This window comes from Capricornis sumatraensis, chromosome 5, assembly GCF_032405125.1.
Source record: "Capricornis sumatraensis isolate serow.1 chromosome 5, serow.2, whole genome shotgun sequence".
NCBI classification, from domain to species: Eukaryota; Metazoa; Chordata; class Mammalia; order Artiodactyla; family Bovidae; genus Capricornis; species Capricornis sumatraensis.
Genome location: NC_091073.1, coordinates 58329799 through 58473977, shown reverse-complemented (window position 1 = coordinate 58473977; position 144179 = coordinate 58329799). Strand labels below are relative to the sequence as shown.

General features: G+C 37.9%; 1 protein-coding gene across 1 annotated transcript; it reads left to right on the top strand.

The window, feature by feature from the left end:
• The first annotated feature begins 27883 nt into the window (after window positions 1-27883).
• MDFIC (MyoD family inhibitor domain containing) lies at window positions 27884-120797 on the top strand. The gene is made up of 4 exons (XM_068972896.1): window positions 27884-27985; window positions 48419-48541; window positions 87227-87499; window positions 120343-120797. Exons 1-4 carry the CDS (start codon window positions 27901-27903, stop codon window positions 120588-120590), a joined length of 729 nt encoding a protein of 242 aa, XP_068828997.1. The 5' UTR covers window positions 27884-27900; the 3' UTR covers window positions 120591-120797.
• Window positions 120798-144179: the final 23382 nt, after the last annotated feature.

Genomic DNA, 144179 nt, shown 5'->3' with positions numbered 1-144179 from the left:
ACTGTTTTTGTGTCTGCAGTCTCTTGACTTTACTGTAGCATATGTAATGCCTCTGCCGACTGTTACCGAGATTAACCACAGTATTTGGTCACAAGTGACAAAAAAAAAACCTACTCAAATTTGCTTTTGCAAAAAGAAAATATATTGGCTAATGGAAATAGGAAGAAAGGGGATGTGTCTGTTCTCAGTCACCCCGAATCTGTAGACTACTAGAGTTCTTGTCATCCCTCCATCTCTTCTGTCAGCTTCTTTCTGTGTGTCACTCTTTCCTGATTTGAGGGTATGCTATCCATTTGGTAGAGAATATGACTACTCGCAGATTTAGTCATATTCTTATGTTAGTGAATCATGGGGAAAGAAAATGTCTCTTTTCTAGTAACTGTAAATCTCCGGGAAGGGCTCTCCTTGGCCCAAAGTTCACATCCATCCCTGTGACTGTGCCGCAGCGTCCAGCGATTGTAAGTCCCAACAGAACCATGTAGAGCTGGATAGGGAGATGTCAGTCTGAAAGGGTTCAGGGAGAGAAGGTCAAGGGTCTCAGGAAACATTCCTTTGCTCCTAATTCCCCTTTGAAATCTTTCTTTTTCCCTACTACTGCATTGTCTTCTCATCTTCTTACTCCCTGCCTCTCATTTAGACTTAACATTCTGCTCTTTAAAAAATCTGTTCTCTTCCACAAATAGCTCATCTTAACACAGTTTCAACTAGTATCAATGCAGAAGCACTTTGAGTTTCTATCTGCATATATCATTACATTCACCTACTTGTCACACAAGAGCATGGGTGTGTTTTACAAGTTTACCCATCGTCCAGATGCTTATAAGCTAAAGAAGAAATACAAATAGGCAACATCCATGATAAGGTTAATTTATCACTAATTTCTTAAATTTTAACAGAAAATTTTATGGACCACATTTTACTCTTTCCCAGCACTGCTGAGACTTAAATGTGGAGTTGGCATTCTTATGAACAGTTAAGTAAGAACTGTGACTAATTGGACTGTTTTTCATGTATCAGAAACATTAAATGCATTTACCATTCAAAAAAACATCTGAGGAAACTCACTCTCTGAAGAAGAAACCTTTGCAATATAACCTACACTATGATACTGTTTATAGACTTTTCTCGTTCCAGCGCTCTACTAAATTTAGTGAAGCCTTTTCACTATTATACATTGGTCATATTCTTAGTTCATTCCTTCATGAAATAGAAGCAGACAAAACACCCTTTTTAATATATCACAGCAAAGCACAACTTTGAGAAACCAACCTAATTGTTCCATTCCAGGTACCACTCACCCCAGTGTTTACACAACAATGGACCACCATGGGGGAAAGAAGACTACAGTCTTTTGATTCACGGTGGTCAACTTGACATAGCTGTGTACCATCAGTTATAGGACAGCTAGAGGCAAAATACGGCAAATGCCAAAAGAAAGAAAGCACATTTACAGGAGTTGACAGGGAGGAGAGGTTACTATTTGAAGGGGCAGAATAACAGATTAAGGAGATGTATAAGTTTGAGGTTGAACATTTTCAATTTTAAATTTGAGAAACATTCATCTGGAAATTGAAAATTAGAGTTTAGGTTTCAGGACAGATTTCTGCTAGAGTTTGAAATATAGGAACCATTTAATTAATAAAATTCTACAAATGTATACCTATGTGAATTGAATGAGCAAATAAATTTCTCAGACTCCCAGTTTCCCTATCTTCAAAATGGAGGAAATAACATATAATGGTTAAGATTTCTGTGAAGATTATGAATTTATGTAGGAAAATGTCTTTGCCCCATTTCTATTAACTAGTACACCCTTGTTGTCAGTATCCCACTTGCCATTAACAGTGTGATTGGCTCTGTCATGGGGATGGGAGTGAATAAAGTTGTTAAGAAATGAATCTAATAGAAAAGACCACCACATTTGAATCTTCTTGTGACTGTATTCACTGGGTATTTGTCACTCTGTCCTGATCCTCTTTCTTCATTTCCTAGGACCTTTGTTCTTTCTGATTCATTCTTTCACTTTTTTTGCTAATATATTTATTTTTATCATTTTATTTATTAATTTTTTTGTTTTATTTATTTTATATTGGAGGATAGTGGATTAACAATGTATTCATTTCAAGTGTACAGCAAATTGATTCATTTATACATTTGCATGTATCTATTCTTCTTCCAATAATTTTCCCATTTAGGTTATTATAAAATATTGAGCAGAGTTTCCTGTGCTGTATAGTAGGTCCTTGTTGGTTATCTATTTTAAATATAGCAGTTTACATGTCAATCCCAAACTCACAGTCCAGTCATTCCCTCTGCCCTCATCAACCATGACCATAAGTTCATTCTCTAAATGTTGAGTCTGCTTCTGTTTCATGAATAAGTAAATTGGTATCATTTTTTTAAGATTCTGCATGTAAGTGATATGATATTTGTCTTTCTCTGTCTGACTTATTTCACTTAGTATGATAATCTCCAGGTCATCATGCTGCTGCAAATGGCATTATTTCATTCTTTTTAATGGCTAATATTCCATTATATTATATATATGTATATGTGTGTGTGTGTATATACATATATATGTGTGTACCACATCTTCTTTACCTATTCTTCTGTTGTGGCATTTAAGTTGCTTCTTTGTCTTGGCTATTGTGAACAGTGCTGCAGTGAACATTGGGATGCATATATCTTTAAAACCCTGTTTTTTTCTGGATATACGCCCAGGAGTGGGATTTTTTGGATCATAAGGTGGCTCTGTTTTCAGATTTTTAAAGAACCTACATACTGCTCTCCATAGAGGCTATACCAGTTTACAGTCCTACCAACAGTATAGGAGGGTTCCCTTTCCTCTATACCCCCTCCAGCATTTGTTTTTAATTTTTTTCTGTTGATGGTCATTCTGACTGATGTGAGGTGATATCTCACTATAGTTTTGATTTGCACTTCTCTAATAATTTGCTAATTATTGAGCATTCCTTCATGTGCCTGTTAGCCATCTGCATGTCTTTTTTGGAGAAATGTCTGTTTGGGTCTTTTGAATATTTTATGATTTTTTTTTTTTTAACATGGAGCTGCATGTACCATTTGTAAATTTTGGAGACTAATCCCTTGTCAGTTGCATCATTTGAAAATATTTTCTCCCATTCTGTGGGTTGTCTTTTTGTTTTATTTATGGTTTCCTTTGCTGTGCAACAGCTTTTGAGTTTCAGTAGGTCCCATTTGTTTATTTTTGGTTTTATTTCTATTACTCTAGGAGATGACTGGAAAAAGATATTATTGTGATTTATATCAAGAGTGTTCTGCCTATGTTTTCCTCAAAAGTTTCATAGTATCTGATCTTGCATTTAGGTCTTTAATCCATTTTGAGTTTATTTTTGTGTTTGATGTTCAAGACGTTTCTATTTTTTTTTTTTTAATGTAGCTGTCCAGTTTCCCAGTACCATTATTGAACAGACTGTCTTTCAACTTTTCAGCATGGAGTATGATGATATTAGCTGTAGATTTGTTATTTATGGCATTTATTATGTTCAGGTAGGTTCCCTCTGTGCCCACTTTCTGGAGAGCTTTTATTATAAGTGGGTAAATTATGTTAAAAGCTTTTTCTACATCTATTAAGATGATCATATAGTTTTTATTTAGATCATATAGTTTTAAACAGAATTTCCCTGTGAATCCATCTGGTCCTGGACTTTTGTTGGGAGATTTTTAATCACAGTTTCAATTTCAGTGCTTGTGATTGGCCTGTTCATATTTTGTATTTCTTCCTGCTTCAGTCTTGGGAGATTGTACCTTTCTAAGAATTTGTCCATTTCTTCCAGATTGTCCATCCTATTGGCATATAGCTGCTAGTAGTGGTCATGAGACTACTTCTTTGTATTTCTGTCATGTCTATTGTAACTTCTCCTTTTTATTGTCTAATTTTATTGATTTGAGCCCTCTCCCTTTTTTTCTTTGAGTCTGGCTAAAGGCTTATCAATTTAGTTTTGTTCTCAAAGGACCAGCTTTTGGTTTCATTGATCTTTGCTGTTGTTTTCTTTGTCTCTATTTCATGTATTTCTGCTCTGATCTTTATGATTTCTTTCCTTCTACTAACTTTGGGGTACCAGAAAAAGAGAAAAAAAGAGAAAGGACTTGAGAAAATATTTGAAGAGATTATAGTCAAAAATTTCCCTAATATGGGAAAGGAAACAGTCAACCAGGTCCAGGAAGCACTGAGAGTCCCATAAACGATAAACCCAAGAAGGAACACACTGAGACACATATTAATCAAACTAACAAAAATTAAATACAAATAAAAAATGTTAAAAATGTTTAAAAAAAAGTTAAATGTTTGTTCTTTCTCTAGCTGTTCTCGGTGTAAGGTTAAATTGTTTATTTCTGATATTTCTTGTTTCCTGAGGTAAGATTATATTGCTATAAACTTCCCTCTTAGAACTGCTTTTGCTGTATTCCACAGGTTTTGGATTGTCATGTATCTGTTATCATTTGTCTCTAGGTATTTTTTTATTTCTTCTGTGATCCATTGGTTATCTCATAATAAATTGTTTAGCCTCTATGTGTTTGTGCCTTTTACAGTTTCTTTTCCTATAATTGATTTCTAATCTCAGTGTTGTGGCCGGAAAAGATACTTGATGTGATTTCAAGTTTCTCACTTTTATCAAGGCTTGGTTTCCTTTGCAAGATGTGATCTACACTGGAGAATGTTCTGTTTGCACTTGAGAAGGAAGTGTATTTGCTGCTTTTGGATGGAATGTCCTAGAAATAGCAATTAACTCCATCTGCTGTTAATATGTGATTTTAAAAAAAATTGTCTATACTGCATGGCATATGGCATTCTAATTCTTGATTGTAGGTTTTTGCCTTTTATCACTTTAAACGTATCATACCACTCCCTTCTGGCCTGCAGAATTTCTGTGAAAAATCAGCTGATAACCTTATGAGGGATTCCTTTGTATGTTATTTGTTGCTTTTCTCCTGTTCCTTTTAGCATTTTTTATTTGTATTTAGTTTTTGTTAGTTTGATTAATATGTGTCTCAGTGTGTTCCTTCTTGGATTTATCCTTTATGGGACTCTCAGTGCTTTCTGGACTTGGTGGACTATTTCCTTTCCCATATTAGGGAAATTTTTGACTATAATCTCTTCAAATATTTTCTCACGTCCTTTCTCTTTTTTCTCTTTCTTCTGGTACCCCTATAATTCGAATGTTGGTGCATTTTATGTTGTTCCAGAATCTCTGAGACTGTCCTCATTTCTTTTCATTCATTTTTCTTTATTCTGTTCCATGGCAGAGATTTCCTACCATTCTGTCTTCCAGGTCACTTACCCATTCTTCTGCCTCAGGTACTCTGCTATTGGTTCTTTCCAGTATGTTTTTCATTTCAGTTATTATTCATCTCTGTTCGTTCTTTAGTTCTTGGCTAAACATTTCTTGTATCTTCTTGATCCATGCCTCTGTTCTTTTTCTGAGATCTTGGATCATCTTTACTACCGTTACTCTGAATTATTTTTTCAGGTAGATCGTCTGTCTCCTCTTCATTTAGTTGTTCTTGCAGGTTTTTAATCTTGCTCCTTCATCTGAAAGCTTTCTTTGTCTTCTCATTTCAGCAAACTTACTGTGTTTGTGGTCCCCTTTCTGCAGGCTGCAGGGTTGTAGTTCCTCCTGCTTCTGACATCTGCCCCCTGATGGGTGAAGCTGGTCCAGAGGCTTGTGCCATTATCCTCTTGATAGGGGATTTCATTGGTGTAACCAGAGCCTGCCCTGGATATTGAGCAGAGCCTCCCCTTTGCTCTGTTATTGTCACTGCCCTGTTAGGGGTGGGGTCTCCTCCGTAGTGTTGGAGTAGAGGTCCCCAGATCTGTTTTTAGCTATGTTTCTGATTTACAGTGTGAGATAGGTGGGACTGGAGGACTCCCACTGGAGAGAAGCTGCTCTGTATTCCACCTCTGCTACTGCTACTGCTAAGTCGCTTCAGTCGTGTCCGACTCTGTGCGACCCCATAGACGGCAGTCCACCAGGCTCCCCCATCCCTGGGATTCTCCAGGCAAGAACACTGGAGTGGGTTGCCATTTCCTTCTCCAATGCAGGAAGGTGAAAAGTGAAAGTGAAGTCGCTCAGTCGTGTCTGACTCTTTGCGACCCCATGGACTGCAGCCCACCAGGCTCCTCCATCCATGGGATTTTCCAGGCAAGAGTACTGGAGTGGGGTGCCATTGCTTTCTCCACCTTCTTGACACTAACATCAAGGAAATAACTTCAGTAAGGTAACTTCTTGTTTTAAGAGTAAAATCTGCTAACTGAAGAGATTTTACCAAAGAAAAAAGGATATAAAAGGACATTCTTGCCATCAATAAAAATGTGACACTTAACCAGAACAGTCTGATTTGTGAATACTGGTTCTCCCAGTTCCAAGAGCTGTCCTATGACCCACACCTGAGATGAAGGCAACCAGTAGCTTGCTGGAGATAGTCTAGAGATGCTCATCTGTGAATGTGCTCTGTTGTGCCCTTTTGCCTGTTGTGTGGACTCACAGGTGCACTGTTGTTGGCACTGCCCTCGATCCCACCTTAACTGTGGGTGTGCTGGCAGTTGGCCCTGGTGATGTGGAGGCATTGTCTTCACCTGCCACCAGCAGAAGGTATATGAAGGTGAAAATTAACATTAAGTGAGATTTAATCTCAACAACAGCCATGTTGTTGCACATGCCAGGATTTCCTTCTTTCTCATGTTTCAGTAATATTCTAGTGCGTATGTGTGTGTGTCTTATTCATATGTTGATCAGCACACTTAGGTGTTTAACATCTTGACTATTGTGAATAATGCCACAGTGAACATGGGAATGCAGGTATCACTTTGACAATCCTCTTTTCCTCTCCTTTGGGTATGTACCCAGAAGTGGGATTGTTGGATTACACGGTAGTTCTGTTCTTAAATTTTTTTACATATAATTCTATTCTTAATCAAGAGCACCTTGAACCTATTTTATAGATTCTTTTCAAAGATTTATCACTGGATTTATCATTTCTATCTTTTAAAAAAGTATTAGTTTTTATTTAAGTCTAAAAGTTTAAAATATAATTTGTTTTCTTTGCTGCTGCTAAGTCGATTCAGTCATATCCGACCCTGTGCGACCCCATAGACGGCAGCCCCCCAGGCTCCTCTGTCCCTGGGATTCTCCAGGCAAGAACACTGGAGTGGGTTGCCATTTCCTTCTCCAATCCATGCATGCATGCTAAGTCGCTTCGGTCATGTCTTACTCTATGCGACCCCATGGACAGCAGCCTACCAGGCTCCTCCATCCACAGGATTCTCCAGGCAAGATTCTCCACCCCTCCAGGAGTGGGTTGCCATTTCCTTCTCCATTGTTTTCTTTCAGTTCAGTTCAGTCGCTCAGTCGTGTCCGACTCTTTGCGACCCCATGAATCGCAGCATGCCAGGCCTCCCTGTCCATCCTTAAAATGAATACTGTTTTATTGTGTATCTTTTAATTTTGTTAATAAAGGCATTTGAGGCTCTACATTGCTCTCTCAGTGCAGTTTTCCCTCTCTTTTCTAGGTTTAGATTCAAAATGTTCTTAATTTCTTTGTATTCTCACTTTTTCATTTAATTGTTTTCAGAAGTATGTTTCTTAATTTTAAAGTAGTTTGGAAAACTTTGATTATTGTCTTGTTCTTACATACTTCTTTAGTATGTAAGAATCAATTACTTATCTATATACTACTCATGAACAATGAGAAATTGAAATTTTTAAATTCCATTTAAAATAGCATCAAGATTGTTGGGAGACAATTCTTTATTCGTTTCTCTCATTTCTGCATGTCTCATCAGTGTAGACACTTTGTTCTGAGCCATGTTTTCAAGTATGCTTTTGTCACAAACAACACTGAAAGGCAGAGATAGTGCCTCCCTACAGAGCAAAGGGTAGGCTTACTGGTGCTTACTGTAAAATGTTGCAGTCTCTAAGATTGTGCAGTTATCATGAGAACTTTTTTGAATCTTCCCATAGGAATTGGGGTTTGGAGAAGTTGTGCAAATGCTGATACCCTGGCTAGTACTATTACTGTTGAACTGTCTTTTGTCTCTGACCCAGAACTCACCTGTTGTCTGCCAGCAGCCATGTGACTGTGACAGGCTAACTTGTTAGCTTGCAAGTAGGGTAAACTTTCAGAAACATCACGGTTTTTCACAGAAATACTTAGAAAAAAATCTAACAAAACATGTTTAAAACCTTTATATTCAAACTATAAACATCACTGATATTAAGGAAAAAAAGCAAGATGGAGAGAACATTATTATTGATTGAGAATCTCAATATTGTTATGATGTTTACTTTTCCTGTCTTTAGTATGTAGATTCAATGAAATCTCTTCAAAAATTTCAGAAGGCTATTTTCAAGATATGACAGATTATTCTAAGATGTATATAGTGAATTTATTATTTATTTTTTAATATAAATTTATTTAATTGGAGGCTAATTACAATATTGTAGTGGTTTTGCCATACATTGACATGAATCTGCCACAGGTGTACATGTGTTCCCCATCTTGAACCCCCTTCCCACCTCCCTCCCCATCCCATCCCATCCCTCTGGGTCATCCCAGTACACCAGCTCTGAGCACACTGTATCATGCATTGAACTATAGTGAATTTAAAATCAAACCAATTTTTAAAAGGAGCAGTGTTGGAAGACTTGTACCCTATAATTTCTAGACTGAAGATAAACTACAGCTATAGTGTAGTATCCAGGTAACACCAGGAAAACAAGTTGATGGAACAGAATAGAGAGCCCTGAAAGAGACCAAAAGATTTATGGTCATTTGATTTTTAATGAAACTGCAAATTAGTCAAACATGTAAAAGAGAGTATTTTCAGCAAATTGCACTGGAACAACTGGATATCAATATGAAAAAAGTGAAATAGGTTCTTCTCTCTCGGTACACAGAACAATTTGAGATAGATCATAAAACTCAGAGCCATAAAACTTAAAATTTAGAAATCCTCCTTTGTAACCTCAAAGTAGGCAAGGAAGTCTTGAACAGGTCACAATAAACACAAACCATAAGACTTTAAAAATAAATTGAACATTATTAAGATTTAACATTTTGGCTCTATCAAAAGACTCTATTAAGATATGAATGGGGCTTCCCTGGTGGTTGAGTGGTAAATAATCTACATGCCAATGCAAGAGACATGGGTTCAATCCCTGAACCAGGGAGAACCCACATGCTGGGGAGCAACCAAGTCGAAGCACCCCAACTATTGAACCTCTGCTCTAGAGCCTGGGAGCTACAACTACTGAGCCCATGTGCCACAACTACTGAAGGCCACACGTACTCGGGCTTGTCGACAGTAAGAAAAGTCACCACAGTTAGAATCCTGGAGCAGCACAAGTAGAGAGTAGCCCCCACTCTCTGCAAGTAGAGAAGTTGTGCACCAACAAAGATACAGCACAACCAAAAATAAATGAATAAAGTTATTTTTTTTAAAGGCATATGAACAGACAAGTTACTGTCTGGGGGAAAATAATTACAGCAAATATATCTAACAGAGGATTCGTACCCAGAATACAAGTACACAGACATACATACACAATTAACAGAAAAGTCATGCAACTCAGTATAAAAATGGGCAAGATATATAAATGGTTAATAAAGTTTGAAAAATTTCAACCTTATTAGTGAACAGAGAAATTCAAATTAATATCACAATGAGATAACATTTTTACCTACTACAGCAGTTAAAATTAAAACTAAAATACAATATGAAATATTAGCAAGCATGTTGAGCAACTGGAATACTTCTGTATTGCTTGTGGGATTGTTCAATAATATAAGTTCTTTGAAATACTCTTCGGCAGTTTTTCATAAAGTTAGTTGTATGCTTATCTAGAAATCTCACTCCCATGTATTTACCTGATAAATATATGTACACATAGACTTGTATTCAAATGTTCATCGTAGATTTATTAACAGCAAGCAAAGCTTCAAATAACCCAAATGTCCATCAGTGGGTAAGTGGATACGTAAGCATAGTATATCTACATAAATGAAATAATGCATGGTAATTATAAGGAAGAAACCACTGACACAGGCAATAATGTAGATGGCTATTAAAATTATAATGTTAAGCTAAGATATCCCAGGCAAAACAGAATAGACAGCGTTTGAATCCATTATGATGAAATCTAGACTAAGGCAAAACTAATTCATCTCAATAGAAATTAGATAGTGGTTGAGGGGGGTAGCAATCAGTGAAGAGGAATAATAGAAAAAGGTTGGAAGTCTTAGATGGTTAAAATATTTTACAGTTTGTTTTGGGAGATAGTTACATATATATATATACACACACATATCAAACTAAGCATGTATAATCTGTGCACTTTATTACATATTAATAATGTATATTAATTTAAAATATGAAAATATCTGTTGCTTTAGGGAGGTAGAATAATTCACTTACTTACCCATAGATATGGTAGAAAAAATTCAGACACTACAGATTAGGCACACATTTACCCTTTGGCTGAAGAATAACTCTTGTGTTTATTAGGTCTGAGAAGCAAACAAACAATTATCCTGAAACATCAGCTTAAGTGCTGGGCACTAAGGCAGCTGCCAAGGCATAAACTCCTATTTTTTTTTTTCTGCCTGCATTATATTGTATTTTACTTTATTTATAATTTTAAAATTATATTTATTTATTTTTAATTGATGATTGCTTTACAGTATTGGCTTGTTTTCTGTTACAAGTCAATATGAATTAATCATAGGTGTATGTATGTCCCTTCCCTCTTGAACCTTCCTCCCACCTCCCACCCTTCCCCACCCCAGTAGGTTATTACGGAGCCCCAGTCTGAGTTCCCTGAGTCATACAGCAAGTTTCCACTCCTATCTATTTTACATATGTTAGTGAATATGCTTCCATGCATCTCACTCTCTCCATTCATCTTACTCTCTCCTTCCTCTCCCCTGCCCTTGTCTGTAAGTCTGTTCTCTATGTCTTTGTCTCCATTTCTGTCCAGCATATGTATTCATCAGTACCATCTTTCTAGATTCCATATATATGCATTAATATACAATATTTGTTTTCCTGTATATTTGTATAATAGGCTCTAGGTTCATACACCTCATTAGAACTAACTCAAATGCATTCCTTTTCATGGCTGAGCAGTATTCCATTGTATGTATGTATGTATGTACCACAGTTTCTTTATCCATTCATCTGTTTAAGGACATCTAGGTTGCTTCCATGTCCTATGCATGCTTTCTAAGTCACTTCAGTCATATCCAACTCTTTGTGACCCTATAGACTGTAGCCTGCCAGGCTCCTTTGTCCATGGGATTCTCTAGGCAAGAATACTGGAGAGGATTGCCATGCCGTCCTCGAGGGAATCTTCCCGACCCAGGGAGCAGATCCAGGTCTCATGTCTCCTGCATTGGCAGGTGGGCTCTTTACCACTAGCCCCACTGGGAAGCCCTAGCTATTGTAAATAGTGCTGCAATGAAAATTGATGTACATGTGTCTTTTTCAGTTTTGGTTTCCTCAGAGTATATGCCTAGAAGTGGTATTGCTGGGTCACCTGGTAAGCTCTTTCTTTATAGTTCTGAATAGTGTTCTTTTGTACTCTGAAGGTTTAGGGTAAAAAACAAACATGTTAAATTATTGTGTTCTCTACTGCTTCATTACAAATTACCCCAAAACTTATTGGCTTAAAACAACATCCATTTATTATCTCATAGTTTGTGTGAGAAATGAATCTTGGCAAGGCTTAGCTGGGTTCTCTGCTTCAGAGTCTCCCACTGGCTGAAATCACAGTGTCAGTTTGGGCTATAGGCTCATCTGAAGGCTTAATGGGGGGCAGAACTACTTCTAAGGTCACTCATCATTTTTTACAGAATTCAGATGTTCAAGGGCTGCTGGCTGGGGACCACTTTCAGTTTCTTGTCATAGTAAGGAGAGAAAAATACTGAGAGAGAAAGAGGGAGAAATTCTAGCAAGATGGAATTTTCAGACTCTGCAACCTAATCATGGAAGGGGTATAGCATCACTTTTGCCTTATTCTGCTGATTGCAAGCAAATCACTAGCTCCAGGCCACATTCAAGGAAAGGGACTACATAGGAGGTGAGGATCACTGAAGGTCGTCTTAGATTGCTCCCTGCCAAGATATTTACTAACGTGTCTAGTATAGGAGGTACTACCCCTTGGAAGAACAGTTATGACCAACCTAGATAGTATATTCAAAAGCAGAGACATTACTTTGCCGACTAAGGTCTGTCTAGTCAAGGCTATGGTTTTTCCTGTGCTCATGTATGGATGTGAGAGTTGGACTGTGAAGAAGGCTGAGCGCCGAAGAATTGATGCTTTTGAACTGTGGTGTTGGAGAAGACTCTTGAGAGTCCCTTGGACTGCAAGCAGATCCAACCAGTCCATTCTAAAGATCAGCCCTGGGATTTCTTTGGAAGGAATAATGCTAAAGCTGAAGCTCCAGTACTTTGGCCACCTCATGCGAAGCGTTGACTCATTGGAAAAGACTCTGATGCTGGGAGGGATTGGGGGCAGGAGGAGAAGGGGATGACTGAGGATGAGATGGCTGGATGGCATCACGGACTCGATGGACGTGAGTCTGAGTGAACTCCAGGAGATGGTGATGGACAGGGAGGCCTGGCGTGCTGCGATTCATGGGGTCGCAAAGAGTCGGACACAACTGAGCGACTGAACTGAACTGAAGTGTAAGGTGCTATTTTATAGAAAGTTGTATTTTCTGGTCTTCAGTATGCATGTAATATTATTTAATAATATTGAGAAATTCATGTGATGTTAAGCATAAAATATAACAATCTGTAAATATACTTTTATAATATATAGTTCTAAAGGCATAATATAAACATTGACAAATAATGAAGTAAGCTTTCAAAGTTATAAATTATTAAGTTTTTATTATACTTTGTAAACTATTAATTGGTTTAAATAATCATTTTGATTCAGTTTCCTAGTCAACTAACTGATCATTTTCAGAGATATGAATTTGGGCCTGGTATAATATTTTTTATAATATGGTAACTATAACATATTGTTTAAACAACTGATTCCTTATTGGCTTCATATTTTAATGATAGAACTCATCTTAAATTATCAAAAATAATTATTAGACTCTAAAGTGGCTTTCTAAAACAATGATTTTTAAAAATGTATTAAGCATACCACTATTTTCATTCACTAAAATAGCTAGGGAAACAAAATTATTTGAAAATATTTCTAGTATCAGAAAAAATATCTCTTTTATTCAGTATTTTGAAATTACCATTGATCTGCTACTAAATATACTAAACTACATGCACAAGATATATTAAAAAGTTTATTGATATATTTGAATCAAACTTTTGTATCATACATAATTCTGGCAGCAAGATTCTTATTGAGGTTATCACTTTTAGGAGAAATTTTAACAAACGAAAAGAATGAAGTTAAGCATTCCATCTTCTTTAAAATATGCAATTTTTAATGTATCTGTTGCCCTGGGTCAAAGGCCACTAGGGAAATATTTCAAACTGCTGATTGTTTTACTTTAGTTTTCATCTTTCTTGGATTATGGTTACAAATTCTCTAATCAAAAGTCTCTTTCGTCCTTGTCCCATTGTCTATCCTGATTAGGGTGAGGGGCTGGGGAACAGAGGTGACTTCTTGATTAAGGACCTTTCAATCATGGAAAGCATGACTTTAGCAGGGTCAAAGAAGGGAATGATTTCGTTTCTTTATGCTGAACTAAACGTCAGAATTATAATCTGAGGAAATTCCAGGAAAACATCTGCTTCATAGAGTACACTAAAAGCCTTTGACTGTGTGGATCACAACAAACTGTGGAAAACTCTTAGAGATGGGAATACCAGACCACCATACCTGTCTCCTGAGAAACCTTTATGCAGGTCAAGAAGCAACAGTTAGAAGTGGACATGAAACAATGGACTGGGTCATAATTGGAAAAGGAATATGTGAAGCTGTATAATGTCACCCTGCTTATTTAACTTATGTGCAGAGTACATCATGCAAAATGCCAGGCTGGATGAATCGCAAGCAGGAATCAAGATTGCCAGGAGAAGTATCAACAACCTTAGATATGCAAATGATACCACTCTAATGGCAGAAAGCAAGAGGAACTAAAGACCCTCTTAATGAGGGTGATAGAGGAGAGTGAAAAAGCTGGCTTAAAACTCAACCTTCAAAAAACTAAGATCATGGTATTTGGTCCCATCACTTCATGGCAAATAGATGGGGAAAAAGTGGAAACAGTGACAGACTTTATTTTCTTGGGCTCCAAAATCACTGCAGATGGTGATTGCAGCCATGAAATTAAAAAACACTTGCTCCTTGGAAGAAAAGCTATGACAAACCTAGACAGCGTATTAAAAAGTAGAGACATCACTTTGCCGACAAAGGTTCATACAGTCAAAGCTATGGTTTTTCAAATAGTCATGCATGGATGTGAGAGGTGGACGATGAAGAAGGCTGAGCACCGAAGAATTGATGCTTTCAAACTGTATTGCTGAAGAAGACTCTGAAAATCCCTTGGGCAGCTAGGAGATCAAACCAGTCAATCCTAAAGGAAATTAATCCTGAATATTCATTGGAAGGACTGATGCTGAATCTGAATCTCCAGTACTTTGGCTAGGAGATGTGAAGAGCCAACTCACTGGAAAAGACCCTGATGCTGGGAAAGATTGACGGCAGGAGAAGATGTGGGCAATAGAAAATGAGATGGTTGGATGGCATCACTGACACAATGGATGTGACTTTGAGCAAACTCTGGGAGATAGTGAGGGACAGGGAAGCCTGGTGTGCTAGTCCATGGGGTCACAAAGAGTTGGACATGACTTTGCAACTGAACAATGCAAAAAATAAAATAACTCTTATAGCTTAGTTTTGTTTTTTTTTTTAAGGTAGCTTTCCTTACTTTGGGAATTATGCTTAGTTTGTTTTTGTTGTTTGTTTTTTTAATGGTTCTTAAATAGTGATGCTGAGAAAATCCTAGAGTCTCTTCAAGGATTTATTTATACAGAAAGAAAAAAATGGTCCTAAGAAGTTGCTTCTTCCTAGTTGAAGATATTCACATCCTTGTATGAAAAAAGCTTAGTATCTGTAATGCTAAATGATCACAATGTCCATCAACTAATATCTAAGGAAAGAGTACTCTGGGACTCAATGCAGGCTAAATGAAATATTGTAATGTTATTCCAGCAATTTTAAGTGTCATTATTTCCATTTGTGATGGCTTTTTTCAGCCTCATCTTTCTTGTCTTGGCCTTGATTATGCTTTATATGATTCAGAGGTTTCCTTTTATTTTGAAACAATTTTGTAATCATATCTTTTATAAATACCATTTTTTATTTGTTTGAAAAAATTGTTTTATTTTTGTTTTAAAAAGTAGCTTAGTGGAATTTCCAAGTACCACTTTCTTGATTATGGAGAGACCCAAGAGATAACTCTTCAAAGTCTAAGAAGTAAAGACTCTAAGATAAAAAGACAGATGATACCAAAGGACTCCATTCAATGTCATGTCCCAGTAACACTATGGGGCAATATTTTGCTACTGTTGGAGGCATTGGCAATGCAGTTTTTTGTGTAAATAAAATCTAAGCATATTCTTTGGTGTGTGTGGCAGTCAGGTGTATTTTTTTTTTAATTTATTAGGATATAGTTGATTTATATGTTGTGTTTCAGGTATGCAGCAGTGTGAATCAATTATGCATATATTGACTCTTTTTTAGATTTTTTTTCTGATGTCGGCTATTATATAGCATCGAGTGGAGCTTTCTGTGCTGTACATGTAAGGTGGGTTTCTTCCAGCACCACAGAGCCAATAGCATGTGGCTTCAATATATTTAAAATGGGTTTTTGTTTGATCACCTAGGAAAATTTAATAAACAGTGTCATTTTTAGAGAGGAGAACACTTAGTCTAGAAACCCTCTAACAGAATTTTGAAATGAATTAAAAGTTTCTGGAATGTATAAATGAGATCCTATTTTTTTTTTTAATAGACATGCATGTTATAAGAAATACAATAGAACAGATATAAGGTTTGGAGTTCTCTGAATGCCCACTTCACCTTCTCCTGTATCTCTGCACTTGCTACTTCCTTTCTCTTTTCTCCCCACTTTTCTATCTGGTTAAGTCCTTCTCATCAAGACTTCTCCAAACTCACTTCATTTTTCAAACTCTTAGGGTTGGGTTTGGTTCTGCCTCATGTGTCCTGTCATAGGGCCCAATTCCCACTTCATAGTATGAATCCAATTATATTGTAATCTTCTCTTTACTTGATTCTTTCCCTTACACTGCTTTTAAATTCTTTTAGAGCAGGGGCAAAGGTCTTTAATTCTGTGCCCTTCTTACATACCCATAGCATTCTGCTGTTCTTCACTAAACCATTATTTGTACTTAGATACTTACATGTGTGTTCGTTTGACTAATGTCTCCCAGTCCCTAGACTAAACTTTGTGAAGACTAGGACACATGGGTTTTACTTTCATTTTATTTCTGTGTTTAGTAGAATATTTGACATTTATAGTTGATCCAACAAGAAATACTGCCAGGACCTAATGGGAGACTTGGGGTTGAGTTTATATTCAGTACTTATCTGGTGACAATTACATGCAGATTTCAATTATAGCCTGAGCTTTTCAACTTACTATTGACACTTAATCATTCTTCATTGAACTGCTAACAGTGTTTCCTTATTTTTATAGAGTAGTGATTATAATATAATCAATACATACTATACAGGGTATCCCTAGGATAAAATTGATAGATGGGTGGTGAAGAATGTATGAATTTTGAAGGACTTGGTATATGATAGTCATTATAATTAATGCTAAGAGATGGGCTATACCTGTAGAGGTATTGAAGTGGACATACATCAACCTGGAAAAGGTTTTTGATAACAGGGCTGATTCCCTTCAGGAATTTAGAGTAGATTGCTTTTCCCTTTGATAATGAGAGAACGGCAAACATCAGATAATTAGTAGTACACTGGGCCTCAGTTCAGTTCAGTTCAGTCACTCAGTCGTGTCCGACTCTTTGCAACCGCATGAATCTCAGCACACCAGGCCTCCCTGTCCATCACCAACTCCCGGAGTTCACTCAGACTCACGTCCATCGAGTCAGTGATGCCGTCCAGCCATCTCATCCTCTGTCGTCCCCTTCTCCTCCTGCCCCCAATCCCTCCCAGCATCAGAGTCTTTTCCAATGAGTCAACTCTTCACATGAGGTGGCCAGAGTACTGGAGTTTCAGCTTTAGCATCATTCCTTCCAAAGAAATCCCAGGGTTGATCTCCTTCAGAATGGACTGGTTGGATTTCCTTGCAGTCCAAGGGACTCTCAAGAGTCTTCTCCAACACCACAGTTCAAAAGCATCAATTCTTCGGCGCTCAGCCTTGTTTACAGTCCAACTCTCACATCCATACATGACCACTGGAAAAACCATAGCCTTGACTAGACGGACCTTAGTCGGCAAAGTAATGTCTCTGCTTTTGAATATGCTATCTAGGTTGGTCATAACTTTCCTTCCAAGGAGTAAGCGTCTTTTAATTTCATGGCTGCAGTCACCATCTGCAGTGATTTTGGAGCCCCCCAAAATAAAGTCTGACACTGTTTCCACTGTTTCCCCATCTATTTCCCATCAAGTGATGGGACCGGATGCCATGATCTTCGTTTTCTCAATGTTGAGCTTTAAGCCAACTTTTTCACTCTCCTCTTTCACTTTCATCAAGAGGCTTTTTAGTTCTTCTTCACTTTCTGCCATAAGGGTGGTGTCATCTGCATATCTGAGGTTACTGATATTTCTCCCGGCAATTTTGATTCCAGCTTGTGTTTCTTCCAGTCCAGCGTTTCTCATGATGTACTAGAGAGCTTCAATTTCACTTTTCCTGAAGACAAATTTACTAGTTTCCTATGGCTGCTGTAACAAAACATCCCAGATTTGGTGACTTAAAACAATAAACATTTATTCTCATAGTTTCAGAGTCTAGTACTCTGAAACCAAGGTGTTAACAGGACTGTACTTCTTCTGGAGGCTCAGGGTTAGCATCTGGGCCATGACTCTTTCAGTATCTGGTAATTACCAGCTTTCTTAGCTTGTGTCCACCTTCCTCCTATCCCTGCACTCGTCTTCGTAGTGCCTTCTCTTACCTGTGCATCTAAGGACACTTGCTATATTAGATAGAAGTCTCCTAAAAAAAAAAAAAAAAGCAGGACCAATAGCAGATATATATGACTTATTGCAAAGTACTGGATGGAGGCTGAGAAGTCCCAGGACCTACCATTTGCATGATGGAGAACCAGGGAAGCATGTGGTGTATTTTGAAGCCTTGAGAGACAGAGAGCCAAGGGCACAGATTCTAGTTTGAGACGGAAATCTTGAGAACTTGGAGTGCCGAGTGTGACAGATTGATGGTCTAACTCAAACAGTTGGGCGGGGCGCAAATCCAACCTTCCTCTGCCTTTTGTTCTATTTAGGCCCTGAAAGGCTCAGATGGTGAATGTCCACACTGGGGAAGCTCATCCGCTTTGATCAGTCCACTAATTCAAATGCTCATCTCTTCTGAAAACACTGTCACAGACATGTGCGTGCATCTGTGTCCAACTTCTTTGCGACTTCAGTCGTGTCTGACTCTTTGTGCACATCTCTTAGGTCTCCCTCCATTGGCAGGTGGGTGCTTTACCCCTGGTGCCACCTGGGAAGCCCAAGTAATGTGGGCATCCTTTGGCTTAGTCAAGTTGACACCCAAAAGTGAAATATCACACTTGCTGTTGACATGAGGGCCAACATTGATGATCCAGAATGATCTCTTAATTGCAGAATACTTTCTGCAAACACCCTTTAACCAAATGATGTATCATGCACAGTTCAGTTCAGTTCAGTCACTCAGTCGTGTCCGACTCTTTGCGACCCCATGAATCACAGCACACCAGGCCTCCCTGTCCATCACCAACTCCCGGAGTTCACTCAGACTCACGTCCATCGAGTCAGTGATGCCGTCCAGCCATCTCAGCCTCTGTCGTCCACTTCTCCTCCTGCCCCCAATTCCTCCCAGCATCAAAGTCTTTTCCAATGATTCAGCTCTTCGCATGAGGTGGCCAACGTGCTAGAGTTTCAGCTTTAGCATCATTCCTTCCAAAGAAATCCCAGGGCTGATCTCCTTCAGAATGGACCGGTATCATGCACAGGCTCTGGGAATTAGAATGTAGACGTATCTTTCTAGGGGCCAGTACTAGCAGACTACAACAGTCTATATGAGAATGAGCAAGAAAACATGGCTTTATATAAATGGGCTGTTGTAACCAAAGTGTTCTGGTGTTGCTGACTTTTAACACAGATGAATTAGGTAATTGTCTCTAGTGATTTTAGTGATATATGTAAGACACCTCTTTCAATATATACCCTAGAACATGGTCATTTCTTGTTATTTTATTACATTGCCTGATAATGAGACTTGCTTGAATTTTTGTTGAGTAGATTATTATTACTGCCATTTATTTATAATTCATTTATTTATTAATTATTGGCAGTAATAGTTGTCATGGATTTGGACCTCTAGAGCAAGGAGTTGAGTTTGTCAGCACCTTCGTAGATGGCACAGTATCATGGTCTGTGCAAGTCCCCTTTCTTGTGTGTGGGCTCTGCTGTTTATATTTGCATGTTCTCTCTGATTCCTAGTCTTCACTCCTTTCCTTCCCCTCATTACCATTCTAAGATGTTTATGTAAATCTTTATTCTTGGATGTATTGTTATAAACTGTGCTCTATTGTTTTGTGTGTGCATGCTCAGTTGCTAAGTTGTGTCCAGCATTCCGCAGCCCCGTGGACTGTGGCCCATCAGGCTCTTCTGTCCATGGGATTTTCCAGGCAAGAATACTGGAGTGGGTTGCCATGCCCTCCTCCAGGGAATATTCCTGACCCAGGGATCAAACCCAGATCTCTTGCATTGCAGGCATATTCTTTACTACTGAGCCACTGGGGAAGCCCCTGTTTTGTGTATACATATTTTTAATTATTAATTGGTGCCACACTAAAATTGCCTTCTTTTTTTGCTAAATATGATGTCTTAAAGATCCATTTAGTTGCTAACATGTGCATATATACCTGTTTCTTCTAATAACTCATGCTCTGCATCCACTCTGTAAACTTCCTGCTGTCCTAGGGATGACTGCCCAGGGGGACTCCAACTCTTTGCCACCTAAATAACACGGCCACAAATAACCCAGTTCCCCTTGTGAACCTGGATACATTTCAGACGATTGTAAACATGGAAACAGGCTTGCTGCTCCTAAATTAGGGTGACTATGAGTTATTATTATCTTTGTGTTTAAGGCTGGAAACCTGGGGTTACAAGAGAATCCAAGTGCCTGAGGAGGAGGGACTGTTCAAACTAGGAGAGAAAAGAGTAAATGGAATTGCAAGAATATTCAGCAAAACTTTGCCTTTTTCCCAAAGTGAATTAAAGGTCCAAGGATTGAATGGAAAATATAATTGATCTGCAATCCTGCATTTTTTATTTAGTGTCTATTTCTTAATAGAAAATTTGGAGAAATTTAGGCATTGATTTAAATCCCAGAGTCAAAAGTTCCTCTCTTTACCTGAGGCTATAAATGAATTTAGGGGCTGTGGTGACAAAAAGAAATCCTCATCTTCTCCATTATTTCACATATCTTTGTCAGAGTCATCATGCTAAAGTTATCCCTAATTGCAGTTTCAGCATATCTGTCATCATTTTCGAGGGCCTCTTGTGTTTACTGCTTTTCCACAATATCTGGTATATCCAGGTTCACTGTCTATGCACCTTATTGTCTGCTGCATATGATAAAAAACACATCTTCATCTCTGCCTTCAGTCCACTTGTTCTTATCTGACATGTGTCACTGTCTCCCTTAACCTCTTGGTCCAGTCCTTCAGAAAGCACGCTGGAAAGTACCCTGACAGCAAGGAAATACCCGAAGGCCAATGCCCCAGGCCAGAGGAGTTAGATAACTGAAAGGGACACTGAGAGCTCAGAGGGAAGGACAAGTCAAGCTAATCCAGCAACAGGAGATTCTGTACCACGTCCTTTGGTCACACATTTACTACAGAAAACCTTTGGAACTCCTGAATAGAAGATCAGATATGCCCTAGCTTCGCCATCACTTAGAAGTGATGGATTCATTTACACAGCTTATCCGGATAATCAATCAGAACAAGAAGCCTGGGTGTTTAGAAGCTGAGTAATTTTTAACTTCTCGGGGGCTTTCACATTTCTGTGCCTTGTGGGCGTTATCTCTTTAGTCTGGAATTCCCTAAGCTGTTTGACAGGTAGACTTTTACTCATCAGCAGTACTCAGCTTGGTATCATCTTTCTGAAACAACCTGGCTCTCCCCACCCACACCCAACAAGTTAGGTGCTGCTACCTCGCGTTCCTGCTGTGCAGTAAATTACTGATTTACTGCCTCTCCCCCTCTGCTCCCTGCCCCTGTCTCTTCCCTTACACATTCTGAGCTTTGGGTCTGTCTTCTGTCTTTGAAATTCTGATGCCCAGCATATGATTTGACATATAGTAAAGTCTCAGTATATATTTGTTGAACTTAATGAACTTTGTCTTGTTTTCTTTCTTTCTTTCTTTCTTTCTTTCTTTCTATTTTTTGGCCACCTGGCATGCAGGATCTTAGTTCCCCAACCAGGAAATTGAACCTGTGCCTACGTTGGAAGCACCATGTGTTAACCACTGGACTACCAGGGAAATCCTGAACTTTATGTCTTTATATTTCTTTATATGTTACATGAAAGAGTTGGGCCTGTGAGTAGTTTTCAGATGTTCAAATGTTTCAAATGTGGGTAGTTTTAAAGTGGAAGAACCAGTTTTCTCATTAAACATTTAAAGGAAGAACCCATGTGTTCTGGGGGAGTGGCAGGGGGAAAGAAAGTACTCTATTTGAAGTAACGATGGGATTCTAGAAACCTGTCCACTTGACCTCTCCTCTTCAAACAGAGCACCAGGAGTTGGAGAAATACAGTTACAACAAATTGGCCTAGAATCATGATTGCTCATTTCCCTGGCAGCTTTAAAAAAATGTAATTCTGTGAAAGTTATTCTTTCAAGTAGCAACACTTTTTTTTAATGTGAAATTTTTTTTTCGGTGGAATTTTTCCTAAAACGTAAAAATACTGACCTGCCTCCTTAAAAAACAGAATGCAGCACTAAGGTAACTGAACCTTTCCTTAATGACTCAGGCCCTCATTAGGAGCCGTCCCTGTTTCACTGAGCTGAATTCACAAAGGCGTTGTTATGACGTATTTATTTCCCTGTATCTTCCCTGTCTGTCAGCTGTCATTTCTTCTGCTGTCACTTTTTCTGACCTAATAGCTCCCTGAGCTAAGCTCTTTTTCTCAAAGCCCCTGTGCTCTAAATTTTCTGTGAGGTTAAATAATAGAAAATAAAGTTTGTTGAAAAGTATGTGTGCACACACACACAAAAATAAATAAAATAATAGAATTTGAGAAAGTCAGTGGCCATTGTGTTGGCACTATGTGAAGGTCATGGAGGTTACTGGAGGTACTAAGAGACTTGGGGTTAATTTCTGGTTTCTCTGTCCTGGGTTTGGGGATTACTGAAGTCATGCTTCTACCTAAATGAGGTAGTTATATGTTTTCTAGAGAAAATTAACCTTGGTACAGTTTGGGTGAATGTACTGTTGAATGTACAAATCATTTTTAAATCAAGTAAAAATGTGGTGCAGTGGTCAAGAATCTGCCTGCCAAGCAGCCAAGCAGGAGACCAGGGTTCAACTCCTGGTTTGGGAAGCTGCCCTGGAGTAGGCTATGGCAACCTGCTCCAGTATTCTTACCTGTAAATTCCCACGGACAGAGGAGCCTGGCAGGCAACAGTCCTTGGGGTAACAAGTAAGCACACACACACACACACACACACACACACACACACACACACAATAAAATACTTTTAAGCAAAAACCCCTAATTTATATTTATTTATAAATTATACTTACTTCTGTACTAATACATATATAAGCTTTAAAACATACTTGAGAATTGAAATTACAAATGATGACATAAGAGCAAATATGAATTCTCATTCTACTGTTTCCTCCTCACATTCCGGAGAATTGTCTTGTGTGCCCCCCGGGAAGCACAATTGCACATCCAGTTGTAGACTTTTGGCTAAGGTAGCTATGTAAAAGCATTGACTTTGCTAGGCAGATAGGCCTCTAGCCAGCTGAAAAGTAATTTAAGTAATAAAGCTTTTCAAGACATTAAATAATATTTTTAAAAAATCTCCAGAACCTAACTTTTTGCCTAGAATATAATAGTTGTGCAAGAAATGTCTGAATGTTGACTGGGCGATGAAGCTCTGGCAGTCCATTAGAATGCTTTATAAACTCTTTTAATTAGTTCATTTCTTTCACTCAGCTCATGTCAGATATCTTTCACAGTGTGTTTACATATTATCACATCATCATGTGTGTGTACATCACTAGGCAGGAATGGTTGTAAGGTACCATTGGAATGCACAATGGTTGTAAGGCATATTGGGATTTCAGTGGCTTTGAGTCAGGGCTGGGGTATTTAATTTCAGTGGAAGGCCAGTCCCCAGGGAACCGGGATGTATCAGGATGACTATAGTGTGTGCGCTAAGTTGCTTCAGCCGTGTCTGACACTGTGTGACCTTCTGGATTGTAGCCCACCAGGCTCTTCTGTCCATGGGACTCTCCAAGCAAGAATACTGGAGTGAATTGCCATGCCTTCCTCCAGGGGATCTTCCCAACCCAAGGGTCAAACACATGTCTCTTAAATCTCCTGCATTGGCAGGCAGGTTCTTTACCACTAGCACCACCTGGGAAGCCCATGACCATAGTATGAGACATGATAAAATCTGTTTCATAAAGATATTATGTGATACTCCCTGAGGCATTTGGGCTGGTGGAGGGGCACAGACAGTAATAGTACTAAATAAAATGATGATTCTCAAAGCTCATCAGGTAAGAGTCTTCTGGCATTGGGAAGAGGGTGGAGAATGGGGAAGGGGTTAGTAAGGACCCATTTGGATTGAGTTTCAGGGCTTAGCTGTGGTGTAGGCCTTCTGTTCTTACACAGCATGCTTACCTTGGGTGCTTACGACCTTCTTGCTGGTAAAGTACCATCTGTGTGCTTGTATTCCAGACACCTATCCAGCAACCTACTGCATGGTTCCAATTAGCCATTTCACAGGTTTCTCAGACACTACATCATCCACATGACTAATTTAGCAGCTCTTCCTCCAAACATGCTTCTCCCGAATGTTTCCATCTCTGTAGGTAATATTGTCCCCCATCCACCAAGATGCAGAAAACTGCAAGTTACTCTTGATTCCTTTAGTTTCTGTATCCTTTATCTCGGCCATTCCTACTGCTATCATCATCCCTCATGTTTACTTGGACTTCTGAGCCACAATCTCAGTGCCTCCAAATCATTTTACTTATTATTTACTTATTATTATTTTACTTATCATTTACTTATTATTCTTTTATAAACAGAAATTTGGAAAGTATATCCTCCTTTTTCAAAGTTGATTAAGACCTCTGTTCTTCTCTTCAGCTCCATCCCCCATTTCTCTCCCTTGCATTGGGTTATCCTCTTCCACTGAACTTCTTTCAGGTTTTCAGTCAAGCTAGGCTGTCCTCAGACCTCTGCATGTCCATACACACTGCCTGGAGCAATCATTTCTCTTGTTGGTTTCTTCTGGTGGCAGCAGAGACATACCTTTTCCAGAAACATTTTCCTGATCCTAGACAAGACTGTATTTCCCTGCAACGAAGTACTACCATGGTATTCCAGAACTTCCTTGTTGTCCCAATCAGCAGCTGTTATTAAGTGGTTATATATCCATATTTCCTTCTAGACTGTGAGCTTCATTGAAGGCAGTGGCCACGTGGATTATCTTCACCCATGACAGTGCCCCCCCCCCATACATATTACTGAATAAAAGAATGAGAGGATAAGGGCACTGTAGTGCTCATTAGGAACTAAGCTAAGTATTGAGACAGATGACTGAACAAATAGAGCAAGGGACTGGGTAAGTGGACTGTCTGATGAACACTGAGGAGTCCACACTCAGTTCCTGGGTGTCAAACACAAGGCTTATGGAGGAAGACCTGAGTTTACCTAAAGGCATAAGGTAGACTTTCAATTAGACTTAACTGTAAATCCTAGCAGTGTAAGCCTGACAAGGTACTGAAAGGGCTGATGTAAGAAGTCTTTGAGATAGCTTGTGTATAGACTGCACATGTATACCAGGCATGGTTACCTGTTATTTTGATGTGGCCCTTGTGACATCATTATGCCAAGTTCAACATTACTCAGTAACATGCTTCTGCTAATAATAATAGTTAATATTTTGAGTATTTTCCTCATATCTGATAATCTCCTGAAAATTATCTTATTTAGTCCTTATGGGACCTATGAAGGGGTACTCTTTATTATTCTCATTTATGAGGCAACCAAGACATAGAGAGGTTGACTGACTTACTCAAAGTCTTACTGAGCAAGATACAGTATTGGACTGTTTTGGTGATTCTACCACATAGAGTCTCCTTTGTTCCTAATATTTTTATTTGAATTTCTTTCCCATTAAAGGGTAAGGTGTTTAAATTCAATTCAAGGAGTTTTTATTGAAACACTTACTGTGTGTGCAACATTAAGTACTGTGTGAAATTAAATTAACAAATATTTATCACTGACTATGACTTTCTAGAAGAGTGCTATAATTTCGTAAGTATTCATGGAGTTTAACACCTTAATGAGGGTATTTTTTTAAAGGCAGAGAAATAAATAAAATAGGGATAGAATAGAATCTAGATACTAAGTTTCCTCAGTGTTTGCTCTCTAATGGTAATGCAGTTGCCCTCAGAATTGATCTGTTTTCATCAAGTGGATTTCAAACAGTCCAGGCCTCCAGACAAATTTTTCAGAGTTAAGGCACTTTTACACACACCATTCCTGAAATCTCTAAACTTAAAAATAATAAAAGCATTTATTAGTCATAGGTTATTGGGCAGAATGTCATCCGCCTTTTGGGGCAGAATATGGTTTCAATAACTGTCATCAGAAATTTCAGAGAAATTTTTTCATGTTTAATTGAAAGTAAGTTTGGCTATACTGATCGTTTATAGGCAAGTAATACATCTTCTTAATCAATTGGAACCAATTCCAGTTGGTTTCTTGAAGAGATGAAATTCCTGGGATATTATTGCTACCCCTAGAAGGAAGATGTGTCCAACGTGCATCTTCTCCAATTTTGATAACATTACTGTAAATTACTCTTGTCCTAAAGAGTCAGGGAATGAATTTATTCTAGCTTTCTACAAATTTTGCATTTCACTCTCAACGAATGAAGAGCAATAGTTATCTGAAGTACACTGTATCTGCAAATTATTTTATAGATGTTATTCTTGGCTCATCAGATTAAACTGCAATCAGAACATCTCCTTTATAAATGGAGAGTTGTCAGCTTTTTACTTCTGACCACAAGTTTATCTCCCCACAGAAGTCATCTGTGGAGGAGATACTTGCCCTGATATAGCCGCGGTTTGAGACCAGGGCCAGAGCATCCTCAAGGGTGTCACCCTTTTCCTGGATGCCTCTTGAGTCTTCTTGCAGCTACAACAGGTTTTTCCTGTCTGGGATCCTGTTTGACCAACATAAACAAAGAACTGAAAAACAGAATAAAGACTTCTTCAGAGCCAGAGATGAAGAGATTAACCGCTCTGCTAGGGGTCAGGGTTTCAAAACTGCTCTTTCTGTATTCTATCAGGAAAGTGATACTTTTTCATTTTGCATTGTCCACCCTGAAGGCTTCTACTTCCTTCAAGGCATTCCCATAACGTCAGTGGGTCTGGGCCAGGAGTGGGGAGAGGGATGAGGTGACTCTCTGAGTGGGGGGCACTCTTGGGCAGCCAGGGAATAGCCAACTCCCTCCTTCCCCCGGGAGGACACTCCCACCCCACCCCGCCCAGCGCCAGCCCTGTAGGGCTTTGGCCTCCTGACCCAGACAGAGCCAGGCGCGAGGCACCCAGAGGCCGAGCCCGGGTCGCACCGCCCCCAGCCTCGGGGCAGAGAGCCAAGAGTTCAAGGCCTCTCTGATCCGGATATGATGAAAAGGCGCCACAGAGCGAGAAGTGTTTCTGGAGTGCAGGAGTGGTGGAAGGGGGAAAGAGAGGCAAAGGGGCAAGAGTCCCCTCGGAGGAGAACCGGCCGGGCTGAGCTGACTGTAAAGAGGGGGCGGAGAGCACCGAGTCAGAGGAGCGGCTGCTGCCGTTGCTGCCACTGAGGTGTCTGCTGAGCGGGACGGAGGCTGGGAGGGACACCCAGAGGCGGCTGCCTGCCGCCGTCAAGCCACCGCGACCTGCGGCCCCTGCCGGAGCCTCGCTAACTTTCCGAGGCGGAAGAGGAGGAGGAGGAGGAGGAGGAAAGGGCTTTGAGTGTGTTGGGGGGATGCCGAGGTAGGTGGCGATGCTCTTGGCGGGAGGAGGAGGGGTCTGATCCCCTCCCTGAGCTGCTCCCAAATCAGATCTCCCTTCCAGCGCCTCCCCCTTGAGTGCCCCCCTTCTGTCTGCTAGGACTCACTGCTGTCAACTTGCTGGGTAACAGTTTTCCTCCCGGGTTTCAAATCAAAACTTCCCCGGGGTGGGGTTTGGGGAAGGGAAGCAGAGGGGGAGGGAATGTCCCGCAGGGGTGGTGTGCTCTTCTCTCAAAACATTTTTTTTTTTTTTTTTTCCAATCCTCGCCAGAAGCATTCAGTTCCCAGCACCCAACACCTCCCAGCCCCTGGTGCATCGACCCCGAAGGGCGGCGAGCTAGGCGGAGGCGCGGCGAGGGCTCAGTGGAGCGGCCCATGTCCGGCGCGGGCGAAGCCCTGGCTCCCGGGCCCCAGCGCGGGGCTGAGGCTGGCGGTGGCCGGCTGGGCGCCCCAGCCCAGGGTGAGTGCCGCTTGCAAGTTGCAAGCTCCTTTGTCACTGTTGCATTTTAAAATGTGTTCGCACATTTACTGCTTGGAATCTGTGTGTGGGGAATTGGTGCAAGGACTGAGCCTACCTCGTCGTAGTGAACTTTTGCATAGTTAGCATTATTCAATCAAGTTCTCCAGGATCGCAGCCTCAGATCAACAACCGGATAAGAGGGCGGGATCCGCTGATCTCTCCACTCCCCCTTCTTTGGCTGCCGAGAAACTGGATGTGTACAGGATCACTACTTTCTTAAACATATGCATTTCAGGGCCCAAGACCCAACAGTGTGGGCTCCGAAGCGCTTCCCCACCACTTAAGTTCTGTGTCTTCAGCAGATCCAGGACTGCCGCTGCTTTTTGAGAAACCTGCACTATCCCTTCATCTTTCTATTTCTTGTGGGCTCCTCTGCAGCTTTGATAATCCAGGTTTCTGTGACCAATTGCTTTGGAATGGCTCATGCATATGCTTTCAATAACTGTTTTTGTTTTGAAATAAACAGGCTTCAAAAGAAATGTTTTCCAAGAATGAATTAGCTCTTTGTGTTCATCCAAGTTATAAACAAATACAGTCTGTAAAAAAAAAAAAAAAAGTACTCCTGTTCCTGGGGAACTTCCACAAGAAGCTTATACACAAGTCAGACAGGATCTTCTCTTGAAGGTAACATACTTCATGTTGGCGACAGAGAGAAAGGATCTTAATCCTATGTATCTTCCTCTTAGTGTGACTCTGCTTTAAAGGGTTCTGACTCATATAAACTAAATAATTTTCCAAGGTTCAGAAACCTATTTTTAAATCTTGATTTCAAGCCTGATACCCTCCCAGCCCCCCAGCCTTAAGAATAATGTCATGAGCTTCTTGGGATTCTTTTTGTTAAAGCAGTAAAAAGTGGAAAAGAAGTTAATGTTGAACCCACATTAGGTAAAAGCAGAAAAGATCCATGGCTAAATTAAAATGTCCTGGCATTCAAATGCTGTTAAATTGAATTATGTTTATCGTTGTTTTTTGCTTCTAAACAGTGAGTCATTTTTTCTAAATAGAGAAAATCAGAACTAGAATGATAAACATGTTTTCCCAGAAGCAGCCCATGTTCTGCACATTATATTGCCAAGGCAATTGTTTTCTTGTCATTAGGCATGTCCTCAGTAGTCATATGGGCTCCTTGATGGGTTCTTCAGGTTCACACTTGAGCTGTTAATCACTAGTGTTAACAAATGCTTATGTCAAACATCAAGCTCAAACACACTAGAAAAACAGTTGACTTAGAACTAACGATATCTGCAATGTCCAACTTTATACGTTTTAAAGTCAGTAGGAGTTGCAGTGATACCTAATCCATCTGTGCAGATGTAATGATGTAAGGTATTGCATGATATGTTTTTAGGAAGCCACCCTCTAGAATGTTCTGAAGAAAACTGTGGACTGCATGTAACACATTATCAGTGTGGAAACTCTTGGATTATTTTTTACCTAAAATTGACTCAGCCTCAGCAGCATTTTTGTTTGGGTTTTTATACTAGTCTACTTTGACTTGCTACATCCTTTAAATAGGCATCAATTTAATTGTGAACGTAATATAAAGTTAAGTTTTTTACAAAAGAAAATCTTCAGAATCTTCTTAAAAGGTTGTATCTCAAACAAGCAGATCTCATAAATTGGAGGAAAAAAGTTTTGGATCAGGTGGGCAGGGAGAAAATTGTATGACTCTGCCATGGTTAGGGTGGTTTTGTTGGTAAAGATGCTAGTGAAGAAACTTTGCCTGCAGGCCACACTTCTCTAAACTCTTTCTCGAGTTCTTTCATCCTCGTCCTTCTGTCCTTGGAATCTTGATCATCTTTTCAGAAGAATAATTGAATAATACTCTGGTAAGATATGGCTGCTTAGTTAATAGAAACCTAATTTTAAAGCTTTATGTATTAAAATCAGTGAGAAAAATGGAATGTTCTATGAAAGTTAGTAGAAAATGCCTTTTCATGAAGGAGAAGGATGAAATCAAGTCTTACCCTGCAAACAAAATTAAATATATATGTGTGTTAATATACATATGCATATATGGGTATGTTAATATGCATATGCATATATATATGTGTGTGTGTGTATGTAAAGACATAAAACCTGTTCATGTATTGCTGTGTTGTGAGGAACTATGTGTACTACTAACTGAAGGCATAAAAAGTTAAAGTTGAAAATAAATTTGGGGGGTCTGTAGTCTGAACTCCCCATCAAATCTAGGATTTCTTTCTGCATTTTTTCAGGTGGTTAAATGCCTACAGTGTAGCACCTTCTGCTTATCAGCATTCATATTGATAGTTATGCAAGGTTTTCATGTTGAGAGCAAGGTCTCTCTCTTTACAACTTCTCCCCTTTGGCTGTGATTCTTCTCCAAGCACAGTTTTGTTGCTCTAAAAGCATTAAAAATCTTATTTGTGCATTTTGAAAATTGTTATGGACAAGGATATAAGCTCATATGCCCCTGCTGTCAGAAGGAACCGGGATGGGTGTGGGAAGATAGGGAGCAGTGGGGACTGAGGACCCCTGGAGAGCTCTGGGCCCAGGAGGCAGCGCTTCTCAGTCCAGCTCACTGTTGCCACTTGGGTTTAATATCTTCCAGTATTTCAAGAGATACTGGAAATATGGATTTTTATGTATCATCACTCCCTTTTAAAAGTTGGCAGCTAATTAAATCCAATTTTTATCCAGGCCAAACAAAACAACCACACCTGCAGGCTGGAAATGGCTCCAAAGCAGCTGATTTGTGATTTCTGTTACAGAAACTAGAAAGTAAATTTAAACCTATTTAAATTTAAATAGTTTTAAATGTGATTTAAAACTATTTCCCTATTTATGGTGAACTTCTGAAAGACTGACTTGATTGATCTTCTCATGCGTGAAGGGTAGTTTGCGCTAAACTTCTTTTTGTTTTAAAAGAGAATGGATCTTGTAAGCATGGTTCATCTAATTGTCATTTTTTTCTTTTTTGGGTCAAGCATCTTAAAATTCATTGTGCTATCAACCTTGGTAGGCATTTGCTTTTTTGTGCACAGTTATTAGAATCCATATGGTTAAAAGGAAGTCGCTCAGTCGTGTCCAGTGCGACCTCATGGACTGTAGCCCACCAGGCTCCTCCATCCATGGGATTCTCCAGGCAAGAGAACTGGAGTGGGTTGCCATTTCCTTCTCCATGGTTAAAAGAGCCTTTTAATTAAATGCTTCCATGTTTGCTACTTGTAACTAGAAGGATCTTTAGAAATAACTTAGTCCATTTGACTCACTTTCTAGAAGGGATGTCCAAAGAACTTAAGTGACTTGTCCAGGGTCTCATACATAGTCAGTAGAATCCAGGATAGAAACACAAATTGTAAAATATATGTCATTATGATAAATGTGGGTTAAAGTAGACAATCAGTAGAACTTTTTTCCTACAAATGGGTGAATTGAAAATAATCAGCTTTGGATACTGTGAATCACTTTGCCTGTTCTGGTCCTTGCATCCCCCCTCCCTCTCCCATTGCATTTGCCAAGATTTAGACTGCTGGACTGTGTGCTGGAATGTTCTTTAATGTGATAATGTGTGATTTAATGCACTCTTCTCTCTTGGGAGAGTCCTCTGAGACTATTAGGCGGACTTTTCATAGCAGGATGCAAAATGCCAGTAAAGTTAATTAAAAATAATTTAAAATAGAAGCTAGGGAGAAAATCTTCAAGTTGAAATTACATAAGAAGAGCTTTGACTTAGAAGCTTAGCTGACTTGTCAGGAATTTATAGTGGCTAATCAGATTTCCTTTATGGGAAGCCTGTTTATTTCAATTTATACCACGTATGCTCGTAATATCCATATTCTTTGACTTTTATCATATCGTTTTATCCTTTAAGATTGGCATTTCTCAGAGTATGTCATCTTTGGGCACCTTCTGGCTTTGGTCCTCAATCAGGGACGAAGTGCTTTGCGGGAGACATTTGGTAACTTCTGGAAACATGTTTGGTATGGCAGGTGGGTGCTCCTGGGATGCAGTGGGTAGAGGCCAGGAAGAACACTGTATACAATGCACACAATATGGTAGCCCCTCACAACAAAGGATTATCTGGCCTGGAATAACGATTGTGTGCAGATGCTATTCTAGTCTCTCAAGGCTACCGACATATTTGGCTCCACTCTAGACTTACAGAATCAGAATCTGGAGAGTAAGACTCAAGAATCTGCATTTTTGACAATCTCCAGGTGCTCTTTATCTCTAGTTGAGAATCATTGTTTTTACAGGCTTTTGATTTTTAAAAAGTCTTTTTGTTTTTCATAGAAAGCCTTAAAAAAAATCTTGAGAACGTCACAAGTTCCAAACTTTAAATCATTTCACTTCATGTGTACTGTCTCTTAGAGCTCGCCAGCATTTTTATCCCATATCCCAATTAGTGAACTGAACTGAACTGAGGCCTGAGTCTTAATCCTCAAAAAAGTTTCCTGTCAAGATTATGTATACTATTGTACAAATATATGTGAATATTAGAAAATAAATATATAAATACACATTGAAAAGAATGAGATAAAAATAAGTCAATAAATAGATCTTTTAATACTTTGTTCTACTGCCTCAGTAGATATTTTTGTCCCGTCATCCTGGACTTCTCTCTAGGGATTTCAGCATTTTTATGGAATAATAAGGAAAGAAGTCCCTAATTTTCACATGATCTGTATTCACTTGTAAGTTGGTATTTTGAAATCTGGATTATCCTTTCTCATAGAAACAGAATGATAAATTATGTTTAGCTCAATAATCTCAAAAATATGGTTGAAAATTTTATTAAATGTTATTATAGAGAACATACTCTTAATGATACTGGCAACCACATACAGGTAATTAAGAAAAAGGTAAGTGAAACATTTTCAGTATAGGTGCTTTAGAGAATAGGCTTAACTGGAAAACTATAAGAAACCTTGTGTAGATTTGGAAGAGGATTTGGGGGCATTTCAAGCACTGTAGACCTTATGCTCCAAATCCTTTTTCACTTAAAAAAACTAATGTTCATTTTGTAAGTTTAGAGAAATGCAAGCCTTATCAGCTTGACATAGTCATGTTCCCTCTGCTAAGAAAAGAAAATCAAATGCATAAGAGAAGGAGTAACTGGGAGAAACCTAAGAAGGGAGGGAGGAAGGAAGTGGTTAAATGATTATGACTATAAATTTAAGAAAATGTTTGGAGAGCTTAAATTGTTTGAGCTGAGAACTGCAAATAAAGTTCTAAGGGACACTGCAGTATGAACTGAGCTGGATGGGACTGTGTTAAGGAAGGAGATGATGGCACACAATCTTGAGATAGGCAGGGAGCACTGTTGACTTTGAAGTAGGTTCTAGTACATATTTGTAGAATAAATGATTGGGTTAAATGGAGGGCTTGGTTTCTGTCCAGAACAAGTGTGAGTCATGGCAGCAAATGGCAAAGAATAGAAATAGTTTGGGGGTCAGGATGGAGGATAGGAATAGGGAAAGCATTTATTAATATACGTTGTGTTTGTAATTCAGGGTAATTTCATAGCAATTTTCTTCCCTACCATACCCTTTTTGTTTGTCCTCACATTGTTTATTTCTGCCTTACTCAGGTGCTCTGTGAATGTTCTGTTCTATTTATATATATTTATATATATATATGCATACACAATATATATAAATAGAGATGATGCTTTGTGACAGATACAGAGAGAAAAATATTGATGAATGAAATGTGGGGTTTGCAGTATATTGGAGAAATACATTTGCACATACTTATAAAGAAGATGGAAAGATGCTTTAGAGACACACGAAGAAAGTGATGGCAGACAACATGGGGGAGAGGTAGCATCTCTATCTGGGGCATTTGGAAAACTCAAAACTTATGATTTGAGTTGGACCAAGAATCATGGTCAAACTCCACAAGGTTTGTGGAGATAAATATGAAGAGCAAGGTCTGTTACAAAATGTGGAGGACTTCACTAAGAGCATTGTATGAGCTCTATTAAGGAGTTGAAAATAAGGTAAAGTTGCAAAGATAAGTTAAAATAATTTTGAGGAGGTCCTTGATTCTCCTGAGAGGAATTTGTATATCCTTTCTGTAGGCAGTAGTGAGCTATTGAAAGTTCTTGGTAAGGGTAAGGATAGGAACAAATTGGTGTTTTTAGAAAATAAATCTGGTGGCAGTTCAGAGGATGATTTTGAATGGAGACGCAAGAGTGCAGGTCATGACTCTGCGGAAAGATTCTACAATAGCCTAACAAAAGATGAGAGGCGGACCAGTGGGAGTGGAATTGAGACTATGGATTTAAGAACAATAGCGAAAGTAGGACAGTGCTCTACCTTGCTGTGAGAGAATGTTGAGGGCATTGATTTTTACTTACTCATTTTTGAATCTCCTAAAACTAGGCACAGTGTCCAATTTTGTTCAATGGCGTTTATGTGGTTGGGCAAAATACTTAATATGGGAGGTGGTGGAAAGATAGAAATTTAAGGTAATTCATAGGTTTGCTTTGTGACCTGAGTGGAAACATAGGAGGAGTTGAGTCTTTTTTTGATCATGTTGGTTCCATGCTAAGCCAGGATCGCCAGTAGGCCACTGAAAAAGAGAATCTGTCACTAGGAGAGTGGTGAGGGTCAGGCTTACAGACTAAGAGTTTACCACCAAGTAGCTGGTGGATGGGCACAAGAGTGAGAGAGGGTATTTGAGGACCAGATTTAGGGGGATGGCTACCTTTTTGAGAGAAGAAGGAAAAGAATACAGAGAGTGAGTTTATAGGATTGGTCACAGAAATGTTAGATATTTAGGGGCCATGGAAGATGAGAAGAGCTGTAGTTTGTTAGAAGCAGGATGTAGAGAGGGCTGCTTTTGGATGGGGAATTTTGAGCATGTCCATCACACACTAATGGAAAGAAAGCCACGGGATAGAAAGAAAAAAGACGAAAGAGCCTGGGGTGGGACCGCGGTGCAGTGGGTGTTTGTAATTGAAAGAGTAAAATCCTGGGAAGGAAGGAGATGATAAGACTAGTCTTGGAAAGTTGGGAATGTTCCGCTTTGAGATGGGGATAGAAGACAAGGATGAGTGATCATCTAGAGAAAATTTCATATGAGTAAGAGATTATTGAAGGCCTTGATGTTCTCAGAAAAATAGATGTAACATTTGCTGAGAGCAAGTTGGGGTTAGGATGAGTCAAGAAATTTGAGATGTTTGGAAAGGATTGGGAAGGATTCAAGAGGGAGTCCATCTGGGGCAAACAAAAGGATTGCTCAGTAACACTGAGAGCTTAACAAAGAATGAATGGCATGAATTTTTAGTGGACACGGTCAGCATGGTTGATTGCCTTTCTCAGCAAGAAGCATTTGGGACCTTGGGAACAGAAGCAGATAGAATGGATTTTTGGATTTGGCTTAGGGTTGGAGACTGGCAGAATGAAAGCAGTGGGAGTGGGGGCAGGGGAGGACTATCAGGCATGTGTGGGAAGAGTGTGTTTGTACTAACTGGTCTTGTGGTCCAGGCTATATGGGGAGCCGGAGAGACCAGAAGTACAATTAACAGGCTATGATTTCTGGTCAGCAAGAGTCATGCCTGTTGTCCTTGTTCGGTCAGTTCACATACAAGGATTTAACATATATAATTGAGTGACCTTTACAGGGCTAGTGGGGAATCTGTGGAATTTTTGGGTGTGTAAGAGCCTTTCCTGTTTCTTTGAACCTTGTTTCCTGGATCATGTTGGGTTGATTTCATGGAAAGGTCTAATAACAGTGTGCAATTACTTTACTAGCATTATATTTTTGTAATAAAAGATTTGGGGGAAAAGGAAACATTAATTGCCACAATCTAAGAGGCCATTTGCAAGTGGAAAATTAGTTAGAACAACAGCAAACAGAAGAGGGAAACAATTCAACCAAATTGTTTTTCTGAGTTAATTTAAGTATTCCACCCTATAAAGGCATGGGATATGATTTTTATGTTTCTATTCCTAAAAGTCTTTATTCAGTTTTTATGAAGGGGAGATTGATTCTGCACTGGGTAGAGTCTAGATGGTTACGTAGTTGAATTTTGCTGCAGCCCTTCCTACTGTCTTGATCAGTCCTGTGTTTTGGATGATTCTCTCTCATAACCTTTTTCTCTCTCTTATCTTTTGCCCCCTCCCCTCTCTCTTGCCATTAACACTGAAGTTTCTTAAGCTTTTAGTATTTTCTTTTATGTTAGCCTACACATCCTGAAGGAGCTAAGGTTTCTACTGTAACTTTTGGAAATTGAGTTGTATTTTATAGATTCTAATTGCTTAGAGTTCACTAAGCAGGAACTATGAAAAGAGTTATTTTAACATTAATTTCGTTTGTGGTTTCTGCTTGCAGTCCACTTCTGTTTTCAGATTCACACCCACATGATCTGAAGTAAGATGATTCATATGCATGTGCTTTTATGCCTGATTTTTAAGTATGGTTTCAGGAATAAAGTCTGAAATACATTTTCTTGCTAGCACAATATATCTTACCAAATATATCAACATATTTAAACTGGGAAACTTATGAACAACTATTTCCTTTGTGCCTGCCTGTGACAATTGAAAATGTGTAACACACGTTCTGCCCAGAGAGAACTTGTGAGCTAAGTGAGAGAGAGGATGAGGTGTGTGTGTGCACCAAATCCCTTGTCTGAATATCAGTTCAAGATAACGACAAGAGCCCTGTGACAGATTAGTTTACGGCCAGTTGCAGGGCGACCGGCTCAGTCCTGCAGCTTCTGGAGGTTAAGAGAATCTCAGGATAGCAAGGGGTCAGTCTTGTCTGAATTAGGCTGTGAGTGATCCCAGTTGAAGAAGACACAGTTTGTAGGTCTTTTTGGTTTGGACTGTGCAGAGTTGAGCACTAAAAATGAGGCACCTTGTGGTTGGGCAGGTGACACACCCCCTGAAGGCAGATGGCAGAGGACAAAGGAAGCAGTTTCCTCTCCTTACTTTCTCTACTCATAGAAACAGTTCGCCTGCTTTTTTCATCGTGAATCAGCCTTTAATCTTCTGGGTCTTTATGCATATAGACCTACTTTGTTCTTACTTTTCACATCACATCACTCAAGCAGCATGCAGGACTTTAGGACGATTTTCTGAGATTTTATTCTCTATTTCTTACTGAGATACAAGCTGAAATTATTGAACATGGGAAAGGTGTAGGAATTTACAACATTAATATATGTACAATGTTAAAATAACTCTGTCAGGTTTTCACCCATATGCAAAATGAATTTAATTCTTACTGAGCCAAAGGTCCATCCAGTCAAGGCCATGGCTTTTCCAAAGGCCATGTATGGATGTGAGAGTTGGACTGTGAAGAAAGCTGAGCGCTGAAGAATTGATGCTTTTGAACTGTGGTGTTGGAGAAGACTCTTGAGAGTCCCTTGGACTGCAAGGAGATCCAACCAGTCCATCCTAAAGGAGACCAGTCCTGGGTGTTCTAAAGCTGAAACTCCAATACTTTGGCCACCTCATGTGAAGAGTTGACTCATTGGAAAAGACCCTGATGCTGGGAGGGATTGGGGGCAGGAGGAGAAGGGGACGACAGAGGATGAGATGGCTGGATGGCATCACCGACTCGATGGACATGAGTTTGAGTGAACTCTGGGAGTTGGTGATGGACAGGGAGCCCTGACGTGCTGCAGTTCATGGGGCTGCATGAGTCAGACACAACTGAGCAACTGAACTGAACTGAAACTGAGCCAAGGAGTAAAATATTCAATCTTTATTTTAGAAAAGGATTTCTATTTGGAAGAGCAAATGAGGATAGGCCCTGGTGGTGGATATAGGCAAGAAAGTATAGATTTAAGAGAAATTGAGAGCTATAACTTACTAGCAGGTTCTAGCAATTGATTGTTGGGAAAGGGACAATAAGGAGAAAATAGAGAACTGACAGTGATTCTGTGAATACCATTGACCAATGTACAAGCTACAGTTGGAGAAACAGGCAGGGACAGAAGACAAGTGGAAATGTTAAGTCTGAATTGCTAAAGGTATATTGATGTAGAGTTAAAACTTCAAATCTATAGGTAAAGATAGGAAGTGGGGTGAAGATAATGGATCTATAAGTTATCCTCCTGGAGGTGACTAAAACTGGAAGTTAATGAGATTGCAGAAATTGTAAAGCCAGATTGGGTTGGTGGTTTTAAAGGAGAATTCCAAGTACGCAGTGCCCCAAAGAAATTATCCACAAGACCAGAGGATGTATTGCTGAATTAAATAAGAGGTTTCTGGTTTTCTCCTTTAGGAGAATTACCAGAGAGGAAGCATCTCCCAACTTCTAATTCATATCCATCATTCTGAAGTCTAAGAAATCAATTTCAATATACTGCAGAGTCTCTCATTATTGTCATATTTGTGGCTTCAACACTATTTGTAATGCTCTTCTCCATCCTCTTTCACTTTAATTTATTTCAAGATCAGACTCAAATCATAGCTTAGAAATGCCTTTACAGATTAAAGAACTTCTATGGTTCAGTTTTGACTTCTGTTGGCCTTCATTTTTGTAAATAGTGCTCAATATGAGTTCATACCTTAACCAGAGAGCTTGGGTTAGAATGTTTGTGATAAAATCTGTTGGTATAACTGAGAGGTAACAGAAAAGTTTTAAAAACTATGGCACTTAGAATAATGATGATGCTAAAACACTAAAGATGGGTGTATAACCTTATTTTTTAAAAAGGGGAAGAAGGTAAAGTCTTCAATTTCTTTTATAACAGAGTTAATTGCTAAGTAGGGGAACTACTCTAGATGAAGTGTCTCTGGATTTCAGCAGTCATTAAGGCAAATTCTTTCAGGATAACTTTTTAGATAAGAGTAAAAAGATTAAAAAGTAAAAAGAGTAAAAAGGTGGTGACTGCAGCCATGAAATTAAAAGACACTTACTCCTTGGAGGAAAAGTTATGACCAACCTAGATAGCATATTAAAAAGCAGAGACATTACTTTGTCAACAAAGGTCCGTCTAGTCAAGGCTATGGTTTTTCCAGTGGTCATGTATGGATGTGAGAGTTGGACTATAAAGAAAGCTGAGTGCCAAAGAATTGATGCTTTTGAACTGTGGTGTTGGAGACGATTCTTGAGTCCCTTGGACTGCAAGGAGATCCAACCAGTCCATCCTAAAGGAAATGAGTTCTGAATATTCATTGGAAGGACTGATACAGAAGCTGAAACTCCAATACTTTAGCCACCTGATGCAAAGAGCTGACTCATTTGAAAAGACCTTGATGCTGGGAAAGATTGAGGGTGGGAGGAGAAGGGGATGACAGAGGATGAGATGATTGGATGGCATCACCGACTCAATGGACATGAGTTTGAGTAAACTCCGGGAGTTGGTGATGGACAGGGAGGGCTGGTATGCTGCAGTCATGCGATCGCAGAGTCAGACACGACTGAGTGACTGAACTGAACTGAAAAAGATTATCATGCTTATAAAAGTAGATTGAATATGGAGGCTCTGTCACATGGAGGAAGGATTAGACTTTGATGGCAAAGAACAAAATACTATAAATCAGTGGAAATTATAAGTCAATTTTAGACGATTTGAGGGAAGTCTTTGAATACTTAAGAAGTCCTGACTTGAAGTAAGCTATATCTTCTGAGGCCGTTTCCCTGTCTCTGGAATTACTCATGCCTGCTCTCCTTGCCTTCATTATGGGATGCTGGATTTTGATATTTTGAACTGAATTTATGTTATCCTGTTGGGTTAAGAGATCTTTATGAGCCTGTGTAACTCAAAATTCTGTGAGCCTTGTGAATGTTTGGCTTTAATATGGGTGCATTTGCTGTTAGGAAGAACATTATTGAACTTGTATTTGAAGATGCAGGAGTCTGGGGTCAGTTATCCTGAAAATACATTTTTAGGATGAGGAACTTTAGATTCTGATGTAAAAGGTGCAGGAGAGTAAGATGACTGAGGACATGTGTCCCGGTGCCCTGTGTCAGCTTGTGTTTTTCTAATATCTGCACTATTTTTTTTTTTTTTTAATGGAAAGTGCCAAATTCTTCTTACCCCTCATTTATTTAGAGCCCTGATTGTTGAGATATTAATTTGCACTATTGCTGCAGTTTGCACCTGTCTATTTGCATATTTGTATTCAATTGCGTATTCATATAATTTTAAAATTGTTCTCTGATTTGCTGTGTATAAAACCTATTGTTCTCTACCCACCCCAACTAAACTAGTTGAGTCAGTGTCATTTTTCTCATTCTTTCAAATCTAAACACACCATAAGCTTCTAACTGCATAAGAAGCCCTTTGAAGGAATGAATTTAGCTTTTGCACAGAAGTCTTACTATTTTTCAAAATAATGGCAATAACGATTAATTGATTAAATTGATTTAAGCATTTAATTAATTCAATAATAGTATGTCATTATATGATGTTTTGTATATATATAAAACTAAGGAATTTAATAATATGCTCATTCATCTGCTAAAAATGCTTTGGTTTTAATCTTAAAATGTTTTGGACAATGAAATTTTAATCTGTTTTAGAACATCAGGCAAAGCAGGCAGGTTTTGCAATGTTTCTTAAAGGTCATTAAGCTTAAGGGATTATTTTTTCTTTTTTCTTTATTTGGATCAGTGAAGAAGTGAATTCCAGAGCCTCAGGTCTTCCTGAAAGCTGCCTTATCTTTGGTTTTTAAAGGTTACATTTGTAAAATATTTGTAGATTTCCACATTGTCTTAGCCTCTGGGAAATAGAGACCCAGATTAAAAAAAATTTTTTTTTTTACTTTTCCCAAACATTTTAGTTTCAGATTATTTAAAATTTCATAATCCAGAATACACATAGGTAATCTGAAATAATGTTGGTATTTGAATGGAAGATTAAAAATGAAATTGTTTACAGATAAAGGAGATGTGAATATAGATTGCATGGCAGTAAGAATATACACATTATATAGATTATAAGTGATCTCTCATAGGTTAAAATAAAATATTTCATTGAAGTAGATCAGCATGCAGCAGCCCCAAGTTTTATGCATAAAGAAAGCTGCTAATACTCCTTGCTTTAAGAAATAAGTAAACTGTATACTGATTAAGTTTGATACAGTTTTATAAGGATATCTGCCAAGCACCATCATTTATACTAGTCTTCCACAAAATATACATATTAAGTACATATAAGTAGATTTGATGATTGGTTTATGTATTTATACCTACCTATGCCTAGTTCAAGAGAATATTTAAGGTAACCTGTAAAAGTACTTTAAAATACATATATATATAATATATAAATATATAAAATATGCATATATATACACACACAGAATCATGGAAACTAGGAGATCCAAGCCTGAGGGAAAACTGAAATGTACTGGTATAACTGCCGGGTCAAACCCAATGATTCAATTTTATCTGCAAATGTGAGGCAAAAAGAAAGCATTTTCTCTAATATCATTTTCATTGTCCATAAGGAAAAAAATATATATAGCTTTTCAAAGGAAGAAATAGATTTCCTTATATTCAGTCTGTAAACAGATTTCTAGCTTGGTTTTTATGTAGTGATTACTGAATAGATAGATACTGTCCTCAACACCTCCCTAGGGTTTTAAAAAGGTGCTTATTGTAGTGACACTTAATATAATATTAGTAGCAAGCAATGGCACCCCACTCCAGTACTTTTGCCTGGAAAATCCCATGGACGGAGGAGCCTGGTAGGCTGCAGTCCATGAGGTCGCTAAGAGTCAGACACAACTGAGTGACTTCACTTTCACTTTTCACTTTCATGCATTGGAGAAAGAAATGGCAACCCACTCCAGTGTTCTTGCCTGGAGAATCGCAGGGACAGAGGAGCCTGGTAGGAGGCCCTCTATGGGGTCACACAGAGTCGGACACGACTGAAGCGACTTAGCAGCAGCAGCAGCAGCAAGTGTGAATGAGCCCTTATTATATACCAGACATTCTACTTTCCAGGCATGGTTCCATTTCTTTCCACATCTACCTTCTGATATAGGGACTGGTGTTATTACCATTTTAAAGATAAAGAATCTGACAAAGATTTCAAAAATTGCCCAGGATCCATGTAGTTAGTGGTGGACCCAGGTCCCTTGATTTCAGATTCTGTGCTCTTAAACATTTTTCCAGTAAAATGTACAGTGTAAGGATAGTGTTTCTGTCCCTGAGAACCTGAGTCTTTTTTATTTATCATTTGTTCTTATTCATTGAGTTGTGCATGCGTGCTTAGTGCTGTCTGACTCTCTGCGGCACGTCAGACTATAGTCCTCCAGGCTCCTCTGTCCATGGGATTTTCCAAGCAAGAGTATTGGAGTGGTTGCCATTTCCTCCTCCAGGGGATCTTCCTGACCCAGGAATCAAACCCATGTCTCCTGCATATCCTGCATTGGCAGGCAGATTCTGTTTATCAAGAAAGATTCAAATATCTGGACTTTTAGACAATATTGTCTCTTTCTTGGAAAACGATGATGCATGAACAGTATTGTACATGTTTTAAAAGTTCCTTAGGTAACTTTGACAAGCTCATTTCATCTTGGAAACAGATTACAACATTACTAGATTCTTTTCTTACTCTTATTTGTTAAAACCATGTATCTGTTCAGATAATAAATATGCTTAACTACAAACTAATGAAAAAAAAAAACCCTCATGAATAGTTTGAATGATTGTCTTATAGATGTGAGTTTATTATTTCTATCTACAATGGGCAGAACTAGAAGTAGTTAAAGATCACTTGATGGCATATTTATGCTTAAAATAAAGAACAATTTACTACTAAATCAGACTGACAAAGAGTAGAATATGATCCCTTATGAGGTACCATTCCTTGGAATTTTGGAGAAAGGCTGAGCATTACAATGGGCTTTCTACCCTGGAAGAGATATGAAATTAGCTAATGGGTTCTGAAGATGAAATAAACAAAACATGTTAATGTCCTTTGAAAATTGCTAATACTGTAAATATAAAATTCATTAACTTATTCTTTCAACAAAAGGAAGCATTTTCTTCTTTTTTACTTATTTAACAACTACATATCAGCTGAATGGTTGTTAATATGGCATATATTATATTTTACATATATTATTATCCAGTGTACTCTTTTATACATTTAGATTGTTTTCTCTTGTTAATCACTATTAAGTTATTTTATTCCCCAACTGTCTGAGATAAGTAAAACTCTCAAGTTTTAAAAATTAGATAGTGCCAACTAGGCAAAATATTATAAAATTTTAAATCAAATGGAAATTCTATTTACCTGAATCTCATATCCTTTAGCCAGAATAATCAAGATTGGAGAGAGATTGCTTCTCACCATTCATGCCTTTCTTTAGAAAAATAATAAAAAATGGAGTATTGATCCTGTCAGATAGTCATTTCTGAGTAGGACATATTATATTTAAATTGATCCTTTAGAATTCTTACCTTTTTCCTTTGTTTGGCATAATTTATGCACATCATTTTCTTTGAAAATTAATTCAAACCCAGGGCTTTACAGAATTCTTCTATGATTTTTCTCTTCTCCATTCTAAACACCCTACAGTTTGTGTGTATATGAAGTTTTGGCTCAATTTTTTAGCCTTTGTGCAGACTCAGAGTTACAGACAGCAAAGATCTCTGCAGCCATCCAGCCCAATGCCCTCATTTCTGGATGAAGACAATGAGGCTGAGCCCCAGACACGCAGCTGGTCAGTCTTTGACCTAGAATTAGGACCCAGGGCAGTTTTCATTCTCTTCTGTAGTTGCTTGATTATTTTGTGTGTGTGTTTGGTCTTCCCAGCTAGAGGATTCATTATCAAGGAGCAAGCTTTTCCCCCTCATCCGCTGATTCTTCTGTGTTTCCCTCTTTAGCATGGGCAAAGGAGAATGTTTGGGAGCTAGCCTCTTGGCAGCAGATGCCAGTGGTATATGACTGTCCTTTGCTTTAGTGATATTTTAAAAGTGTCTTCAACTTTTGTATTAACATCTAAAACATACTTAATGTTCATATATTAGTAGGACTGTTTAGTGTTATGTGTAGTAATTTAGGTTTTGTATTCTCAGTGTTGTCCTAACATAAGGATGGAACTAAATCCCTCTATATTAATTAGTGATATGATAAAATTGTATTTTCTGATAACTTGGAATACTGTGACAAGGGGATGAGAAGCAAGGCCTATATCTCAGTATTTGATGGGCTTTTCTAAGTTTTCTCTAAATTTTACAGTACAGAAGGGCTTCCCTGGTGGCTTGGATGGTAAAGGATCTGCCTTCAATTCAGGAGACCTGTGTTCAATCCCTGGGTTGGGAAGCTCCCCTGGAGAAGGATTCCCTCTTCTGGCAACTCACTCCAGTATTCTTGCCTGCAGAATTCCATGGACTGAAGAGCCTGGCAGGCTAAGTTCGTGGAGTCATGAAGAGTTGGACACAGCTGAGCAACTAACACTTTCTAAGTTTTCTCTAAATTGTATAGTACCAAAGCGCTTACCTGAAACAGTCCTCTTCAAATCTGGCCATATATGATGGTGACACCCTCCTTTCTCCGTATCACCCAGATTGGGACCCCAAAGTTGGGACTTGTGCATCTTTATGTTAAACGTGGTCTACAGTAGAGAGCCAGTGGCTTGGAAGAACAGCATGATTGACATGATGAAGATGCCCTTTTAAGAGAAATTTACTAAGTTTGGAAAGAGTACTTGTATATATATAGTTGGGGAGGAAACGATGTATATACAGAAACCTGTAGAAAGATTGATTTTATGCTTCATTGAAATTATTTGATTGCCTTTGACATCATATCAAACATTTCTTTGTCAAATCTTTGTGGGCCTGTCATATCTTTCAGGTCCAAATAGCAGTTGAATTGCACCTACAAACCTTCATAAAGCTTGAAAGGACTCAGTTAAACAAGGACCATGGCTTCTGCTGCTGTATTTCAGAAGTGACAGACAACGTAAACAGATAACAGAAATCCATTATTAGAAACTTCTATTTTTCCTCTTAATGAGTAGTGGCTGACCCAAACCTATTGAAAGTTGTAATAAGATTGGCTGGACATCATGGTGCCCATTTTGCAGTAATCAGTTAAATCTCAGTCTCTCTCAGTGCATTTATTCAATATTAGATACAACTGCACACTATTTATATGGCTGCCATATTTGTATTTCATTAAATATTAAAGATGTGTTGATAAAATAAAAATAGATATGTTAAAAATACACAAAATAGTCAAGTAGTCACAGAAGTTTATGAGTGAAGAATTGGCGAGGCAGTTTAAATTTGGAGTTTTATCTGAGTCTTGCTTTGGTTCTGAGTGTTAAGGATCGTAGCAAAAGCCTGAGACCATTTAGTTTTCAAAGGAGGCAACTGATGATTGTAATTTAATAGTAGTTACATTGTTATCATTTCTTGAAGGTAATGAGACAGAGAATGATAATTTTCCTTTTCTTTTTCAACTTGAGAAGGACTCTAGAGATCATGTAATTCTAGAATTTCACAGATAAGGAAACTTAAAAAAAAAAAGATAACTGTCTCAGTAAATATTCAGAGCAGGAGGAGCTTTGTTTTCTTCTTAGCAGTGGGTCACTACTAAAATTGTGTGTGTACGAGCCACATGACATTTTCATTTAGTCAATGGAGAGTTGAGAGGGTCTGTGTTTAGCACTTGAATATTGGACATGATTCAAATGTGAGTCAAGTGTGTCTAGAGGCTTTATTCATACCTATTTTCTTTTAGTCAGCATTGCTTCATAATGCCCTGGTTTCATGAATTAATTTTAATGGAATTAAACTTGAACAGCTCAAAATTATATAATTAATTTCATTCAGCTTCAATTAGAGTTACTAATTGAATCAAGCCTACTAGCATGACACCTGGCGGCAGTCAGCTACATAACAGTCGCAGCAAGAATGTAGGACTCTGCTGAGGAGAGAGTTCCTGTGTAGAGCTATTAGAAAAATCTTTTCTATTGATCGTCTCAGAAAGGCCTTGGGTTGACTGTAGCAGTGGAAAGATTTCAGAAGTTGTTTAAAAAAGTCAAGATTTTAATTGAAACTAACAAACACATCTCAGGAAGGTTGCATTTTTCCCTAGGATAATGCTGAGTAAATGCTACATAAATCTAGAACATGTTGGTTTCTTATGGTTCTAATTTATATTTTACTGCTATCTGAATACGGTATTGCTTTCTAAAAATATTTAGCATTGAAGACCCAATTTTTTAAAATTCAGAAATCTTAGCCTCTAGACTTATTCCTGAGTGTCCATCTATTTTCATGTGTTGAAATGTGTTTTATGGCAGAACTTTTCAATTGTGAAATCCCCATGGTACAGGAGAAATTTCTGCATGTGCAGAACTTTTTTTTTTCCTTCCACTGGAAATGTTAATACAGTTGACTAACAACTTCTGTTTGAATCTCTTTCCTTTCCTTGCTTCCATGGCTTGACATCATCTAGTTTTTCTTCCTTCTCTGATTCCTTTCTAATTGTATAGAACCCTCCTGATACTCATCTTTTCATAGACTTAGAGTTTTGGTGAGCCTATTCATTTGAATGACTTCAGCAGTCAAGTTTAGGAAGATAACTGTTTCAGCTATAACTTTGTGATTTGCAGATGTTCAAAACTAAACTCATCCACTAGACTTGGTTGGGCTACAGTCCATGAAGGTTGGGATGTGTTTTGTAATTGATTGTATATTCAACTGCATAATACAGTGCCCAAATATAAACTATATACAAATATATATTTTTATTTTTAAAAAATATTAAAAGTATAGTTGATTTATAATGTTGTGTTAATTTCTGCTGTGCTGATGTGGTCAGTCGTGGCCGACTCTTTGTGATCCTGTGGACTGTAGCCCACCATGTTCCTCTGTCCATGGAATTTTCCAGGCAAGAATACTGGAGTGGGTTGCTATTTCCTTTTTCAAATTTCTGCTGTAAAGCAGAGTGATTCAGTTATACATAGATACATATACAAATATGTATTTTATAAATTATTTTCCTGATCTCTGGGTTTTCCAAGTCAAATCCATCCTAAGACAACTCAGTCATCTCCAGCTATCATCTTCTTTGATAGTCTGTGAATCCTCTAATTATTTTATCACAGTTACCTCCTTTCCCATCTTCTTATCCAGTTGACAAAACTTTCATCAGTCTCTCTTTTAGTTTCCCTTACTCTGTTCTCCCTGTTAGATGCATCCGTCCTCCAGTGACTCTTAAGGATTTAAGGACAGTTGAATCACCTGGGTCCCCCACCCCCAAATTAAAGTAGAATTTTAGGTTATAAGGCCCAGGAAGCTATTTTTTAAGAAGTCCCCTGAGTGAGTTAGAGTACTGTCAGGATTGAGAACCTCTGGTGTATATACGTTTGTTCATTTCCCCTATATGTTGCTTTGATTAGACAGTTCATAAAGCTACCATGGCTACTGTTACTTTTTTATCTTACTTTGAAATTAGGTCCAGATTTTTCACCTTGGCATGCAAATCCATAGCATGTCCCTGTTCAAACTTTTACAATCTTATTTCCTAATATCCCTCTTTAAGTAGTTCACAGTGCAGAAAATTTGAACTTTTGCCTAAGTGTCTGCTTTTGGTGTTTGCCCTGCAATTCTTTCACTTGGAATGGCTTTTCTCTCATCTCTACTTTGAGAATTCCTGCTGATCTTAAAGATTATCCAACATGCACCATTTTGTATCATGCTTTTCTTGAGCTCTGAATTCTGATGCGTATCTTCTTACTTTGAATGTCTTTAGTGCTCTAGACCTCTTGTAACATTCATTTACCCTTGTGTTATAGTCAGCTTTTTGCTTAAGTTATGTTCCCAATGAGACATTACTTTCCCTTACTCATTGGCTTCCTCCCTGGAGAACCCATAAACTCACATATAAATCTCGCATTGTCTTTGATGCTTTCCCTGCCACCCTTGCCCTCTACATGTATGGGCTCACTTCCATCCTTAACAGAACTGTTACACATTTTTCTATCATGGCAGATCATTTGCTATGTGTTGATGACCTGTTTACAGTAATCTTAACAGACAATTTTTACAATAAAATGTTTCTTCAGTGCTGGTCATAAAGTGCATGTGTGTGTGCTAAGATGCTTCAACCCTATGGGCTGTAGACTATCAGGCTTCTCTGTGCAAGGGATTCTCCAAGCAAGAATACTGGAGTGGATTGCCATGCCCTCCTCCAGAGGATCTTCCCGACCCAGGGACCAAACCTGTGTTTCTTAAGTCTCCTGCATTGGCAAGGCATGTTCTCTACCACTAGTGCCGCTTCTGGAGTGCAGTCATAGAGTAGATGCTAGTAAATCTCTATTGAGTCAATAATGTATGCAATGGTTAGTGGAGATATTGCTCCCATTTCTTTAACTTATGGCAGATTTATAGAAGCATTTTGGGGAAAAAAATCTATAAAAATGAAAACAAAAATATGTAACATTTAATGATAATGCATTTTTTTTAATTTAGAAAAATGTGATAAAGAAAATACTGAGAGAGAGATAACTCAAGCTACTGATAGCTGCTTCACACATGGAGAGATGCAAGACCAGCCCATGTGGGGAAACTGTTCGGATGATGAACTCATCAGAAGTAAGTATTTTTGGAGAAAATTGGAGTGATTCAGGGACATGACTATAATAATATGCTCTCAGTTAATCATCTCATATAATTCTACTAGAAATCTGTAAATCAGCAACTTACCTGAAAGTGTTTTTCATGAGTCTTTTAACATATAGAAGTAAAGCAGAGTATAAATGATACTGTCTGCTGGCTTTCATCCTGTCTTTAAAAAGGAAGTATTAAACTGAAAATTTTGGACTCCATTCTCAGAGAGATTTAGACAAAACTAAATTCCTTCTTGAGTAACAACTAAGTAGAAGTTGGACAGTCCTACGTATAAACAGACAGTGAAACTAAAAAGATAAAGATGAGGTAGAGGACAGTGAGCAGTATTTTGGTAACACCATGTGGTCCCTGTTCTGGCCAAATGATTCCAAACTGTTTTTTCACAGTTAACACTTTTATCGCTACTTAGCTTCTTTTTATTCTCTTCCTCTTCTTAAAATTGCTCTGTAGAATATGCAATAAGCTTTGGTTTAGTTTTGTTTTACTCTGGGAATGCCCAGAAACACCAGTATCTCTTAAGTGCTGTTCAGAATCCATGTTGATGGTAGGTTGTGCTCGTTCTGGCCGCTAAATTCCCCCTGGTGGATTCAATATGAATTTGCCATATAGTGAAAGATTCTCTGTAGTGAACGTATATATAGAAAGAACATCATTGTGCTGTGCCATGTCTGGATGGCCTTAGGAGTGCTACATCTGAAATTATCATTTATGGTAACCAAATTATCCATGTCACTTTTCAATTTTTCAGAGAAGACAGAGGAAAAGTTTTATTCTGGGAATCAAGTGGTTTTTTTTTTTTTTTTAATTTAATTCTTCAGTTCAGACAACTCTATAATACTGAAACTTTTTTGTGTTACTTATTACATGTACTTTGAATAATACAAACCAAACAGAAAAAAGCAGAAGGAAAAAGCCAACTTTGTAGAAGAAAAAAAATAATAATAAAAACACTATAGAAGGAGACTTAAAGTTTTCAAGCAAAAAGCTCTAAAAGTGACTGTGTTTTAGTTTAATTTTAGAGCTATTTTGGTTTTTTACACTTTTCTACTGGGGAATGGAATAGAAAGGAAGTGAAACTCAGAAATTAGGAGCAAGATTTATTCAGCTTTCTCCAAAGAATCAAAATATATATATATATTTCAAGTAAATATTTATCTCCAAAACATATATTGTTGTCTTCTTTCTAAATGTTAACCCTGCTATTATGAAACTTAAGGGTTTGTGAGATACTAGCATATTTTATCTGTGATTTTTCAGCAAGCAGAGAGCGTGAGACAGGGTCTTACAGACCTTTCGGGAGGTATGATTGTTTGCTTATTTTTTTCCCCCCATATTCATAGAATTTATGTGTGTTTCATTAATTGATTTATTTCACCAGTTTCCCTTCCCAAGGCTCACACTTGGAAAAACATGAATAAGAACTCTTAGGACAAAAACTAAAATATAACCACCATTGCATAAGGATATGGAGAGTCATGTCGTATTAAAAAACTTTAGTGCTATTTGATGAAACTCGTTTTAGCCACAGAACTCACATCATTAAAGTGAATGAATTTAAAACTTACTCCTCTCTCTCGTCTGTATTGATTATGGACAGTGATAAATATTGTAAAGTGCATGAAATAGTTTTTTTGCTGAGATAATGATACAGCCTGTATCATGGGGTACTGGAGTGCTTGGGAACAACTGTCTAGGCACACACACTAATATACACTGAAAGAATCCAGAGAGAGAGATTTATTACCTCCTTGGAGAGAGTGGCTGGGAAAATTGACAGATGAATGGATATCAGATGATAATGGCCAAAGACAGTAATGCTGCTCTTGCTCAAAACATAAGTTGCCGAGAATTTCCACATATTTGTGGGTGACTTTGGATTATGAATTCTGATGACAGATTTCAGAAACTACATTTTTGTTATTTTCTCAGTCACACTTCTCTAGACAAAGGCTACTCTGTTGGGTCTACAGAAAAATTTGATATGTGGATTTTCCAAAATGGAACACTTTATGTCATCTTTAAAACCAGCTCAAGTCTGGATAGCATCTGCAAGTTTGATAATCTGATAGCTTTTGCTGTTCCAACTCCCAGACACTAAAGTCTGCTAAGCTAGCCTGACTTTCCATCTTTGGCTTTCCCCATTGAGTCCTTGGCTGTCTCTGCATCATTTAGCGTCTGTCTCTCTTAACCCTGCAGTTAGAGAGATGTGTGTTTTCCTCTTACTTCAGCATCTAGAGCATTTCTGGGGGCCTAGTGCATCTTTTGTAATAACAATAGCCCTGGAAAGAAGGCTGTGGCTCAGAGCTGCATGGGGAGGGGGGGAACATCTGTGTGAGTCGGGCCTGGGCTGGCTCCTGTGCCAGGAGTCCTTTGTGGCTCCCTGAGCACCGTGGAAGAGGCGGACAGCTGGCTCTCATGGAACTGATTTTAGTTTCCCACTGTAGTGTGAGGTTGGCTGGATGGAGGGATCATCAGAAAAATAAGGCCGGCTGGGGTGTGGGAACATTTTCAAATGTGCAACCCACTCTTTTTCCAAGCTTCCATGGGACAGTTCAGCTGCATAAGCAAGAAGCAGAGGGGAGTGACTCTGCTGTTGAATGCAACTTCTCTCTATCTATTCTTGAGAGTGGTGAGTGAGGGCTGGCAGCTAACATCTCTGTTGTCCCGGATGCCTGCTGCCTTTTTTGTTGGACATTTAAGGCATAATTTATAGGGGATTGTTAGCTGTCAGTGTGACGAGGCTGTTTTTACTTTTCTGAGAATAACTGGGCTCTGGAAAGTCAAGGGAGTGGCTGCTTTGGAAATTGTATTCTAATTAAAGGGTGTATTCTCAGGCCTCATAAACGAGATCCAAGCTGAGAATAATTTCCAAATTATTCTGTGAACTTTAACCCTGACCTCAGTGGGCCACCCACTTGTGGCTCCCACTTGATGCAAGTTCTACAAAGATTTCCAGCTTTGTGTGCCTTCCCTGGTCCTTCTAGAAAACATCGCAGGTGGCAGACCTGAGGGACTGTGCTCTCAAGGTCTGGATTTCAAATCAGTTGTCCTTGAGTTGCTAACTTATTAGAATCCTTTCTTGAAGTTATAAATAAAGAGAAGAAATCCATATGGAATGAAACATTTCGAATAAATAGGCCACACACAATCTGGTCAGGGAATGTGCATTGTAGCTCTGTTTCTTATGAAATTTAAATTAAAAAGATATTTCCAACCACTGAAGTTTGTTAAAAATCTAAATCAAATCAGAAAAGAATTAAAAACATAAGCAGGTTTTGTGAGGAAGTTTGGGAGAGTTTTGTTTTTTAATAATTTTTAAATTCTTTTTACAATTTAAAAGGCATTTGTATTCTGAGAAAAATATTCTGGTATTTAATTTCTGGAATGGGGCTTCCATTTTAGAAATTGTAAGAGTCTCTTTCTATGGCTAACACTGGCTTTTCCTCTTAGATTGGCATATGTGGGACAGTATATAATTTGGAGCTATGCCTTATTTTAATAATCACTAGTCCTCTGATTTGGTGGAATAAATGTTGCAGTGAAGTGACATCCTCAATTAATACTAATTTTTCTATTTAACCCATAATATGCATAAACTGATAACAGGCAATAGGCAACATTTCATGTTTTAATTAGACTAGAAAAGGAATAGAAGTAACATTTTGATCTCAGTCTTTGGGGGGATTTCTAAGGTAGGAAGGATTTTATCTGTGAGTGTGTGTGCGTGTGTGTGTGTGTGTTACTGTGCCTCTACTCATAGGCATGAGTAAATTTTCCTTTAATTTAGGTCAAATTCTACTATTCTAATTATTTCCTATGGAGAGCTTACATTTTTCTTCTTTCTAAAGTGCCTCAGGTGTCTCAGATTTTTCTAGGTCTTTCTGAAAATTCTTATTACTTAACTTTATCGTTGGACATCACTTTTTACATAAACGTCTCCTAATTCTAAATGTCATTACTTCTCTCCAGAAATTTTCCTTAGCTTCCCTTCTGAAATAAATTTCCCATTAAATGAAACTATTTTGCTCAGCTAATTCTCTCCTTTGTGATTTTGTAGAATTCCCATGATCTGAAGCAAAGTTAGAATGCTCTACTTAAATGGTAATCCCCATTCTATTTAACCCATTTATTCATTTTGAAGAGGTTTTAGTTCTCATAATAGTAAGCACTTAATTGGTCGTAAAACACAAGCTGCTCTCTCTAATTCACAATCGCCTCCTCTTTACTGAGCTGGTATGTCATGCTTTTTCACTCTTGCTTCTACTTGAAATCCTCCTCTTGGCATCCGCTGAGTTTCCTCACAACATCCAGAGGCTCTGCTGTTAGAGACTCTCATTTCTTTTACCAGCCTTTGCTAACTTATTGCTGATCACCTGTTAATGAATACCATTTCATTACATTAGAGAATGCTTCCTCTATGTAAAATACTGAAAAGCAGAGACTACTCAGGTGTACTATTTATACACTTAGACCATTTTTAACTTTAAATATAAGGAAAGAAAACTGAGAGGTTTGGATTATATCTTTTCAGTGGCACTCACGTTTGAATGCACATCACAGTATTATTTGGTTTTCTTTAGAATTCATTTTATACAGAAGAGGCATAAACAAGCTCTCCTCCCACCTCCCATAAGTACCACCCAATAGGACTGGGGAATATGGCTTTTCTGTTTCATAGTTAATTGGAGATTCTCTTCTGAATACTTCATGCTTCTTCATGTGGGAGTCCACATTGGGAGCAAGTCATGGTGACTTCCACTGTTTAGTCCTCTGTTTGTCTCTCAGAAAAATTATCCTTTTCCATATGCTGACCAAACGGTTATGTAGCTACAGTTCAGATGCTTTTAATTGTTGCTATAGAGAGGAATCTTTAACCATCAGTTATTCCAAAACCAACTCATGGTTTGGTTTCAGGGTTGGGTGAATAATCATAAGCCATTTCTGATGGCTCCCCGTATATGATGTATTGATCAATGACAGCCATTTTAGACTGTTCTAGAATGGAGCTCAAGTTCCCTGACACACTTTTTCCTAGAGGTGCATTACTCCATGCTCATCTGGGTTCTACCCGAAAAGCTAGGGAGAACCATTGTCCATGTTTTATTTTAAGTACCTTAGGTTCAGGGTCCTGGAGAGCCACGGAAGCTGAATGCCAGAGTTCAGACCCTGGATGCATCGTTGATACTGGCATAGACAAAGTTCCCTAAACTCTCTGAGATTGTATTTCTCATTTTTAGAATGTAAGTACTGATTCTATATACCTCATGGTACTATTTTAAAGGTTATATAAGAAAATGCATATTACATTTTGATTAACACAGAGCTAAGTGGGTAAGCACTCAAGTGAATTTATCAGTTTTTATTATGATTGTTCTTGGGCCCAAGTATCAGTTATAAGGCTTTTTTCTCCACTCTCTGTGATGAGTTATGTGCCCCGACATACTGGATACAGAGACCAGGTTTTTCTGAGTCCATTAATACTTATGTCCATGACTGAGGCCAGCACAGTTGCTGGTACATGGTTTATGCTTAATAAATGCTTGATTACTTAAGTGTATTGAATTAATGAGAGGAGGGAAGAGATTCTTTACCCATCTTGCTTCTATTATTTCAGCTTTAAGGTCCTATGATGGACATTCTAAATCATTGCCTTTTTCCTTTTAATCCTTCTGACCCCCTTCTTAGGTAAGCTTCCCAGGTGGCTCAGTGGTAAAGAATCTGCCTGCCATTGCTAGAGACGCAGGAGACAAGGGTTCTATCCCTGGGTATGGAAGCTCCCCTGGAGAAAGAAATGGCAACCCACTCCAGTATTCTTGCCTGGAGAATTCCATGGGCAGAGGAGCTTGGCAGGCTGCAGTCTATGGAGTGGTGGAGTCTGGGACGACTGAACACACACCCACAGCTGCTCCCTTCTTACTCCCAAGCTACACTTGGCTCATTTATATTGACTTTCAAGTTCCACAGATGCTCTAATGATGTAAAGCTGTCGAGTCCTAAGTTTGACTGCTGTTCATTGATAAGGCTCTTTTGAAGCATTCTAAGTGAACTGTGGCAGCGTTCTGGATAATGTTTATTGTCTGTGGAGGTGGTTAGGGATGACACTTTGGTTAGAGCCTTTCCCCCTGTTCCTTATTTTTATTGCCTATTTATAAGAAAAAGTCTGAGACTGCTTCCGTTCCCTTCCTTCCTTCGTTTTTCCTTCCCTTGCTTTCTCGTTATCTCCCCACCTCCTCCTCTCTCTCCTTTCTCTTTTCTTCTCATATTTCTCTCTGCCCTTCTAAGTTAGTTTTTATGTTTTGTATCTACAAAATATGTTTTTTTATTATTCTTAGATTCCTATTAATGTTATTTAATTTATTACTTCACTTTTCACCTTTATCAAATACCACGATTCATTCAGTTTCCATTTTATATCCTACTGCTCTTTTGTTAATGGAGAAGGCAATGGCACCCCACTCCAGTACTCTTGCCTGGAAAATCCGATGGGTGGAGGAGCCTGGTGGGCTGCAGTCCATGGGGTCGCGAAGAGTCGAACACAGCTGAGCGACTTCACTTTCACTTTTCACTTTCATGCACTGGAGAAGGACATGGCAACCCACTCCAGTGTTCTTGCCTGGAGAATCCCAGGGACGGGGGAGCCTGGTGGGCTGCCGTCTATGGAGTCGCACAGAGTCGGACACGACTGAAGTGACTTAGCAGCAGCAGCAGCTCTTTTGTTAAAGGTTAAGGTTTTCAGATATTCCTAAAGTCTTTTGATCTTTTTGGGGTGAGATGAGATGGTATTGAAGTACAAGCGGTGAATGAGGACTCTGAGGAAACCAGACTTACTCTTTTTCCACCTGGGAGTTCATTGAACTGGAGGAAGGAGCTGAGGCCTGGGAACTAGCTTAGGGACCACCATGAAAATGCTAACCACTGAAGAAATAAATAACCTTCAATGATCAAGACCATAAATACTGCGGTCTAGATAATTTTAGTTCTCAAACCTCAAACTTCCTGGGTCTGAACACTGTGAATTTATGCAGAGATTAATACTTATACAGTGTGTTACTATAATGAATTTTCAGGATTAGGAATCAAACTATAACTTTGAAAACTGAATAAAATTTTGGTTACATTACGATGGGGTGCTAATAGTTTGCTGAAGCTGTTGTGTTGGATACAGTGATGAATGATACAGGAGTGGTCTCTGCATTCAGAATTTAGTCTGGTGGAAGAGACATACAGTTCATCTTGAAATGATAGTGTGTGTCTTGAATGCTATGATAAGTAACTGCAGGTGGCTTTGTGTTCACATCTGTGAAACATGCTCAGGTAGAGGAGGGTCCGAGGGGGCTTTCCAGAGGAAGTGATGTCTGAGATGACACCTGAAGGAGTTGGGCAACTCAGGCAAAGCAGGGGCAGGGGTGGAGCCAGAGTGTTCGAAGCCTAAAGAACAGTGCACCTACGGGTCTAGAAACACGTGGCCAGTTTGAGGAGAGGTGGAGAAGTTTTGTGTAAGCTGGGATATAAATTGTTAGATGAGGAGTGAAGAGATGGAGGGAAGGAATCTGTTAACAAAGGTTAAGGGAAGATGGAGGGTATGGAAGGTAGAAATGGCTTAAATTTATATTTTAGTTTATGTTTTAGGATGATTGCTTTTCAGTAGTTTAAATGGTAAGGACTGAAGGCATTAAGAGAACAACTGAGACTATTGTATTAATCCAACTGAGAAAAGAAGGTGGCCTAGACTGGGGTAGAGTGGCCAGTGGGGTTGCAGGAAGTAGGTGGATTCAGCTTCAATTAGTAAGACATCTCGGGTAAGGGACTGGCAGGAGCTGGAAAGGAGACCAAGGTTTTTAGTTTGGGCAAATGAAAGGACAGTGGGGCAAAGGGTTTAAGGACATTGTCCAACAAGGGCTTCAGGTGATGGGTTGTGAATATCAAATGGGTAGGAAAGAAGTAAAGACTGGAAGGATCTTCCAAATACAAAAGAAAAACCAATGAAACTAATGAATCCCTGAAGATTTGTTTCTTTTTTTTTTTTTTAAGAAACAAAAGTAGGTATAGATGCAGTAAGTGAATGGGATAGGTAGAAAGAGAAGACGGATAATGAGAATGGGAAATAGGAACTCAAAGATTTCTGTGGTAGAACAATCCCAGGTGAGGAGAGAGGACTGAGTGTGAACCTCAGGATGGGTGGTGGAAATAGCTTTTCCTAAATCTGAGACTTCAATTGGGAAGAGGATTTGGAAGCTTCGTAAAAATTGCCATTTTGGCAGGTGAGGAAACAGAAATCCATGTTTCTACCAATCAACATTGCAAAGTTAAGGCTTTATCTGTGTTTTTCTTTCTTCTGAATCTCTTGAATTTCTCACAATAACCTAGTGGCTTGGGATAAGGCAGTCACTTGGTTATCTCTGGGTCTTTGTTCCTTTGTGCTACCATCAGTCACCTGTTCTGAATGAATGCAGCTGAGGACTCTGAAATGAGTGAAAAATAATAAACATGATTTGAAGTTGCTGGTTATCTTTATTGGTAGATTCTAAAGAATCTTCTCCATTTAATGAAAAGTGGTGGCTCAGATGGTAAAGAATCTACCTGCAGTGCAGGAAACCAGGTTCGATCCTTGGGTCAGAAGCTCCCCTGGAGAAGGGAATGGCTACCCACTCCATCATTCTTGCCTTGAAAATCCCATGGACAGAGGAGGCTGGTAGTCTACAGTTCATGGGATTGCAAAGAATCAGATATGACTGAGCAACTAACACTTTCACTTTACTTCAGAGGATTTCTCCATCTAGTAGACATACAGAATTGGAATTTAAGAAAAGATAAAATTAATCAGTGTGTGTGTGTCAAATTAATATATGTGTGTATTTATTTATTTTTTTAATGGAAGATGTCTCCTCACAATAGTTAGCTCTGGTAATGTGAAATTGAGTGAGAATATACTGGTGAAGAAGACTCTACTTAATATTGTGTATACTTTCTTCTGTATTACATTTTTTCCTATGAGGTGGATTATTTAATTGTATTAAAAGAAATAATATTTTAAAAAGAAAATTCTCCTGTGTAGCAAAAATGATGAGGTTAAGGAGCTGGTTTCCCAAAGCTACATTAGATCCCAGTTACCTGTAGGAAATGCTCAGGTCACAGGTAGGCCAGGAGATTCAGCTTTCTTTAGGGTCTGAAGAAGACGGGACCAGCTATGTCATTTTGAATGTGGAGAACCATGTAAGATGAGAATGCAGGGCCCCTTGTGGAAGACTTGTTATGAATTTCACAATGGCAACTGCAGAGCATTCAACCAAGTGCACGTGTGCTTTTAAACTTGTTGCTCAATGCTCTTGCATGGGTCACATGCCCATGAAGCTGGGCCAATGAAGCATTGAGAGAGCAAGGATTTAGTTCTGGTTAGCAAAAAATATTACCTTGTACCCATTTTGTAATTTTTAAGTAAGTTTCTGAAATTCAAGAAGGAAGGAGTTTTTCAGGACTCGTCACATCCATTGATAAGTTGTTAGTCCCATGCATGAGTAGCTCATATAGCTATAAAAACAGCTGCCAGAAAGAAGGGAGGGAGTGATTCCCAGCTCTTATCCAGCTCTTGGTAAAGCTGGCTTCAGCTTTACCAAGGGTCAGTGCTGAGAATGAGGGGCTGTAGCAGATTGATGGAATTCCCCTCCACTCCTTTCAGGAGCCCCGTTGCTCTTCACCATAGGACAGCTGGGAGTCAATACTGTGACATGTCTGTGATTCTTTAAAGAGCCCTTTAGGACTCGGTGGTAAATCTGAGCTCCATGATTCTCTATTGGAAACTAGATTCTTCCTAAGTCCCTGGGTTCTGTAGCAGGAGACACAGAAGTCAGGGAACTCTCTCTTTAAAACCCCCAGATGCTGGCATTAGAGGGTGAAATTGTATTAAGTGAACCAGAGAAGAGAATGGGTGGAGAAATTTGTTCTGCTTTGGCATGTTATTTAATTAAATACATTTTCCATGGTTCTTGAGAACTTAGATTGGGAGATTTAAGGAAAAAGATTCCCACAATCTCAAATGTCACAAATAATTGATTCATGCTGATGTGATGATAATAAGACCGTATGTCTCATCTTTGGATGCTGCCCATACATTGCTTGTTTTTATGAAAAAGATTCATCCGTGTGTCATATATTTAGAGGCCTTCTTTGCAGTTTATCTTCTCTGTATTCTTTCAACATTACCAAGGTGCTGTTATAATCACAAAGTGGAATGATAATGTAGGTTGCATCAGTGACAACAGCACAGCTAGTGAATAGTGTGATCTGGCGTGCTGCGATTCATGGGGTCGCAAAGAGTCAGACACGACTGAGCGACTGAACTGAACTGCAGAGTGTCGTTAACATTGTCCCACTAGTCCTCTGAGTTAGACTTTTCTCGTTGCACTTCCCCCATATGCAGTAAATTTTTAAAAGTCTTACCCAAATAGCTCTGAATAAGAAAACTTAGTACTGGGAATGTAAAATTAAACCCATATTCATACATGGTTAAGTCTTCAATATTTTTTACTTTAGCCAATTTAAAGGGGTTGACTTGAGGTCTTGGTTTTTGAAAGATAGCAAAAGCCATTTGGTGTTTATTTAGATGTGCACAACTTGCCTTTTAATTTTTTAAACAAAAGATTCCTTTAAATTTATCAAATTTCAAAGTCTATATGTATATATAAATATGCATATGAGTCTTTTTTTTTTAAATAGAGGATTGAATAATACTTTTGCCATGAAATTGAAATTTGTTTGGACTCAGACAAACTAAATTCAAGGAAGGGTGAACAGCTAATTTCAAGGTACAAAATCTTTTGATCATTTCAACTTTAAATTTGAGTCTAGTTGCCATCTGGTGCCTGGAAAGGTGGTTGAGGGGTGTTGGTGGTACATTGGTCGTTGTGAAAACATGTGTTGGGTATAATATTGTTGTGACTATTCATGCCTTCAGCTCTAGCTTCTAGCATAATCTATCCTTAGTTCAGTTCAGCTCAGTCATGTTCAACTCTTTGCGACCCCGTGGACTGCAGCACCCTAGGCTTCCCTGTCCATCACCAACTCCTGGAGCTTGCTTAACTAGTATCTTATTTGTTCTCTAAGTCAGGCTTCCCTTATTTGACTGATGTAGAGCTTCTTTTAATTTCTTTGAAGTCACATCATTTTTTGCCCATTTTAACTGTTTCACTCTAGCTATCTTACAAATATGGACACACCTTGGACCTTGCCACCAATGAGATCTACTCTAAGATTTTGAAATTAACTTTCTCATTTCTTCCTACACTTCACCTTAATTATGCCTAACCTGCTAACTATTTACTTTCTCCCCATAGTCTCTCATCTCCTCCTTCACTTCACCTGCCATTTTTTCATGGCCATCTTGGAGTTGCACATGATCTTTTAATATCCCCTAAATTCTATGAACTTATACTGTATCTGCCAAACTTACGCTGAAACTTAGATAGCTGACCATACCATCCGTCTTCTCACTTCATGTTCTAAGGGCTATGGATCGTACACCAAAACTGTTGTGTAGCAGGAAGAGGAGCTCTGTCTAAATGAAAGAAAGTGAAAGTGTTAGCTGCTCAGTCGTGTCCGACTCTTTGTGATTCTACGGACTGTAGACCACCAGACTCCTCTGTCCATGGAATTCTCCAGGCAGGAATACTGGAGTGGATTGCCATTCTCTTCTACAGGGAATCTTCCTGACCCAGGGATCGAACTTCTGGTCACCTGCATTGCAGGCAGATTCTTTACCGTCTGAACCACCAGGGAAGACCATGGTATAAATATGTGGTCTCTAATGTCAATTGATACATCTCTGCTACTACTAGATATACAGTTTCTGGTTGACTTCCTCTTGTGGTCCATCCTTGCCTTTTTATGACACTGTTTTATAAGGAATCAGATTATATCCTAATTCCTTCATCACTGAGATGTTTTAGGTTCTATTTAAGTATCAGCTCCTGGTGTTCAAAACCAATTCTACATAGCTAATACCTTAGCCTATCTTAATCTGTCATGGAACAGTTAAAGACAGCTAAATTAGTCTTCTTATGGGTCGCTTTTCTCAGTCCAGTGGTCTATTCTCAGTCTTTTTTTTTTTTTTTTTTTCTGTAAAATTTGACAGGACATGTTTCTAGTTTGAAATTCCTCTTCCTCCCATCACTCTCTCCCTGCCTCTGTATGAGTGGCTTTCTTTTAGTCCCTAAGATGCTCTGAGTATCTTTGTTTCTGGGCTTTTGCATTCCAGGTCTCCCTCCAGACTTCACTGTCACTTCCAAAAGGAGGCTTTTCCAGACCACTCAAACTGAAATGGGTTTCCCTATTTATCTTAGCACCTTTTCCTTCCTGATGCTTGTCACAGTTCATAATTGATTTTTGCTATTACATGTCTAATGTTTGCTGGCTTTACATTGCATTCCCAGCAGTTAGCACCCAGCAGTTAGCATTACTCTAGGATAACAATAAATTTTCAGTAAATTATTTTGGATGAACTGTAGTAATAAAATAAATTTTACTTTGTCCCCCACTTCCTTTCATGAACTTTCCTCCTAGCCAAAATGTGCCTCTCGCTCTTCCTTCTACCTGTTGAGGATTTCCTTCTCCCAAGCTTCACGTGAGTTACCTATATTTCCACATCTCCAGCCAGACATCTGTGATTTCTCCCTTGTTTGGTTTTGCAGAGTGTTTATCTTCTTCTCTCCTAAAGGACTCATTAATTTCAAAGTTGTAGTGCCTGTGTGGATGGCCCTCTTCCCTGTCACTGAGCTGAAGGCCCCTTAAAGGCAGAATTGGCATCTCACTCAGTTTTGTAGCCCTCACCATGTCTAGCCCAGGGCCATGCATGAGAGTCGGTTCCCAGTACGTACATGTTAATTGTTGAATAAATGAAAATCGGTACCTTTTGACAATACTTAGTTTCTCTGTAGGAGACTGACAGCTTTGAATTGGTTAAGCTCTAGTAATTTGTCTTAAAATGTGGACTGACTATCTCTGCTTCTCTTAAGGAGCTAATTTCTCAGTCTACAGTTCATGCATATCAAAGAATGCTTTTTATTAGTTATATTAACAATGTCATTACTTAGAGTTTTTCACAGTTAATGAAATTTTTTCATATTGATGATCTAACTTGGCCTATCAGCAACTTTATCAGGCAGGTGGAGTAAATAGTATTACCTGTAGATGACATTGAGCTCAGAAAAGTCAAGCAGTGTGCCTAGGGCTGCAGAGCTGATCTTCAGAGTACCTAGCAGTGATTCTCACATGAGGGTAGAACAGAGGGAAGGCTAAGGACTGTGCTGTTTGTGGTTCTCTAGAGAATGCATTAAAATCACAGGGAGAAATGGCCGTTTTCCCAGATTATAAGCTTATTCCAAACTGAAAATTCTAATCCATTTCCTAGTTGAGATTTATTGCCATTCTACCACTATGAATGATATGACTGCATCCTGCCTTTGTCTTAGGTCAGGAAAAAAAGTTGGGAAAATTGCAACCTACTGTACTCCTTAGGAATGTCATTTTTGCTAAATGCAAGACAATTGCTAGGCTTAATATATACTTGACATCTTAGGAAAATGGCTTCTTTAATTTTCAGAACTATTTACTCATTGCCGCCATGAGAACTTGTTCTCATTCCAAGAGATAGACCGAGAGTCTTGGCATCTGCCATTCTTTTTGTGGTATGAATATAGGAGTTTTCCTATTGCAGGAAAAAAAGATCTTAATAATGGAAGCTGAACATCTTGGGGATGTGGGTGGATGGGAATATGATTCTACAGTCATATTCCTGTGTACAAAGCAGTGGTTCTTATCTCATCTCCACATTAACTTAAAAACAGGCCCCACTCCATACCAATGACCTCAGAATCATTTGGTAGTAGGGTCTGGGCAATCATAACTATTAAAAGCTCCCCAATTAGTTCTGAGGCAGAGCTCAGACATAGAACTTTTAAAGTTTTCAATCAGGTGTGTTGCCCTACAACAAATAATCTTGTACAATAAGCTGAAAATTAGTTTTTACATTTAAAGACTTTTTTTTTTTTTTTAAGTTGTGACTCTAAGACCCAGAGGATCTGATGGATATGACTGCCTATTGGGGAGAACCCAGGTGCTGGTCACTTGGCTTAGCTCTGAGCCTTTGGGGAAGTTGCTTTCTCAGGAGATGTTCACGTCGTTCAGAATGTGTTTCTTCTAATTTTGCTATGTAACACTTTAAGTTTTATAACACTGGTAAGAATGATTATAATTTATACATGTAGCCTTGTTAACTGGCACAATGAAAAGACTTTAAAATTTGTGACAGTAAGGCACTATGGTGTGTCTTAGTAATCTTGACATTTATTAAATCAAAATCAAGGTTTATATTATGTGGGTCAGGCATTTCAAGTTTGAAAACCCTTTTGCCTGTTTTTTTCTAAAGAATTACAAATGCTTGTGTCTTTTATCTTCTTTAGACACTCAGTCCTGAATTCAAATAAGCTGTCATTTTTAGTTAAAAATTTCTGGAATAAGCAGCCTTCCAAACACTGTATCAAAATGTTTGTAAATATATTGGAAAGAATATTTCCATGATTATTATAGCTAGAGTTTGTTCTTTGAGTAGAGCAAAGTCTCTTATAATGGAGATACAGTTTACCTAAGAGTCATATTAATAAGTAAAAAAAAAAAAAATCAGCTTTTTGAATAATATATGAATTCATATGGTATCAGTGGTATCTTTGCATTTGGGACAATACATAATTAGTTTTAATTCTCTTTGAGAGGGAGATGTGGATGTTAAAATAAATTGCTGATGAAGCTATACTTTGGAGAAGAGTGTATTTCAAAACTTTGTGCAATATCAGCTATTTCTTTCAATGGTATGGAAGTGTAGCCTAAGACTGAGAAGATTTATTGGGGGCAGTTTCAAACCATTCTTAGTATATAAAAGTTCACAGTTTGCTACTTAGAATTGGGCACCATAAAGAAGAAGAATAGCAAATATTTATAGCCCTGCTTGGAAAACATTAGTTATATACAACTTCTGGCACCGTTGTTTGTAGCCAATAAACCAAATAATAATCATTTGCTTGTATAAAAATAATCAGTATCACAATATTTAAGCATTCAAAAGGGTTTGGTTATAAGTTATTATGAGTTAACCCTTTACAAAATACTGCATAATAGACCTACTGCAGAAAAATAAGCACTTTCAGAGTAAGAAAACTTAGATTTATGCAATAAATATATTCTGAGGGAGGAAAGAAGGAATAGAGTTTGTAATAAATTGACTTTATTAAGTAAAAATGAAGAAACTACCTCTGTGGAAGGAACTTTCTTACTATCAGGAATAAATATTCCATACTTACACGGTAGAAAACCTAATCATTCTAACCTTGAAGGACTTTGTTCAAAGGTTTCAATTTTATCATGGACTTTAATCAGGCTATAATATACCTCATACATGTAGTAGAAGATCCCATGCAAGCAGTTTACCATCAGCTCTTAATTTGTTGAGACACATAAATAAAATACTTTACTTTCATCATCATTATTTTAAATATGTTCAGGAGTTTTCTTCCTGAGAAGTGGATTCCATTACTTAGCCAAAGATTCATCACTCTGCTCCTCATTGTTTTTCTCAGGTTTGCTTATTTTGATAAACACTGAGTTCATGATCAGCCCCTTGTCCCCATTAAGCCTACAGAAAATGAAGGGTTTGTTACAATACTCACTGGGAAGAACTCTTCAATTTAGTTTGTTTTTCTGGTGACATCTACAGTGTTAAAGTAAAAATATTTATGTGGAACCATTCAGAGTGCATATTTAATGTGCTAAAAGCACAAACATGTGGGAGTATTCATTTTCTGCATTTTTTTTTTTAACTAAAAACAAACAAAAGCCCAACCACTACTTCTTGGACCTAAAAAACAAAATAGGATAACTCAGCTCACAGAGTCAGAATCTACAGTTCTGACAGGCAGAATAGCTGCGATTATAGTTTGGTCAGTAATAATGACAGATTTTAGTGTCCATTTTAGTGTATGAAACACTAAATTACAGTGAGTTGAAAAATGGAGTTTATAGTCCTAGAATAACATTTCTTAAGGGGGTAAGGATGACATTGTTAAATCATTTCAGGGTAGTTTTATTCTTTTCCCTTCTGTTGTAGGTGTAGTGTTGTTTTTACTTCTTTGCATATTAATACAAATGTGAAAATAGTGTGGATGTTCTGTTGGAAAAGAGGCTTATTACTATGTACATCTTCACCCTCAGTGTATATCTATGATATATTTTTTTTGGCACACAATATTAAAGCTTGATCCTTTGGCTGGGGTATGGGGGTGGAAACTTAGTTCCTCGCAGAATGTTATAAAGAAGTTTCTTTATTCAGATGACTTAATTTGTGTAAGTCTTCATAAGGGCTGCTTCAATTTTGAGAGTTTCCAGTTAGTCGGGCCTGATGGAATCCACTCTAGTATGCCTTGCAAACTAACCCTGAAATCTCACATACTATTAATGATTATGTATGAAGACTTTGGAAGAACTAGAGATATAACTGATGATGGATATAAACATGGCATAGTGGTTTTTTTTTTTAAAGTCTAGGAAAGTATATATTTGACAAGCCAGTTACCTTGACTCTCAAATTCTAAGCAGACAAAGCATTTGGAGGAAAAGTGAAAATGCAGTAATGGTCAAAGTCTTGACTGATTTGTCTCCCAGCTCCATCTTGACAGGAGTGAGCCTTCTGGTAGTAAAGCAGCAGCACCTAACAGTGGTGCTCAGAGAAAGGCTGTATATGTGTGTAGAACAGTAAGGGCTGGAGTCCTGTGATTTGGATTCTAATCTTGCCTAAAACCCATTAGCTGTGTGGCACTGGGGAAGTCAGTCGCCATCCAGCTTCAGCTTCTGCATCTCGAGAATATAGATGGAAGGAGTACCTTCGCTCACTACCACATGAGGTTGTTGAAGGGTCAAACATGGAAATCTAAATATTAAGTCTAAGTTTATAAGTGAGTATTATATAATAATGATGAGAGTAACTAGTCCCTGGGTTAAAGGTCAAAACAAAGGACCCCTTTGAGTTATGCCTTGAAAAGCATGGAATCGCTCCTGTAATTGCATTTTTAGGCTAATCCAGAAATATATTAAGTAGAGGACCAGAAAAAAAAAATGGTGTGTGATTCTCTGGATTCTCTCACTGGTTATCCTGGAACAGGGGGAAGAGACAAGTTACTCAATACCTTGGCCTCTTTCATATGATTCTAAAAATAACTACCCAACACAGATCATCAGAAAATGTGCACTGCACAGATCTTTCTTATCTTTAAAACTGAATATTAATTTTAAAACAAATGAAACCTCTCAATCAGTTAAGAAATACACACAAGAGAATGCTGTGCTGTGCCTAGGCACTCGGTCATGTCCGACTCTTTGCAACTGCATGGACTGTAGTCCGCCAGGCTCCTCTGTCCCTGGGGATTCTCCAGGCAGGAATACTGGAATGGGTTGCCATGCCCTCCTCCAGGGGATCTTCCCAACCCAGGGATCGAACCCAGGTCTCCTGCATTGCAGGCAGATTCTTTATCAGCAGACTTACCAGGAAAGTCCCATACAAGAGAGTATTCTTCAACAAAAAGAATAGTCTTTTTGTCCTTAGTTCCTGGTACTACCTCTTGTATTAGTGTTTTCAGTATAAAATGGTGCTTCTACCTTTGTTACTAATCAATAGGAATTCACTTCTGTGTGGATTTATGTTAATAAATGGAATTCTGACTTATCTTAATGCTAAATTAACTACTTTAAAAATGGGGACCAATTTTTACGTGACTGCAAGCCACACGCAGAGCAGTTCTCCTGGGTCCCCTTACCCTAGTGCTCTCCACTAGTGCCCTTTCCCAATAAAATCTCTTGCTTTGTCAGCACATGTGTCTCCTTGGACAATTCATTTCCGAGTGTTAGACAAGAGCCCAGTTTCGGGCCCTGGAAGGGGTCCCCCTTCATGCAACAGTTCCAGTATTAGATTTCAGATTCTCCAGTGGAGTGTGCAAGGCAAGAGACAGAATCCCTGGAGGAAGAGTGTGCTTTTTGAAACCTCACCAAGATGTTACTAAAGCATGTATATTGTTCAAATAAACCCTGTAGAGTTAGAAAAAGGTTGAGACATACTGCTTGAGAATTGTGTTTTAATTGAGTAATGAAATCTGATTTAGGAAATTGGAATAAAATATGAAGATAAGTACAAATCAGAGTGATATAATTATTTCTAAAATCTGAACAGATATATAATGATAGTAGCAAGATTCCCTCACAACCACTCATTTTCTGTTAAAGAACTTCCAATAATTCATGCTATTCTCTCTAGCCTCAGAACAATTTTCACCCAATTTCAATATAAATAGATTTGCACATTTCAGGGAAATGGATTTATGTGTTTCTTTCTTGGCAGGTAATTACAGGATAAGATTTCTATAAATGTTTCCTAATATTCCAAATTGTTGTTTTATTTTACATTTATATACAGTTGATGGCCCCTTTATGTAACTTTCTAAGAACCCTTTTATTGAGAGTGTTTTGATTCACAGTTTTAAGCCAACTTCTGGTCAGTTACACTGAGAGTGGTCTTATCAGTGAATAATTTATCATAGTAATGGCTTATATAGTAAAGAAGCATAATATCTAGAAAAATATTGCCAGGAATTTTTTATGGAAGCACATTCCTGTGTATCCAGACCAAAATAGTTTCCTTGTTGTTCTCTCTGATAATAGTAGTTTTCTTTTATAGCACTTACCATCATTTCAACTTGCATAGTCTATTTCTTATTTGTCATTTAATGTTTAGTCTCTTTTTTCACCTCTGTTTAGTCTCTTTTTTCACCTCTGTTTAGTCCCAGCACTTTAACCCACTATTTTATCTTCAAGTGCTAAGATAACAATCTTAGTTTTCGGTGTTTTTTTTTTTTTTTTTTTTTTACTAGTTCCAGTTATTGTCTGCGTATTTTTGTCTACTGTTGGAAACAGAACACCATTCTTTTGATTAAAATAATACAAGGTCAGTGGTGATGAACAAACATGACATTCTTATTTTTCCAGTTCTTGTAAATTATAGACACTAAATGGCTGTATAAATTATAAAATGTGTGTGGGATAGCTGTGGAGCTTTGGAGGATAAACACAGTTGCTACAGGTTCTAAAAATCATCTGGATTAAGTAGACGAAGCCTTATCAGAGGTATGGGAGAAGGCAGTTGTGCTTGTTGTTGTTCAGTCATTAAGTCGTGTCTGACTTTCTGTGATCCCATGAACTGAAGCATGCCAGGCTTCCCTGTCCTTCACTGTCTCCTGGAGTTTGCTCAAACCCGTGTCCATAGAGTCAATGATGCCATCCAACCATCTCATCCTCTTGTCACCCCTGCCTCCTTTGCCCTCAATCTTTCCCACCATCAGAGTCTTTTCCAATGGGTTGGCTCTTTGAATCAGGTAGCCAGAGTATTGGAGTGTCAGCTTCAGCATCAGTCCTTGCAATAAATATTCAGGGTTGATTTCCATTAGGAATCACTGGCTTGATATTCTTGCTGTCTAAGGGACTCTCAAGAATCTCCTGCAGCACACAGTTCAAAAGCATCAGTTCTTTGGCGCTCAGCCTTCTTTATGGTCCAACTCTCACATCTGTACATGACTACTGCAAAAACCATAGCTTTGACTATACAGACATTTGTTGGCAAAGTGACGTCTCTGCTTTTCAATATGCTGTCTAGGTTTGTCATTGCTTTTCTTCCAAGGATCAAGTGTCTTTTAATTTTGTGGCTGCAGTCATTGCCCACAGTGATTTTGGACCCCAAGAAAACAATGTTTGTCACCGTTTCCCTTTTTTCCCTGTTTGCCATGAAGTGATGGGACTGGATGCCATGATCTTAGTTTTTTGAATGTTGAGTTTTAATACAGCTTTTTCACCCTCCTCTTTCACCCTCGTCGAGAGACTGTTTAGTTACTCTTCCCTTTCTGCCATTAAAGTGGTATCATCTGCACATATGAGGGTGTTGATATATCTCCCACCAGTCTTGATTCCAGCTTGTGAGTCACCCAGCCCAGCATTTCACATGATGTACTCTGAACAGAAGTTAAATAAAGCAGGGTGACAATATACAGCCTGGATGTACTCCTTTCCCAATTTTGAACCTGTCTGTTGTTCCATGTCTGGTTCTAACTGCTACTTCTTGACCTACATACAGGATCCTCAGAAGGCAGGTAAGGTAGTCTGATATTCCCATCTCTTTGATAATTTTCCACGGTTTGTTGTGATCCACACAGTCAAAGGCTTTAGCATAGTCAATGAAGCAGAAGTAGTTTGGTTTTTTTGTTTTTCTTGCTTTTTCTGTGATCCAACGGATTTGATCTCTGGTTCCTCTGCCTTTACAAATCCAGCTTGTACATCTGGAAGTTCTCAGTTCATGTACTGCTGAAGCCTAGCTTGAAGTATTTTGAGCGTAATCTTGCTGGCCTGTGAAATGAGTGCAATTGTGCGGTAGTTTGAGCATTCTTTGGCACTGCGTTTCTTTGGGATTGGAATGGAAACTGACCTCTTCCAATCCTATCGCCTCTGCTGGGTTTTCCAAATTTGCTGGCGTATTGAGTGCAGCACTTTCACAGCATTATCTTTTAGGATTTGAAATAGCTCAGCTGGAATTCATCACCTCCACTAGCTTTGTTCCTAGTAATGCTTCCTGAGGCCCACTTGACTTCATATTCCTGGATGTCTTTCTCTAGGTGAGTGATCACAGTAGCATGGTTACCCAGGTCATTAGACTTTTTTGTTTAGTTCTGTGTATTCTTGCCACCTCTTCTCAATATCCTCTGCTTCCATTAGGTCCTTGCCATTTCTGTCCTTTATTGTGCCCATCTTTGCCTGAAATATTCTCTTGGTATCTCCAATTTTCTTGAAGAGATCTTTAATCTTTCCCATTCTATTGTTTTCTTCTATTTCTTTGCATTGTTCACTTAAGAAATCTTTCTTATCTCTCCTTGCTATTTTCTGGAACTCTGCATTCAGTTGGGTGTGTGTGTATGTGTTAAGTTGCTTCAGTCTTGTCTGATCTTTGTGTCCATGGGATCCTGAAGGCAAGAATACTGGAGTGGATTGCCATGCCTTCCTTCAGAGGATCTTCCCAACCTAGGGATCGAACCTCTCTTTTTTATGTCTCCTGCATTGGCAGGCAGGTTCTTTACCACTAATGCCACCTTCTTTCCTTTCTCCTTTGTCTTTCGCCTCTCTTCTCAGCTATTAGTAAGGCCTCCTCAGACTTATTTATGTTTCTAGGTATGGCAAATGTACTTAAGATTTTATTTAAATGATTGAAATTGAGAGGTATAAAATGAACATTATTGTTTTCTTATTCCATTCCTTCATCCATTTTTTTCTAAATGACCACTTTCTAAGTGCTGGAGCAGATATTAGGAAGTGATGGGCACTTAATAAATGCTCATTGAGTGACTATACAAGTGGATGAATGACATGCTTCTTCCTACAGAGGAGCCTCCTATCTGGTGAAGAGAGCAGACCTTTAACAAATTTTGCTCTGGAAGCAGACAGGAGGGCAGTTTGGGGTCAACATGGGACATTGCTGACCAATGAAACTGGAAGATGTCTCCTGGAGGACTTCTGGGAATGGCATTTTTGTATTCTCAAAAGAGACAGTTGGAATGAGCTCCCTCTTTTTTTCGAGGACTGTCATCATCTCCCAATGTGGTGTCTGGAGTTGTGTCAAGGAGTTTTGTAACTATGTGGGGAAAAGTCAGACGCGAAAGTAGACATGCCAAGGATGGCAGTGAAAATATAGAACCTGCGGAATTAATGATACTAGAGCTGTCCTATCTTTGGGTTTCTTGTTACGCTAGATAGTACCTATCTGAAAGCTCTGTGAAGGCAATGTCTTTGAAAGTTTGGTTCACTGTAAATCCCTTATGCCTAGCACAATGGCTGGCACAAGAGTATGTACTCAACAAATATTTTTCAATAATGTGTTTAATTTAGTATGTAGCCAAAGGTACCTTGATGAATTTTGTGTGTTTTAATGGCAAAATTAGAGGAAGAAATGTTTGCATAAATGGTCTCAATCATACTCATCTTCAAATGTGGTTAATGAGCTTGTTCCTTTGTGTTTAAGTCATTTCCTGATGCTTATGTTTGGGTAACATTTTATTGTCACAGAAGTTAAAATTATCTTGATATGTTGGTGAAGGCAAGAATCTAAAATTCACATTCTACCAATCAGGCTCCAAAAATTTAAAGCAGCTTGTAAGGAGGTAGGGACATAGGGACAGAGATTTCATCTTAGGAGAAGACAAGATAATGAGAAAATAGTGTTATTTTCACTTATGCATTTTTCTATTGAAATCTTTCCATTATGTTTAAGTTTATAGTACATTGTTCACATATGAGAATTTTAAATGTATATTTGTGAATCTTCCTATACAGTCTTAGAAAATTTTATTACACCATTTTTCTGAAACTGTTGTTCATTTCTGGGATAAGCAGCTCTTTTATTCTTTATGGAGGAAATACAAGATCTATTGGGGCTGGACATGACAGTTAGGACCATCCTAGTCTTAGAGTCAATTTTGAGAACTTTGCTTGGAGACTTGTTTTTCAGATTATGTCAGAGACAGCATCATCCGTAATGAGAGCTGTTCTTTGAAGTAAAGTACAAAGGTTTCCTTGTCTTGAGTCATATCTTAAAGAAATTTATTGAAGAGTGAAAAGCCATCCTAATAACAAATACTCACCAATGAAGTTTAACTGTTATGTGTTCTGTTAAAGCTCTGGGGAATTCATAATGACAGAATTTAAACTTTTCTTCTGATTTATCTTATATAAACTACTGAAAATAAGTTGACTTTTTAAATGTTCAGTGAGCAATACATAGTTTTCTCTGATTCTATATCTCCTAAGTGAAACTTAATTTGCATTGCCACTTCTGAAATCTCAAGGAGAAACCAATTTTACTTGTACATTAAGTTGGATTTACTTTTATTATAGGGAGGAGGAAAAACTTTAAGCTCTATAATTTGGTATACTGACTTTTCCTAGGCTGTTTTCAAAAAGGTCACTTGACTAGTATTTTTGATGTATTTCCCTATGCATAGTTTGATATCTATAACTGAATCTTTAATTCCCTGGTAACAGAGTGGGTTTCTTGAATCCTTCCTATAGCATCACCATCCTCATATTATGCTTTTACAGCAATTCCCTAGACTCGTGAAGGTGAAGGAAGAAGTTTATAATGGTACTGAATACCAAACTGTTGCTTGATTTATTCAGGAAGGTTGTTATACACTGGGATCAAGTGACAGCTTAAAAGCTAGTATAATTTATCATCATCAGTTAATTTTCACTGGGTGTCCACTGGGTGCTGAACATTGTACAAGGCTTTTTGTCAGCTGGTATGCACCTGATAAGGTTGATGGAACTCTGAGAAGACAGAATCTTGTCCTTAAGGCACTTGCTATGTAATCAAAGGCAAGTCAGCAAATGCCTAAAGTTGTCAAGCTCTGCGTGCAAAACCCATGTAACTGAAAATACTAATTTTAGAAGGGCTCTTGTCAGCAAATGAAGGTCCTGTTCTCATTATTACCTACACAACCACCAGAATAAAGGGGATGATGTTGGGTGGACCAAGAATAGGTATCTATTGGTCCAGTCCCTGGCTGACCGGCACCCATTTCTCTTGTGTGTCTACACAGATACATTTTGTTCCCTATATATCATTTCAAAATATTCCTACCTAATGAGACCCTGTCTTCTTTTGAACAGACTATGTACTCTGCCTGTCCCTAATGAGAAACAAGTCACGTTCCTGTGATACTCTAGAGCTAGTGTCATTTGGTCATTATTCCACAGACTTCTGGGTGATCTTTATTCCTCCTCTAAAATGATCACGAAATCTGATCTCAAACAGATCTGGGTGTAGTGCCTCATGTTCTTGGAAATTATGGCCTAAAACGTATCTGATTGTATAGGAAGTATAGGATAGCTGCTCTGTAAACTCAAGTACAGGATTGGTCTAGAGAGTGTCCATATCACCCTGGTGCAGGATAGTCCAGAAGATGCTGTGGCCAGGGACTACCATGTGCATTCTAAGTTGCTTCAGTCGTGTCCGACTCTGCGACTCCATGGGCTGTAGCCCACAGGCTTCTCTGTCCATGGAATTCTCTAGGCAAGAATACCGGAGTGGGTCGCCACTTTCCTTCTCCAGGGGATGTTCCTGACCCAGGAATCGAACCCAGGTCTCTTAGGTCTCCTTCACTGGCAGGTGGGTTCTTTACCACTAGCACCATCTGGGAAGCCCAGGACTATCATGGGCATCTTTGTTAAGTTTCTTCCCTAAACTTGGCCTGGCTTCTGTGGCCAGTGGATGTGTTACCTGAGGATTATCTGCTAAGAAGTTTTCCCTTATTGAGTGTCCTTCATGGCCATCTCTGAGAAGGGCTTTGGGGAGGATTCCCTTGCAGGGGGCTTAGCAGTTCTTGTTGGTAGCATCAGGGATTGCCTTAAGGTGGAACAGTCACAATTCTTTATTTGCTGGACTAGGAATTTTTTTTTTCCTTAGCTATATAAGTTCTTTAAGATATTTGTTAGTTGCTTATGAATATACCCCTCCACCCCCACCCCCTACCTTTTTTTCCTTTGGAGGTGGTTGTGGCATGCTCTTTTTCTGGTAACTGGTATAAAAGTTATGTGTCAAATAGTTTGACTCTGGTTCCTTGACTAGCCACTTTTGTTTCAGGATTCAGGGATCCCTCTGTTTCCTTTAGTCTTGATTTAATGGCTTCCTGTCACTTGCTCTTCTGTGGGTGGTGAAGCTTGACTCAGGTCATATGCTTCCTCAGGCTCCTTCCCCAGCTTGTATCCCTTGGGAATGAGTCATGGGAACTACCGAGCATGAGGGAGAGACACTTGAGAGAGCCTGGAGGTTCAGGCTCCTACCACTCCTGCACCTCCCTAATATCCCCTCCTTTCATTTTCCAGCACATCACATTTACCTGATCAGCACCCTGCATTCAGACTGGAACAAATAATATGACTGCTGAAATTCAGATAAGAGATCTGAACTTCAGCAGTCTAACCATTACTGGCTACCAGGACTGTTTCTTACATTTTTATATCTGTGAGTTGCACAAAGGCAAGTGAGGGCTGAAATCTAGCCCTTGTTCTATTCACCAAAGCTTGCACTCAGGCAAGGAAGACTTTTTGAAATTTGTCTGTATTGAAGAGAGTGTCTGTTTTGATTTGTAGAATACCTGATTTGTTTGTGTGTTGCTGGGTTTGGCTGTATTGCTTGCAGGTAAAAAAGCTTTCTTTCATAAAACTGTCTGCTTTTTCTAGTTGACTTTCATGTTGGCCAGTTAGATGGAGTTTGTTGTTTTCTTACAGCAGCTACCAAAAGCCAGGAGAACTCCAAAATACCAATATATGGGTAGATTTCTGCAAGTCCCCTAAAGCTCCACCCTTCCTTTGCATGTACTCTGTGTCCCAAGGACTGCAGACTGCTTATTTTAACTAGCCGTTTTGCTGCTGTTTCATATTGACTACTGACATTCCAGCTAGGATGGTGGTTCAGTTGCTCAGTGTGTCGGACTCTTTGTGACCCCATGGACTGCAGCACACCAGGCTTCCCTGTCCTTCACCATCTCCCTCAGTTTGCTCAAACTCATTTCCATTGAGTCAGTGATGCCATCTAACCTCATCCTCTGTTGGTCTCTTCTCCTCCTGCTTTCAGTCTTTCCCAGCATCAGGGTCTTTTCCAATGAGTCAGCTCTTCCCATCCTGTAGCCAAAGTATTGGAGTTTCAGCCTCAGCATCAGTCTTTCCAGTGAATATTAAGGACTGATTTTCATTAGGATTGACTGATTTGATCTCCTTGCAGCCCAAGGGACTCTCAAGAGTCTTCTCCAGCACCACAGTTCAAAAGTATCAATTCTTCGGAGCTCAGCTTTCTTTATGGTGCAACTCTTATATCCTTACATGAAACCTGGAAAAACCATATATTTGACTATGCAAATCTTTGTCAGCAAAGCAATGTCTCTGCTTTTTAATACACTGTCTAGGTTTGTCATAGTTTTTCTTCCAAGAAACAAGTGTGTTTTAATTTCATGGCTGCAGTCACCATCTGCAATGATTTTGGAGCCCAAGAAAATAAAGTCTGTCACTGTTTCCATTGTTTTCTCAATTATTTGCCATGAAGTGATGAGACTGAATGCCATGATCTTCGTTTTTTTGAATGTTGAGTTTTAAACTAGCTTTTTCACGCTCCTCTTTCAACCTCATCAAGAGGCTGTATAGTTCCTCTTCCCTTTCTGCCGTTAAAGTGGTATCATCTGCATATATGAGGTTATTGATATTTCTCCTGCCAGTCTTATTACAGCTTGTGCTTCATGCAGGCCAGCATTTTACATGATATAAGCTGAATAAAAAGTTAAATAAGCAGAGTGACAATATACAGCCTTGATGTACCCCTTTCCCAATTTTGAACCAGGCCATCATTCCATGTCTGCTTCTAACTGTTTCTTCTTGAGACCTGCATACAGGATTCTCAGGAGCCAGGGGAAGTGATCTGGTATTCCATTCTCTTTAAGAATTTTCCAGTTTGTTGTTGTGATCCACACAGTCAAAGGCTTTAGAGTAGTCGATAAAGCAGAAGTAGATATTTCTATGGAATTCTCTTGCTTTTCTGATGATCCAACAGATGTTGGCAATTTGATCTCTGGATCCTCTGCCTTTATAAATCCAGCTTGTACATCTGGAAGTTCATGGTTCACGTACTGTTGAAGCCTAGCTTGGGGTATTTTGAGCATGGTCTTGCTAGCATGTGAAATGAGTGCAGTCGTACAGTAGTTTGAACATTCTTTGGCACTGCCTTTCTTTGGGATTGAAATGAGAACTGACCTCTTTCAGTCCTGTGGCCACTTCTGAGTTTTCCAAATTTGCTGGCATATTGAGTGTAGCACTTTAACAGCATCATCTTTTAGGATTTGATATAGTTCACCTGGAATTCCATCACTTCTACTGGCTTTGTTCCTAGTGATGCGTTCGTTCTATGGCCCACTTGACTTCACACTTCAGAGTGTCTGGCTCTAAGTGATTGATCACGCCATCATGTTTATCCAGGTCATTAAGATCTTTTTTGTATAGTTCTTCTATGTATTCTTGCCACCTCTTCTTAATATCTTCTGCTTCTGTTAGATCTATACCATTTCGGTCCTTTATTATGCCCATCTTTGCATGAAATGTTCCCTTGGTATCTCTAATTTTCGTGAAGAGATCTCTGCTGCTACTACGGCTAAGTCTTAAGAGAAGAAGATCTCTAGTCTTTCCCATTCTATTGTTTTCCTCTATTTCTTTACATTGATCCCTAAGGCAGGCTTTCTTTCGCTCATCTTTGGAACTCTGCATTCAGATGGGTGTATCTTTTCTTTTCTCCTTTGCCTTTCACTTCTTTTCTCAGCTATTTATAAGGCCTCCTCAGACAACCATTTTGCCTTTTCACAATTTTTCCCCCCTTTGGGGATGGTTTTGATCACTCACTGCCTCCTGTACAATGTTACAAACCTCCTTACAGAGTTCTTCAGGAGCTCTGTCTTTCAGATCTAATCCCTTCAATTTATCTGTCACTTCCACTGCATATAATCATAAGGAATTTGATTTAGATCATGGTGACATCAGATCCTCATGACTAACAAAAAAGTTTTTGTTGAGTCTTAAGCCAACTTTTTCACTCTCCTCTTTCACTTTCATCAAGAGGCTCTTTAGTTCTTCGCTTTCTGCCGTACGAGTGGTGTCATCTGCATATCTGAGGTTATTAATATTTCTCCCGGCAATCTGGATTTCAGCTTGTGCTTCATCCAGCGTGTTTTGTCTGGCATTTTGCATGATATACTCTGCATATAAGTTAAATAAACAGGGTGACAATATACAGCCTTGACATACCCCTTTCCCAATTTTGAACCAGGCCATTCATTGTTCCATGTCTGGTTCTACGTGTTGCTTCTTGACCTCCAATCAGGTTTCTCAGGAGGCAGGTATGGTTGTCTGGTATTCCACCTCTTTATGAATTTACCAGTTTGTTGTGATCCACACAGTCAAAGGCTTTAGAGTGCTCAGTAAAGCAGAAGTAGATGTTTTTCTGAAACTCTAGTTCTTGCTTTTTCTATTATCCAGCAGATGTTGGCAATTTGATCTCTGGTTCCTCTGCCTTTTCTAAACCATGCTTGAACATCTGGAAGTTCATGGTTCACATACTGTTGAAGTCTGGCTTGGAGAATTTTGAGTATTACTTTACTAGCATGTGAGATGAGTGCAATTGTGTGGTAGTTTGAGCATTCTTTGGCATTGCCTTTCTTTGGGATTGGAATGAAAACTGGCCTTTTCCAGTCCTTGGCCACTGCTGAGTTTTCCAAATTTACTGGCATACTGAGTGGGCTTCCCTTGTAGCTCAGTTAGTAAACAATCTGCCTGCTATACAGGAAACCTGGGTTCAATCCCTTGGTTGGTAAGATTCCCTGGAGAAGGAAATGACATCCCACTCCATTATTCTTGCCTGGGAAATCCAATGGACAGAGGAGCCTGGCAGGCTACAGTCCATGGGGTCACAAGAGTCCAACACGACTTAGTGACTAAACCAACAACCAACCAGTATTGAGTGTAACACTTTTACAGCATCATCTTTTAGGATTTGAAAAAGCTCAAGTGGAATTACATCACCTCCACTAGCATCATTTGTAATGATGCTTCCTAAAGCCCACTTGCTTTCACATTCCGGGATGTCTGGCTCAAGGTGAGTGATCACACCATCATGGTTATCTGGGTAATGTAGATATTTTTTGTATAGTTCTTCTGTGTTTTCTTGCCACCTCTTCTTAATATCTTCTGCTTCTGTTAGGTGCATACCATTTCTGTCCTTTATCGAGCCCATCTTTGCATGAAATGTTCCCTTGGTATCTCTAATTTTCTTGAAAAGATCTCTAGTCTTTCCCATTATATTGTTTTCCTCCATTTCTTTTCATTGATCCCTGAAGAAGGCTTTCTTATCTCTCCTTGCTATTCTTTGGAACTCTGCAGTCAGATGGGTATGTATTTTCAGAGCACCTCACTCCACCCTGAACTCCTTCAGGGGTTGTTGAAGTTCACTGGCAATAGCAGCACAGGCTTCAGTCTCCCTAAAAGCGGACGGCAAATGCCATTGCTGTTCCATCTCTGGCAATGCTGTTGGTAATTGCCAATTAGCAGTTGATGCTATTCCTGATGCAGGTTTTTATATTAGATCAGAATCCTCCATCTTAGGATTTTTGACTTGTATTGTGCCTTACCAGAGAGCCTTATCATATTTGTTGTTGTTCAGTTACTAAGTTGTGTCCTCATGGACTGTAGCATGCCAGGTTCCTCGGTCATCAACTATCTCCTAGTGTTTGCTCAGATTCATATCCATTGAGTCAGTGATGCTATCTAATCATTGTATCCTCTCCCTTATCACATGGAGGGGGGCTAAACACACCCAGTAGCAGACTGGGTCTAGGACCTATGCCAGAAAGCACTTCTGCACCTATCTAGATATCTCAATGTGTATGTTAAGTTGAAACCTAAGAGTATTGCATGCTTCTTAGTGGGCTGTCTTCTTATATGCTTTGTGGTCCTTCAAAGCTGCAATCGGTATGTAAAAACTCTGGATGAATCTTAAAATTTCAGATATTTGGGATTTTCAGTATATGCTTTTTTAGATGCCATCCACTCTAATTTTACTTTTGTATATGCTGCCTAATGTTTGTAAATGCTAAGTAAGCTAAGTGTTTTAGATATGTTATTTGAAAAGATAATATTTGATATGTTCTATCCCTTTGTGATAGAAAATCAGGTGATTTTTAAAGTGATTACATCTAAAAACAAATAATAGTTTTAAAAATCTTTCCCTATAAGCCTCATGGTGAAACTAGCAAGGTCAATAAAATGTTTAATTAATGGTATGAGTTTTGAAGTGAGGTGTAACTACCTGATACTTCCTAACTTGCTTTTGTTTTCAGAATTTTGAGAAAAAAACTTCTATTTGTTGAAACATAGCATGATAACAGTAGGACTTTTCAAACTTCTGCTTGCCCACTAATTGATCTTAAAATAAAACACACAAAGGAAATGCCTTTGTATACCTAAACATATTCCATGTATATGTGTGTGTGTGTGTGTGTTAGTCACTCAGTCATGTCCAACTCTTTGCAACCCCATGGACTGTAGCCCACCAGGCTCTTTTGTCCATGGGATTCTTCAGGCAAGAATACTGGAGTGGTCTGCCATTTCCTTATGTAAAATAGATTTTTGGATTGTGCTATCTTTTTATTAATGTATTTTCAGGCATACAGAAAGCACTGTTTAGGCTATTTATTCTCTGTAAAACATTAACACATATTTATGCAGATGTTTACTATACAGTTATAACTGGAGAAGGAAATGGCAACCCACTGCAGTATTCTTGCTTGGAGAATCATTATGGACAGAGGAGCCTGGCAAGCGACAGTCCATGGGGTTGCAAGAGTCGGACACAACTGAGCGATTAGCACACACACACATAGAATTATAAATACTTATAAGCAGAGGTCACTTTATCAGTTAAGTCAAATAATGGAAAATACCTATTGAGTCAGAGAACAAAGGAGACCACAGCAACTAGAGGCCCCATCTTCACAATGGGATTATATAGGTGGACAATATGTTCTTTTAATATATAAGTGAAGATTGCAGATAGCAATCCATAAAGAAACCTGCTAACTTAAACTGAAAATAGTCTATTCTCAAATGTATGGGTGGTGGGCTGCTCTTATCCAGATAAGTTAAGTAAAAACTGTGATATTCAAAGGCTGGCATAAAGTGAAGCCAAATTTGTCATCCATTTGAGGATAAAAACATGGTGCAACAAAAGCTCCACTTGGAGGGGATGTAATAAAGATTTGTATTATTCTTTGGTGTACTCCCTGGGGACTTTTCTGTAATACATGAAGATATTAAAAAGAAAATGTAGATCACTTTTGTTAAAGGTATTTTTTTAAATTTATTTCTCTGTATATTTATTTAAAATCTGCTTATTTACAGGAAGGTTTGGGGTTGACTTATAAGGGAGGAAAGCATCTGGTAACACAGAATAAAAAATAAAAGCCAACTAATAAATCAGAATCAAATGGGGTGGGAGTTAAGTAGCGGAGAGTAGGGAGGGAGAGATCAGTGGGGTGGAACTGAGAAGACAAACCCTTCTAGGTCCATGAGATCTATCATCTCCTCTCATTTTGCCAATGAACGTCCTACTGCCCAGAGGGATGCAATAATTTTCTCAAGCTCAGAGAACCAGGAAATACTGGCTCCATAATTCAAACCTTAGTGGGTCTTGTTTGTCAAAGTGTACACACTTCCCACTATCTGTTGTTGCCAGTATCTTGCTGAAGAACATACTTGTGTACAAATTGCTCCTGATATTAAGGTGACCGACTGGTCCCAGTTTCCCTGGGACTGTCCTAGTTATAAAACCATTAGTTCTGCCTCCCAGCACCCCCTTCAGTCCTGGGAAAGCTGGGATGGTTGGTCACCCTGCTGGATTTCCTTCCAGCCATGGTAAAGGTGCAGTTGGACAGAGTTGTATCACTGTGCTAGAGTGGTGGAGTAAGGCTGGGATAACTTTTCTACAGAATCACAACATGCACGATTATCCCTCGGTGATAACTGGCTCCTACCTTATAAAGTTGAGCAGTTGCTTTCTAAGATCCACCAGAGTATGGATTCGGCAGTGGTCTTTCCACTACTATTAGACTGTTGTGCTTCTTTTTTGCTAGGGAAGTATGATGTCTTTTGGATCTTTGGGGCTAGGGACAGTTTATGTATATTATATGTAGATGTGCTTTACATAGTTATTCATAGGTATTGGTAGAAGCTATGTTTTATCATGAGTCGCAGCATTAATCCCATGGCTAAATCCAAGTTTATTTCTTATGTAACAGCATGAGATGAGCATTCCAGGTCAGTAAGAGGCTCTTCTCTCTGCTGCCATGCAGATTCTTGCTGTTTGGTTTCTCTAACATCTCTTAAGCTATTTCCTTCAGCCGTGGTCAAAGCTGGGTAGCTGCTAAGTGCAGGGAAAAAGAAGCATAAGGAGGACACACCCAAGTCGTAAGGTCTAGGCCTAGAAGTGACAGAAATAAATTCTTCTCTTCAGCCCTTCAGAGCAAACATGGTCACATGGCTGAAACAAACTGCAAGGAATGCTGGGAAATGGGTTAGCCCCATACCCGGGACTGATGGGGAGGATGGATCTGGGAAACTGCTAGCAATAACCCTCTTCTAGACTATACTTAAAGATGTTCAAGTACTTCCTAAATGTTCTTTGTGCAATGGAGAAAAGTGCTCAATTCTCCAGACTTCTAAAAGTTGTATTCTTTTGTTTGGGGAAGAAGTACCTCCAACCCCTGACATCTGATGATTTATTTTACAATAATTAAAAAGGAATCACTGTTAAAATTACTAATCTACATGAGAGTATCAAAGAACAATCCCCTCTATCCTGTGAGATCCCAGTCACGTAAGCACAGGATTTAATTGAGATTCTTAAATGGTCAAGGTTCTAAAAAAATTATAATTCCAAAATATATATCAATATGTTAGTATACACATTAAATAAAATGAAGATGGAGAAGATGTGATGGAAAAGTTTAGAAGCTTGAGAGAGAAATAAATTTCAGAAGGCCCTTGGAGAGGAACTAAGCTCCTGGTAGAAAATGCCAGGAGCTTCCAGACTGTGTTTTAGAATGCTGGGTCTATACGCTGAGAAAGGTTTGTATCACTCTGATTCAAGTTGTCTAATAGCACATTTATTTTAGTTGATTTTAGCCCAAATTTACATTATAACAATAAGTATCAATAATATAGTTTAGTCATATTAGTGCATATTGAAATAAATAACTTTTAAACCTATTATTGTATGTAGATGTATATTTTATGTATATTTAATAAAACGCTATAAAGTCTACATGTGTATGTGTGTGTGTGGGGGTGGGTGTCTGTCTGTCTGTCTCATAGTGACTAAGGAGTAGCATAGTACTGGGTACCCAACAAAAGCTTTGTAACTATCCCTAGGAAGAGTAAATTCGGTTTATACCAAGTCAGTTTCCCCCTTCCACATTCTATTCTCCATATTCTATTTTGATCATTTTGTTACTGACAATTTTAAATCCTAAGCGTTTAATTCAGGGTTTTGTTTTTTTTTTGGATATGTGCAACAGCCAGTTAAACTGACTAAATGGCATGAGAATTCTTTTATAATTTTATTAAATCTGACTTGTGTAAAGAGACCAGCAACTGAAGATGATTTGCACATGCTAATAGATTATATGTTAGAGCAGAGTGTTGCTTTATATTGCTCCTCCAGCAGCTGCAGTCTCAAGTAGTTATTACTAGCTCCAGTATCACCCAGTTTTTTTTTTAAATTATCTAAAGAAGTTCATGCTATTGACTCATTACTCCCATACTTATTATTCTTACTGAAAATCACTAGATCTAATTCTATCGGTTTCCTTCCTGATTGAAAACATTTGAACCTAGAAAGCATAGTATTTCTTAAGACATTTGTAACTATTCATCATGGATATTAAAATTACAATCATGCTGCATTGTGTGAGAAATGATTTTTTAAAAAATCTTTACACATATAGTAAGCAGGTGACCAATGCTATCCAGGTTTGGAGATGCTGAATGTTCAAATAACTGGTATTTGAAATTTTGATGTGTATTGCATTCGTTACTTAATCTCAAGAATACATTTTTTTTTTTTTTTTTTGCTCACATAGAGTAAGTTTAAAATGGGGTCTTTTGTGGAAGCACCCATCCTGTTTAGAATGATATAACAGATGCTGAATGTTCACATATCAAACAAAATGCCAGCTTTCTGTAGAAAAGAGGTGTCAAAAAGTTTCTTTGTACCTTTAACGCATGTGATTATGTAGTACAAAATGCAGAGTTTGTAAAATTTCTTGAATATACAGGCAAAAAAATGAATAATTCAAAACAACTCATAAGTTCTACATTCTATTGTCCCTTTATAACGCAGGCAGAAGATAGCAGTGCACTCCCAATAGAGCTGAATTTGCACAAGTTACACCTCTGAAAATGCCAGATGGTCTATGGTCTACTTTTGAGAGCTGTCACATATGTAAAGATTTGAAAAAAGAAAGACAGCTGAATGAGAGCAGTGGATCATTAAAGGGAGAGCGAGGGTCCCTAGGCATCACTTGTGTTTTAAGAAGCATTGTGTCGTTCCCATATTAGTGTGCTTTTTTTTTTTTTTTAAAGCCATACACAACTTTTACTCGGTAAGGGAAAAAATCTATTTAAAGCTAAGTAGTTATGGTTTAATCAGTCAGTCAGACGTTTTTGTTCTTTATTCGGGAATGCAATCATGTTTCTGATTTGGTTTTAGTTGTACATTTACTGTAAGATTTAAGTCACATCTCTGAAAAAGCATCAGTGAAGTTGAATGTCTGTTAATATAACTCATATATCTAGGTTGTATCCAATTTTGATTTGCTTATATTTGCTTGCATCTGACAAAATCACAATGTTAAGAAATTGGGAGTGAAAAGGGAATACTTGGTTATTGACCATAATACAAACTATACTAAAAATACTTAGGTGGCAGTGAAACAAAAATGTATGTACCATCATTTACCTGCCAACAGAAATAGATATAATTTTGAAGATTGAAATGTAGATAAATCATTAAGAATATGTTTGAATGTCACTCTGACCATATACAGTAATTTGCAAATAGTCAATTTTGATGGTAGGAATAGGTCAGGTCTGTCGGTTTTAGAATTTGGTGGCAAGACCTGATTATCTTTTACCACCTTTATTTTTATTTATAGGGAATGCTTGTTACATAATAATTATAAATTGATCTTGGATTATGGAATATGACAGGGCATTTTTTATTGATAAGTCTCCACAGCATTGGTCAATAACATTTCAACTTAACCCAGCTCTCAGTTGCTTGAATTATTCTTTTCAGAGAAGAAGTGGTCCAAAACATTCCATTTATTTGGTGAGATTACTGGAAAGAGCTCTGAAAAGAACACCAAATTGGGTTTAACTATCTTCTTTGGCATCCCGTTAAATACATATGCATAACTGGTTTTATGTTCAATAGCGGTCATTAGGATGTCATTCTAGTTGATACAAGAAGTTACAGGAGCAGCAAATTAATCTCTAGATCAAATGATTGCACACCCATAAGAAATAGATCTCCTTTTGCACAAGCCTTGATTGTCAATTTTAGCTTTGAGAAGGACATATATAGTTGCTAAGCAGAGAAGTAACCATTTTCTTCTTTTTTCCTTTGTGTCAGAAGTTAGGAGGAAAACAAAACATTTTGATAAATTTTACAGCCATTACTCTGTGCTATTCCCAAATATTAAATGTTTAGATAATTATTCTCCTTTGTCACTAAAAAACTGATTAAGAGTTCATATATTAGTTTTATAAATTGGGTATTAACATTAATAAACTTGGTATGAAAGGATGCTTTTGTTAAGTAAAAGAATAATAATAAACTTTTTTTCTTACAATGTGTACATTCATGAGGAATAAAATAGTCTGGTATGTTAAGATATTTTTCAAGAGACATAGCATATGTGAACAAGAATGGAAGTAAACAATGTGTGCTAAAGACCTGTCTAATTTGTCAAAAATATTTATGAAGTCTTAGGTAGTCCCAAGATAACAGATAATTCGTCCATTTTAGCCATTATCAGTTCTATGTGTAACTGTTACAGTGTTGTGTGCTATGCTTATTTCTAAGTCGACCTCTTAGTATTCAGATTTAATTAACATTTCATAACTGTTCATAATCTTAAACAGAAAAGACTAATTAAAACAGCAGCTTCGTATTTTGAAATTCCAGGAAATGATAAAATAGTAAAATTTGACACCAAATTGTTTTTGCTGTTGCTGTTTTTTTGCTGAAATTCTATGATTGATAACTCTGCTTCGAACCTATACCAGCAAGATAAATGTGGATTTTAAGAACTCATTACTTAACCAATGTAAATAGATAACATTTGTGGGGGAGATCAGGACTCTGAGCTTCAAAAACCAGAATCCATTTTAGCTAATTTAAATAGAAAATATTTATCGGTAGCATATAGACTCTCCCAGGAGTTTTACAGCCAAGGATCATGCCCACCAAATGGGTGCTTTCCTAATGAAAAACCTTACTACTACTGCATGCTTTGCCCACTGATCTGCTAGGAAGTGGACACCAGACACTGCACCCACTGCCAAGATCGACAAATGCCCCCTTTACTGTCTGTGCTGAGAGGCTCCACCACCCGGGTGTGGCTGCCATCTTGCATCCGTACTTCTGCATGTGAGTTGTGCTTCTGCTTGGTAGAATGTAAGTTACATACGTGCCCTCTAACTTGAGGAATGTAGGGATGAGTTAGAGGAAGTTATCAAAATCTATGAGGGTCTTTAGAAATGCTGGGCAGCATAGATGATCAGTAGTCACTGTGCTTGTTTTGTGATTTGTTGTCCAAAGAAATTAGTTTTCCCTTTTTAGTGTCATGCCAATAAATGTTATTTTATATGTTTCTTTTAAATTCTTCATTTATAAACATTGAAAACATCTGAAATTTCTTTGTATCAGATGCATTTGCATTTGCATACACAAGTACTTTGGTGACTTGCTCTCCTGTTCCATTGGCTTTGTCTATGTCTGGACCAAGGCCATACTGTCTCAGTCCATGTGTGTGTGTGTATTCAGTCGTATCTGACTGCGACTCCAAGGACTGTAGCCCACCAGGATCCTCTGTCCATGGGATTCTGCAGGCAAGAATACTGGAGTGGGTTGCCATTTCCTCCTCCAGTGGATCTTCCTGACCCAGGGATTGAACTCACCATTCCTGCATTGGCAAGCAATCTGCTGAGCCACTGGGAAAGCCCAATCACTGGTGGTCCAGTGGTTAAGACTCCAAGACTTTCACAGCGGGTGTGCGTTCAATCCCTGATTGGGGAACCAAGAATCCCACATGCCGTGTGGCTGAAAAATTAAAAAAAAAAAAAAAGATTTGAGTGATAAATATGAACCGTTTATATGATTTGTGCTTCCCTGGTGGCTCAGATGGTAAAGCGTCTGCCTGCAATGCGGGAGACCTGGGTTTGATCCCTGGGTCGGGAAGATCCCCTGGAGAAGGAAATGGCAACCCACTCAGTACTCTTGCCTGAAAAATTCCATGGACGGAGGAGCCTGGTAGGCTACAGTCCATGGGGTCGCAAAGAGTAGGACCTGACTGAGTGACTTCACTTTCACTTTTCACTTTAGTTACTGTAGTTTCAAGATAAGACTTTTTATCTAAGTCAAATCCCACAATCCTCTTTTTCTTCCTTAAAATTTCCTTAGTGATTCTTGACTACTCTTATAAAATTTTGGATCCGTTTGTCAAGTTCCACAAATAAGCCTTTTAGAATTTTTATGGGAATTGCATTACATAAATTGGGGATAATTACCATATTACCAGAATTAACATACTTATAATCTTTTCATTTAGTAGTTTTTTTTTTAATGTCTTTCAGTTATGTTTGGTCAGTTTTGCCATAGAATCTCTTCCCCCTTTTTCCTAGCTTAATTCCTAGATACGTATAGGCTTTTTTGTTTGTTTGTTGGCTTGTTTTTCTTTGGTTGTTTCTGTAAAGAGTTCAGTTCTTGCATATTTGCTAGTTGCTTACTGTTGCCTTATAGAACTTCACTGAATTTAATATGGTTTATCATGTATACGTCTTGCTAAATTCTTAGTTTTTCAGACTGTATAGTCTCTTAGATTTCCCCTGGAATATTCAATTATGTATCCATCTCAAAAATGTTTCTTCCTCTCCAAGACTCAGACATGTTTTTTCTTTTCAGTGTTCATTGCTTTTGCCAGCATAGTGTCCATAAGAGGGTAAAGGCGGGCATTCTTTCCTTGGTCCTGACCAAACGGGAGCACTTCTGTAGGACTGACATTAAATTTTGATAAATGTGTTCTATCAGATTAAGGAAGTTCTCTTCTATTCCTAAGTTTCTATAAATGGTTTATTTAAAAAAAATATGGAAAAGATTTTCTTCAGAATTTAAAGTGGAATTAAAAAGAAAACAATACAACACACTGTCTTATCCAGCTTTGATGCTTCAATTCTTTGTTCCTTTCCTTTTATCTCAAAAGGCAGTTGAGTAGTTTATCATTGTCAGGGATACTCAGATAATATTGCAGTGTCTGTGGCACCCAAAATAGGACCTGGGACTTAGCTGTTGAATGAGTTTTGAATTACTTTTTTCAGATTTCCAACTTAAATTTACTTAAAAGAAACACCGTTTTTTCCTCTTCTTTTTGTGTCCCTTATGTAAAGTTACTCTTGATGACCCGTTTCCATTTCTCTTTTAGTAATTATGCTTTCTCTGTATTCATCGTTATTTGTGTGTCCCTCTCCCACCCCTCGTTAGGATCATGGATGAAACCCAAGAAAGTCTGTTACTGATTGGATTTTGATTATTTCCAAATACTCATTTTTTTAACTGGATAAATATTTCCTGTTTTTCTTTTTTTTTTTTTTTCCACTTAGCCCAACCTCAGCGCTTGCCTCAGCTTCAAACTGCAGTGCAGGAAAGTGAGGAGGAAATAAGCAAGATAAAGAACGGCCACCCAAGTCTGAGCAATGGCAATGGAATCCACCATGGGGCCAAACACATATCTGCAGAGAATCGAAGACTCTCAGCACCCGTTTCTCAAAAAATGCATAGAAAAATTCACTCCAGCTTGTCTGTAAACAGTGACATCAGTAAGAAGAGTAAAGTAAATGCTGTCTTTTCCCAAAAGACGGGCTCTTCACCTGAAGGTAAGTGTGATGCGTATGCGTGTTTTACTTGACCAGGTGTAAAACCATATTCACAAAGAATTATTTGATCAAGCAAATGTATGAAGAATGTTGCTTTGCCTCCAAACAGGAATTTTGGTAAAATGCAACTTCCCCAAAGGAAAGCCCAGGCTATAACGGAAGCATTGGCAGCTGACATCCGGCTTTTAGATTGTCTTGTGGAGTGAACAGTCATAACTTTAAATATAGCTGCTATACTTCTTTTTAAACCACATTAAAAAATATGAATACCATGTTTTGGTGGAATATGATTGTATGTAGTTTTTCAGTCCCTGATTCAGTATGTAAATCTCTGATTCAGAGATACCTGCTCATATTTTTTCTTGCAGTTCAGTTATTAAATAGGCAAAACTAAAAGCAAAAATTTGGTAATTTTCATGCTCTTGACAGAGAAAGGGCTAGGTGAACTCTTGCTTGACTGGCTAGCATCTTCCAGTTACCAGTGCTGTCAAGGGCAGCACCCCTCGCCCAACGCTGCCTTGTTCCAAGCTCATGGTGGTCTGCCCTCTAGATCCTCCCTTAGAGGCACTGGGCTGTATTATCTGACCTCTCAAGAATTAGCAATTACCTCATTAATGAAATACTATGAAGCAGGAAATTTTTCCTTTATTACAACACAAGCCCATCTGATGGCATTGGGTTTATAACCTACAAACTCCTTTTATAAAAATGACTTGTGAATTTATGTTAAAAAAAAATCACTTTCCCTCAAGTTCAAGGTCCCAAATTTCTCTCAGCATATATACATGTTCCTCTGCTCTTTCTCTTCTCCTTTTAGCAGTTCATTGGCATCAAAAAGTCAAATCTTACACACACACATACACGTGTGTGTGTGTATATATATTACATATATATAATACAAATATTTTTCTTATTCACCTTTCTATTTAAATTATCATGAAATTTTAAATAAAGGAAATTCTGGGGATGCTTCTGTGAAGTTGGCCATGCTTATTCATCGAGATAAATTGAGCTGTAAATAGGAAATTGTATCGAGAGTTACTAGTCATGAGTGGGAGAAAGGATATTACATTTTGGCTACAGGTGTCTCAAACTCAACTGAGGTAAAGTGTTAGGTTGATCAAATGATATGATAATAAATGGTCTGCATAGTGCCAGGTCAGTGACACTACTTTCCAAACTAATTAGATTGAAAAGGACATGATTGACACTTTAAAATGAGTTTGACATGTAAGCTGCGTGGTCATCTCTGAAGCATAGGTAGGCTGTTAACTAAACTGGCTCTCTAAGGAGTTGGGAAGGCAATGCAATTTTCTTTAGAGGATCTTTGCTTCTAGGTGATTGGGTGAAATAATTGAATGCAATTGAAATCTACTTGTTTTATACATTTGACTTTTCCTATTGTGCTCCTAACCTCTAATTTTCCATTCGATATTTACTGATTTTAAAGAATGGTAATATTTGCATGGCAATCCAACTTGAAATACCTTATGGAGTTTTATATATTTTTGCTTATTTTTTAATACCATCTCTGAATTTATTTCTAATGGAAGAATGCAGCTTTGTAACTAACATATGAAGGAAGAGGAAAACCACTAGTACGTAAATGAAGTAAAATTCTGCTCTCCCTCTCTCCTCTTCCTGCTTTTCCCCTCTCAAGGTCCTCTTCCCCTCTCACCCACCCATCCTCATGGCTGCTGTGGATAAGGGTGGATAAAGGTGTGGATAAGGGTGGATAAAGGTGTGGATAAGGGAAGTCCCTTGTAATCCTTCTCTTATCACAAAATCTGTTCCATATTGGATTAGGGGAATGAGGAACAGCAAACACCAATGGAATTGTCTAAGTATATTTTACAATGTCCTGCCCACTTATTTCACTGCTTTGCTATACAATTTAACCTGATAGTACGTTTCTTTGTGATTACTTGAATTAAGGTGAAAATTCCATTGTCCTATTTCATATTTTCTCAAAGATAGACATTGTCCTACTTTTTGCTGCTATTTAAGGTTGTCCCCTCAAATTTTGTTTCTTCTGGCCTTCAGTTTTAAAGGTAAGTTTGTTCTCTGGGGCTTATTTTTTTTAAGAAAATGCTTTGGTTAGAGACTGAAAAAGAAGTTAGTTTCAGTTCCAAGATTCTGTGTGCTTGCTTTATAGCAGAGCTGCTTTGTTCTCAGAGCAGGTCTTTTGCTGTATAAAATATGTGAATCGTGGTGAGCAGAAATCTAATGTCTGTGGAATAAAACAATGGCAGAAATTTTTTTTAATTAAAAAAATTTATTTGTTTATTGACATATAATTGATTTACAAGGTTGTATTAGTTTCAGGTGTACAGCAGAGATTCAGTTAAACATATACATATTCTTTTTTACATTTTTATCTATTATAGGATATTGCAAGACCTTGAGTATAGTTCTGTGCGCTATTTACCTGTTTTTATATAGTGTGCATCTGTTAATCCCAATTTCCTAATTTATCCTTCCCCCACCTCCTTTCCACCTTCATAAGTTTGTTTTCAAAGTCTGTGAGTCTATTTCTATTCTGTAAATAAAGTTAATTTCTTTCATTTTCTTAGCTTCCACATCATAAAAAATATCATGATATTTGTCTTTCTTTCTGACTGACTTCACTTCGTATGAGAATCTCTAGGTCCATTCATGTTTCTGTGAATACCATAATTTCATTCTTTTTATAGCATTACTTATTTTTTATTGCTGAGTAATAGTCGTTTGTATATATGTACAGCAACATCTTTATCCATTCATCTGTCAATAGACACTGAGGTTGCTTCCAGGTCTGGGCTACTGTAAATAGTTTTGTTAAACATTTGGATTTCTGGAGGCCTATATGTGAGAACAGTAAGTCTTAAAGAGGCCTGATTTGTGATACTGTTAAAAATGGATTGCCTATTCTCACAGCAAAATGAGCGAACAAGTACCAAAATGGTATTTGCTGAAAACCACAAAAATACCTAACCTTGCCTGGTCTGGCAGTGTGCCTTTTTTTTGGATAAAGTGTTTGTGGTTATGATTTTTGTACTGCACATAAACAACAGTGCTAACCAGAGGCATTTTTCTGGTTCAGATGATGAAATTAAATATATAACTATTTCATGCTGCTGCTGCTGCTGCTAAGTCACTTCAGTCGTGTCCGACTCTGTGTGACCCCATAGACGGCAGCCCACCAGGCTCTGCCGTCCCTGGGATTTTCCAGGCAAGAACACTATTTCATTGTGTTTCATTAAGGGGTGCTTTGATGACAGTTTGGAAAACACCGCTATGATGTGAGCCCATTGCTTATACAGAGGTAAGGATTGACTCAGCCTCACAATTGCGTCAGTGAGTTGGTGACATCTTTTCATATGTCTTTAATCTGGATTATTTAAGGCTTCAGAACAAATAGACATGGGTTCCATCAGATTTCTCTTTTTAAGCTATGTTGATTCAGTTATGAAGATTTGTACCATAGATTATTCTAATCTACATAACTTTTCTACCTGCTTCATGCACATGAAGGACTTTCCTGGTGGCTCAGACGGTAAAGCCTCTGCCTGCAATGCGGGAGACCTGGGTTTGATCCCTGGGTCGGGAAGATTCCCTGGAGAAGGAAATGGCAACCCACTCCAGTACTCTTGCCTGGAGAGTCCCATGGATGGAGGACCCTGGTGGGCTATAGTCCATGGGGTCGCAAAGAGTCGGACATGACTGAGCGACTTCACTTTCACTTTCATGCACGTGAAGTCATTTAACCCTCCCAACAGTACTGTCATTCTATCAGCTATATGTAATTATCTAGTTATAAGTGAGAAAACTGAGGCACACAGACATAAGTGAATGTGCCAAACTCAATTAGTACATGACAGAAATGAGATTCAGACCTAGACCATCCTGGCTCCATGGTCTATCCCCGACACCACTGTGTTATTTTGCCTTAAAGTTCTCTGAGGAAAGGTAATTTACTGGCCTTTCCAACATCACATGGGATGTTGATATCATTCCAGCTGTGGGTCAGGCAAGGATCTTGTGATTAGTATACATTTGCCTTCTTTAAACTCTTCGAACTAAAGTTTTGAAAACAATTTTCATACCTATGTTCTGTGTCCATTTTCCTTCCCTGCTAGACTATAAATTCCTGAAGAAGCTTGACTGGGTCTGAATCAAAATGTTTTTCTTAAACTTACAGTCAGCCCCAGTACAATAGCTTCATTGTTTTCCCTGAGTTAATAAGTGATGCAATGTTTTATTCCAAACCACCTCCATGAAACTAGCACTGGAAAGTAAAATATGTGCTCATATTCATTTAAAATGTGTTCTTTTAAAAATTCCTTTTATGCAATAGAGGAAAAAAAATACCTATGTGGGGAAATACTGTACATTTTATTTGAATATTATTAAATTAGTAGATTCCTACTTGTTTGTATAATTAAATATTCATACATACATTACTTCAATTTCTTGATTGCATCACCCAGGTAGAGATTTTTTTTAAGACATGTTTAAGATTCTTGACCTTTGAAATAATTATAGTATAATTTAGTATCATATAATATTCAAATTGCTAAGAGCTTTCATTAGACTCTAAGATGATTTTTTCCTTATCGTAAATCCTAACACATGTGTGCCAATGATGCTATTATGATTTTGTAAAAACTAAGCTTCAACAAAGATACTTTGAGGAGATTTTGTACTTCTTAGTGATATTTGCTATTTAACATATTTCATAATGGGCTTCTCTTGTGGCTCAAATGGTTTAAAAAAAAAAAAGGGAAGAAAATCTGCCTGCAGTGTAGGAGACCCACGTTCAATCCCTGGATTGGGAAGATCCCCTGGAGAAGGACATGGCAACCCACTCCAGTATCATTGCCTGGAAAATATCACAAAGGAGCCTGGCAGGCTACTGTCCATAGGGTTACAAAGCATTGGACGTGACTAACACTTTCACTTTCATACTGAAACGTGGATTAAGTACTTACAGAGAAACTGCATATCTAGTCCCAGCAGTTCACTAAATATAACTGTTGAACAAGAGTCGGGGCATCATATGCATGGCAGTACTGAGGATCAGTCTTGTTTTAAATCAGAGAGGCCACATAGCCTAGTGGTCAGAGCATAAACTCTAGAACCAGTCTGCTCAGTTCAAACATTGGCTTTACTATTGGCCCATGATGTGTCCTTGAGTAGGTCACTTAACCTCTTTGTCCCTCAGTGGCTTACTGTAAAATAGGGATATAATTAGTCACCTGTATCATAGGATGGTTGGAAGAGTATTTGAGTTGATTTTGCATTCAGTTTTAGTTATAAAAGAGCCTGGCCTGAATGAAGTACTTGGATGGTGCTCTCATCATCATCATGAAGGAGCACACAGGGAAGGAAGGGTCAGCAATGTCAGCTTTCTAGACAAGGTAATGCCTTGATGGAGACCTGAAGGTTAAGAGAAGGTAAGGGAGTTGAAAGAGGCATTCAAAAAGACTGAAAGAGGCTTGTGAAATAAGGTGTTTTGTTCAGAGAACCATTAAGTACTTTGCTGCTGAGGAGTCAAATTAGGAGAGGTGAGACTGGAAGGGATCAGTCCATAGGCAGCCTGGGAAGCCCTGTTGTTCTAATGTAGCCAGATACTTACGATTTCGCTGAAGGATATCATTTTATGCCCATTGTATATTTTTTTGAAACATTAATATTTCTTTTCTCTCCATGATACAGAAATTCCATAGTTGCAATTATATAAACCCAGAATACTGCTATATACTAAGCATCTGTACTCTGATCACCTTTATGATTTTTTTGTATTTTAGTAATGAACTATTATCATAGATAAAATGAATTAGTTATAGACTTGGTGAATTGGGCATGCTAACAAGTGGAAAGCTTTGGACATATATGGACGGACTTCAGCCCAGTCCTCTCCCATTTTACCAGTACCCTCTGCTTGTCTTTAAACTAGCCTCTTGACTTCTTACCTTTATGACTCTTCTCTGTCTTGTGTTTAGACTCTTCTTTCTCCCCTTTTCAGTGTATTTCCCCCTGCATCGGATCATGAGTAGGAGGAGGACAGCCATGACTCTGGGAGGCAGTCTGGGTGGGGCACACAGGCTTCAAAGGAGATGTACACAATTGACCAGGTCAGTTTGAAAAGCCCACTAGGTGATTCAAATAGGTTCCACCCCCTCCTTCCTTGAGAATCACTGGTAAAAAATATCTTTCCTTGACCTCACCACTTCCTCTTCTCTCCTTGCACTTGAAATTGTGCCTTCAACTGCAAGCACACACATTTAACAACATAGCTGACTGACTTTGCCACTTCTCTTCCTTATATTTCTCATAACTTCGCCTTCATGACCTCTCCATATTTTTTTCAGAACTCAAGCGTCATCTCCTGATGCCCCAATTCTGGGCTGATTACTCTTCTTTTGGGTCCCCACAGTGTCTTCCAAATACAAAATGAGACTGGAGTTTAACTCTTTCTGCACTAAAATGTAATCTTACTGAAGGCAAAGATTTGGTTTTATCCATCTTTTGGCTTCAAGCACAGAGCCTAGTACCTGACTTATCATAACTATTTAGTAAATGATGAAGCAAGTAAGGGGCATAAATTGGAGAACGCAAGCACTTACTCTTCAACATTTCACAGACGTCATAGTTGATATCTCGGAAATTGCTGCAATCCTCAAGGGAGATGAAATGGGAAGACTGAAGGGAGTGCAAATACTTGAGCTAAAAGAGGCCAAAAAAAAAAAAAACAAACAAACAAACTTCTAGAAGTACTAGTACTTTAGTGGAAGGATAATAATAGGACTTCATGATCTGACTATAACATTATAATCTGAGCCTCCAGAAACAAATTTTCTGTGACTTTGGCAAGATATATTGCTGTGTTCCTCAAAATACTTCATTTGCTTGCATGATATTTTGTTTTATTTTGTTTTGTTTTCTCAGGCACAGTGCCTTCCATTCCATGTCAGAATAATTGTGTGGGAGAAAGGTTTAGAATTCTGCTTTCTGATGCAATATTTGCCAGTCCATTGGAAAATAGGATTTTAATAATTTTCTTTTCTCAACCAGCAAGCTAATTGAAACAGTAATACAAAGAGAAGTTAAGTCGCTCAGTTGTGTCCGACTCTTTGCGACCCCATGGACTGTAGCCTACCAGGCTCTTCCATCCATGGGATTCTCCAGGCAAGAATACTGGAGTGGGTTGCCACTTCCTTCTCCAAACACAAAGAGAAGGGTGTGTGAAGGGTGTGTGGAAAACAGGTATGATCAGAGTTGACGATGTCAAAGTATAAATCATTAAAATATTAAATCAACTGTTCTTAAAAAATCATCTATCAAATTATAAGTGATATTACTTTAGGGCTGAAAGTAAATATTTAAATACACTTCCTTTTGAGTTTAGGAAAATAGGTTAACTTTGTAATCTATGATCTATAGTAAGTTATATCCATCCATTTGGTGAAAAGCAAAGATTTTACAAGGTTCTAAAGTATATAATTTGAGATTTGAAACAGAAACGCCTCAAAATCTCAGGCCACTTCTTTTATACCTGTTGACGCCTGAAGGAAGAGATAACTGTCCACTGTGTATGGACTCCACCTCTGGTGTTTGGTTTTGTACACAAGCTTAGACCACTGCTCTAAGAATTTGAGTTGGCTTAGCACTCACACAGGAGGAAATAAAACAATGGAGATACAGCTAGATTGGCTGGGAAGCATTGGGGTGTGGGGTAGCTGAGTGAAGAGGTTATTTAGAAACCCAGCTTAGTGGAAAGAATAATAGGCCAAGTGGAAAGAACTGAACAACCTAATAACCCTATTAATATATCAGGGTTTTAATTTTTTCTTTGATGATGGTAAGTTTAGATGATGTTTTCATTAGGTGAAACAGTAACAGGTAAGTGCAGCAGCCAGGCTTATCCTGGATTACAGTCCATTTTCAACCTCAAAAGTCATGCGATGTGTGGGCAGTGACGGTTTTCTTTAGGGTTTCAGGATTGTATCGAGGAGTCCTGGCCCAGAACTAGAGTAGCAGTCAGACTAATGCATTTTAATCAGGACTGTCATTCATTGTCTAGTTCAGTTAGTTCGGAAAGGGAACTGAATATTAGGAAATCATGAAGAATAGCTGAATATAGTTTGAGGCTGACCATGAGATGAATTGTAGACTTGTGCAATTTCAAATAATGACATACAATCCAAGAACATTTGGCAATATATAACTGGAACTTCAGAGAAGGAGTTAAAAGCAAGCACACTAATTTCTGTTAGTTCTCTTAGAGGAGATATTTGAAACCATGCATCTTTCTTCAGTAGAGATTTAAGAGCAAAAGTCAGATGACTGAGAATGAGTGACTCAGGGATCACTGGAGGCCAGCCAGCTTGGTGGAATGGGAGAGTGGGTTTAGCTTGAGCACTGGGGAGACAATGCCATAGAAAGTTCAGGCTTTTCTCTAAAAGTGATGTCAGAGTGTGGCTATAGCACTGATAAGATAGCCTAGGGGAGAGGTCAGAAAGCAAAAAGAAGAGGAAGATGATCTGGCCAAGAGGAGTCGATAGGAAAGGTGAGAGAAGAAACAAACTGGAGAGGGTGGTGTCCTGGATACCAGGGAATAAATGCTTTGTGTCAAAGGAGAAGCTTGCGCCAGCTATTGTGACACCTCAGTCAGATGAGAATTGAAATGATTCTATTGAATTTAACCATGTGGATGTCATTTGGTGACCTAATTAAGAGCCATTTTTGTAGAAAAGTCAGAATGATATGGGTTGCGGAATGTGATAAAACACACTAATAACAATAGCTCTAGAAAGGCCAATGTCCAAAGAGGTTTTAAGATGGAAAAGGTTTTTGTTTATATTTGGATGGAAAGGATCCAGGAGAGAGGGAAAGTTTAAAGATTTAAGAAGGTAATAATGATAACCTTATTGACAAGCCAGCATATCATTTAAAGAAATGATATTTAGCATTTAGATCTAGAGTTCGGATTATAAATCTAGAGTTCGGGTTATGTAAATACACATCCATTATCAAAGCATGAGAACTGAGCAACCAGAGAAGCATTTATTGAATTGTTAATGTAGGTGACTCCACTCTTTATGGGAGTATCGTTGATAATTCCTTTCTAATCATGTCTTCATACCAAGTTGGGCTTTCCTGGTGGCTCAGATAGTAAAGCATCTGCCCACAATGCCCAGATTCAATCACTGGGTCCCCTGGAGAAGGAAATGGCAACCCACTCCAGTATTCTTGCCTGGAAAATCCCATGGACAGAGGTCCCTGGTAGGCTACAGTCCATGGGGTTGCAAAGAGTCAGACATGACTGAGTGACTTCACGTTCTTTCACTTTCATACCAAGTTATCCCATAAAGTTACTCAAAAAGCATCTAACTCAAGTCCCCACTCCTCCTTCATTCCAGAAGTATTAATTGCATTTGAATGGAAGACACTGACCCAGCAGACATTTATGAATCTGAGTTCCAAATTCCTGATTTGTGTTTAGACCACAGGTTGATGGAAATTAATAGCTTCTTATAATTTAGATTGATAAGGCCCTTAATTGAATTTAATTGTAACTTTTACACATAGTATAGGACAGGAAATAAAACAGAACATAAACAAGTGAAAGTCGCCCAATAATATCTGACTTGTTTGCTACCCTGTGGTCTATACAGTCCATGGAATTCTCTAGGCCAGAATACTGGAGTGGGTAGCCTTTCCCTTCTCCAGGGGATCTTCCCAACCCAGGGATCGAACCCAGGTCTCCTGCGCTGCAGGTATTCTTTCCCAACTGAGCTATCAGGAGCCCAAACAAGTAAACACGCAGCTAAAGAGAAGAAAACTGTGGGAAAGATGAGTAAGGAAATTACTGCAGAATTCAGTAGCTTAACTTTAAAATGTATTTAAAGTAAATTTGTGTTTTAATGTGGTCTGCTGGTGGTGGTTTAGTTGCTGTAAGTCATATCAGACTCTTTGTGACCCCATGGACTGTAGCCCCCACCCCAGGCTCCTCTGTCCATGGGATTTCCCAGGCAAGAATACTGGAGCAGGTTGCCATTTTCTTCTCCAGGTGATCCTTCCAAACCAGCGATTGAACCTGGATCTTCTGTATTGCAGACAGATTCTTTAGTGATTGACCCACCAGTGAGGACCTTAATGTAGTTTACTCTTCACTGAATTACTGTCACAAGCAAAAGCTCTAAAAGTTAAGATCAAAATTCCAACTTCTATAAATTAATTGTGACTGTCTCTTACACAGTGATCACTTTTGGTGTGTGGGCTTTTTTCAGAATCTAACAACAGTTAGATTCGCAGGTTTCTAAGGTGGTAACAAAAACCTCTTAGGTCTTTTGTTATTCCTGAAGGTAACAAAAGACCCCAGATACCTTCAGATGTCTTATTCTAAAATGACATATCTCTAAGAACTAAACAGTAAAGCAGGGCATAGATTATGGAAGGACCTAATGAACCATTTTAAGGATTTTGATTTTGGTTTGAGTGAGGTAGGAAGCCAGTGACAGGGTTTGAGCAGATGGTAGACATGATCTGACATTTTTAAGCATCACCTGTCTGTTGTGCAGTGTAGACTATAGGTACACAGTGGCCAAAGAAAGAGGGCCTGGGGGCCTGCTGTGTGACTCTTGCAGTAACTCAGCTGAGAGATGACAGGGTTGGATCAGAGTGGTAATAGTAAGATAGTGTTGTGTATGAATGTATTTTGAAGGCAGAGTAAGATTTATTGAAGGGTGATATTTCAGTGTGAGAGAAAGACGAGGGTTAAGGATGACTCTAGGTTATTTGGTCCAAGCAGTTGAATGTATGGAGTTACCATTAATAGAGGTGGGAAGAACAGGGTTTGGTTTTGAACAATTTGAGATGCCCATTTTCTTTACAAGTGGTACAGTGAAATAAGCAGTTGGGTAGAGGAGTTTGAAGGTGAGAGGAAAGATCTGCACCCTGAGATGTTTTGTGAGTCATCAGAGTACAGAATGTTCAGTGCATGGGATCCCCTGGGATTGTGGTTCTCAATCCCAGCACCTGGGTATCTGAAGTAAGAACTTCTGGACAAAGGGAGTACAACGTGAAATATCTCTCTGGGCACAGACCCCAGAGAACCTAACGCAAATGGAGTGGGACCAAGGCATCAGAATCCTTTAGAACAGGGGTCCCCAACCTCCAGGATCTAATGCCTAATAATCTGAGGTGGAAATGATGTAATAATAACAGAAATAAAGTACACAATAAATGTAACATGCTGGAATCACCCTGAAACCACCTCCCCACACACAGACCAGTCCATGAAAAAACTGTCTTCCACAAAACTGGTCTCTGGTGCCAAAAAGGTTGCTGACCACTGCTATAGAAGTTCTCCACAAGACTCTAACATCCATGCAGGGTTAAGAACTACTGCCCAGGAAGTACAGTCAATTAGTGATGCAAGAACTGAGCTCTGGACCTGTTCAATAAGTCAGAAGATGAACAGACACTATGAAAAAAAATGGGATGAGTAGTCAATGATGGCGGAGGAAACAATAAAGACTGTGTTTCAGGTTGGAGGGAGTGGTCATGTGTCAAATAGCAACGGAGAAGGCCAGTGAGATGAATCAGAAGTGACCACTGACATTGTCCTGTGATCACTGGTGACCTTCATACTGTTGGTGTGTGATGGGAACAAAAGTCTCACTGACGTGGTAGAGAAAATTAAAGATGGCACAGCTAGGCTACTCTGTTCAAGGGGTGTTCCTAAAAGAGAATAGTAAAAAGGCTGTGAGCTAAAAGAATATTTTTAGAGATGGGAGATACTGAGTTTTGTCGGTAATGAGCTGGTAGAGAAGTAGCTGGTGGACGATGCAGGACAAGGATGCCCTTGAGTAGCTGCAGCAGAAGAGATCTATTAGAAGGCAGCCCATCTGTAGTTACTGATATCTGTACCTCTATCTCATCATCCCTCTCAGATTTTAGATCATGACCAGAAAGTGGCCAGCCATATTTTGAGATTATCTTTCACCCTGCCTTCTTTGGTAGGTTCATACACTAACCACTTTCTATTTATTTAACTGGTGATCTTTCAAATGACCAGTAGGATTTGGCATGGTAGATTTAAAGGTTTTCAAACCTTCCATCTAAAACTGTTTCATCATTTGCAATGATGTAAAATATGCTAGAAGTTTCCATTCATTTTAGAAAGACTTCAAAAAAAGTATCTCATAGTTATAATAATAGCACTAGACACTGCATAATACTACAATTCTCAAAGGGAGAAATTTTTGGAAAGAGATACAGAATGTGCAGGATGTTTGGAATCTTCTGACGAAAACTGGTTGATGACTCATGAGTCTTGTAGTTTGTGAAGTATATACACAAGAAAAATATGATACTAATTTGTCGTCAAATATTTGAGGTGACCGCCTACAGTAAAACTTTTATCTTAGATGCTCATGGTAAATCAAAACATTGTTCTTATGTCTTGTGTTTCACATTAGCCTAAATTTTACCACCTTAGCAAACAGTATTTTTCACCTTTTAAAAAATCAGTTCCATTTTTTGAGGATAGAATAAAAGTATGTACCTCATCTGATGAACTGAAGAAAATACTGGTGGATAATTTGTACCTCAATTCATGCCCTGTAGTGACAATCTAGAAGAGAAAAATCAAAAATTTAAGCCTAAATAGATGGTTGACATTCCTTTGTCTTTAAAACTATTTTGATAATGGTATATTTTCTAGTATTATCTACAGATACGGTAGCTCATTGTTCTCTTTGGTGCTATTTTTTTTTCTTTTTCCCTAGTGTTTTGTTACTATGTTTTTTTTCCTCAATTGCTTCCTTTGGGTGTGTGCCCCACCATACTCCCCCTACACTTAGAAGATCTAGTGTTTTATTAGCTAAATAGACACTCACATGGTTATGAATTGAGAATTGTAATATTGGAGGGAAATTAATTTTGAACAAAGAATTTTTGGAAAAGGAGTCTTTAGGAACAGGAGCATGCCTAGAAGTATATCTGCTTTGTGCACTCATCAGAGATGCTTCATCTTGAAAGATCTGGTCTGCAAGTCCAGAATTTTGATTGTCTCATTTTGGTTATTTCTCCAAAGCGTACTTTCTATACCTCTGTCCACCTGTCTGTTGATCTTTCAACACCCTGCTCTCTCATTTCTTTTTCTTTCTTTCCCTCCTGACTCATTTTATTCCCTTTGCATGATTTCATTCAACAATTTATTGCAATTTAGAGGAACTCAAATGGCAATGATTCATGACATTTTCAGTAATAATGCTTTAATACTCTTTTCAGATAGTTTTATTCTTAGTTTGTATGTTTGCAAGATATGACTCTAAAATTCTCTTAAGACCCAAGGCTTAACAATGATTTTTTTCTAGGTTGAATTAGAGTCTTTCAGTTGATATCTTTCAGAGTATATAGTTAAGTTGCTATTTGATTTTTTTAAATTGCATTCTTAAATGACACTGCCTGAATCTTAAAACTAATTGAGGTAACACTGAAATACTAGTTTCTCTTAGAAATTTTCTCAGTAATTTTTAATACTTACATATACTGTTCAACTATCATAGTTTTGAGGACCTTTATATTTAATTTGTATAAGCCTCAACTAGTGTAGTATGAAATAGGATAGAGGGGAGGGAGCTCATGGTATAGAAAGTTTCAGTTGAATACGCAAGGAAGCTATTTGAAAAATGTGCTTATGATCTTCCAGTTCAGAAGTTTTTAGCTTTGGGAAGAACCCATGATGTTGATGGGGGGCAGGGTTGGGGGAGCAACCTTAATGTCAGTAACCTTTAAACTTTGAAGGAAATTCTAAATTTTACTTAATTATAGATGAAAGTAATAAACAAGTTTATGGTTATTTCAGAAATCATGAAGTATTAGTTATGTTACTCAGTACTTTAAAATCACAGTACTTATTAGATCATCTCTAGGTCTTGTTTTTAATATGTTAAAAAAGAAGTACTTATCATGATATTAAAAGCCGAGGTATAATAAATGTTTCAGTATAACTGGTTTCCATTGAAATCTTTTGTTTTTCATTTTACACATTTAAAAATATTATTTTGTGTCCATTACATTGCAAATAAAGAATCCCTGCCCTAGTGCCCTTTGCATCCTAAGCATTCTTTGTAGTATAAATTTCTTTTTTATACTATTTTTATACTACAAGTAACATACTTGTTTTGTACACTTACATTTCTGTGTGCATGTTGTATAAGACAGAGAACACATTTTTGTAAATAACTTTAAAATTTTTGCTCATATTAAGATATGTCCAAATTTCTATTTTAAAAATTATATTAAATACTAAATTCTTAAGTAGTTGTAGTTGTCTTTACATTTTAGTGATATTCTTTTACCAAGGCATTGTCAGCAATACCAGGGCATGGAGAAAATTAACTTTGTGGTTTTTTTCTGCCACTGTTTCAGTGATCTTAATGTAATGCTCCATAAATAGGTATGGGAGAAAACAGAGGAAAGAATCAAAGTAAGTCAACAATCTGGTGGACAATGTGTTTCAGATTAATTTTCTGAAAGGATTTTAATTGATAGGCAGCATAATGTGGCCTCAGGCCCCCTTCCCAGCACAGGTTCTTGATAACGTGTAAGGTCTTCCCTACTACTCACACACTTGACTGAAGGGAAAACGGAAGGTGGTAGACATCTATCAAGTGGATATAGGAAGCAATTAGAAGAAAATAAAAGAATAATTAGTAAATAGTTTCCTCAGGGAAACTAATCAAAGTTCCTATTTTGAAGGGGAAAATTCATGCAAATAAATAGTAGTTGTCTCCTAAAGATTGAGAAATCCAAGAGTTTGGGGGAGATGTGCAGATAATTGAAAGAAAAGACCAAAATGGACTTACATCTTATGACATATTAAACCTGATAAATTTCTACTCTGACTTCTCTCGGGAAATCAAATTGGAGAAACCAGACTTCTTGGGGAATAACATCCCTATACATAACATATTTAAATTTGACACTAGAAGTTAAGTTTATTTTTTCCTAATAATTATGTTCGGTGAGGAATGCAGAAATTGCATTTTGGAATGACAGAAGAGTAGTTATTGTAGAAAGAACTTTTCAACATCTGTGGTAGCTACCAACCATAGGCGGTAGCTCACTCCATGTGTCCTATAGAGTAGAGTGAAAGGAGAAGAAAAACCCAAAGGAAGCTTTGCCTCTGGGCCTACAAATGAGCTTCATCAAGTCAACAGGTCTGCCATGTTCCCAGGCTTGTGTACTGAATTCTGTACAGCCGTCCTATTTTAGTCTTTAACCTAGTGCCTTTGATTACTGTTGTTACTTTGTAATATAGTTAGGAATAAATGTGAACTAAATATGAACATACTAGTTCTTGAACCCCAGTTGACCATTTTATAATTATATATATATATATATGAGTATATATGCCATGATATTTAATATATATACTAGTATTTATATAAAAGATAATCTATTATATATATTAAATACATATATTTAATGTAATGCTATATTATACAATGTAAATATAAAATATTTAAATATATTCTATTTATATATATTTGGAATGTATATATTTGTTTATACTTGGATCTCTTGACAAATCTCCTAACTTCAGACTCTGTTATTCTCTCATACTTGCCTTTCAGAACCCAAGTCTAGATTGTCTGACTTTTTACCTTCTCTCTGTACCAAGGAGCCGAGTAGTACTCACAAAGCCTTGATATCCATAAAAACTGCTGCAAATACCCCAGTGTGTCTTGGATCTCACCTTGATTCGCACATTCCCTCAGGTACCTAGGTGAAGATCGTCCAGTCGTGTCCGACTCTTTGCGGCCCCATGGACTGTAGCCTACCAGGCTCCTCTGTCCATGGGATTTTCCAGGCAATAGTACTGGAGTGGATTGCCATTTCCTTCTCCAGGGACCTTCCCGACCCAGGGATTGAACCCGGGTCTCCCACATTGTAGACAGATGCTTAACTGTCTGAGCCACCAGGGAAGTCCCTCAGCAGCAAACTGCAGAGCCAGCCTCTCCCATTTTCCACAGCGACTGTCTCATTTTGTTGCTACTCTTTCAACAAAGTTCTCTGGAACTTTCCCTCACTCTGCATGGGAAGAAGAGTCTGTCTGTTTCTACTCCTGTCCGTCTCCTCTGCTACTCACCTTACTCAGTCCTTTCCTTAAATGCTCTCGTTCGCTCACATCTCTACGTCCCTTCTCTTTCCATTCTGGACGTTCTCCCTGGGCAACTTGATTTTATTCACTCTTTAAGAATTACAGCCTCCAGCTCTGACCATCTCCCAAGCTCTAGATCAGTGTTTCAAGCCACCTCTTGGGCATCTCCCTTTGAGTGTTTTCAGAAGGGAACTATCTCTGTTTTTTTCTCAGTAAATGGCTCCAGAGCCAGGAAGTCAGACTTGACTTTTCTTCTTCTCTGGGGTCTTATCAACTCCTTCTAGTCTCACCTTCTTATTCCTCATAGTCATCCTGCCTGACACCATATTAGTACCACAGATGCTGTCCCTGCCTCTCCATTTTTGAAATGGAATATTTAAGCTTTCTACCTGGTTTTCCTGCTCCAGCAATAGACAGCAACTCTTATCTCTAAAACTACCGTATTCTTGCCTCTGTTGCTTTACATAGCCTCCCCACTACCTGGATCCACCTTTGCTTTCTCTTCATGTAACATGCCCTCTGACCATCTGCCCCTGGGACTTAGCCAACTTAAACTCAACTTGTATTTAGCGTCAGTTAACTTTCAGCTCTGCTTTGACTGCTTAACTTTGACTGCTCTGCTTAACACTGCTTTGTGTTAAGCCTAGCAGTACCTTTGTTCCAGGCCAAGAGAAGACCCTGAGCTAGACTTTGGAATCTATTGTGTATAGATAATTGTACATTATATCATCATAGAAACTTAGTGCTTGAAAAGAATTTGGAGATCATTCCCGACTCACTGTATGCACATGAACACTGAGTGAAATACTTGTTCAAGGTCAGGTAACAGAACCTAATAGTGAATTGAGCCTGTCTTAACTGACTGGAAAACAGGCTTTAATTTTCCAAATCCCAATAAACAGGATGATGTTTAGCTGTGCTACTCTTGAAGATAGCAAAGTAATTATAAAATGAAACATCTTTGCTTTTATGCCCCCAACAATGTCATTTCCTGTAGCTAGAAGCCTGCTGCTGCTAAGTCGCTTCAGTCGTGTCCGACTCTGTGCGACCCCATAGACGGCAGCCCACCAGGCTCCCCCTTCCCTGAGATTCTCCAGGCAAGAGCACTGGAGTGGGTTGCCATGTCCTTCTCCAATGCATGAAAGTGAAAGTGAAATTGCTGAGGGTCGGACACAACTGAACCGACTTAGCAGCAGCAGGCTTCTAGCTACAGGAAATGACATTGTTGGGGGCATAAAAGCAAAGATGTTTCATTTTATAATTACTTTGCTATCTTCAAGAGTAGCACAGCTAAGCATCATCCTGTTTATTAGGCTTTGGAAAACTAAAGCCTGTTTTCCAGTCACTTAAGACAGACTTAACTCACTATTAGGTTCTGTTACTGAAACCAAACCATACAAACAGCAACAACCACCGCAGACACAGCTTTTCTTTTGGTAGTTCTGGCATTTACTGCCTGAACTGTCACAGTAGGAATGAGCTGTGGTGCAGGAAAACCTCAACTGGGGAGTGGCCTTGATGAGGTGCAGAGGATTAGGAAGCAACTAAGTATTGAAAAGAGAATTTTTATATTCTTTTGCACAATTTAAAGTATTACAAAAAGGCTACAGATTTATTTTTTTAAATTAGGAAACTAGGCTTATCTACTCTTGTCAATTAGAGTATCGCAAACAATGTGATCATAGATTTTTCTTGGCTCTGGAGTTGTTTGTACACTAAATTAAGGTAGAAGTATTTATACCTTATAATTTCAGTGTTCTGCTGCCCTATTCGTCTTTGACTTGTGTTGGTGTCTTAAAAAAAAAAGGAAATCAGATGATATTGAGAGAGAACATGGGTGGAGAGAGCACATGATGGGGGAAGAGGGACAATGCCATCATTGGTTCGCAAATTAGCTCATGAATAACAGGATTTACCTCCTGTGCACAGCTTTGACATGTGCTTTGGCGTCTCTTTGCCCCAGCGTTTTACTCGGCTTGTTCCCCTTCATCTTGCCTGCAGTGTCTGTTAGACTGCTGTGCATCTTTGGTGGGGGCCTGGCTTCTCTGTCAGGGCCTGGGAGCACACCCTGGGCCTTCTGAGTGAGGCTCGTCCTGCCTGTGTGAGGCCTGTGTGTCCTGCTGGGATGCTGCCCTGCCTCCATGGGGGCTACAAGAACTGCTGGGGCCCCTCCGCCCTTCGGACTCTTGCGAAGGAACGCTCAGGTCGCTGAAGTGTTGTTGTGTCTGGTCCCAGTCCTGTGGATATGGTCAGCTTCCTCTTAGTGTGTTCGTTTATTCCCATGCTGCCACAAAAACCTCACATCACACGGCCAACCCTGCGGACTCTCGAATAGCCACTGATATTAACTTACAAATATTCCGAATGGGGAGTACTGATTCCAGATGGTGACATAGACTATCCTGAACTCACCTCCTCCCAAAGACATACCAAATACATATAACTCAAGAAGATAAAAGTTCCTCATTAAAAAGGACCTTGGAGACTTGAGGTTTGGAAGCTGAACAACTCCTAAACATTAGGCAAATGAGAAGAAAACCTACATCAAAGCAATTAAGTGGGGCTGAGACAAAATCTTGGTGTAGTGACCCACAATCAGAGGAAACTCAAAACCTGGAGCTTCTCCCTGAGGGTAGGAGGTTTAAACCTCATATCAGAGACTTTTAAGACCTGCAGAGAGATAAGTTCCCAAAACATCTAAGGTTTGAGAAACCAATGATACTCTCCTTTCATGAGACCCACGTGGTTACAGTGACTGAAAATAGCTCTTAAAGGGCTTGCTTGCTTTGACCCACCTGTCACCAGTGCAGAAAACCAATTGAGAGGGGCCAGACAATATGTGAACGAGACCTATTTGCTTAACTTTAAATGTCAACCCAAGGGACAAGCATTTAATACACACACATCTAGGGCCTATTGAAGTTCTCTCTGGGGACAGAGGCTGGCAGGCACCATCTGTGTTCCCCTCCATCCAGGTCACTGGTATCTCCCATTAAGGGAACTTGTATTCTTCTCTGGGGCTTTTTCTGGTGGCTCAGATGGTAAAGAATCCTCCTGCAATGTTGGAAAACCAGGTTCAAACCCTGATTGGGGCAGATCCCCTGGAAAAGGAAATGGCTACCCATTCCAGTATTCTTGCCTGGAGAATTCCATGGACAGAGGAGCCTGGTGGAGTATAGTCTGTGGGGTCACAAAGATTTGGACATAACCGAATACCTTGATTCTTATGGGTGCTCCCCAGAGTTATCTGTATATCACCTGCCTCTGATAGCCACCGGGACTATGACAGCATACTACCTCACGCCAGTCAGAATGACCCTCATTAAAAAGTCTACAAATGCTGGAGAGTGTGGAGAGAAAAAGGAACCCTCCTCTACTGTTGGTGGGAATGTAAATTGGTGCAGCCACTATGGAAAACAATATGGAGGTCCTCAAAGAAACTAAAAGTTGAGTTGCCATATGATCTTGTCTGGCATACACCCAGACAAGACTGTAATTTGAAAAGATTACTTACACTCCTGTGTTCATAGCAGCACTATTTACAGTAGCCAAGACATGGAAACAACCTAAATGTCCATCAGCAGAAGATGCGGGGCATATATACAATGGAATACTACTCAGCCATAAAAAAGAATGAAGTAATGCCATTTGCAGCAACATGGATGGACCTAGAGATTATCATACTAAATGAAGCCAGAAAGACAAGCACTATATCACTTATATGTAGAATTTAGAATTCTATACAAATAAACACATCTATGAAACAAAAACAGACTCACAGACATAGAGAACAGACTTGTGGTTTTCAAGGGGGTGAGGTGAGGTAGGAAAGAAAAGGAATGGGAGTTTGAGGTTAGCAGAGGCAATCTTACATATAAGATGGATAAGCAATGAGGTCCTATTGTATAGCACAGGGAACTATATCCCATATCCTGTGACAAACCATAATGGAAAAGAATATGAAAAATTATATATATAATATATATATGAATTGTATAACTGAATCTCTTTGCTGTACACAAATTAACACATTGTAAATCAACTATCTATCTAGATATATATATAAAAAACTGGAATATTCATAAATGTGCAATGATTAGACAACATGCTATTGAATAACCAGTGGGTCAAAGAAAAAATCAAAAGAGAAATAAAATACCTTGAGAAAAATGAAATGGAAATACAACATATCAAAATTTATGGGACAAAGCAAAAGCAGTTCTATGTGGAAAGTATATACTAATAAATGCCTGCCTCAAGAAACAGGAAAAATCTCAAACACCTTAATTTATACTGCAAGGAACTAGAAAAATAAGAACAAAGTCTAAAGTTAGTAGAAGGAAGAAAACTACAAAAATCAGAGTGGAAATAAGTGAAATAGATAGATTCACCAAGAGAGATGACTCAGCATCAGAAAAGGAAAAGTAAACATTATAAATGATACCACATAAAGGAACATAGGATTCTATGAACAATTATATTCCAACAAATAGACAACTTGGATAAATTTCTAGAAATATGCAGCTTGCTAAGATTGAATCAAGAAGAAACAGAAAATCCAAAAAGACCTATTTTTAGGAAGGAGATCGAATCAGTAATGAAAATTAAAAAAAAAAAAATCCTCCCAATAAACAAAAGTTAGAACCAGATGGTTTTATTGGTGAATCCTTCCAAACTTTTAAAGAAGAATGAATACCAGTCCTTCTCAAACTCTTCCAGAAAATAGAAGAGGAGGGAATACCTGCACATTTTTATGAGACCAGCGTTACTCTGATACCAAAAATAAACAAAGGCATCAAAAAAAAAATTATAGGACACTATCCTTGATGAACAAAGATGCAGACATCCTCGACAAAATATTAACTAACTGAATTCAATACGTCAAAAGGATCTTACACATGATCAACTGGGGTTTATTCCAGGGATGCAAGTATGTGATTCAGCATCCACAAATCAATCAGTGTGATATACCACATTAACAAAATGGAGGATAAAAATAATGATCATCTCAATAGATGTAGAAAAAACATTGGACAAAATTCAACATCCTTTGTGATAAAAATTCTCAAAAAAGTAGGCATAGAGGGAGCATACCTAAATATAATATAGGCCACATATGATATGCCCACCACTAACACTGCTGCTGCTAAGACACTTCAGTCGTGTCCAGCTCTGTGAGACCCCATAGATGGCAGCCCACCAGGCTCCCCCCATTCCTGGGATTCTCTAGGCAAGAATACTGGAGTGGGTTGCCATTTCCTTCTCCAATGCATGAAAGTGAAAAGTCAAAGTGAAGTCACTCAGTCGTGTCCGACTCTTTGCGACCCCATGGACGGCAGCCTACCAGGCTCCTCCGTCCATGGGATTTTCCAGGCAAGAGTACTGGAGTGGGGTGCCATTGCCTTCTCCCACCACTAACACATTCGACAGTAAAAGCTACAAGGGTTTCTTTGGGGATTGGGAACAAAACAAGGATGCCTATTCTCACCACTTTTATTCAGCATAGTACTGGAAGCCCTAGGCAGAGATATTAGGCAAGGAAAAGTAGACATTCAATTTAAAAAGAAGTATAAATGTCTCTGTTTGCAGGTGACATGATCTTATGGATATATAGAAAACCAGGTATAGACACTTACAAAAACTATGAGATCATTGAAGTCAGTGAAGTCGTTGAATCCAGTATTAATATTAAAGAGTTTGTCCCATTTCTGTACACTAATAACAATCTATCAAACTTAAAATAATCCCATTTGTAACTACATCAAAATGAATACCCAGAAATAAATTTAACCAAAGAAATGAAAGGCCTCTATATTGAATACTATAAGACATTGATGAAAGAAATTGAAGAAAAATAAATGGGAAGATATTTGTGCTCATGGATTAGAAAAATTAATAAGATTAAAATGTCCCTACTATCCAAAGCAATATACAGATTCAGTGCAATCCCTATCAAAATGCCAGTGGCATTTTCCACAGAAATTAGAACAAGCAGTTCTGCAACTTGTATGGAACTACAAAAGATCCAGAACAGTCAAAGCAATCTTGAGAAATGAACAAAACCAAAAAAATCATGTGCTCTGCTTTTGACTATAATACAAAATTATAATACAAAGCAGTATGGTATTGGCATAAAAACAGGCACATTAACCAATGGAACAGAAGAGAGAGCTCAGAAATAAGCCCACAGATATATGGTCCGTTAATTTATGACAGAGGAGGTAAGAATATACAATAGGGGAAGGACAGACGCTAATAAATGATGCTGTGAAAACTGGATAGCCACGGTTAAAAGAATGGAACTGGTTATATCAGAAGGTATAACCACTATCTTATACCATAGACAAAAATTATTATAAGACTGAAGAATTTAATGCCTGAAACTTTAAAACTCCTAGAATAAAGCATAGGTTGTCAGATCCTTGACACAGGTTTTGGTGATGACTTTTTAGATTTGATCCAAAAATCAAAGGTGTTGCATTTAAAGCAAAAATAAACAAGTAAGGTTACTTTAGACTAAAAAGTTTATTCAAGACCAAGGAAACCAGTGACAAAATGAAAAGGCAATCTACTAAATTGGAGAAAGTATATGGAAATTTGGATTAATATCCAAAATATATAAATAATTCCTATAGCTCAATAGCAAATAAACAATCCGGTTTAAAAACTACAGTGAGATATCACTTCACACCTGTTAGAATGGCTGTTTTCTAAAAGACAAGAAATGTGTTGGTAAGATTGTGGAGAAAAGGGAAACCTTGTACACTGTAGAAGAGAATGTCAATTGGTAGTCTCTATGGAAAACAGTATGGAGGTTTCTCAAAAAATTAACATAGAATGACCATGTGATCCAGCAATTCCACTTCCAGGTATTCATCTGAAGAAAATAAAAACACTAATTCGAAAACGTACCCCAGTGTTCATTGCAGCATTATCTACAATAGCCAAGATATGGAAACAGCCTTAAGTGTCCACTGATTGATCAATGGTTAAAGAAAATATGGTGTATATTGTACCATGGAATATTACTCAGCCATTAAAAAGAAGGAAATCTTGCCATTTGCAACAACATGGACGGGCCTTCAGAACATTATGCTAAGTGAAATAAATCAAAGACAAAATATCATTATGATCTTATATGTGGCATCTTAACCACAGCTGTAGATGAAAAGAACAGGTTGCTGGGGGCCACAGCCTGGATGTAGGTAGGGGGGCATGGACAAAACAGTTGCAGGGTGTCGAAAGCCATAAATTTCCCATTATGAAATAAGTTGTGTGGATTGACTATAATTAGTAGTACTGTATTACATATTTGAAAGTTTCTCTGAAAGAAAAAAGATGTGTAATTATATACGATGATGGATGTTACTGAGACACACTGTGGTGATCATTTTGCAGAATATACAAATATGGAATCATTACACTGTATACCTGAAAGTAATATACTATATGTAAATTATACATCAATAAAAGTGAATAAATAGAATCCCATATGGCAAAAGTGTTATTTTACTGTTTACTGTTTATATTATTATCACCATTTATAAGATAACCCAAGTAGGAGACCCACAAGGGTTAAAAAAAAAATGCTGATTCTTTTTCATTATATACCTTGGCACAATATTTAAACAAGCACAAATCAGAAAATGTGAGGCTGAAAGGTAAATTGTAAAATAAACACAGTGGCAAAAATAAAAATGGGAAAGTATTAAGCTTTTGGGAGAGATTTCTTACATCATTTTTACACAAATATATATTTTCTTATACTTATTTTTTGTCCTAAAAATAGATAATATTGTGACCAACTTTAGCAGACTGTTTATGTAGTGATTCTTTCTAGGAAAATGCTTTTAAGATCTAAAGTAGATTTTGTTATCCAAAAGTTAAAGTCAACCTTCCTACTAATTAAACTTTTTGGATTAGAGATATTTCAACTGGCCAACTAATAAAGTCAGCACTGAGTAGGTTCAAGTATGGTTTTACTGTCTTTGCTTTCTAGCTTCCTGAGAAAATAAATGGATAATAGTTTAAATATGGGAAAAGATTATTATTTTTAAATCTCCTGCTGTAGCCAAACACACAAGATTGACTAAATCTTTCCAGGCAGATTTCTGCTCCACTCTTCTGCAAATTCTCTCAGAATTGCCTTCTTGAGTCTCTTTTTAAGTATTTGAACTAAGAACAGAGCCTTTAATAAACCTCCTTAGGTTAAAATAGAATGGCTCTATTTTGGTGTGGTAATCAGAGTGAAGAATACATTGAAAGGTAGAGAGTGGTAGCCTCTCTAGAATAAATATTGTACCATCGTCATCATTGTTATTGCAGTAATATTTATTAAGTACTTACATGATAAATTCTTTACTGAGTACTTTGTATACATTGTCTCTTTTAATCCTTATCTTAACCCTTTGCTAACAGTAACTTATTACCAGCTATCAAATATATGATTTTAAATATAGAGATTCAATAAACTAATATAAATAATACTTGCACCATTGATATTTTTTCACTTTTCTTTTGCTGCCTCACTGCCCACATACTTTTCTTCTAATGTGTTTCAAATTAAACACTTCTACTAACTCAGCATGTTACTCCCTGACAGATTTCTCTCTAAAGCTCCTAGGAAACTTTGTTTCACTTTTTGTTTCCTTCTTAGACTTGATAAAAGGTGACTCTAGAAAGGACTGTTTGAATCAGGGTTACAGTTAAGTCATGACCAACAATCACTGGATCAAATTTTCCTGAGAATTTGGAATATTTTAATCAGTCAGCTGCAAATCAAGCAGCAGGATCAACAAAGAAGAGAATTAAAAAAAAAAAAAAACTGCTCTCCACTTATGTAATTTATAATATGAATGCACTTCCCATAGGAGGAGAAGGGACTCCAGGACTTGGACACGTGTTAGGAAAATGATCAAGGAGTCTCTCTGTGGGGTGGGGGAGAATGGTGCTGTTTTTGCTCCAGTTCTTTTGAGTTCATTTAGAGGAAAGATAATAGTAAAGGTTATTGTTTCTCTAAGTGTGGTCTTGCTGCTGCAGTGGAAAATGTAACTTGCTCTCTTTCTTTTACCTCCTGACCTATCTCACTTTCTTCCCTACTAGGAAAATCTTGACTGTGTTTTGGCTAAGATGCATGGCCTCGCTGGGACAGCAGTGTGCCAGAGGGCTCTGTGTGGGAGGCGTACTTCAGGCCAATTTATGCAAGCAGCAGGTCATTCTAGGGCCGTAGGCCAGAATGCCGTGCGTCCTCTGGCTTGAAGACACACAGCTCCTTAGAGCTGAGCTACCGTACCGTCTTAGTAAATATTTCCTGCCCCCACAATCACTTGAAGAGCGGAACTCCCTAGAGATGTCTGTGTCTCATCCCTCACAGCTGACTTTCACAGAGGCCAGATACTAACTTAGCCATCCTGGCTGCAATTCAGGATGACCAAAACCCACTTTCAGCCTGCTTTTGGATTTTATTGAGAAACAGTTGGAGCAAAGCAGTATCTGGGTAGAGGAATGCCTCTTACCCTGCATGGTGAGTCGCTCTTTGTCCCAGGGTGCATGTGAGCCTCAGCAGGAGTCACCTATGGGTTCTCTGATTGTAAAGCTAGAGTCAGGTTTGATCACAATACAGTTTCCTGAATTAGTTAATTACAGATAACTGACTGCTCATGTTTCAATCTGCATTTGCTCCTTGGCATATCATTGGCCTGTTGGAAAAAAAATAATGAACCCGTTTCTTTGTATATAGTTTACATGATGGAGACCTGATTAAGAAAGTAGTTTCAAGCATTTTCAGTCATAGGAAATGTTATTAGCGATTACTCAAGATAAGACACATACAAACCTGCCTTTGCTCAAAAATGGGTTGTGGGTTATTCTCAGAATTCACTGTTCTTTGCCCTTCCCTGTACTCTGCTGTTTGGTGTCTTTGTTCCAAGAAATTCAAAGCACCTGTCATACCACATCTTAAAAGAAGGAAACTAAAAAAATAGACTTATTTAGAATACAGCTGAGTTTACTGTGCAGAGTTTTCTGATGGCTCTTTGGGTTCCTTTCACTAAAACAAATTGCTTTTCTCATGCTGCTGCTGCTGCTAAGTCGCTTCAGTTGTGTCCGACTCTGTGCGACCCCATTTGCCTAGTATTTCGGGCCACCAATGATTTGGGTAAATCAATTTGGGATAATTTTATTATTAAACTCATGTATCCTTACAAAAATAAATCTCATTTTAAAATAAATCTCAGTCTCATTTTAAAGAGAGCAAAGAGCCTCAAATCAGTCACAGATATTTCCACCAGTCATCTAAGATGCTGTTTAAATAAGGTTCAGTTGTTACCTTCATGGCATTGGGAAGCTATAACAGACCCTTGCCAGATATGCCAGCTGCATGGATTTAACATTGATGACCTTCCAGAGGACTCAAAGATTTTGTTTGGGTTTGTGTCTGCAAGTAATCCGTAATAGTTTTTTTTTTTTAATCAAACACTGTGCCAAAGATTTCCTTTTATGCTTTCTTTTTAGCTCCTTAGCTGCTGATAGTTTTCTTTGTTTTCCTAAATTTACAGTAGCTGTCAGTCTTTTGCTGAATTCTCCTCTCAGTAATACACTGAATTGTGCAATTCTTTTGGGCCCAGTTTGGAAAAGGCATCCTTCCCAGAACCTAGTTGGCTTCTCAAAGGTTAAACGCTTTTGGCAAAAAACTACAAATATGACCGAATAAAACCATAAAAATGAAAAACCACAAGAACAGGGGGAAAAACAATTATTTCTCACAGTGAACTACATGGATGCAGAGGACTCATCTTTTTTAGTTTGTTTCTCCATTCAAGTCTTCTTAGTTTGTTAATTCTTATAATCCTCTCTTTGCTTCAAATAAAACCAACAACTTAATGCCTTTCATGATTTTCCATCCCCCTGGGGATGAGAGGGGTGGTAAACTATAACTGCTATTTCTTCTTAGATTATTTTAACCTTTTCATTACCTCCAGTCACAATCAAACAACCCTTTCCAGAACACAACTGGAAAGAAAAATCCTTTTGGCAAGGAATACAAATCAGGTTATTACACTGATTTGATAGGATTTAGGGATTCATTCTTTGGCTTGTTCCTTCTTTGTTGTCATATCTGAGTATTTTTCTACTTATAAAGTACAGAACATGGATGTGGTTTTGGTAGATGTCTCTATGAATGCACCTTGCTAATGTCACTTTAATCTCTGAAATGAATTTTGAATTGTGGCTTATTCAGATTTGATTTTTCAGAGCAGCCCAAAGTGCTTTTCCAGTAAATTAGGCAGGATAGGATAACTATTTTTGTAAGTTTTAATATCTGCAAAAAAAGCTTATTTTTTAAAAATCTGTCATGACTGTATACCAGTAGAGTTCCTATTTACTCTCTACATTGCTCCTGTTCATACGTTAATTTTAAAGTTTTAAATTTAGATTACTTTGATTGAGACACCATCTCTGTCTTGGCTGCCTATGCTTTTTTGTCTATTTCACCAATGTGACTGGAAATGTATGAGTTCTCCAACTCATCAATTTTGCTCTTTCTTGAGGATAACATTTACTATCAAGTCTTCATTAAAACTAAAATTCAGATTCATCTTTAGAAAGAAAACATAAATCGAGGCTGAAAACAAGATCAGCAAGACAAATCAGCAGAAATTAGTTATTTATAACTGACCTCCTCCAGGAAGATGTACGAAGTGTTAAAAGTAGTCATTCCCACACCAGCAGCATGGGCTGCTGGATTAGGCCATGGATGGTAGGGGAGGATCATGTGGGTCCAATCCTGGCTCTGCTACTTCCTGCCTCTGTGACTTCGAGCAGATCTCCTAAGTTTTCTATAAAATCTATCTGTGGTAAAATGGGGATAATACCAATACTGCTTCTTAGAGATGTTATTTGAATCGAATTAATATTTTTAAAGAGCTTAAAATGCAATTTATTACCAGGTTTCATAAATAAAGTACAAGAGTGGTAAAAATGTCTCTTCTAAGATAACACATTTCTTAATTAATAAATGCTTTTTCTTCATTAACGCCAGGCTTCTTATTCTACATGAAACCACCATTGGTATCCATTATAGAAATTACACTATGTTGTTGGACACAGTCTAGGAGTGTTTGATCTATTTAGCACTAAGAATTTATTTTTTCATGTTCCTTGTTTACTAAAGATACAAAGTTTAACAGAATTAAATTCTTTGTAGATCTTGTTAGCTACTAGTAGAAGTTTGGAGAGAATCTGTTCTTGGCTTAGGGCTTCTGATTTTTGTATAACAACTGTCACTATTGTCTAAGATCTGGAACAGATTTTAACTCTCAAAAGAGTATGTTCTCTGAGCGGCTGTGAATGGTTTAGCTGTGACTGTCACCCTCATTCCTCTTCATCTTGAGGGCAGCTGATTGCATATCATTCACATTCAGTCACTCCTTCCTGACTACTTACTGGTTTCCCCTCCTGTTCTGTATATCAGAATGGCTGGACTCCTTTTGTTCTGAATAATACACTAAAACTTTTCTATTTCATTCCACCACCAAATTTGTTGATACCTCCTCCTCTTTTCACTTACTCGTTAGCGAAAGTTGTCAGTCTTCCACTTTACTTCCTTAGTCTATCTCATGTCTCCATCTGGTATTTCCAGCTAAAGAAAAGATTTGATTGACTTTCTCTTCATCACTTCACACTCTCAGTCTACACATTAGCTCATGTGCATCTTATCTCTTAACTTCAAACAGTCAGTACTGAGGGAGAACAATCATATTTGACAAAGGACTGATGGATGGATGTCTTCACTACATGAAGAACTTCTACAAGTCAATAAGAAAAACAGGCAATTCGATAGAAAAGTGAGGGAAATACATGAACACCTGTTTCAAAGAACAGGAAACATGAATGGCCAAAAGCATGAAAAGATGTTCAAATTTATTAGTAAACAAGTAAATGCAGGAAAAACTACCATGAGATGCCATTTCACATGCAACAAATGGGCATATATGAAAGTTTCAAAGTTTCAAAAATATGACAGTTTCAAAGATTGGTGAGGATGTGGAGCAGTGAGCATTCTCATACTTGGTTGTGGGAATACATTTTGGAGCAGTCACTTTAGAACCAAACGCAGTATTACATGAAATGGAGTAGCCATCATGGTCAACAAAAGAGTCCATAATGCAGTACTTGGATGCAATCTCAAAAATGACAGAATGATTGCTGTTTGTTTCCAAGGCAAACCATTCACTATCACAGTAATCCAAGTCTATGCCCCAACCAGTAATGCTGAAGAAGCTGAAGTTGAACGGTTCTATGAAGACCTACAAGACCTTTTAGAACTAACACCCAAAAAAGATGTCCTTCTCATTATAGGGGACTGAAATGTGCATCCTAGAACCCAGCAATTCTACTGTCAGTAATTTAGCAAGTTGGCTCTAGGAGACTTGCACACACCTGTTTCAAACATTAATGTTTGGAACAGCAAAACACTGGAAATGACCAAAATACTCCTAAATAGGATGGATAAATATAGTGTAAAACAAGTGAACTTTAGCTACAAGAATTAAGAAAGGTAAATCTGAATTACATAATATTGAGAAAAGTGTTACAGAAATTTATGTGGTATCATTTTCTTTCTGATAGATTATGTAGGGATATTTACACATTCATTGTTGTACAACGTACAACAAAAAGCAAGGGAAGAGAAAGATGTACTTAGGAAGGGACCAAAGATATTGTAACCCTCTATTTCTAAGTCTGGTGGGAAGGCCATTCTAAGGCCATTCTTTCCCCTTCAAGATAAGTTCACTACATATACTTCAATGTATGATATATTTCATGATTAATCCATAAATAATCTAATGTTCAATAACTGTGCTTAAGGTTCTTCGGTATCAAGTAAGTCCTTATGGATTCCCCTCTTAGTTTTGAAATACAGGCCATTCCATAGCAGAATACAAAGTTAAGGTGTCCTTAGAATTAGTTAATACAGGTATTTGTTTGAAGGCATATTGAATAGAACTGGCTTGCTTGCCAGTTAAACACTAATTTCTTAATAGGAATAATAATAAAGTCAGCTCTATAATGTTTCAGATATTTTACAAATCATGATGATAACATAATCCTAGATAAACTCTACTAAACTGAGACTTATAAGATATCAGGCTAAAACTTTATAGAAGGAATGTAGAAAGAGGGAAAGTAGAGGCTCTCTAGAAACCCAGGACTTCCCAAGGCTATGGACTTGGATCCATGGAGTAGATCTTGCTGTTCTCTGTTGTGATTGGATACCATACTCCCCGCTTATGTGTTTTGCTTTCTGTGGTTTCATTTACTCACAGTACCAAAGTATTCAATAGAAGACTCTAGAAATAACAATTCATAATTTTTAAATTGCATGCTGCTCCAAGTAGCATGACAAAATCTCATGCCATCCTCTCCATCCCACCAAAAACATGAATCATCCCTTTGTCCAGTGTGTTCTACCTGTTTGTATGTAGCAGCCCTCTTGATTTCAGACCAACTGTCTTAACATCACCATGCTTGTGTTCAAGTAACTTTGATTTTACATAATGCCAGCTCCAAAACACAAGAGTACTGATCCTGGCAACTCATATATGCCACAGAGAAACTGTAAAGTACTTCTTTGATTAAATAGGTGAAAGTTCTCAACTTAATAAGGAAAGACACACACACACACACACACACACAAACACACACAAACCTGTATGCTGAAGTTGCTAAAGTCTACAGTTAGAATGAATCTATCTGTGAAATTGTGAAGAAGGGAAAAGAAATTCATGATAATTTTGTTATTTCACCTCAAACTGTAAAAGGTATGGCCACAGTGTATAATAAGTGTATAGTTAAGATGGAAAAGGCATTAAATTTGTGTAAAATATTTCAAGAGAGACTACATTCACATAACTTTTATTATAGAAGATTGTTATAACTATTCTATTTTACTAGTAGTTACTGTTAATCTCTTTGTCCAGTTTATAACTTGGACTTCATCATAAGTGTGTCTGCATGGGGAAAAACAGTATGTATATAGTTCTGTACTATCCATGATTTCAGGCATCCACTGGGGGTCTTGGAATGTGGAGGACTACTGTACTACTAAAAACGTTAGAGGAAGACAGCAACTCACAGATTTAGAATTCTATGATCATTTTCCAGTTGCTCCATAGACCATTTTATATGAGAGTGGGCTTGGCCCTGAGAAAGATGGGAGGAAACACCGATGTATTTTTTTAGCCTTTTTTTTTTTTTCTGGCTGAACCAGGCAGCTTGCACGATCTCAGCTCCCTGACCAGGGATTGAACCTGAACCATGGCATTGAAAGCCAAGAATCCTAACCACTAGGTTACCAAGAAACTCCTAGCCTTTAATTCTACAAACAACTCTGGAGTTTCCTTTTTGAGTTTTTCCTGACCCTCCTCCTTTTTGCCATCTGGCATGTAAAGTATGTATTTCCCACATTTCCCCCTTTTACAAATTTATAAACGCTACCAAGTTAGAGACTACAGAGAAATGGGAATATTCAGAGGTGGGGGGGAGTGGTTATGATGAATACACAATTTGATGAAACTCCATCAAAGGCACTCAATCTTAAAGCCAAATACAGAAACACACAAGTCATGTCACAGTGGGATATAGATAGGGGATTGTTCTATACTGTCTGTTGCTGTTCTTGGAAGCAGAATTCCCTCATTAAAGCTTGCATTGTATACATTTTTAAAGAAGGAAAGGAACACAAACACACACCTATAAATAGTCCTGCCAAAAATTCATAAATATTTCTGAAATAAGACAAATGTCTTATAACATTGGTCATAATTTATTTTATTGCATGTGTTAAAGTCTTCTGGAAATAGACATTTTCTTCAGTTGTGCCTTTTACTTGACCCAAAATTCTGAGGAAAGAAGCTTAGAATATGGTGTAGTAAGTTTATTAGATTGTAATCTGTTGAGTTCTCACTTCTTTACATCAGTTCATGACATTTGTTGTTCAAAAAGGCATCATTAGAGATGTCTCAGTAAAGTACTTCACGCACAGGAAGTGGGAAGGCAGTGCTACATTATTCACATTTGCTAAGGTATGTATCCTTTGTTAGAGATAGGCAGAACTATCCCGGAAACAATGGTTGGGGCCAGGGTCTGTTTTTAATTCTTGTGAAACCAAAAAAATCAAGGACCATAAAATTGAGCCAGTTTTATTTAGCTGTTGAATTAATTATTCAATAACAGACTGAATGTATCATTTTAAAATCTTTTTCCTTGCAGTTTTAGAGCAGGTGGGGACATTGCAGTAACTTGTTTTCTGAAGGACTTCACTGTCATTTAGCAGAGAGCAGTAGGATATAGGTGAGAGGGATGAGAGGCATAGAGGGGTGGAACCTAGAACCAAGGACCAGTGCGCAGTGATTAATACTCTAACCCACAGGCACACACACACACATCTATATACAACTACAGTCTTTCCCTCCCCACCAAATGCAATATCTGCTTCTAAAGATTATTCATCTAAAATTTAACCTGTTTCTTTTCATCCTTCCAACCCACAGAACTAGGACTGCAGGTCGTTACGTTCTGGATTACTTACTTTTATCAATTATTATCCAGTTCACTGATGACTTATATATTTTGTGTTTCTTCTTTCTCTGACTGTGTGGTCTCCTCCCACCTGAAAATGAAGACTGCTGTGTCCACTGTATCCTGGCCTGCCTGTTCTGTGAATTTCTGACCCTCTGCAATATTGTCCTGGGACAAGCTTCGTGTGGCATCTGCACCTCGGAAGCCTGCTGCTGTTGCTGTGGGGATGAGATGGGAGATGACTGTAACTGCCCTTGTGACATGGATTGTGGCATCATGGATGCCTGTTGTGAATCATCAGACTGCCTGGAAATCTGTATGGAGTGCTGTGGAATTTGTTTTCCTTCATAAATATTGATCTTCTGTTTGCGTTAAAACTGGAGAGTATTTTAAGTTTTTTCTTTTGAGGTAAAAGAAAATCATGTGGTAAAATTCTCATCAAACAACCCAGTACTTGCACTGTTAACTCATTATTTTAGGTAATCTCTGAAAGCCTGTTTTCCTCCCTCTAACCAAATCCACGTGGTTTAATATGTGAAATTTTAACTACTTTTAAACTTGTTAATAGGTTGCAGTGACTGAGGAACATTTTGGCCAAAAACAGAAAAAAAAAAAAAAAAGTCTCCTCCTTTTTATACTTATCTCTCTCTGTTTCTTTTAACCCATCTTAGGAGCCCCTTGCTCCAAATGTATTCTTTTTCAGTGATTATTTAAATCAGACAATTTATTTTTAATGTTTTTACAGTGGTTAAAAGTAAGCATTCCTTGGAGTAAACTTTGAGAAACACACCCACACAAGCGTTGGGCACCTAGTGTTTGTGTCTACGCTCTGCTTGTTCAACAGACACTGAGTGCCTGCTGTGTGTGACCTGCTGCAGTGCCGAGATGGATGGCATTCAGCTTCCATCCAGAGAAGCAGAGGAAAGTTTAGGCAAAGAGACTTGTAAAGAGTAAGCCAGCCCACAGGCATATTGAAGTCATGATTATGAGAGAGAGAAACTCAAAAGGCTGTAGGGATACACAGAAAGGAAGAGCTAACGTCTATGGGAATATTCAGAAGGCTTCGAGGAGAATGTGGCATTTGAAGGAGGCCTCTTGGGATGAGTGATTCATCTGCTGCTTGAATGAATTAGCTTTAGGACCAAGTTTTAGGTGACCAACCTGAGCTGACTGTGCCCTTGAGCACTTACAAGAAAAATGCCTCATGTATGTATTTTCTTTAGTTGTGGCAATACATCTTTCTTTAAAAAAACTATAAAATTTAAGTTAACTAAAAATAAGCATTTTTTAACATAGAGGTTATGATAAAGTTTTGATAAAAACAATGCTTTATTAAAATAGCTGTATTTATAGAATGTGGAGCACTTTTGAAAAGTTGTACTTAAATTAGGAAAATTTTATATTAAAATCTCAGCGTTTTGATTTTGATTTATTCAAACACTTCTTTTGAGAGCTTGAAGTATTTTGCAAGGGAAAGGGTTATTTGGTTAAGAAGCAAACCCCACAATATTTATAAGCACAGTTAACCTTAAATACAAATTATTCCTTCCAGTGCAGTGGGAATCTTGACATCCATTACTATGACCAAATTTCAGTATTGCAATTTTACATTAAACCCAAATGGTGGGTTATAAAGATCCTTAAGTGTAAAGAAATAAGTAAGACTTATTGAGTTACTTATTAAGACTTAGCAAGTTACTAAGACATTGAGACTTTGTGTGGTACAGATGAAAAGGGGAGTATATTTTCCTACTACATGCTCATCTACTAAGCTTGATGTCCCCAACTTGTAGTTTGGTTTGATTTAATGTAATACCTTGTAGAAATTTTGAAAGTATATGTTTGGATGAATAGTTATTTTTTATTATTCCAACAGAATATCAAATTGATAGTAAAAACAAATGCATATTGTTAGGAAGCCTTTTAGCAAATCTAGGCTTTTAAGATTTTAAAACCAAAAGCATGGGTATGTCACCAATAATTTTTCCTTTGAGATGAAACCTAGTTTCCACTTATATCATTACTTAAAAGGCTTAAAAAAGAAATAAATAAATTAGCAAACTCTTGAATACCTTTTTAGTGCTCTTTAAACACACATACACACACACACATACACACTTAAACTGTCAGGCTTAAATAGAATTCTAGTCAACAGCTGTCTATCTCTTCCTGGCCTAAAGAGCATTTTTGATGTAACAAATGAAATATGAGAACATCTTTCTACTATTTCTTAGTAACCAGAATCTGAATATTAACATATATCCAAAGTTAACATGTATAAATATTAGGACGTAAGAGTATCAACTTTATATTGATGTATAAAACCTTATGACCTGGAATCATTAAAACAGTATATCTGTTATACTGCAAAAATTTTCTGCCAAACTGTTTGTCTAATATTTAAGTGTATCCTGCTATTTACAATGATGATATTAGCACTTTTATAATAATGTTTCTCTGTAACAGAGAGCATTAATTGATATAATTTTAATCTCATATTTATATTCACAGTACTTTTCCTCTATTGTCTATTCTGCCGTCATACCACAAAGTACCTTGTATGATTTTTTAAAATAAATGAAAAAAACAAAAGTAGCAAATGTGAAAAGATTTTCAATATGTATTTTAGAATTTCTGAATGTAAAATATTTTCTTGAATTATATGGCCATAAGTGCTCTAGTTTACAGTTACAGATTTGGTCTCTCTTTAAATGTGGAAACGTAATCTTAAATATTTTTAAACTGGACCTGTATTATCCTGAATATACTATTTTGAAATAAAAAAAATGATTTCTCTAATCTAATTGATGGATCAATATTTAAGTGAATTCAACTATAATTTAAAAGCTTAGACTTTTCTTTTCCTGTTACATCCTTCTCTGAAAGATCTCTTAGTCTCCTATGTAAATCACATGACTCATGCCCATAAATGAACTATGAAAGATTCAGATCAGTTTATACTGCAAATCATAGTTGACAAGTGATTTCAAAACATGGTAAAACATGGTTTTCTGTTAAAACTTCACAGTAGAGGAAAATTCACATTTTTTACATTTGTTTTTTAATAAATTGCTTTTACTTATTTGCTTCAGAATTATCTCCCAACTTATTAAAAAACTGTGGTAGTTTATACACATACACACACATATATATATATTTATATGCTGAAATTAAACACAAAAGATCTATAGAATTGGTATTAATTTCAGTGAATTTCACCCAAAAGTAAATCATCAGAAGAACTTTCAGCTAGGGTTTTTAGTGGCACAATTTTTAAGTAGTAGAAAGTGTTTTGTTATTAGTATTTAACCCCTTGAATCACTTTATTTAGGTGGAGACATTTTACTTAGGAGTATAATAATTTTATTTTTGTGTTCTTATAGTGTATTGACTATATCCATTTCCCTCACCTGAAATAGCCGGTGTTTCTCTGAACAGTTCACAGAGTAACCAAGGCAACCTTATGTAATAACTTTTCATTCTTCATCTATACAAACTCTTATCAGTGCCCTAGATTCTAATGTTATAAACATCAAAGTCACTGCCTAACATAAATAAGATTCGAGTCCAGAGTCTCTGTGGCTTGCCTTCTTGAATTCCAGTTTCAATGCCTTGATTTACCCAGCCATCTAATGAATAAATTTATTAATAAGATTGTTTTTCATACTATTCAAGACCTTTATGCCCTTTCCAGTTACCTGTGATTTGTAGGCCTGTAGGTTTATGACATCTAATCTGACAGCCAAGATAAACTTTCATCAGACACTATAATATCCATTTTTCTCTTATTTTAATACTAATATAGAAAAGCATACCATTTTGTTTTAAATGACAGTTAATACAGGGATAGAGTTTATTCTACACTTACTATTTATATTTTAAAATTGAGGCATGGGTACTACAAGGCATTCTTTTTAACCCTTCATCTCTATGTCCCGTATAATCAATAAATTTATAGTGACTGTTTTCTTTAAGCCCCTCAAGGGAGTCAAAAAACCCTCAAGATGTTTCAACCTTTGGGAGAAGTTTGCCACTTCCCATGAGAAAACTGTTACTGAGGCTACTAATATTTACTTGTTCATTTCAGATTACTTTTAGAGATTATGGTTAAAGTGGAAGGGGTTGATGCAGACCTAACGGGGAGGGGTGGTTTTTGGAAAAATCATCACTCGTGACTAAATCTGCCATATATTTTCACATTGCAAAATTCCCAGTGAACACTGACTGCCCTCTCTAAAGGCCTGTGAATCAGTATCATCCAAACGACCAAATTTTAATCAAGTTCAACAGGCAACCTGGAGGTGAACAGGATTCTAAGCAAAGCTACATCAAAGCCGCAACTAGAAAGAAGAATTTCTATCTAGGCAAGGAGAAATCTGCACCATCTCACTCTCCTCATACTGGGACAACCGCATGACATTCTCCACCTGGGCAGTAACCATAGCCCCTGAGCTGCCAAGAGTCAGACACGACTGAACACCTAAACAACCACCACCACCACAAGCTGCCAAACGTCAAAAGGAGTAGTTCCTTGCCTTCCTACAGAACTGCAGCCACTAGTTGTAGTTCTGTTTGTCCATTATTTATGCCCTTGATCCCTCCTCACCTCAACCCTTGCTAAAAGAGAATCTTGAGTTTATTTGTGAGGTGACTGTGAAGAAATCAATTTAGCTAAACATGCCTCAACATATTACTAAAAGAGGGTATAGATATATCTGTTAAAGACGAAGTATAGCTCTGCAATTAAGTGTTCACTTTCAGGCAGGTCTTTGACGTTCAGTGGAGAATGTAATTATTAGGAAAACAGTGAAAAGCAAATTCACACAAATTCTCAGTTTAGCTTGAAAAACTGAAAAGGTTCTTAAGTTCTGTCTGATGCATAAAGGGGTAGAAGCAAAGGAATTACATTCCAAAGCCAAGAAAGAGGGTGTACAAAAGCAGCTGATCCACTTGACATAGTTCATAGCCTTTTGCAAAGGAATAAAAGCCCGTTGAGCAGGGAACCAAAAGATCTCATTATAGGATGAAGCCAGGCCATATTAAAGCTTGTGCACTAGTAACTATGTCTAAAAACAGCCTGCTGTTTTATATTGAACCAATACATTCTTAACTTGGTAGGTTGCAGTGTAAAGATGTACAGAGCCTGTCTGCTGGATGCTATGCCAATTACAGATGTGACGGAGTGGTGTCAAACACCTACAAATAGTTAGGATCTCAAGCAATCTTCGAGTGAAACAAAAGAAGTTTTAAAATGTCATCTCAAAACCTGGATAGCACAGTTCATCATGTGTGTCTGACTCTGAGTCTCAAGATCACCTTTATTATATAATTTAATGTGGACCTCATATGATCCCTCAATCAGAATGCACTATTCTTTCAAGGACATGAATAGTGCCTGAGAGAGAAGGAGAATATCTTTTAAAAGTAACACCTTCAGATGACAAGGCATCTGTGATCAGCTCTGCAGGAACTACGTTTTATTGGTGTTGAGGTGAAGGAGGAGGGAAATGCCCATGAATACATATTAGACTTTGTTAGATCATCAGAAAGAATAATTGGGCATATTTATACAATTACATTTTTAGTAAACTATTATGCCAGCTTAACGATAATACATATTCTGGTAAAAAGTACATTAAATGGCAATCCTAAAGCAATTCGGCTGCTGAGGATGTCATTTTTTTTATCTAATTATTCACAAATTAATGAATAAAATTAAATTCCAATCACTGAGGAAAATGGAGCAATGGTGAGAATCAGAACTGCAGATTAGTTAAAGCAAAGATATGCAATGCATAACAGAATTAAAGCATTTCTTTTATTCAAACTCAGTGCTTAAAAAAGAACAAATCCATCATCTTGAAATTTGACTTGTAGCTTGACATTAAAAATAATATGAGTAGAATTTTCAGTGGGGTAAGCACAAAACTAGTTCAAGTTGTGTCACTCTCAATTACTGTACTCAGGTGGTGTGCCCATTAAAATTCCCACTTGTGGGCTCCGCTCACTATGCAAATGGGGTCATTACCTGGAGAATTTAATTGGTTATGACACTGGGAGTAGGACTTTTCCTTTCAAAATAAACCTACTTACACACATTTTCACTAGAAATTTGATTGTTATATATATTTTGGATTGTTTTGCTCTATAAATATTTACTGAAATTGGACTATCTTTGCCTACTAATTTCTCACAGATAATTCAAAGTGGATCCAAATTACTTTGTGTGTGTAGTTTTGTCTATAAGACTGGCTAGAATGATTTTTATAAATCATGCTGCTTAACAAAATATTATTTTGAAACATCTTTGTATCTCTCACTCTACATGTGGGTACATTTCCAATGAGGGTTTTCATCACTGAATAGTATGTATATTTTCCCTTTCATCATAGTTCTAAATATTTACTCTGGGGGGCTTCTTCCATGTTTCTGCTTTTTTGTCACTTAAAAAAAAAAGTATAGTTAAAACGGTGACCTGCCTTCATGGGTGTATACATAGATAGCATCACTGAGGAGCCTTGCTTGTAACACTTGCAAGGCACTTATATTCACTGATAAGACGGGGTGAAGATGTTAAATAGTTGTCAGAATTTGTTCTAGAGAGAGTTTCACCAAGAGCCATGAGACAACTGAATTTAACAAGAACAACGTATCAGTACAAAAAGTATAGTTCTCCACACACCTGCCGTCTGTTTTCACTGATTGTGGTGATTTCAACTGGAAAAAAACCTTGAGTTTACAGCTAGATAACGAGAATATCTATAATGGCTTGAACTTACAACAAACACTGACATTACAGTATGGTTTAGTGAATGTAATATTAAAGTGGGCACCCAGGAATTCAGTTCCTAGGCACTGTCTCAACCAGCAGATGCTAGAGTGAACTTGAAGTGGGAACGGGATTGCTGAAAGTATTGGTATAATCTCAGGGAAGCCCTAGCAGTTACTTGCAAGAGAGGGGTCCTGCAGTCTAAATTTGTATTACTATACCAAGTTGTACAGCAAGCACGGATATTATCACTAGCTTGTCTGGACCTAAAGAGAATATTTTTCTTTAAATGAAGAAAAGAATATTCTAAAATAAGAGAAATAATTCCAGGGGTGATAAAAAAAAAAAAAAAGAAATACTACAAATTTGTAACTGGACAATTGGGCAGGAATTTTAACATCTGTAACTATGGGAAATTTCCCATAGAATATCAAATATGGATCCAAGTCTCTGACATTCATTTTTCTGATATTTCTAATTGTGCCCGGAGGATAAGAAGGAGTTGGCGCATCCAATAAATATAATCATTTACATGCATGGAGCTCCCTTTGAAGTTAATAGGACCTATGGAAAGAGGAGTTATGCACCATGAAAACGGAGTTCAGCGTGAATCTACTTCTTTCTCTTTAACATGCAGCCGTATTGCCAACACATTTGGATTTTCTTACTGCTTATCTTTTCTTTGTATGTGATGTTTCAGTTGGAGTGGAGCAAAGTGCTCCATGTGTAGAGGAAAGATAGCCTCAAAGGGAGGATGTGATATTGACAAGCTTATACTCAGGAACCAGCTTTACAAGATAGTATCCAATAGTGATCAGGCCTGACATTTGTAGAGCTTTTTAACTTTTCAAAAGGAAACCACATACATTTTCTCATTTGATCTCTGCTGCTCTACCATTCACCTATGATACATGTTTTTACTTCCATTTTACAGATGAAAAAATGGGGACAGACTGCTTGAGTTCACTTCCTAGGGCCACACAGTAACTGGTAGGATGTAGGAAAACTGATTTCTATTCCCATGTCTTTCCATTAGAACAATGTATTTTTAAAGAAATCCTATGTATATAAGTTAATAAAGAGATTCAGTCACAGCTGCTTGGATTAAAACTGGAGTGAGGAAGTTGGGATCTGAATTTTACCTGCCTTGTTTCCTATCTTCCATCTTTGCTGCCTTTAGTGGGTATCCTGGCATGGGCTCCGAGGGAGACTGGAAATCATAGCTACCTAACTGTGCTGCTTATTTCTTATTACACACATTGACCCCAAAGTCAATCAACTCACGGTGTTTCACTGTCTTGTTCCTGTTTATCAATGACTTTTTCCCTCTAGTTGGATGGATGAGGAGTCAAGAGTTAGATCTTCTTCAAAAGACTGTTCGTTGGTCCTTCTCCATATGACCCTAAAGATCTGCTCTCTGTCTCTGTCTGCACTGTGCCAGGATCCCTTGATTTCTGATTCCCAGTTGGCATTGGCTGATGCCAAGCACTACTGGGAAATCAGAAGGTGGGAGAAGAGAGAGGTCAAGGTGTTAATTCTCACCTTGCTCCCAGGCCCCCTTCCTGCCAGGCAGTGATTTTTCACAACTCCGTTCCTCCCTATAAGGTGACTGTGTGCAGTGACCCCTCCATAGCTGCAGCTCCCTGATCTTGTCCCCTCCAGCATGGGGAAGGAATGTTTCCCATTGTTGCTAGTTCCTGGCATTTCAAAATTCCATGTTTGTTACCTTTTGACTGACTGTTCCTCTGTAAACAGTCCCTTTTATTAAATGCTCTTCAACTAAGCCCTTTGAGTGAGCCATCTGTTTCCTGCCAATACTCTAATGAGTGAGAAAGGGTGAATGTGTGTGTGTACAAATGCACACATTGTCTGAATCCAATACTGTTATCATATGTTTCTAAGATTTATCAAAATAATGTAAATTCTGGTGGTCTCTTAGATGTTTGTCTCTTAAACACAGTTAATCAACTCTAATACCACAAGAACTCTACTAGATACTCCAGAAATGTATTTAGCAATTTCAAGTTCAATGATCACACATTTCCATGCTAATATTTGACACTAAAACTAGCTGATGGTGGGAGAGGGAAAGAAAGAAGGTATCATTACCAGGAGTGGTCCAAATTTTATTAAGCTTTAGGATTGCTAGAGATAATGAGGCTTTCCTGTTTCCCTACAACCTAAAATGACTCAATAATATTAACATAAGCAGACCCGCAATAGAAAGCTTAGCCTGGAAATGAATCCCTCCAGAAATGTGCTATTTGGAGACTCCATGTGAATGTAACCAATGGTAATAAAACAACTGGGTGTGACATCTATATGTCTTCAGAGTCATAGTTTTAAGCTATAGTAGGTCCAGTATCACTTAGTCTTCCAGTTCAATCCCTCTACTGAAAGTTGGTAAACTGACATTTTAATTGATGCCTCAATATTCCGCCAGTCAGCCAAGGATAATCTGTTTGTTTCAGACCCTGTGCTGGAAGTAGGGATATCAAGATGTCCACTGACAAATTCACAGCTTAGAGAGAGAATGTACGTTAATTTGATAGAATTAAAGACATAATAAAGATGGTATAATTGCTAAGAGAGGGGAGAAGTGGAGGCTGACTAACACTCCCCAGGAGAACCAGGAAGTTTTCTTAGAAGAGGTAATATTTGAACTGGGATTTGGAGAAAGTAAATAGTTATTGGTGCATTCTGAAATTGCAGTAATGTTGGAAAGGACAGAATTGGTGATGCTGGGGAAAAGCAGAACTGAGTTAAAAAAGGCAGCACTTTGAATGCTTCTGAACTTTGACCTGGAGGCTAAGTAAAGCCTTCTGAGGACTTAAATCAAGGAAACAGCAAGATCAAATTTATATTTTGATATAACTTTATTGGGGCAGCAGATGAATTAGAAAGGACTGAGTATGAACTTATTAGGGATTTAAAAGACAGTGAGTTCATCTACACAAAAGATGGTAAGGACCTGATCTGAGGCACTGACTGTAGAATTACATATGGGGGCAGTGGGGAGGGACTGAATTAAAGATAATTCTCAAAGAGAACGGAAAGACTATTCCAGGTGAATGAGCCTGTTAAATGTGCCCAGTGTTTACATACAAAACCAACTGTATGAACGTTAAATAAAAGCCAAATTCATAGAAGTTTTAAAGTGCATACACTACACATTTTGGGTCACCAACGTCATGTCTTCATTAAATGAAATAATGGATCTGAAAGTGCTTATAAACAGTTTCGCCAATATTAGGAAACTGTCAAAATTTCACTGTGGGTTTACGTGATGGGTGTAGTACTCTACATAGTATGTGGGTGGGTGAACCAGTGAGGAAAATGCCAGAGTAAAATGTTCCAGTTTCCTAGTATGCTAGGGATGTATGCTAATAGATGTAAGGCAGGGGTTGGGGGAAGGGGAAGAGAGGCGAGAGGCAAACAGAAGCAAAGAGACATGGACAAAGGATTGCCAGAGTGCCTGACATATGAGAGGTGTTCATCTATATATATATATGCTGAATTAATACGTGAATGAATGAATATATATGCATATGTATACCACGAATTACTTAACATGCAAACTGGATCTGTATCACTACCACAAACTGGATGACAATTGTGAGCATAATAAGTGAAAGAGAGGAGAAATTTTCACTGCGCTACATACACAATGGATGGATCATTTTTAACTAAATCAACAGATTGCTAACTAGTTACTGATTACTGACTGGTTGAATGAATCATTCTTTAATTGGCTTAGTAAGTCCAGTTCCCATCATAAGTCTTAGGTAATGTATGACCCAAATCTCTTTGGTTGGCCTCCAGCAGCTCTAAAATTAGTGAGTAAATCTTCCAAAGTTATATTCTTGCCAGCCTTTGTCTTTCTGCAAACCTGATTCAAATTTTCATCTGGGCCTGTTCCAAGTTCTGTGTTAGTCTAGGAGGGTGTTTACTGGCCCCAAGGGGTTGCCTAATTTGTCTAAATTTCTGAGCATCACATATTATGTTTCCTTAGTCCTAATAAAGTGACCCAGACCTGCTTTAGCTATTCTATTCTTAGCCAAAAAAAAAAAAAAGTTGCAAGAGGGTCATAGAGTTAACTTCTGTTTTCTTACAAAATAATTATGTTAAAATGTAAATATTTAAATTCACATTACAAATACTAATGAATTTTCAAGCATTTCTCTAAAATATAGGTGCTAAGGACTGTAAGGGCAGAGTCACCAGGGCGCAAGAAAGCCACGTGGGTTCTTTCATGTCCATAGCGGTGGAGGATGGTACTTGAAGGGGATCGCAATGCAGCTGCCCAGGTGGAAGCTTGATTTGCTTCTGGCAACTAGATCATAAAATGTGAAATGAAGGTTTTTATCTGTTCATGAAAATATCAATTATTCAAAATATGGAGGAAAAGGTGATGGAAATCCAAACCAAAGCTTAAAAATGGTTAGATTCTTAAAATGTATATTTTGGTGCCATGAGTGTTTTTGTTTTCAGAGCTCATATCAGGGAATTAAAGGAGACATGTGCTGAGGCTTTTAGTATATTATGAAGTCAAAAGGTTGTCATTCACTTGAATTACATTTTCCTTTAAATAAAACATTTTGTTGTTTAGGCTCTTTGACCTAAAATATGATAAACTGTACTGAAGTATATAGGTGGTATCACTAATTAGAGGCTATCTCAAAACATATCTCTTTTTATAATATTTCAATACACAGTATTGGCATTTTAATCATTTCTTCTTTAAAAAAGAGTATCCACCTAGGACAAATAATTATTTCTATGGAGAGTAAAATTAATATTTAGTAAAAGAAGACATGTTACTTATATGTTTTCTTAAATTTCAACAAGTATCTGATCTTGAAAAGTATCAAATACCTGCATTTATTTGTGACAAAAAAGTTGTATTCTTTCTATAATCACTCAAAAATTCCCATGATCTGTAAGTTGGTAGACTGTCTTGAAAAGTTTTTCTAAATGAAAAAATAAGGTGGGATAATACACTGCATAATTACATTCCAAGTCCTCATTAATAAAGAATTATACTTGCAAGTTTTACAACTAGAAGTAGCACTGTGGTTGTCATATATTACAGTACACACAATTTGATTGTTACAGAGTAGGCATCTGCCAGAAACATTTCAGTTTAGCATGATGAATTTACCTTAGCCCTGTCAAGAATCACATTACAATGCCAAAGTATTGCTTTGAATATATATTGAAAAACAGAAATAAATTTGTTGAGGTAGAGTTTCAAATCCCTTCAGAATCATGTCATTACTGGTATTGTGGCTGGGCACACACAAGCTCATGTTACTCCAGGGGGATTTGCCAATAGTGAATGTCACTCATTTATTCAGGACAGCTAAAGAAGAGGTACTGTTGACTGTGGGTGATAGAGGAGTTTATCGGCATCCCAGCAAGAATGTTAGCATACTCAATTTACATAAAGGTATAAGAATATTTAAAACATAATCCCTTTCTAAGCCATTTAAACACCTTCACATGAAAAGTGGTTTATCTGCTGCTCCTTTTTCAGCTTAATGGTAAACTTCTCTGAAAGATTTAACTGAACTCTAACTAATAAACACTGTATTTGTCTCCAAACACCTAATTGCTGGCATTGCTTGTTCAAACAGTGGAATTTACACTTCCTTGGTGTGTAAGATACAAGATTATTATCAGGTTACTGCAGAAGGTACAAACAATTGGCAGGTTATTACTGAACCACTCAGGAACTATTGAAAAGTCCATGTCTAGGGTCTTTGCAAGCCTAGTAGACCACAGTCTCCTCTACCATCTGCTTCAGAAATGCCAGGCAGAATTTTACTCTAATTTCTTGAAAGGCCTATGAATTCTATCAAAAATTTGCTGCGCACTTTGGAAAGATTTTACAGTATAGACATGACCACATGATAGGTTTCTTATATCCACAGCAACTTTTAAAGTCTAAGATGCAGAATAAAGGTTACTGCCTTAATAATACCGAAGGGCCAGATCCACACAGGCGAGACTGTGTGCAAGGTTCACAGTTTAACTACCATAAAATTTAGCTGCTGCTTTCATTTGAGAAATGTGGCAGATAAAAGCAGTTTCAATATTGCACTGCTGCATTAATGTAGATGTGGCACAGATTTATTAAATTTTTTTCCTCTCAACACCATGCTCTAAGAAAGTAGTAAAAGTATTATGTTTGCGTGATACTGATTTTACATGTAGTCTGAGAAATATATGAAATGTATTTTTAAAGCACTTGGCTTATGAAAAGTCATATTTGAGGGAGTGTGGAATCAATTCACAGGGATAGTTTATGGTCCAGAAACTCCTACAAGGTAATGGGAGAAACTGGTACATCTGTAGTAAAAAAATCTGACGGAAGAAAAATCATGAACTTCATCAAGGAAAAATAAAAATCATACAATATCTAAGTTGATATGTGCAAAGTATCAATAGTATTTAGTTAGTCTGGAAACTATGCTTATCATCAATTTGCCTTTTGTATCTTCTGACTGCTTCCAATTCAGCTACAAATACAAATATCAATCATATTCACATAAGCTAAGTATATAAAAGATAACATTTAAGTATAAAAGGATCCCAGAAATAAGCTTTTTATGTTGTGCTGATAAAAATAAGTGTGTGTACATGTGTATATATACAACATATATATATATATATCCTTTTTAATGTAATCACCTATATATCCTAGAAAAACATCCAGAATAACTAATTTGAAAAAGGTTTGCTGATTCTTTTCTAGCAAAATCTGACTATATTATGGGCATTAGAATCCTAGTTGTCTCCTAAAAGGAAAAACTCATAGCAAAATAGTCCAGATAGAAAGAAGACATGGATAGGGAGAGAACAGATAAATACAATCATGCTGTAGAGAGACCATTGACAGTGTATCAAAGAGAAAGAAAAATTCCTAGAACATCATATCGTGGCACAAATACTATCATGTCACTGCAAGACAGCGACAAAGAACACTGTGCTCATAGGGGCAAGTTCTTTTTATTAGAACTGTAAGAAATCCTTGTTCATATGAATTCAGAAATCTCAGACATCCTAACTGGTCTGGTATCTCTCCAACATATCTTCTATATTAATATAAAAAAAGTTTCAAGTATTCTCTACTTGCCTGCTGTCATCTAGCAAGGTGAATTAACACTATAAATAAAATCAGTTTTCTCTGAACTTATTTGTAGGATGAAAACATGTTGAGCTTTTCATTTGTGAAAATTTCAGAGACTTTTTGGCAGCCTGATACCACTGCTCATCGGGCTCCACCTCTAGCTTTACATCAGGTAAAATATAAGAGAGTCAAAGTGATGCTCGGCCTTCTTTTCGAGATTTAGAAGCCTGAACCATCAAGATTCTCAAAAGGAAAATTCCAGTTTGTAAAATGTTTTCACTCTAGAAATGATCATTTAAATCACTTAACATTATTTTGTACAAGTCGCCTGTATGTACAAAAAATTTAAAAAATAAATTGAAATCTGAAATTAGATTAACCCTGAGCATATCATAGTTTGTATAAACAATAACAGTACTTAAGAAATGTAGCACTAATACATATTTCAGCAACAGCCCTGAACATGTCTATTTCACCCGTATCTCTCTTCTCTTTGCATTCTAACGGTAGACATTTTTCTTCTGACTTTCCTTTTATATTCAAGCTCCATTTTCATTCATCATTCTTCACTGCCTCCTCCAAACTGCCTATTTATAAATATCCTAAGTCCATCATCCTCTTAGCCCTGTGCTTCTCTTCAATGTCTAATTCTCTCTCGATATTCTCAGCACCAGTTAAGTTCGGCACACATTTTTAAGCGGCCACTTTCTACTATGTACTGGGAAGACAAGCTAAATCAGAGTTGGCTCCTGCATTTCTGGAGCACACAGTAGACTGAGGGAAATAAAGACGTGAACATATTAGGAAAATGCATTGTGAGAGATTTGGAGAAATGTGAAAATTGTATGGGACGCAGAGGACGGAAGCTTGGGAGGAATGAGAATTAGGATGGAAATATCATTTGAGCCAGTTCTTGAAAGATGATCTTACATTTCCCAGGCAGACAAGGAGAGGCGGGAAGACAGTTCAAACAGAAGGAACAGCGTCTACAGATAATTGAAGTTGCAAAGAGCATGCATGTTCTAAGATCAGAGCATGTTCGATATGGATAAAAAACAACTTTGTGGGAAAGACAGGGTGGAAGATGAGACTGAGAAAGTAAGCTATGTCTAAACTGTTTTTTTATGCCATGCTAAGTGATTCAGACCTTATTCTATTTGTTATAATTTAAAGAAGGAAAAGGAAAAGACACTTTCAGATTCGTGTCTTAGAGAGGTCATTTAGGCAAACAGATGAGAAGAAACTGGAATGATGCAGAAAGAAGGGATAACATGAGATCAGAGATGCTGATCTGTTGTTATAGAGAGGTTGATGGTTCAATACCTAAGGCTCCCAGGCAGAGGGGCTAAAGGATGGGAGGGGTGAGACATTCAGGAGATAAACTGATGATTGAATATATGGGATTTAGTAACAGGATGAGAACAAGGCAAAGGAAGGAGTCAAGGATGACACCGAAGATTTTATCTTTAACCACCTTATGATCGTGTCAGGAACCAATATAAAGAAAGGTTGATGAATGCAATGTGCTAAGAATGAGGGCCCCAAATACATGGAATATCCAGGCAGCCTGATACATGGAATGGGAACTCGAAAAAGAAGTCAGTACAAGAAAAGTAAATTTAAGAGTTATTTTATTTGTATAGGGTTGCTCTGAAAGCTGAGTCTGAAGCAAGAACCTGTATTTAGTTTATCTGGGAGGTGATCCAGAGAGCAGGATTGAGGGATCAGGGAGAGAGACAGGCAAAGAGGAAAAACCAATTTAAAGGTGTTACTGAGGTTGTCACCGTGGGCAGTGTGCTTCAGTTCTGCCAGTACCAGCTGAGAAAGACACAGAATGTTTCCCAGAAATGTGTATCTGAGGACAAGAGACCAGGGCATTAATCTATAAAATCCGATTCCATTGGCAGACATTCCTCAAGGGTATCAACGCCCCACACTTCCAAGCTGTGCTTCCTCTGGCCCATCTAACTCTCACAGGTCCGAACTAGAAACCCTGGTGCAGAAAGCCAGTAAGGGGTTACTTGATGCCAGATTTGGTCAGCATGAAATAGATAGAAGCCCCATGGAACTATCGACCCCATTTGTAACTGAAAACAGAGGTGTCACTTAGCAAGTGTGAATCAGGGCACCAGATATATTTACTATACCACAAATAAACACTAGTTGAAGCTACTCAACTTAATGAGATTACAAGAGTAAACACAGAGACTGGCACCCCTTGACCTGGTCAGATTTCACAGTAAACCAAAATAAGTATGAAACATATTTGATTTATTTTTATATAGACTTTCTGAGAAATAAGTCTAAAACTTCCATCAAATTCTCAAAGTGTTTCTTGATCCAGAAAAGTTTAAGAAAGAAAAATTTGGAGCAAGAATGAAAGTACAAGAAAATATGGAAAAATAACATTTAAGGCTAAAAGAGGAGAAGATGGGGAAAGACAAGTTAGTGTCAGACTTTTTGGAATCACAAAGGCTTGAACAACTTAGGCTCTATTTGAACCTGAGCAGATGATTACATTCTTTGATTCTCACGAGCCCTTATGTAAAATAGAGGTAATAACATTTAGATCACAGAGGTATTATGAGTCTTATAAACAGGAAATATGTGCAGTGCCTAGGATAAAGTAAATACTCATTAAATGATGACTTATCAGAAAAGTAGAAATATACCAGGAAGAAACTGTGTAACAGATTTAAGAAAGAGTTACAGAAAAAGAATCAAATGATATTGATAGTATTCATTAGGGAAATGTATAAGAGGACTTTGAAAAGAGTTCATTGAATTTGATAATTTTTGTTAAGAACAATCAAAATACATTGGGTAGAGAAGTTCAGGTGGAGAAGGCAATGGCACCCCACTCTAGTACTCTTGCCTGAAAAATCCCATGGACAGAGGGGCCTGGAAGGCTGCAGTCCATGAGGCCGCTGAGGGTCAGACACGACTGAGTGACTTCTCTTTCACTTTCACTTTCATGCATTGGAGAAGGAAATGGCAACCCACTCCAGTGTTCTTGCCTGGAGAATCCCAGGAACAGGGGAGCCTGGTGGGCTGCCATCTCTGGGGTCGCACAGAGTAGGACATGACTGAAGCAACTTAGCAGCTGCAGAGAAGGTCAGGAGAACAATGGGTTGAGGAGTGAAATACTGAATTATTAAAGGAGACGCACACAAATCAGTATCTCACCCAATATCAAGCTTTACAAATAACTTTAAGGATGCCCTAGATCATGTCTAGCTCTTTACAACCCCACAGACTGTAGCCTGCCAGACTCCTCTGTCCATGGGATTGTCCAAGCAAGAATACTGGAGTGGTTTGCCCATTCCCTCCTCCAGGGGATCTTCCCAAGCCAGGGATCGAACCCAAGTCTCCCACATTGTGGGCAGATTCTTTACTTTCTGAACCACCAGGAAAGCCCCAGAAAAGAAGCACAGATGAAAAGGTTCTGGGACTTCCACACAGCTTTCCAAGTCATTCCTCCTATAATAGACATCTTATCTCTGGTCTCAAATAACATGAAGTCTCCAAAAAAGGTTTTACAGTATTACTTGACACAATCAGGAAAGTTTAAGTTATGAAACATGTCCATTTTACACCGAAGAGAATTCTATAATTTATGGGACATTCTCCAAGCGTTGTGCCTTATAAATCCAAACATAAATCCTGTATATTTACTATAGTAATCCTTTAGTTAGGGACATCCTGCTGAGAGAATTCTGTGAATAAGGTCTCTTTCTTCTCACAAATCGTATTAGCCAGTTTACACGTAAGTCCAATTGACACGGAGTTTAGATTAATTCACTTTCCCCCATTTTCTTTTACCCAGGCATGCTTCCTATAATCAATGAGACTGAACAGATTATAAGCCAACTATAACACTTGAAGTCTTTTCTCCGTAGCACCCGTAGCACCCTATTCATTGCCCCACTCACTTCTAACTCAAATGCCCAGTCACACTCCTCTTTCCTCCACCGTGGAGGACTGCCTCCCAACAAGTTTAAAAATTTCACAGTATGGGCATTATTGAAATATTTTCCTGTGAATGGCCATAAACAGTAAAGGCAGAACAAGTTTTTATTTCTTGAATAATTATTTTCTCAGGGTTTTTTATTGAATGAACTGAACTTTTAAAGTTAATGTCAAGCTGTTCAATTGTGTTTATTTTATTTGATGTGAATTCATTTTCTATATTTTTATTTTATTTGCTTTCTTAGTGGTAAAGCAAATAAAACACATTGCTTTCTCATGTGTGGTGAAGGTTTATTCTGAATCTTCCTCTTCAATGCATTTTAATTTTTTCTCTCTCTCTCAATTCCAGATCCCTTTCTCTAGTGTCTAAGAATTTTTGAATCATTCCATCTGATCCCCTAGGGCCATCTTGTCAGAATTAGGTCTTAAGTTAATGACTAGCGACTTCTGACTAGGGATATTTCAAATTGATTAATTGAGCCAATATCTGGTTTGGGTTCAGCATTGGCTTCAAAATGAGTTCCCTCCCTCTTGTCTTTCAAACTATGTTTCATCTTTTAAACCACAATCTATTTGATTCAAAGCAGCTATTTTCATTGTTCTTCTCAAAGCACAGAGGGAGTAAGGGGCAGGGATAGGAAACAATATCCCAAACCTTTGCTTTAAGAAATGAAACTGATGTAATACTCATTGTATCACAGTCAATGAGCTTCCTGCTGTTTTGTTCTGATCTAGGTGTGCAGCTCAGGAAGCCCACAGTATCAGCTCTACTTACACTTTGCATACCTGTTACAGTAGTCTATTCCGCAGAGCCATTCAGCTTGTAATGAGCTCAGATACACAAAGGAATCTATACTTGCATCTGTATAAATGTGTGTGTATATACATATATATAGTTTCTTCTAAAAATTGCATTCTGTTTCCAACATTGCTGTGTATCTTGAGCATAGGAGGACCTCAAAGGATGAAGTTAAAATGGGACCTTGACCACTTGCCTGGAAGCAAATATAATAGAAACTAATTTATACAACTGAATAGTAAAAACCGCAACCAAACAAGGAAAAAAACCTCAAAAATAAAACAAACAAAAACAATGAAAGGAATTTGATTCAACAGTGGGCAGAGAGGATCTGAATAAACATTTTTCTGAAGTCATGCAGACAGCCCACACGTACATGAAAAGATGCTCAATATCACTCATAACCTCAAAAACATATCACTCATAACCTCAAAAACATATCACCTCATACCTGATCAGTTCAGTTCAGTTCAATTGCTCAGTCGTGTCCGACTCTTTGCAATCTCATCGACTGCAGCACACCAGGCCTGCCTGTCCATCATCAACTCCTGGAGTTTACCCAAACTCATCTCCATTGAGTCAGTGATGCGATCCAACCATCTCCTCCTCTGTCATCCCCATCTCCTCCTCCCTTCAATCTTTCCCAGCGTGAGGGTCTTTTAAAAAGATTCAGCTCTTTGTATCAGGTGGCCAAAGTATTGGAGTTTCAGCTTCAACATCAGTCCTTCCAATGAACATTCAGGACTGATTTCCTTTAGGATGGACTGGTTGGCTCTCCTTGCAGTCCAAGGGACTCTCAAGAGTCTACTCCAACACTACAGTTCAATAGCCATCAATTCTTCGGTGCTCAGCTTTCTTTATAGTCCAACTCTCACATTCATACATGACTACTGGAAAAACCATAGCCTTGACTAGACAGAACTTTGTTGGCAAAGTAATGCCTCTGCTTTTTAATATGCTGTCTACGTTGGTTATAACTTTTCTTTCAACGAGTAAGCGTCTCTTAATTTCATGGCTGCAATCACCATCTGCAGTGATTACACCTGATAGAATGTCTATAATCAAGATTGCTAGGAAAAATATCAACAACCTGAGATATGCAGATAATACAACTCTTATAGAAGAAAACAAAGAGCCTCTTGATGAGGGCAGAAAAGGAAAGTGAAAAAGCTGGCTTAAAACTCAGCATTCAAAAACTAATATCATTGCATCCAGGCCTATCATTTCATGGCAAATAGATACGGGAAAAGTAGAAACTGTGACAGATTTTATTTTCTTGGGCTCCAAAATCACTGCAGACATTGATTGCAGCCGTAAAATTAAAAGATACTTGATCTTTGGGAGAAAAGCTGTGATAAACCTAGACAGTGTACTAAAAAGCAGAGACATCACTTTGCTGATGTTTCTGCATTTCAGATTCATATAGTCTGTATAGTCAAAGTAATGGTTTTTCCAGTAGTCATAAAAAGATGTGACAGTTGGACCATAAAGAAGGCTGAGTACCAAAGAATTGATGCTTTCAAACTGCAGTGCTAGAGAAGACTCTTGAGTGTTTCTTAGATGGCAAGATCAAACCAGTGAATCCTAAAGAAAATCAATCCTGAATGTTCATTGGAAGGACTGATGCTGAAGTTGAAGCTCCAATAATTTGACCACCTGATGTGAACAGCCAACTCACTGGAAGAGACTTGGATGTTGGGAAAGATTAAGGGCAAGAGGAGAAGAGGGTGATAGAGGATGAGATGATTGGATGGCATTACCAGCTCAACGGACATGACTTTGAGCAAGTTCCAGGTAATACTGAAGGACAGGGATGCTTGATGTGCTGCAGTCCATGGAGTCTCAAAGAGTCAGACATGACTTATTGACTTCATAACAACAAGTAATCAAATGATAAATAACAAGTTTTGGAGAGGATGTGGAGAAAAAGCAATCCTTGTGCACTGTTGGTGTGAATGTAAATTGGTTCAGTCACTATGGAAAACAGTATGAAGTTTCCCTCAAAATAAAACATGGAAGCAACCTAGATGTCCATCAACAGATGAATGGATAAGAAAGCTGTGGTACATATACACAATGGAGTATTACTCAGCCATTAAAAAGAATACATTTGAATCAGTTGTAATAAGATGGATGAAACTGGAGACTATTATACAGACTGAAGTAAGCCAGAAAGAAAAATACCAATACAGTATACTAACGCATATATATGGAATTTAGAAAGATGGTAACGATAACCCTGTATGTGAGACAGCAAAAGAGACACAGATGTATAGAACAGTCTTTTGGACCTCTGTGGGAGAGGGAGAGGGTGGGATGATTTGAGAGAATGGCATTGAAATATGTATAATATCATATATGAAATGAATAACCAGTCCAGGCTTGATGCATGATACAAGATGCTTGGGGCTAATTCACTGGGATGACCCAGAGGGATGGTATTGGGGTGGGGGGGTGGTTCAGGATGGGGAACATGTGTATACCTGTGGTGGAGGATTCATGTTGATGTATGGCAAAACCAATACAATATTGAAAAGTAATTAGCCTCCAATTAAAATAAATTTATATTTAAAAAATTAGTAATAGAATTAATATATGATCCAGCAAATCCAATTCTGAGTATTTATCTGGAGGAAATAAAAATACTAAATTGCAAAGATATTTGTACCTGTATGCTCATTGCCACATTGTTTATGATAGGTAAGACATGGGGGGAAAAAATTTGTGTTCATCAATGAGAAAAAAATGGATGAAGAAAATGTGCGAAATACATATTACATTTACATATATTTGCCAAATACATTTCACACAAACACACACACAAAGTATCATTTAGACATAAAAAAGGAGGAAATTCTGCCATTTACAACAACATCAGTAGAACCTGAGAGCATTACGCTAAGTGAAATAAGTCAAAAAGAGAAAGACAGGTACTGTATGATCTCACTTATATGTGGAATCTGACAAAACAAAACCGGGCAAAAAAAAAAAAAGAAACTCAAACTCAGATAAGAGAACAAACTGGTGGTGGCTTGAGGCAGGGGGTGGAGAGCAGGCAAAATGAGCAAAGGTGGTCAAAAGTTACAAACTGCCAACTTAAAAAAAGGTACTTTTTACAGAATTGTGGAAATGTTTATGATCTAAGCTTTTATAAGCTTGTAAATTGACACCTATAGTTTATGATTATTTTTCACATGAATTTAAATCCAACAGAATTCTTTTAATAGAAGAGCAACTATTAATTGTTTTTCCAACTTCAGAATTTTCTCCCAGGTCCTAATAACTTGATGACCTTAATTCACTTACATACTTGCATATATAAAATATCACTATCTACCCAGTCATAATTACCCAGAATCCAAATCCAATTTTTTGGGAGGTGGGGACCATGGAGGCAGAAGAGTTGAGGAATCAAAATGCTTAATTTTTAAATGCATCAGTTCAATAAAAATTTAAAAAAGAAAGAAAATATTTTTTCAGGCCAATCATAACCATATGTGGATCCCAAATAAACACAATTAAACATAGAGAGTAACATTTGAATAAGCTCCAAATTCAGTGAAAGCGTTTATCATTTAGAAATCAGAAAAAATACAAAAAATTATTTCTTTAAGAAATATGGTAACTCAAAATACAATAACAGCTTTTAATTTCCTACTGTTATTTATAAATGGCATAAAGCATAATTATTAAAAAAAACTTTCAAAGTTTCAGTAAATTGTTAGGTACAATTAGTGAAGGACAATGCAATCAGATTTTGAAGGACTTTTCTCCCTAATATTGTGTATTTTTTAACTTAGATTGTCCCTTTACCTAGTGACAATGTGCATTAAAATAAGTGTTATATATATATATACACACACACACACACACACACACTTATATATATATATATATATAAATTGCAGACCTACATATTCATATAGGAAATAATTAGATAAACATATAAAATACATCCTTTAACTAAATCTTTACCTTAGAATAAAACCTGGAATCTAGCCCCAGCCAATTTCCCTATTCTACAAATCCCTTTGAAAAGATAAGATTTGTTGAGAGATGTTTTTACCTAATTCTTGAGAGAAGCTACCAGAACTGTAAGGCATAAAACTTGTGTTGCTTATCTTACAATAGTTGCTATTTTACAATAGAGTAATGATGGTGCTCATTGAATGCAGTTCCATACTGTTACCAAATCTGGTACATTTTTTCTAAATCTCTTTAGGACCTAGTAGTATATAGACATTTTAAATCAAACTTTTGAATTTCTGAGATCAGTAAAATTTCCAGAAATAGTTGTGAGAACAAGCATAAGATTTTCAACAATTTTTTTTTTGCTAAGAAAAAATAAAAAACCCTGCTATTTCATATAATCAAATCATCAAAAGATTTCAACAAAAAAATGAATCATAGACATAATGTCAAAATAAGTTACAAGTTTTCTTAAGAAGAAGTGGTTTGGAAGCTTTATGACAAAACAAATACATACTACTTGCATTTCCTATTTTGAAGTGAATCCATGAACATTTCATCGTGGACTTATTATTCAAAAAATATTTACTGAGAGCTGTTGTCCTAGGTTTTGCTCTAAATGCTAAGAGATAGAAGTGACCAAAACAAAGACCCTACTTTTGTAAGATTAAATTCCAGGGAGAAGAATAAACAAAGGTACAAGTATAAATAGCTGGTGGACTTCCCTGGTGGCGCAGTGGAAGAATCGGCTTTCCAGTGCAGGACGCATGGGTTCGATACCTGATCTGGGAAGATCCCACACGCCACGGGGCAACTAAGGCCGTGCACCACAACTGTCAAGACTTGATCTACAGCCCAGGAACCACAACTCTTGAGGCCTGCCCCATAGAACCCATGCTCCACATCAAGAGAAGCCACGGCAATGAGAAGCCTGTGCATCGCAAGTAGAGAGTGGCCCCCACTCGCTGCAACTAGAGAAAAGCCTGCAGAGCAAAGACGACCAACCACAACCAATAAATAATTAAATAAAAATATTTTTTCAAAATCTCTGAAAAAGTAATATCAGCTGGTGAAATTCAGTTCAGTTCAATTGCTCAGTCATGTCCACCTCTTTGCAACCTCATTGACTGCAGTATGCCAGGCCTCCCTGTCCAACACCAATGCCTAGAGTTGACTCATACTCATATCTATTGAGTCCACGAGGCCATCCAACCATCTCATCCTCTGCCATCCTCTTCTCCTCCCACCTTCAAACTTTCCTAGTATCAGGGTCTTTTAAAATGAGTCAGTTCTTCACATCAG

What these genes read in the sequence shown, in the direction of transcription:
- MDFIC (XM_068972896.1), top strand. Translation starts at nt 27,901, where the DNA reads ATGTCCGGCGCGGGCGAAGCCCTGGCTCCCGGGCCCCAGCGCGGGGCT. An exon ending in GCTGGGCGCCCCAGCCCAGG is followed by an intron (nt 27,986 to 48,418) that starts GTGAGTGCCGCT and finishes TTTTTAATTTAG; the next exon opens with AAAAATGTGATAAAGAAAAT. An exon ending in GACGGGCTCTTCACCTGAAG is followed by an intron (nt 87,500 to 120,342) that starts GTAAGTGTGATG and finishes CTGAAAATGAAG; the next exon opens with ACTGCTGTGTCCACTGTATC.